The sequence below is a fragment of the Lepisma saccharinum genome, chromosome 7 (assembly GCF_977018435.1).
Source record: "Lepisma saccharinum chromosome 7, izLepSacc3.1, whole genome shotgun sequence".
NCBI classification, from domain to species: Eukaryota; Metazoa; Arthropoda; class Insecta; order Zygentoma; family Lepismatidae; genus Lepisma; species Lepisma saccharinum.
Genome location: NC_139235.1, coordinates 51,014,553 through 51,145,831, shown reverse-complemented (window position 1 = coordinate 51,145,831; position 131,279 = coordinate 51,014,553). Strand labels below are relative to the sequence as shown.

Genomic DNA, 131,279 nt, shown 5'->3' with positions numbered 1-131,279 from the left:
ATTCTAACAAGTTTAATTTTTAATAGGATCTTCTCATCAGTGTAACAAATTTCCTGTCTTGTTTTGCATGCAGTTCCAAATCCCTGCTCATCAGTGCTGTAGAAATATCAGCCAGGTTCGGGTCTGTATGCAGGAAGAGGCAAAATATTTGTTTGAAATCTGCTTGGGTATAATTTTCTGAAGCCTGTACCTCATCACAGCATTGCTCTGTCAGAGATAGGGACTGCGTTTCTTCATAATTATTATTCTTGTCAGTAATCAATTCTAAAAAGTTTAATTTTTAATAGGATCTTCTCATCAGTGTAACAAATTTCCTGTCTTGTTTTACATGCAGTTCCAAATTCCTGCTCATCAGTGCTGTAGAAATATCAGCCAGGCTCGGGCAATACTGACATGTATTACACACCAGATGAATTCAAAGCACAGAGACCCATGTTGTCATCAACACCTCAAAAAGGAAACAAGTTGTGGTTAATGACAGGACAAACATTAAAATTATCTGTGAATTCCACGATACACTCCCTGATGACACCATATGTAGTGTTATTCTCATAGGTGAAAAATCATATGTTTATGATGTAAGAAATGAGAGAGTCACAGAGGAATTCTAGAAGGCCTCTGCATATTGCACAAGTTGGGCCTGGTGTCCAATTAAACTTAAACCGGAAATAAATATGTATATGTATGTATGTGTGTGTGGGTGTGTGTGGGTGTGTGTGTGGGTGTGTATGTGTGTGTGTGTGTGTGGTCAAGGTCAAGGTCATCTCAAGGTCAAGGTCAAGGTCAATATGTGTGTGTGTGTGTGTTTGTGTGTGTGTGTGTGTGTGTGTGTGTGTGTGTGTTGATACGTTTGGCTTAGTTTTAAGTGTATCCAAAAAAAATATCAAGAGGGGCATATTTTTAACAAGCTTATGGACAACAATCTCACAGAAGTGCCTTTTATAAGTGTAGGCAAATCAATCTGAGCGGGGTCATACTTTCACGGGAAATTCCCGAGGGCATTTTTACAAAAATCTTGGATTAGACAGGGTTCCACACTTGAGCAAAAAACTCATATGGGCATGTTGAGCTTGTTTTAAGTGTAACCAAATCTGCCTGAGGGGGGTTCATACTTTATCGACCCAGTAGTATCATCAATTACACTACTAAACATGTAATATAACTAAACCGGAACTGTTTCGACCAGTGTAATTGTTGAAATATGAATGTTAGAGAAACTTAAAGCGAAAATAATAATGTAATTAAACAAGTGCTAAATAGTATTAGGATGCTATCTGCAATTTTTGTAATCTTAATCTGTGAACTAATGTAATGTTACTGTCCAACTGCGTCAGTCGGGACCATCAAAGCAACTGCGCATGCGCTGAATGGACGAGTCCAGTAGCAAAATAGGGATGATGGCTGTAAATGGAACAAAGATGGGAAGCGGATTCCGTAAAAATAGTCTGCTCCTTACAGAAAATTAAAATTTCAAATGTAGTAAACAGCCGAAAACATAGCACCGAGATATTGATCTGAAACCGATTTCCCCTTTCGCGATTAGATGCGTCTACTTGATCTATTCTTGTCTTCTGTGGTCGGACTTTAAAATACCTGTTTTTATACCACAATCACAACCGTGAATATGAAGGATGATTAGATTAAATTGTTGAAGGAAGAAATACAGAACAAGGCGTTTAACTTGCGCGCCGCAGTTTTCTAACTGTGCAACGTTGCACTCCTGCCATTTGCTAGTCACCACGGACAGGCTGTGTGTGGCCCCACCTGATATCGCTTCTTAAACCGTACGCCGTGTAACTTTTCCATTGTAGAGTGCAAATACTTGGCAGATAGAGCATGAGAGGCGAGTAGTTTAACATCTTAGGAAGTGGTGACCTAACTATACGAAGGTAATCGTTCTGGAGAAAAGTAAAAACGTACTTGAGGTAAATATATGGTAAATATAGACTGCGGCGTACCTGAAGCAGAAAATACGTCATCTTCTTATGTCATCAGCTTTCTTCTCAAACAGTATTTATTCAATGGAGACTTCGTGGCACCACTCACCTCAGCGACTTCACGAGGAAGGTCAAATAAAACTGTCCTTTCAGATATCTTTGTCCTCAACTGAGTGAGTCAATTAGCACAAGGGCCTTAAATGAATAAGAAATAAGAAAGTGTCGGAATACACAATCAGCATTATCTCGTAAGCCGACATGAACCATTTCCACAATTCTTGAGTGACGGCGCCATGGAAATGTGACTTGGGGGGGAGGGGAGAGGGAGGCGACAAAATATTGTAGGGGCAGTTACATTAAAATGCATGAAACTCTCTGATACGTTCGGGTGAGGAACACGGTATGCAGGTTAGTATAAATTTCACAAGATAAAAACCAGACGGTGAACAATCAACATATTTAATAGAAAACTGGACGTTATGTCCGAAACATTCATGTAAAATGAAGCATGTTACAGAAAGACTATACACAGAATGTATCTGTCTATGATTTATCTTCTTCAAGTCGTGAAGGTCAAACCTTGTACCTGGACCGTATCACACTCTCTCTCTAGTTGGTATGGTGTCTGACTGCCACACGGGAGATACTGGTTTGATTCCCAGGGTGGGTGATCTAAGCAGCTCCTGGTCTCACCCAGCCTCACATCATTGGGTACTTGGGGCCACACTGGGGGTTTTAAAGGCAGCCGGAGTGTGGTGAAATGACCGACATCAAGAATGTGAAGTGTGTGGTGTCCTACCCCCAAATTCCCTAAGTGTGCTTCATGGCACGGTGCTATATTATATATATAAAGTATATATATATATATATATATATACACACACACACACACACACACACACACACACACACACACATACAGGGTGACCCGTAATTAGATGTATTCACTGAAAGGGGTTAAAGTAGAGGCAATTTGCAAATTTGACCATACCCCGTCCGAAAATTAGTGGTTTTCGAGATAATCGAATTTCTATTTTTTTTTTTAAATGACAATTTTCCACATAAAAATGCGAATTGAGAAAAAACAGCTCATTGTATGACACATATTTCAGCGTTTTCTGATAGCTAACAAATAAGTGGTTGGTTGGAAAAAAGTTTGTCCCAAATAACAATCACATGTAAGTAACGGGTGGGTCTAAACTTTCAAGTGATGATAAGAAAATGCACTCTTAGTTTGCTTGGCAACATATTAATAACAAAAATGGTATGACACGAAGCGTACAAATTACTTAAATTACTTACTTCTGTCATCTGCTATCCAACAAGGTACAAATGTTGCTAACATTCACATTTGTGTACAAGAAATAATACTTCATTCATCTTAATGTGAATGGAATCAATGAACAATACAATTAAAGAACATTACACGTCTTGCTCAAAGTGGGCACCTCCGTTACGAATGCAGGCATGCAGGTTTTTACGGACATTTGGTCTCGTAACTCGTGATGTGATGGTAATTGTATTGTTCATTGATTCCATTCACATGAAGATGAATGAAGTATTATTTCTTGTACACAAATGTGATTGTTGGCAACATTTGTACCTGTTGGATAGCTGATGACACAAGGAAGTAATTTAAGTAATTTGTACGCTTCGTGTCATACCATTTTTGTTATTAATATGTTGCCAAGTAAACTAAGAGTGCATTTTTTTATCATCACTTGTAAGTTTAGACCTATCCGTTACTTACATGTGATTGTTATTTGGGACAAACTTTTTTCCAACCAACCACTTATTTGTTAGCTATCAGAAAACGCTGAAATATGTGCCATACAATGAGCTGTTTTTTCTTAATTCGCATTTTTATGTGGAAAATTGTCACTTATAAAGAAAAACAATAGAAATTCGATTATCTCGAAAACTACTAATTTTCGGACGGGGTATCATATGGTCAAATTTATTGCAAATTGCCTCTACTTTAACCCCTTTCAGTGAATACATCTAATTACAGGTCACCCTGTATACACACACACACACACACACACACCCACACACACGCACACACACACACGTGCACATTATTTACACATGTGTGGTATCTTGTGTTTGTCCTTCTTTATTCAGGGTGGGCTTTTTCTGCCAAATTTAATTTTTATTGCGAGTTTATCTCCATACGATTCTTTTTAATAAAGACCTTATTTTATAATCCGTGGGAACTGCCATAAGTATGCATTGTTTCTTGTGGCATATTTCAGTACTGGGAGACGGGTAGAAAATGATCTCAAATAGTTTTCCCATTTATAATTTGAAAATTCATAGTCTTGCTTGAGATGAAACTAGTGATATAAATATTCAAGTTAAAAGATAATAATATAAACGACGAAAATCAATTGTTTCGAAGAATTTAATTTTCTTGGAAAATAAACATGACGTTGTAAGAAAATAATTTTCTTAAATATTAGAAACAACAAAAGTGCAATTCTTCCATTCGTATGTCCTTTGGAGAACGCATCGACCTTCTTCGGTACGTCAAAGGCTTGACATTTCTCCTTCTCATAGCAACGACAGTCGGGCATCCAGCATCCTGTTTCAAGCAAGGCTTTTTAAAGGTCTCAAACAAGGAAAGGATCTTTCAGTAGGTAGAGAAGTGTGAACCTCGTGAAATGCCACTTTATCGATGAAGTTCATTAAGTTGATTACTGAAGAGTTTTCTGCAGAATATGCATTTCAGCTTTCAGGGCAATGATATCACAGGAATAAAAAATTAAAAAGGATACAGTTATCTCATAATTCAAGAAATATTGTGACCAGAGGCTCAACCACAATTTTTTTGTCCGGGGGAGGGAAGTACCAGGATAAACGTACCAACACAACAACAATAATAATAATAATAATAATAATAATAATAATAATAATAATACAATTGCTATTATTGTTATTATTAGTGGTAGTAGTAGTATTTTACTCTTAAATCACGCGAAAAGGGGGTAGGAGTCGATGCTAAAGGATTTGTACTGGAACAAAGAGATTTCAATTTTATTTTCAAAACGTTCAATTTCACTTTAATCATGGAAAACAAGTGCACAAACTGTGTTTTTGAAAGAAAGAAAATGCATGATAATTATTTTCAGAATATAATATTTTTTTTACACATAACATGTATAACTTGCACGTACAACATATGTTTTACACATATGCAGTGGCGGCGATTGGGTTTCAAAACTGGGGGCAAGGACAGTGTACTTTCCCTTGGTAGAAAAGGTTTAGCATAGTGCAGGCAAATCGCCGCCACTGCACATAAGTAACATGGATCGACATAAAATAAGAACATACACATGAAAGATGCTAGCACTACTTCTATACGTATTCAAAGCTTCTTTAATACATATATGTAAAACATACATTGTTGTATATTATACGAATACGTTACATAATCAATTCATCCCCCTCATAATAAACCAACAGCAAAACTTATATAAATTGTATCAAATGTTCACGCTGCTTTCCCTCAAAACAACTGTTCATGCATTTAAGGAAAATCAATTCAGAGAAGTCTTACTTCTTTATCTGATCACTAGGCAACAGCCATTTTGTATCCTGTTAGCGAATATGTGTTCTTGACTAATTTCGACATGCTGATTTATTATTTGCCACTCATTTTTCTCCATCAGGTACCATTTTCGAGATACGGGTGAAAAATCACTGAATTCCACTTTTCTTGTAATCTGGCAACACTGCAACCTGTTTGAGTTTCAAATTATCATATATACATTCAGTCATCTCTTACGTGTTGGTATTTTATGTTTATTGCAAACCTGTTTGCTGCAATAAAGAATATTACTATATATCATCTTCCATATATATAAAAATGTATGAATGTATGTATGTATGTATGTTTGTTCCGTCATAACTCTCGAACGCCTGGAGCTATTTCAACCAATTTTGGTACACATATCACTTGCAATCTCGAAAGAAATACTGTTTTGGTAGGACAGCCCTGGCACCCGTAGGGGTGGGACTGGGAGGGGATTACATGTAAAAACAATCGAAAACGACCGATATTAGTGTGGAATCCATAGTTTTCGGGGTCGCTAACATGAATAGTGACACTCCCAATGCCGTTCAACTCCAAGTTTATCCTATCGGAGTTGGGGGTGCGAGGGGGTGAAAAATAAAATGTAAAAAATGACCTAGATTAGTGTCGAATCCATAGATTTCGGAGTCGCTAAGCTAATTGGTGACATTCACGATGAACAAACTTGGTACATATATGACTTACAATATGGAAAGAGATATTCTGGAGATAAGACACCCCTGGTACACATAGGAGTGAGGTGGGAAGGAGGTGACATGTAAAAATAATCGAAAACGACCGATTTTAATGTGGAATCCATAGTTTTCGGGGTCGCTAAAATGAATAGTGACAATCCAAATGCCTTTAAACATCAATACACTTCTGGCACCCCTAGAGGAGTGGGTGGGAAAAGTATGGCATGTAAAACGAACGATATTAGTGTGGAATCCATAGTTTTCGCTGTCGCTAAGATGAATAGTGACACTCCAAATGCCGTTCAACTCCAATACCCCTCTGGTACCCCTGGGGTGGGAAATGGTGACATGTAAAAATAATCGAAAGCAACCGATATTAGTGTGGAATCCATAGTTTTCGGGGTCGCTAAAATGAATAGTTACACTCCCAATGGCGTTCAACTCTAATACACCTCTGGTTTCCCTAGGGGTAGGGGTGGGAATGGGATGAAATGTAAAACAAACGATATGAGTGTGGAATCCATGGTTTTCGGGGTCGCTAAGATGAATAGTGACACTCTTAATGACGTTCAACTCCAATACACCTCTGTCACCCCTAGGGGTGGGGGTGGGAAGGAGGTGGCATGTAAAACGGCTAATATTAGTTTGGAATCCATAGTGTTCGGGGTCGCTAAGATGAATAGTGACACTTCCAATACCGTTCAACTCGAAGTTCATTTTACACTATGACTTACTTGACTTAATTCCTTTTGCTCCATTAGGAGCATAGGGTTTCAGTAAAACGCCTCCATTTGGCTCTGTAACGTGCCAACTCCTTGATCTCTCTATGTTTTTCCTTTCTCAGCTGCTTCTTCTTCTACTGTTCTCTTCCATGTCTTCCTATTTTCCGGACACCTTGGGGGTTCCAGTCTAAGGCTGCTTTCTCTATTGCTCCGGTTAGTTTTCGTAAGGTGTGTCCTAACCAACTCCATTTTCTTCTTTTTATTTGGGTTGCAATTGGCTGTTGTTTAGTTTCTCTCCATAATTCTTCGTTTGATATTATTTCTGGCCATTTTATAATGAGGATACGCCTGAGACAGCGATTAATAAAGGTTTGTATCCTTTTCGTGCTTGCTTGTGTGGTTTTCCATGTTCCGCAAGCATACAGTGAAACTGATTTTACATTTATATTGAAAATTCTTATTTTTGACTTTCTAGAAACATTGCAGGTTTTCCAAATGGGATACAGTTGTATAAATGCCACATTGGGTTTCTTGATTCTATTTTGTATGTTTTCATCTGAACCTCCTTCTTTTGTTATAACACTTCCTAAGTATGTAAATGACTCTTCTTGTTCAACCAACTCATGACAACCATTCAATTTTTCTTTTCCTCTTGCATTGACTCTCATTTATTTAGTCTTGTTCACATTAATATATTTGCTTCCTCTTGTAGTCTTTTTAGTTTCTCGTTCATGTCGCTAGGTCTTTGAGCTAATAAACAGATGTCATCCGAAAAATCTAAATCTTCTAGTCTATCTTTGAGTCCCAATTCTATTCCTCTTTTCCTGCAACCCATCGTTTTCTTCATAACTGCATCTAGTACTAGCAGAAATATTGTCGGAGATAGAATGCAGCCCTGTCTCACTCCATTTTTAACATCTGTGTATTCTGTAAGCTGTCCTTCATGTAGGATTTTGCACCTGAAACCTTCGTACATATCTTTCATTAGGTTTAATATCTTCGTTGGAATACCATGGTCTGCTAGTGTCTGCCACATGACTCTTCTATTTAGTGAGTCAAAAGTCTTTTCAAAATCGATGAATGTAAGATATAAGGTGGCTTGCCATTCACTGTTTTGTTCCAGAATTATTCTTAGAGTATTTATTAAATCGACACAACTACGTTGTCTGCGGAAACCAGCTTGTTTTATCCTCAATGTTGATTCTACAACATCCTTCACTCTATTTAAGATTATTCTCGATAGTATCTGGCTTGGTATACTTAGCAAAGTAATTCCCCTCCAGTTTTTACAGTTATTTGTACCTCCCTTTTTTGGTAGCTTTACTATTAAACATTCTCTCCATTCTAATGGAACTTTTTCTTCATTCCATATTTTCTCTAACATCGGTTGTAATAGGTCAATGGAAGTTTCCACATTAGATTTAATTAGTTCCGGTTTGATGTTATCCATTGAAGAAGCCTTGCCATTCTTAATTTGCTTTATTGCTAGTCTAACTTCTGCTCTAGTTGGGGGCCCTAATTCAATTTTGGTATCTTTTCTATTTCCTTCTGTTCTTGTTCGGTTACAAGTTTCTTCTTCTCTTTTCCCATCTCTATTCAATATGTCTGAAAAATATTCTCTCCATCTTTCCATTTGTTGATTAGATTACCATTTCTAACTCTCACCGGTTTACTCTTCCTGAGTTCTTAGTTATGTCATATAACTGTTTTAAGTCACCTCTCTATTCTGCCTCTTCTGCATTTTGTGCTAAGTCCTCTACCCATTTCCTCTTATCTCTCCTCATACATTTCTTCACCTTTTTATCTATTTCCGAGTATTCTGTTTGGGCTGCTGCTTTCTGTAATCTTGTTCTGCTTTGGTTTATTTTTTGTTTTGCTTGTTTCCTATTTCTTATTACTTCCCAAGTGTCTTCAGACATCCAGTCTTTTTGTATTTGGTCTCTAATTCCAAGTACCTTCTCTCCATTTTCCCAATTTGTTTCAATATCTGGCTCATGCTGTGTACTTTCCGAGAGAGCTTGAAATCTATTATTTATTTCTAATTTAAATTCATTTTGTTTTTCTTTCTCTGTCAATCTTTGAACATTAATTTTCTTTTTTCTTCCTTCCAACTTCTTGGATTGACATTATTTTTAGCTTAAATTTGGCTACCACAAGATAATGGTCACTGGCTACATCTGCTCGTCTTTTATTTCTTACATCCATTAGCGATCTCCTAAACTTTCTGCTTATTGTTATATGGTCTATTTGGTTTTCTGTAATGCTATCTGGTGAAACCCAAGTTACTGAGTGACAGGTTTTATGAGGGAAGATTGTTTCTCCATTATCTGCATTATCTCCTATTTGTCCTGAATACAAAATTGTATTTCCTTCTTGTGTTGTTATTTCACCAAATCTCACCTCACTCAACCCAAGAATTTCTAATTTGTATTTTTTCATTTCTCTTTCCACTTGTTTTAGTTTTGAACTTTCTTTCAGAGTTCTGATATCCCAACATCCTATATTCGTTTTCCTTTTAACATCAAAGGTTGTCGTCAAAGCATCCGTCCGGTTTCGTTTCACTTTAGTTTCGTTAATAAAGCAATTTAAGATGTGCAGGTTATTGGCCTACAGCACCCAAGCTTGGTGGTGAGGCTGTCACCTGAAGCATCCAAGCATGCTGTTTTCTGCCAGGCCTTCGAAGATCCATCTTCACAACAAGGCAGTGGATCCCTTTTTATTCAACCCCAGAAGGGAGGGTTGCCTCTTTCGCCTTCTGCGCCGTACCAAAGGACTCCTTCTCCGCCGCATCAGCCATTGAGGTCTTCGCCGTAACCCTGGCAAGGGGCCCTTACAAGGTGCTAACATCCGGAGACAGATGGACCAACGTTTTTTAAAGAGGTATTACTCCTCTTGGTTTTTCGCCTCCTCCGCCGTTGAGATGGTCATTCATCTTTTTCCGCCTTTGGAGCCCTTAGGTTTCTTCTTAGTCTGGCCCTTCCATTACACTATATTTAGAATTAATTATTTTCCTGTCTAATTGAAGATTGGTATTAATGAATACCCGGGCAACGTCGGGCAATCAGCTATTAATAAATAAGCATGCAGTTTACAGCCTTTGATTTGTGCAGTGAGACAGTGGACTGTGCAGTAAAAAACTGTGTATACCACCCTAACCCATTCTGTTACATTTCTGACCAATACACTACTAAATTACAATGTAAACACATCACAGATTGTACAAATATAGTGTACCGACTGTACTTTGGTAGTGGCTGGGAGATCAAGGCCGCCTATGTGACTCACATGGTACATGTTATAGTTGTGCTGTAGCATTAAGAGAATGGTATTCATTCAATGCCTTTCGATGTATCTATGATATGGCTTGGACCAAGAGACCACGTGACGGATTGTTATTTTTTTTCAAATATAAAAGATAGAGTTAGATGGAATAACATAGGTAGGATAGTTTTTTGCACGATAAATTTCAAAATCTTTTATTTCATGTGGAAATTAATTGAACAGCATCGCCAGATGTCAGCGCACCTGGTACTGCGCTCTGACATGACCAATGTTACCAGTACACTTCGCAATTTTTTTAAAAAAACATACATCTTTATGAATATAGCATGAATAACCCCATAAATCTTCTGCAATGCATAGAATTACTTTCACTTCCCCTAATGTCGTTTCATGCCACGGTGCTATATGCGCAAGGAACTTTGCATTTTGTTTACCTTTTATACATAGAATGCATAAAAATGTATCGTTCTTTTGTCAGTTCGATAAATACCATCGACACACACAAAGAAATATTGCAAGCAACTCCATATCTGTCTTTTATCCATGTTTTTCTTTCATTCGTAGAATATTTACTTTACACCTTACAAGCTTTTATTTCATTTTGAACGTTCATGCAGAGAAATGTTTTTATGTTTAATGTTTACAGAATATCCATATAGATAAATTTGCAACGTTCATGTTTCTATCGTCTTTTGTACAAAAGTTAAGAACGTTGAAAGTCTAGATTGCGTAACCTTTGGAACACCCTGTATATCTCGGAAATGTGACGTGATTCACAAATTTTGAGAATTTCTCTGAACTCCTTGCACCGATATTAGTAAAGAACACGTTATTTCATCCACGATACAGTGTAATCACGCTTCGGTTTCAGTGGTGTGAAATTTCAATGTCCACCAGTAGCGAAGAGCCTATTAGGCTTGAACATTTTATTTTTATATTTTGCCAGTTTGGAACTTACCCAATTGAAGGATTTTATTTTATGTTCCTCTACCTGATTTGTTGGTAGCTTGCATTTAACAGTGACATCCCTTTTCATAATATTCAGCCATGGCTTTCAAGGGGCACGTGTCCCTGTGCCAGTTGTGTGTATATATATATATATATATAAGGAGTGTGCCAACAAAAGCGACAGATTTAATATGCTTAATATAATATTTTTTTAAGAAGAATGACAAACATTTTTAATTATATTATTTATGCATGTTCTTATTAATGATATGATATCAGCAGGTAGTACTTTATTCAGTGCCAATATAGAACACATTCTTACATATACAAAAATGAGAAATCTTAGCTTCATATTACGATCACAACAAGACACCACACCGCCCATAGAATTGAAGTATACAAAGATTTCAACTTCCCTCTTTTATATTTCAATGCCGCAGAAGTTGATCAAGAAATGGAAGTGCGAAGAGACTTTACCAGCGTTGGCTATGTGCTTTCAAATGGATCATATTAGTGGTGACGTCACATCAGACGACGGATCACGATTTGAGTCGAAACGAAAGGGCAACGTGTTTTTCTCCTGTTCAAAACCATTAAATTTTCCATCGCACGGGGTAGCTTTATGAATTCTGACAGCAGTTATGAAGCAAAATCGTGATATGTATTGTACATGAATGTAAAGACGAGATTTCGGATAATGATAATGACAAATGATGTGTGCCAAAAAATCTGGTACAAAAACTACAACTACATTACTCTAGTCTTCCAAATATTCGCCATACCCATTTAAGCACTGATCAGAGCGTGATACTAGTTTGTATATACCGTCATTGTACTCGTTTGCCGCCAATGTATCCAACATTTAGTGGCAGTACCTTTGAGCTTTTCAACCATGGCAAAGTGCTTTCCAAAAATTTTTCGATTGCGACAGGCGATAAAACATGGGTCACCAATTCAACATCAGAAACCAGGCACCAGTCAATGGAGTGCCACCATACTGGATCATCTTCCAAGACAAAAAAAAAAAAGGCCAAACAAACTCTCAGGATGCGAAAGTTCTGGCAACTGTTTTTGAGACATTGATTTCTGGAACGGGGATGAACAATAAATGCTAAGGCCTACTGTCAAACTCCTCAAAGGCTCTGTCCTACCGTCAAAACAAATGTCTTGGATGGTTGAATACATTGGCGGCAACCGAGTACAATGGCGGTATAAATAAACTGGTATCACGCTCTGACGAGTGCTTGAATGGGTATGGCCAATATGTGGAAGAGTAAAGTAAGGTATGTAGTTTCTGTACCATAAATCTTTTCATACATCATTTGTCGCTTGTTTTTTTACACCAAAACATTCCTTTCTTTCTGAATAACCCTCGTACATCATGAAGGGAAAGAATAACTTGAATTAGGAAATCATGCATTTTCAAAGAAATTCGAGCCACTTTCGAACCACTTCCGAACACAGCCGAGCTCGACTCCTAGCCGACGAGAGTGACGCTGCCGCTAGGGATGATGGGAGTTCAGGAGCCTCACGTGACTACAGCGACGCCGCCTATTCGCTGCCGTTTCGGATTTCGTCGATTTCCTAATTCGTTTATTCTTTTTATTCTCCTCTGTAAGGTATATGTTATATAGACGTATTCTCCGAAATCTCATCTTTACATTGATGTACGATGCAAATCACAATTTTGTTTCGTAACTGCTCTCACGATTCTTAAAGTTATCCTTTGCAATGGTAAACTCAGTGGTTGTGAATAGGAGAACAAATCATGTTCTGGTTTATTTGGACTCAGTCTTCAAGCGTGATGTCACAGTAATATGGTCCATTGAGGATATTCAAAGAAGACCCACAATCCCACACGCTACTCGAGTCCCGGCGTTGCCAGTACTCAAGCTTTCTTCGTTGCGACCTCTCCCAAGATCATCCTGTCCTGAATGGATAACAATCGCTCGCCCAACAATGCTACGGCGTCCGGTTAGTGAAATAATCGGGTCTGAAAAGTTTATGATGGCCTCTCCATTCGAGTCTGCTTCGATGTTTCCCAAATCTCCAACATGGCGGTTGAAGTCTGTTGGAGCGCCGTGACGTTGCTGCAAAGGAAGTACAGAGCTATGAAGAGAACGACAAATACGGAATTTATAATATTGAGGGGTCTTCACTAAATTTTCGAGCACTGTGCGAATTAAGCTTTTAGCTTGGGAAGGAGGAGGGATACTACTCGGTGGCGTATTTGTGATTTCATTTTGGGAGGTAGGTTTTCTGGCTTTGCATATGTTACTAGTAGTGTTGGGCGATATAAAAAACATCGTCCACGCGATATCAACTAGACGATATATCGTCACGATATTTGGCGATATATCGTCACCATATTTGGTGATATATATCGTGGAGATGATATATCGCCGATATCACGATACGGAAAAAATATCGTATCGTATCGTCCATGTCGATATTTTCTTGACAATATATAGCGATATCAAATTTCCGACATCGTCCATCCATACAGTGAGTAAATAGTTTAATATTGCCTGCAGTTCTAAGTATGTATCTTAGAACATTGGTTTCAAAATTAATAATAATATCTTATGATAATATTTACATGTATTTTAGAAAGACAGTACACATATTTACATTCTAAGAAAACCCAAACTCATACACAAAAAGAGCTATCGAACTGTGTAGATCAATTCAATTCAATGCGAACAAATATGTTAAGCCCCATTTTTTTTTGAACAATAATGTACTTACCAACCATGGTACTGAAAACATTTCCTTTTTGTAAACCCTCTGCACCCAACGATAGTGTAGACAAGTAATCAATGGGCTATTTAGAAATAGAACTTCAGGCATGAAGTAGGATGCAATTGGTTTAAATGTTAATTAAGTATTTCCAGAATGATTTTTCATTTGTATTTAACATAGTTAAGAAATGATATACTACAGGTGAGACTGCATTATACGTAACTAGTTCTACGTAATTCTGTTTTATACTTAAATTACTGTACGTCTCGGCAAAGTATAATTTAAAACCGTGTTAATTAAAAGTTTGAACGTAATCCATTTATACGTAATTAGGTGATATACGTACTAATTTTCCTAAAATACAGTTCATTTCTACGTAGCCAAGCTACAACAATGTCACAGGAGTGACAGTTTTCAGTGCCTACTGGTCAGCTATGGTCAACAGAAAGAGGAAAGTTACACGCTTGACCAGAAAGTAAAATTTAACGTGGAGTGGACGCTAATCCACATAAAATTAAGACTGAAAAGTTTTTGCTAATAAAGTGACAAATGTAGTGTATTTAAGAATCACACTTTTAGATTCGTTAATTTACAACTTTATGACAGAAATAACCTGTATTACGCATATCTTGTTCCTCAGAATACATACAATGACAGTATTTTAATAATGATATGACATCGTATCTAAATCTGATTTGTAAGTAATTCTCAGTTATACGTATTAGTATTTTCTCTTCACCTTGACATACGTAGCAAGTTCAACTGTATATCCCTTCAATTTCATTTTCTTTGAGGGGGATAAAAACATCCATGGCTAAATAAAAAATAATATCATTTTCCCGGGATAAAACGTTTTGTGGGGGGAAATCCCAGGCACACTGCTCACGAGTGGAAACAGTCCAGAGCAGCACTTAATATTTTCAAAACAACGAATAAGGAATTTCTACATATTTTCTGATTGGACTGGATGTCCAAAATATTTAATTCGTATTATTTCTCATTTCTGAATTTTATTAAAAATAATTTGTATTCATATCCAGATATTATTAGAATAATTAAATCAAGAAGACTTTGGTGGGCAGGAAATGTGGCACAAATGAGAGAGGAAAGAAAAGTTTACAGGATTCTTGGTCGGAAACCTAATGGTAAGAGACCTGTGGGAAGCCCAAGACGAAAATGGAGGGATAACGTTGAGATAGACCTAAAGGAAGTTGGTAAGGATGGAAAAGATTGGATTGATGTTGCCCAGGATATGGACAGATGGAAGGCTTGTGTTGCTGCAGCCATAAAACTTAGGGTTTAAGAAGGTTAGAGATTTAGTTAATAAGAAGATATTTCGGTATGTCAATCTTTTCCTGCACTTTTGAAAATGAGTTGAAGTGGTTATGTCTAATAATTTTCCTTAAAGTGGTTATGTCATAGATTGAAAATCTCACTCTCCATCATTATTGAAATAAATGTGGGCTCTTCACTTGTAAATGTCATGCGAGAGAAGAAAAAGGTGAATTGCAGTATCTCAAATTAAACTGTTATACGGTTAACAAAACTTTCAGGCAGTAAATATTAACTTTTCTCAAGCTTAAATTTAACATTTTACTATATGCACAATAAACAATGTAAAAAAGTATTGTCAGAAATTAAGAAACACCGTTTGATAGATGATATGAGTCGAAATCCATGGTTATAGTTTGGAATTATATTTTAACGAAATCAGTGAACATGTTTCAAGATGGCGGGTAAATCTTTAAGTAGATCACATTTTTCAAGATTTAGAAATGATAATTTAATTTAACCTAATTATTTAATTCTTGTTACTTCTCATTTCAGATATTCTATTTTAAGCGATATCTTAAATACTCTATCCGAGACCCTTAGCTACTATTCATACTGCATAGACACAGACTCCTCCCTGCTTACGAGATATGGATTGAAGTGGGACCCAGCAGAGCCACACCCTCCTGTGAGGTCCCCTTTCTCGTGGACGTGGAAACCATGGAGACCGGAGGAGAGGCCCGTCACGTTTCCAGCAAGCATCACTGGTCCCACGGGAGGGTTCATCTGGGTGAGCCGTATCAGGCCACGGACCCCGTCGGCTCCCTTGAGTTCGGTCACTGCTTCTATCACTCGATCTGTCTGAAAAAAAAATCAAGAATTAATTTATATTATTTAAATAAATATTTTTGACGAATTTATTTTATTTAAATAATTTTCTTTGATTAAAAAAAAAACACGCTTAAAATTGCTTGAATGGTTATTGGCGCCGAACATACAGCTATGTGTTTTTTTTACACAGAGTGTCTCAAAATAGTGCTTACACTCTTTGAACGTTAATAACAGAGAAACTATGAAAGATAACTTTATCTTTTCGTATTTGAAGCTGCAATGTCTACGTTGAGTGTGTGTGGAGACATTCTGTTAAGTTTCGTCACAGTCTGCCATGCGGTAGGCATTAGTGTACACAAAATGGCAGAAGTGACGAATTTTTCTTTCGAGCAACGTAAGAAGTGTCGAATATCCACCCAGATCTCCCGATTTAACAACGGTCTGGAACTGTCAAGAACCATGTGTAAGTCACTAAGCCACGGTCACTGGATGACATGTCACATGTAAACACCATTAAATGATTCAGAGATAAAAGTACTTTCACCAAAAGTGATTCTGATATCTAAAAAATCTTTCTGTAATTATTCTGTAAATTTTTTCCTTAAAGTGATTGAAATCAGTGATTTAAAAGAAAATCACCTGATTTAAATCTTAATTAAAATGCACCTGATTTATATGAATCCACCTTGCCTGAACATATGACGTTCTTGTCATCCTCTAAGGTAGGAATTTACAACCATCTTGGCTTGGGGTCCTCTTTTGAAGATTAGAACCCCACAGCATTCTTCGTAGAAGAATTTTTTTTTTTTTATTCTTAAAAAAATGGAGAAATATTTTGCTTGCTCATCTATTTGACGTAGACATACGTGAAGAAACGAGGACTTCCCTTAGGATAAAACCAAATTCAATGAAGTACTGTTTGGTTTACGGGTGCAAGTCATATAAAACTGCAAACATATAATTGCAAAAGTTCTCAGCAGACAAGTTAATAGATGGGCAAAGGAATTGTCAGCTGGCTGGGGCGCAGTTTACATTTTCGTGAAAGGTTTTTTTTTTCCCACAACGTAAGTACTTGTTTATTTGTATGTCGTTACGTAAAATATACAGGGTGAACAGAAACTATAGGGACAACTTCAGGAGGTGATTCCTGACAGGTAAAGGAACAAAAAAAGTTCATATCAACATATGTCCGGAAACGCATATCTTCCAAGGTAGATGGTACTGAAGAACGACATCATCCTCTCATAACAAAACTTACAGTGTGCTTTTTTGTGCTGCAGATTGTGTGATTGGAGCTACGTGGAAGCACCATGGTCCGTTATTCATACCAGAAAGAAGTCGAGATGGTTTTCGTCAAGCAGATAGAAACGGTGGAGAGGCCGCACGAATTTATCGACCCACGTACCCGGACAGACAGCAATCACAAAACCTTTGCAGCCATTTATGGGCGTTTGTGTGAGCCAGGGTCCTTTCGTACAGGCGAACATGGAGGGCGGCCTCGGCAAGTGCGTACACCAGATCTGGAGGAGCATGTGCTACACGATATTGAGAACAACCCCAGTACAAGCTCCACGCAAGTTGCCCGCCAGCATGGTGTAAGCCAAACGACGGTGTTGTGTATCCTGTATGAAAACCGCTACTATCCCTATCAGCTGCAACGTGTGCAGGGATTATCACTAGCGGATTTTCCTACAAGGGAACGGTTTTGTCCCGCCATATTGGGATTTCTGTCGTCAGCTGTCTTCACCGATGAAGTGACTTTTGGTAGAGATGGCATCGTCAACCTACACAATCGTCATCTGTGGGCTTCAGCCAATCCTTGGGGAATGGTTGGATCGTCTCATCAGCAACGGTCCAATGTTTGGGCAGGGATTATTGGCGACCACCTACTTGGACCATTTGTTCTTCCACAACGCCTTAACGGACATACGTATCTGGAATTCCTGCAGAACACTCTGCCACTTTTGCTTCAGAATGTGCCTTTGGCAATGTGACTGATGCATGATGGAGCGCCAGCCCACTTTCGCATTATTGTTCGTCACCACCTCAACAATATCTTCTCCAGACGTTAGATCGAACGAGGAGGCTCTGTGCCATGGCCCGCTCAATCACCGGACTTAAATCCCCTTGATTTTTACTTGTGGGGCACTTGAAAAGTGTTGTGTATGCTGAGCCAGTTCCGGATGTGCAGACCCTTGAACAGCGTGTCCGTGTAGCCTGTGATGAAATTCGGGTACAGGCTGGAACATTCGAACGAATGAGGCAATCCATGATGCGACGTGTGGACGCTTGCATTGGATCCCGTGGAGGCTACTTTGAACACCTGTTGTAACATGGATGAAAGTCATGCCATGTAATGTGTACCGGTACTAATTGCTTTATTGCAGACTCACCGTCCATTTCCGGACATATGTTGATATGTACTTTGTTCTTCCTTTACCTGTCAGGAATCACCTCCTGAAGTTTTTCCCCATAGTTTCTGTTCACCCAGTAACTAGATGTAATATTTACAAACAATATTCTTATTTTATGTTAGTGTATTCTTTATTACTTTAGAGAGTGGATAGAAATTCACCGCAATTTAATTAAGGTGGTACGATATAAATGCATATATTACTATGGAAGGAAAAAAGAAAGTTAGATCCGCTATCAAGGACTAAACACCAGGAAGTTCAATCTTCAATGTGTAGTATTTCTTTCCGGTTCATTGTCAATTTGTACGTGGTTCAACTTCCAAGCACAACGTAAACGGTAGCATTTAAAACGCATGTTGTGACTTCAGTATAATAAGAATTTACACCAGTGAATTGAACGAGTGTATGGGAAAGCATACATCAGAAACAGTGAAAAATAGCAATGGAGAGAGAATGATTGAATATTGTATAGACAATAATTTACTTATAGCAAATACATTTTTTCCACATAAAACAATACATAAAATAAAATTTGTAGCAGAAAGGAGAAGAGCAAGAAGTGCAATGCATTATTTCACTTACACAGAAAATACAAGGAATGCAATACAAGTTGTCAGAGTGTACAGAAGTGCGGAACTAAGCACCGAGCATAAATTACTAATAATGAAAACAAGATTTCAGGAACCTAAACAAATACAAAATGTAAAGTAAACAAAAATTAAAATAGGAGAACTAATGACAGAATGCAAGCAAAAGGAATTTAAAAGGCAAGTGAAGGAAGAGTTGAACAAAAGAGAGAGAGAGAGCTAAGTATCCAGAACCAAGATAAAGAAGAATTAGAAGAAAGATGGAATGTTCTAAAAAGAGTATTGATTAAAACAGCTACGGAAGTTTGTGGATTAACAACTGTAGGAGATCAAAAGAAAAGATCAAGATGGTGGAATAACTTGGTTAAAGAAATAGTTAAAAGGAAGAAACAAGCATGGAAGAGGTACATGGAAAATGAAACAGAGGAGAAATGGAATGAGTATGTTCAGAGGAGAAATGAAGCAAAAGAAGCAGTCCGACAAGCAAAGAAAGAATCATGGGAAGAGTTTGGGTTAGAAATAGAGAAAAACTATCAAGTTAATAGTCGAAAGTTTTGGCAGACAGTAAAAGCAATGAAAGGAAAATATGGGAAGAGAATAAGAAACATAGAAGATGAATCAGGAAAGATCCAAACAGAAACTGAAGATATATTGAAGACATGGAGTAATAGTTTTTCTTGTATGTACGCATTGCTTGCATTATAGAATTATTTTCCTGTAGTTTACGGTTATTACAAGCATAAGAAAACAGTTTTTCTTTGTGACGTTTCAGGAGAACACACGCTCCTTTCATCAGACATTTATTTTCATTTTGAGTAAAGATACAGTTATAACAATGGTTAGTAATTTTTTAAACAAAAAGAATCCGTTATATAATGGATGTTGTCAATGTTACATTGTTGTAATATAGCAACTTAACAGTGAAAAAAAGCAGTCTGTTTTATTTTTATTTCAGATTTTTTTTAAATTATGAATCCCAAATATCATCAGGTAATTCAAATTCATCATTGTTTTCACAAAGTCTCTTGATGTTTTCTGTTACATTAAATTTTAAAGATGGTGGCTTACTCCATTTGTGAAAAAGAAAACTCCATACTGGATCTATGTATCTTTAGTCAAAATTAAAATAAATGTCTGATGAAAGGAGCGTGTGTTCTCCTGAAACGTCACAAAGAAAAACTGTTTTCTTATGCTTGTAATAACCGTAAACTACAGGAAAATAATGACATGGAGTAAGTGTTACAAAAACACATTTAGAGATGAAAATGGGAAGATGAATGAAGAAGATGCAATAGAGAGTGCAAATGTAGAAGAGGATGGAAGAGATGAAATAAAAATTCAAAAAGTGGAGAATGCAATAAAGAGAGTGAAATTAGGAAAAGCAGCAGGAGCAGACGGAGTATACCCAGAACTAATAAAGATGGGAGGAAGGAAAGTTGTATAATGGTTGTGGAAGATTTGTAATGAAGCATGGAAGAGAATTAAAATACCCAAAGATTGGGAAAGAAACATGATCATACCAATCCACAAAAAGGGTAGCACTGTAAAATGTGAAAACTATAGAGCAATCTGTCTATCTTCAGTAGCTCTAAAAATATACACAAGAATCTTAGAAAGAAGGCTAAGAGATGAAGTAGAGGAGGAGTTAGAAGCAGCTTTCAGAAGAGGAAGACAAACGCAAGATCACATTTTCACGCTATGACAAACCATAGATAAATTTCTTAGCAGAGAAAAAGAACTGTTTGTAGCCTTTCTGGATTTAAAGGCAGCCTTTGATACAGTACCACGACAGCAAACTATGGTCAGCGTTACAGAAAATAGGAACCTCAGAAAAATTAGTAAGAAAAATACAAAGTGTCTACAAGACAGTTAAAGGAATAGTGAGAATAGGAGGGGAGAAATCAAAAGAATTTAACATGAACAAAGGAGTTAAACAAGGAGATAGCCTCAGCCCCTTACTATTTATAATACAAATGGATCAAATACATAAACAAAGTAGAAGAAGAACACAAAAATGTTAGGTTGGAAATAGGAAACTGACACCAGTTTATGTACAATCACTTCTGTATGCTGATGGCATAGCATTAATAACATCAACAAAACAGGAACTACAAAATACAGTAATAGAATGGGTCAGCTCAATACAAGATAGAGAAATGATAGTGAACACAAAGAAGAGTAAAGTAATGCATATATCAAAGCATGGAAATGAAGAGAAATTGGAAATAAAATGGCAAGGAGAACAGCTAGAACATGTGAATAGATATGAATATTTGGGAACAATAATAACAGCCGATGGAAAAGTAGAAGAGGAAATAAATAGCAGGGTTCAAAAAACAAATAAAATATATTACCAAATAAGTAATACAATAGTAGGAAAAAAAGGAGGTACAAGAAAATACTTAAAATGATTAATATTGTAATAACTTTGCCAGTTTTTATCAATTCATCGCTCCTATCTCATTTTTTAAATGCAATTTTTCACCAAAACAATACACCAGCTAGATCACAAAAATAGCAGCAGCCAGGTACTTATTGATAACTTTTCCATAAGCCTTGGACTCATAACATAAACGAATGCATCCATGTGAGGAGGTCGTTTCCCGTACATGACAAAACATCTCCATTGCCTGTGGTGTATATTCGGATATTTCTTTTAGTGCTTTGCACGAAACCCTTCCTCGTCGAGCGTCGCTTCTTGAATAGGCCACTGCTCGCCAAGAAACGTGGGCGCTAGCGGAAACACGCCACGACTAACACCGTTTGGATGCCATATTGGAAACAAATAAACGAAGACCACGTCTCCGTTTCCCTCGTCAACAGCTGCAATGATACGCTCTCTTAGGGCTGTCATATCACGCGGCATCGGTGAGATAAACCCTGCCTTTGATTAAACCCCACAAAAAGTACTCACACAGTGTAATGGTCAGGTGATCTTCTTGGGGATCAAAACATTGCACAAAACACTGTGAGTGTCCCCTAGCGGCAGGAATATGAACTCTCAGATTAACAAAAGACACACGCACAAACTGTTTCCGTTCCTCGATCGTTCTGGACTGGTTTCATTAAGTTCAATTGCTAATTTGCAATAACTTTTTGTAACACCTCAATTATTTACAAAACACCCGGTATAATAAGTGCAGAGTTGTAGTTCCGTTCAGTTAATGTTAGAAGCCCGTAATTACATACAAAAATACTGTTAAACAATTTATGGCTGATGTGTATCATACCATACTTAGTCTCTTTTAGATGTCATGTATTTGGTATTATCTCAAACTTGTAGAGAGTGTTCAACAAGTTCTTACGTTTCTATCGAACAGTAAAACTGTGCCGTGTTTTTGACGTATGTTGGGTCGTTTCTTCCTTCATTGCTGTTCGAACAACTGTTGAAAGCTATAGCGTTTATTTGTGTCTTATATAAGTATATATATATATATATATACAACAAATTTTGAAGTCTTCAATATTCTTAGATCAAATCATTCTTCTACCCTCAACATCCTTGCAGATGCCATTTACAAGGAAGAATTAAAAAAAATGAAATCCTCTAATTTCACCCCAGTTCCGATTCAAATCAGGCCAATCCCTCAGCCACAGCCACAACCACGCCGACCGGAGAGGCTCATACAACTCCATAACCCGATTCCCGGGCCCCAGGAACAAGGTAAAGAGCAAGCAGTAGAACACCAAGAAGTAGAAGACGAGGAACCGCCGCCAGGAGCCTCTAGAGGAAGATGCACAATTTCGACCGGAAGGCAGGAGGCAGAAGCGAGGAGGCTCTCGGAAGAAACCCACAAAGACTATCTTCAAAGGATTCGAACCCGGGATCCATAGGACTCATACCCAGACAAATAACTACAACACACCATTAACTTAAATTTTACATTTTTACTATGCAGCATTCCATACACACATAACCATTAACTTCAACACTCTCTGAAACTATAATTACTTCTTCCACCTATACCTTAAACCACTTTCCCATACCTATCATGACCATCCCAGGACCTAATCTTCCTGGAGCTTCCAGAATAGCTCCTTCTTATTAAAGTCACCTCTTCCTCTCAACTATAACCACCCGCTTTATGTTACCTTCCTTTCTACATAACTTTGATATATTCTTAATTCCATTTATATGGATTATCACAGCCTGATACCAGAATGCTCATCCATTTTTATACTTATTGTAATATATATTTCTATACCGGGGCTGTCCAGGACTGCCGAACAGCCTCGGTACCTGGTACTTCATCCTGCAGAATGTCTGCACAAGACACCTGTAAAATCAAGACAACTTGTAAAATTTATACAATAAAAAAAAAGAGAAAAGAAAAAAGGGGGAATCGACATTCGTGTAAAATACGTCCTGATCCTTTTATGTACCAGGACATAAGCGCATACCCTCGAGTGTATGCGAGTGGAGGATGGGGCATTACATACACACATACATACATACATATATACAGGGTGGCTCAAAAAGTCACTTAACACCCTCGGTACAAGGCCACTGCAGCGCGCAACATGGAAATGGTGATGACCAATCGTTATCAGGCCAAGGGGGAACAACATTGACGCCACCCGCGCGGTCGGCGGCCATCTGGATGTCAGCCATCTTGAATTCAACTTCAGAATTTTAAATGGGAAGTGGGTGATATGATATATCAAATCAGGCTAGAATTTCACGAGAAATGCAATGGTGAAGGTTTTTTTATGTATCTTTAACCAATAAAAGGTTATAACTGAATTCTTGTACCAATTTGCTCCTTTTCGAGGCGTTAGAAAAATGTATTAAAATTTGTTTAGCGCATCGGTAACGCATCGAGATCAAAATGACGTCTAGGGAGAGAACTTCGCATGCCACTGTTCAAGATTTTAATTGGATACATCCATGAAGAGCTGCGCATTATGAATGGTTGTCGCGAACAATTACCAGTGCGACACTTCCATTAAGTTAAAAGTCCTTCACAGTGACAAGGCTAATGTTTATGTTCATAAGGAAGTTCATAAACAGAATATTCGATGCTTTTTATCTGATAACCCATTCTCGACAGATCAAAGCTGAATGGTTAGTGCTGGTAAGTTAATGGTGTGGCGTGCTGTGTGAAACACGATTGGTTATTCAATTTTTCATCAACGGAACCTTAAATGCTTAGGGCTACTTGGATTTGTTAAATAAACAGGTTTTTTCATCCTTGCTTATGGAAGAAGGTACTTTTTACAGAGTTTTTTCAATAGGGAGGAACACGAGAGCACTATGGGAACGTTGTGAAGCAGTTTCTGTCCAAAGTTAATTATCAGATGACAAGGGTCGCATATTCTGTTTATGAACTTCCTTATGAACATAAACATTAGCCTTGTCACTGTGAAAGACTTTAAATTCAATGGAAGCATCACACTGTAAATTGTTCGCGACAACCATTCATAATGCGCAGCTCTTCATGGATGTATCCAATTAAAATCTTGAACAGTGGCATGCGAAGTTCTCTCCCTAGACGTCATTTTGATCTCGATGCGTTATCGATGCGCTAAACAAATTTTAATACATTTTTCTAACACCTCGAAAAGGAGCAAATTGGTACAAGAATTCAGTTATAACCTTTTATTGGTTAAAGATACATAAAAAAAACCTTCACCATTGCATTTCTCGTGAAATTTTAGCCTGATTTGATATATCATATCACCCACTTCCCATTTAAAATTCTGAAGTTGAATTCAAGATGGCGGACATCAAAATGGACGCCGACCGCGCAGGTGGCGTCAATGTGGTTCCCCCTTGGCCTGATAACGATTGGTCATCACCATTTCCATGATGCGCGCTGCAGTGGCCTTGTACCGAGGGTGTTAAGTGACTTTTTGAACCACCCTGTATATATATATATATATATATATATATATATATATATATATATATTGCTTCTCAACCAACCGCCTCCCTAAAATTTTGCAGGGTCTTTGGCTGTTATCTAGTCTATAATGCAATCTTGTTAAAATCTCAGTGACAATTCCTTGTAAACAGTACGTAATTGTTCACAAAAGTTAATCAATGGAGAATTGCTGTATTCATTCTTTAAATTTATTCTACTTACAGAATCATAAGGAAGAAGAAATATCTCGTATATGTTACTGTGATACCCAGGAACAGCCGGAATGCTTCTGACATAAACAGATCTATCAACGGACTGCAGGGCTGGTGCAGAAGTGGGTCCTCTCCGGGTGCTGGCTGTGGGTCTCGTTGTTCTTGAACCAGTCGAACCGGGGATTGGATCACTGCAGAAGATGGTTCCAACAAGCAGACACGTTGCTGCAACTAATACTTTTGGTATTTGTAACATCTTCGTTCTGAAAAAAAAATGGTTAATGTTTGTTTCAAACGAAATTTATCAGCCAAAATATTAAAAAGAAATGTCAGATTTTAAGAATCTACACACATGTTGTAGTTGATACAGATATATGCGTATATTTTTCTTGTGTAAGAAAAACTAAAAGAATTTTTCCTTTACATTAGAAGAGGAACATAAATTAATAGAATTTGAAAACAAAATCCTTAGGAAAATATTTGAACCTACAATGAATGAGGAGTCAGGTGAGTGGAGAAGGTTACATAATATAGAACCGCACAATTTATATTGTAGATATTATTAGAATAATTAAATCAAGACGAATTAGTGGGCACGAATGGGAGAGGAAAGAAGCGTTTACAGGATTATTGTTGGGAGACCTGATGGTAAGAGAACTGTAGGAAAGCCAAGACAAAGATGAAGGGGGTAACGTTGAGATGGACCTAAAGGAAATGGATAGAAAAGATTGGTTTCATCTTTCCCAGGATAGGGACAGATGGAAGGCTTGTGTGCTGCTGCCATAAACCTTTTGGTTTAAGAATGCTAGAGAGTTAGATAGTTTATGTTTCAATATGTTTGTAATGCTTTTCTAAATCACGAATTGTTACAAAACATTTTAATTTTCATTTCCGAATTGAATACTGAGTCTTCGTTCCGAGCGCTCAGATCTCTATCTACGGCTGCGGGTACATCTTGTGTATCACATACCAACATGTTCTGCTTGGTGCACTAACGTATTGCACCAACCTTCGAGTTCTCCCCACTGTTTTCCACGGTACAGCATTCCCTTCAGAAACGGACTCCTGTTTTTTTTTCTGACATTGGACACACATCCTGAACTTTTCCAAGGATAGGACTGGCACGTTTCTCTCAACGATAAGAACCTTCCTTTTACAACATGACGCATGCACGCGCTTCTACGTATAACCTCCTATACCACCTCAAGAGTCACGCACATCACTTACCACCACTGTTTGAATTAGGGCTTTTTGCTTTTCGGGGATGGCCACTAAGTGGCGAATTTGTGGCTTCGTTTTGGGAGGTAGTTTTTTTTTGGGGGGGTGCAAAATATTCTTTTAAATCCACTTTGTGCACAGGTAGGCTAATCAGGACTTTTTTCGCGTATGCAATTTGTCACCAGTCAGTAAACTAAACTGTTGTCTTGCGGTTCTCAGTACCTTAGAACATTGGTTCTCCTACGTCATTAAATCATGTGATAACAGTTACAGCAAACTCATACATAAAAAGATCTATCCCCAAAAATTTAACCAAATTTCTATGACTAAGTTCAAACTTAACGTGCATTTAACCTACGTACAAATTTCCTATGAACACTTTAATGCGTGTAAAATATCTGCACCATGATATGAAAACTTAATTGTTGCCTCGGTGAGGTTTATCAGTTTCAGAATGGTGTTCTTCTTCAATGCACAAGGAAATCTTTGATGACTGGACCATTAATGGACACGAATGATTTTCCAATTGTGTTTGTAACGTACAGTGGCGGCGATTAAGGGGAGGGGCGTTGGTTGTTGCCCCCACCCCGCACTTTTTGCCACATTTGCCCGCATACTATGCTAAACCTTATCTTCAAAGGAAAAATAAACTGGCATTGCCACCCAGCTCTGGTACCTTGGCTCCCTCTCCCCAGTTTTGGAACCCAATCGCCGCCACTGGTATACTGACTGTATGCTTTCAATTCCATTTTTTTTTGACGGGGATAAAAACATCCCTGACAGAGATAAAAGTAATTTTATTTTGATGGGGATAAACTTTTATAATATTGGTTGATTAAGTTTATTTTACTTCTCCTTTCTTGCACTTTGGCTAATAATAATAATAATAACAACAACAACAACAACAATTGCATTCCTTTATTCTACATAATAAAATACGTATAAGAATGATTAAAACTAAAGAGAAGGAAATAATTTCACATTGCAATTGGAAATATACTCATTGTAGTAATAATAGTCATAAAATAATACAAATGTGAAAGACCAAAAAATTATTTAAATAATAAAAAATTACAAATGAAAAAATATGATTAGATGAAAACTGAGGGCAAAAATACAAATGTGAAGGTCAACATAAGGTTACCTTTAAATATAAAATAATGTTCAGATAGTAATAATATACCAATAGTTACAGTTACAGAAAGAAGTGTTATGTCGTTTGTTGAGTGTCAGTTTTCTTCTACTGTCGGATTAAAAATAATAGATACTCGAGTTTACATTGCAATTAAAAGTTAACCAGTAGACCTACAAATAAACGAGTTATAACAAAATTTAGCTTATTCAATTCTGCGTTAATCTATTCTAAGGAAGAAAAATCGAGTATGACTTCGATTTTTTATCGTTGTGAGAACAAAAAAGCCCAGTTTTTCAGTATTGCAAACGATCGGAAAATCTCTTTGAAATTCTATAAAAATATTTTGTATTACTAACATAATTTGTATAGTATCAAATAAACACATGGGATCGAAAATTTATATCTTATAACTCCATGACACATGTATAAAATCACCAACAAGTTTCCATGACAACAACAATATATATAATTTGAATTTATGGCTGTTTCAGCCCATGGCTGCATACGTAACGGCCAAATAATATACAGGGTGTCCCTAAAGGTACATTACAACTCTGATAGCATACAGCACAACATGAAATTGACATAAATAAACATATCATGACCCATTTGATTTACCAATGCATGACGTTTTATTATGCATTTGTCCACTTCAACATGCGCACCTCTGGTGGCACGTACATCTAATCGAAATTTCAACTCTGTCCATATCCTCCGAAGCATATTCCTGTCAACTGTGGCAATGGTAGCCTTATTTTGGCCATCAAATCATCAAGATCGATTACAGGAGATCTGTACACTGTGTCCTTCACATAGCAGCACAAAAAACAAGTCCAGGGGCGTTATGTCAGTGCGTCTAGGAGGGTAGGCAATTGGACAATTTCTTCCAATCCAACGCGTTGGAAATGTTCTATCCAGGACATCTCTCACGTCTAAGGCCCAGTGTGATGATGCACCATTTTAGGCGTTGGTGAATCACAACAAAGTAGGCTATATTCCTTTTTGTCAATTTAAAATTGTGCTGTACAACCTACAAGTTGCAGAATTCCATTTGGGACACGGTGCATAACACTCACAAAGAACACCCGTGCCTAGTTTGGGATTCGAACACGAGGTAACTGGCGTTGTATCTGTGCTAACCACTCTGCCATAGAGGTTGTATTTTGTCCTAATCTTCGTGACATAAACAGAAATACTCATATCAAAGTGGAACTTTATAAATAATATATTTTAAACTGATAGCAAGGTGGATTTACATCTTAACACTTAAAATCATACATAAAGATACATAAAGAAGGTGCATAATAGTTGCTATGCTCAGACTATACAATTGACCATAGCTGCCAGTTCATCATACACAATAATGCATGTTAAGGTATATAAGAATCTTCTCCCCTTCCAGAAAAAAAAACAGAAACTTATGAGGGATAAAATACTCTTGGCCTTTTTATTCTTTGAGATTTCCTTCATCCCATTGAACGACATCCTAGACCAAAACTATTATATTGCTTCATAGACGAAACTGGTTCCTGAACAAAGATTAATTCCTCCCTTCGAAGACGAACTGGTTCCTTGACCAATACTGCTCGCTTCCTTCGAATATGAGCTGCTTCTTGCGTAGGAGACGAACTGTTAGCATTGTGTTCTTCTCTGTCGCTTAGTTCCTGCAGATGCATTTCATTTTTAATTCGAGGATATAAATATGCATGATATGCACTATCGTCATATTCCTGAAGTCTTTCTGACTGATTTGAATGGCGCACACTTTAGATCCAGGATTGCGCACAAAATCTCACTGACCTGTTTTGCCCACAGATTTTGATCCAACGTTGCCACTTAGATAGCTTTGAAATGTATGCGCAAAACTGTTTTTTCTTTAGACAAGATGAGAGAGAGAAATTAGAAATAAAATAGTAAATCTCTTAAGGATTAAATAAAAAATATAATTTGACCAGTAAATGTAGCAAGTCAAGATAGGTTAGTTTAGGTTATGTTAGGTTAGGTTAGATTAGGTTAGGTTAGGTTAATGAATGCACGACAAACACTTCTGTCAATCGATGCCTGTGACCTTCGGTATAAATACGGAGATACACCGACCATTACATTCTATTCCACCAATCAGGTTCATTCTCTATGCCTATCTAATGCTACCCTTCCAGCAGAAACATGTGTAAGTCCACACACACACACACACAAACAAACACAACAGAAGTGAGAACGGCTGGAGAACATTTTACATCTGACAGCATCGCCTCATTTTTTGTGCGCAAACCTGTACATTATGACAGCTTGTCAACGGCTTATCAGATACCACTGATAAAACCGAAAAAGTGTGCGCAATCCGGCTGTAGCCATTTGAATCTCCTCCAGTTTCATGAAGAATCTTTAAAAATGAATAGTGCACATTTCTATTAGTGGCACTCTCAATATTTCTCATTTTATAAACAGCAAAATTGCATCTTTCAATAATCTCCCCTTTTCGATATATCTTTCTTTCAGGGCAGTAATAATATACTTTACTTCCAATTGAGAATCTCTCACATTCATAATGGACATTTTTAGTGTCATATTTAATGATTATGTTATATGCAGTGTTGCAAGAAAACATTGATGAACTTGGAGATAATCCAGTTGACGCCAATTGGGTATTGTTATGCCAGTGTATTGTTGTACGCAGCAGTGATTCTACTTCAGTATTTAATTTTCTTACATCCCCCCCTTGGAAAATCTATGAGGGTTAGATACCCTTTTACGGTATTGACTGTTCTCTCAGCCAACCCGTTTCCACAAGGTTTATATGGACATGAGTGATTTAGCTCAATCCCTAACCTTTGACAGAACATTTTAAATTGTTCACTAGCAAAGTGTTGTCCATTATCTGAAACTAACTGTTTTGGAGAACCAAGTATGTAAAATTGGCTTTCCAAATTGCTTCCTGAGAAAAATACATCGATTATGCCTGAACGCTGAGTTTCCGAATCAGCATCTGGTAGCAAATCTTTCGGTTCCAGACCTAAACAATCATGTGTAGAATCTTCCTTTTGGACGTACACAGTTTCAGGAATATCATTTAAAAATTTGCTACGCCAATCAGCAAACAATATCTTCATTCAAGCTCTATCAATTAATATATTTGTGTTGATATTATCTAAAACAACAAAAGGCATCATTTACATTTTGCCATGATAGTAAAGTTGTAAGCTTAATTGGCCTAATAAACACAATCTTTCACCTGATATCGGCGTATATGAATTTTAAAACGGACTCAGTGTGAAGTTGCCAATAAGATTAGTTAACACGTCTTTGGAAATTAAATTATCAAAGCTACCAGAATCGACAATAGCTTCTAACGATTGGTCATGTATTGTAAAATTGATGTACAAGTGTAAACGTTCACTTCGTAAATTGTCTCACAGCCGTGATACTTGATCAGGTGCGTTATTCTGAAAAGCAGAAATAGATTCATTTGCTTTTTATTGTGCGACTTTCTGTCTGTCTGTTGCATATTTATAGTTAAGAAAGTAGGTATATGGACTATCTTCTTGCACAAATAATAAGCTATTTTAAGAGTTGTATTCTCCATAACCATTACCTTTGGTATCTAAATTACTATTCCTCATTTCAAAATTTCCCTTATACATACTAGATAAATTGATTGCAGATCCATTGTGTATTTCTTTCGAAACATGCAGCCGAGAAATGCCCTTTCTTCTTACAGAAGCTACAATAAGCATTGAATGCAGGACAGTTCTCTTTGAATGTACAACCTAACCTTGCACAGAGATTATATTTTATATCATTTGCCTGTTCTTGCCGTGGTACAATTTTTTGGCTAAATGCAGTATGGGGTTTAGATTGTGACATGCCTTTGTATGCATTATGTGTTCCGAATCTTGATTCTCTTGTATCTTGTTGATTCTTTGAAAAATGGGCTTTAGAAAACGAATTGTTTCTACTGAATCTGCTTGAGCCTTGCACCTGTTTACTTGCACCTACCAAAAATGCATTTTGGTCGACTTTATTTTTATTTGAACGTATTATTTCATGTTGAAGTACTACATCATAAACCTTTTCAAATGTGCTGGGCATGTCTGCAATCTATCTTTTAATATGCTGTCTGGTAGTCCGAACACGAGTTTTTCTCTAAGGCGCGTGTCTAATTAGTTTGTTGTAAACTCACAAGTTATTGCAGCAGCTTTCAAGCGATTTATGTACAATGTAGCTGTCTCACCTTGCTCTTGCTTTATTTGCATAAAGGCAAATCGTTGAATCCATTGTGGTGCATACATTTTTTTCAATGTATTAAGGAGTTCCTCTAAGGTGCAATCTTGTGGATCCTTTGGATTTAATATGAGTTCCAGCTCTTGATATGGTAAACTACCGATTACAGAAATGAGAGTAAACATTCGTTTACTTTCTCGTACATCGTTGGCTTCAATAAAAGTCTTGAATTTTTAATATACGAATTTATATCCTGGCTTGGGTCATAAGCCTCAAATGCAGGTATAAAACGTAGTCCTTTTTTTTCCCCATACTGGCTCACTTGGACTTAGTTACTATAATTCTACATACAGTAGTAATTATTTATCTTCTTTAATCCTCGTCGCCATTTTTTTATGTCTTCATGATATAAACAGAAATATTCATATCAAAGTGGAACTTCATAAATAATATATTTTAAACTGATAACAAGGTGGATTTACATCTTAACACTTCATTCATTCATACTTTATTGGTTTTAGCCGTATACCAGCTCTACACCAAGTGTCCTAAACATAAGTTATGCATGAAAAATGATACTGTTACATCAAATTACAAATTTTGAATATATACAGTTTTCATATACATCATATATCTACATCAATATCATGCAAAATCTAAAATTGATAATAAATGCAATTGTTACATCTGGTGACTATATCAAGTTATACAATTTGAATATTTACAATTTGCATATGTCTATATTAATATCACGGGAAAATCTAAAAATGATAAATACTATTGTTACATCAGGTAACGATATTAAAGAGGATAAAGAAGTTGGGAGAGGTATTACATTTTTTTAAAAAAAATATTGAATAAGATCTCCCTTTGAGTGGTATAAAGTGGACATTGAAATATAACATGATGAGCATCTTCCGGATCTACATTGCACTTGCAGATAGGTGAATTAACTAAATCTATTTTATATAAATGATGATTTAAACGTATATGACCTGATATCAATCTTAGTATTAAAACTAAAAACTTTCCGGGTATGTTAATTGTGTAAAACCACGGAGTCTTATTGTTTAAATTTTGTACATTTTTATATGAATGGCCCATATATGTAAATTTTTGTTTAACCCATATCTCTCAATCTTGTTGAATTTTGTTTTTTACTCATGGTAACATATCTGTATATGATTGTAATATATTAGTTCTGTGATCCATTATTCTTTCTTCTTTAGCATTTTTATCTGCCTATTCATTACAATGGAATCCTGAATGTGCTGGTATGTATGCAAAATAAATTGTCCTTCCCTCTGTAGTTAATTTACCATATAATCTTATTATGTAAAGCACCAATGCTGATGCCTTATATAACTTTTTATACGAAGATTGCACACTGTACAAAACACTTTTAGCATCTGTTAATATTAGTATCCTTTTTCTGGAATATTGTTAATGTACGTACAACAATGCACGATATATTCCATATGTTTCTGCCGAGAAAATAGAACACTCTCCAGGTAGTATAAACCAGCCCTGGCCCAAAACCCTGGTAACGGTTGAAGTTTTTGCGTGCGATGACGTATTACCGGCCAAGTGAATGCATCACTTCAATGTGAAGTCACGTGAAATGACAGAACGACAGTGTTGCATTACGCAGATATTAAACACCAGAACAAGAACAATGTCTAGATGAGGATGTGTACTACAGGCTGTGGAAAAGGAGATGCGATAGCCACTAACGCCGTCAAACGGTTGGGCGGGAACTTTACGTCAAATACCATGAAGAAGTAATAGGATCTGAGCTGATTATGTCCTTTGCGATTAGTCCACTCACAATTAGTTCACTTCATTAAATGATTTACTAAATCCCATCAAGTTACATTGTCGAGTTCATGATTTGTGTTCTTTTTGGTTTAGGTTCAACATCTTCTCCGAAGAGAAAATTATGCTCATTTCTTTGTTTTCCTTAACCCTGTACAGTCGGAGAAAGAATTACCTGGGCCACGGTACCTAGAATTTCGTAACGTCTTAAAGCCTGTTGTTTATGCAACCCAAATAACAAATTATTCGCTTAAGTTTGTCTGGTGGATCTGAGTTCTCGGGAAGGATTGAGCATTGATAGCATGAGTCACATGACTCATGCCCAGCAACAACAAACAACAGTTGGGTGCTACGTGGCCTCAAGAAGAACATTTCAGCAACTGGTTTCTTAACAAGATCTACTCGTAAGAAAATATTTTTCGAGTGATACTAGTCATTGTCAAGAAGGTTCACTGAAATGATGGTTCTCATCACAGGCCACATGCCACACGCTAATGGTTTAAGTCCACTTTATGCACTGGACCTACAGATTAAAGTGGGATCCGAACCAAATGTTCCTCTATCTGGTATTGAATTCGGAAGCCTTTGATTACATGTCGAAGACGTTACCACTACGCCATCGGAGAGGCAATGGAACGCCTTGAGAAAGAGACGAGTGAAACCATATTTGACGTAAATTTTAAAAATAAGACAATATTTTGTGGCTACAGTTTCGAACCGTGGGAGAGGCATATATATTATTTTGTCCCATCGTCCATTTCACGAGTTTATAATTCTTCCTCACCGACACGATTAACGTCAGTGGGAGAAGAAAAGCGAAGTAAAATAACTGAAACAGAAATAAAAGGAAAAAGCGAAACAAATTTTATCCATAATATTCTGCAGTCACTTCAGTCGTGTTCAAGGAATCCTACCTTTAAAGAGAGCCGTGGTCTCTAACTTGTCTTTTCCCCTTCCTTTGTGCTCTCGATTCCCTCTGTCACGATTGGTCTAAAACTAATTAATGCGACGTTAATTAAACAATCCAAGCAACGAAACAATGCACAATCAACTGCACAAAACAACATTCCATTTGTTTTCGAACCGGAAAACAATTGAGATGCTGTAAAATGAAGCAAGAAGCAGTAATAAACTGGGAATTTGGTACGGTATAGAATTAAATCGGTGAAGATGTTCCATTTGATTAGATTTCTGTTATTTAGTGTCGCTATTCTTTCACTTTTGGCAAATAGCGACGATGAAGATGAGTAATGAGTGATGATATGATGACATTGATTAACGGACACTCACCAAGAACACCCATGGCCAAGCCGAGATTCGAACCAGGGGCCCATGCTGTCGTAGCGCGCTGTGCTAACCACTCCGCCACGGAGGTTGGTTAGGAGTGGACATTATACCATATTTTGTGTGCGCAATTGGGATCAATCAATCGAATGACTAGGCATATTATATTATTAATATATTCATATCATAATATCACGTCATATTATTCGGCACGAAGTAACATCATAGACATTCAATCTTGCATTATTGCCTTTCAACTATTTCTTCGACTTCGGGTTAATAACATCAATAAGATAAATTATGAAACAAATGATAATGAATGTGGGATATTGACAGTTATTTCGAATTACCTGACACAAGCAACATTAAGCAGACTCGGTGGGCAAGCTCATTAAGTGGTCAACCTTCGATCTCGTCACCAAAGTTCCCGGATTTGAGTACCGTCCTTGTCACAGGTGTTTGAGTATTTCGTCATTAATTTCATGTAATGGTCAGTCGTCCACGGCTGGGAAGAAAAGTGATGTTACGTAACAAAACTAATAAAAATAAACATGATCGAAGAGTACTTATTTCATATCTCACGAAATCTCCTATAAAACCGGGATATATGAAATATATGTATACTTTTTCGATTTCTATACTATGTAACTAGCCGAGACCGAGAACGGGAGAGCAATTTTCAATTCGAGAAACCGAGAGACGGAGACATTGTAAAGTCTTGTTTCTTTCTTGACATCTCCCTAATTGAGTTGTTGTTCTGTTCGTTATTGGCTTTGTATTGGCAATTATTGTCATTATTCCTCCCCTGGAGGTAAACCATAACGACGATTTATGATTAAATACATTAAAGCAGATAAAAGGGCAAGAACAAGAGAGTCATGCGTGCCCGGGACTTCAACCCAGAACCTTAAGTAACGAGATTTGAAATTCTGGAGAAGGCATCTGTGTTTTGCTTGGCTTTCTCTTTCCTCAACTTCTGTTATTTTATCATGCACGTATAATTAAAATGGATCTGAGAAAATACGTTGCGATCCATAATTGTGTTGGTTAGATGCTATAAATGTGAACTCCAACATGGAATAAATTATTCCTTTTGTATGTGGTTGAACATGAAATTTTCTTACACTGTGACAATTTCTTTTTTTTACTTTTCCTGCACAGATAAGCTAATCTGGACTGGACCTTCAGTTTAAAATGACATACGAACTACTACGTGCATCCACCGTGTATCGAACCTGGGGTCCCTTGATTATAAGGTGACGACGTTATCATTACGCCATCGAGGAGGCCCCGTGAGAAAATATTATTTACTCGATCTATACAATAATTTATATAAACATTTACATTTTCGTTTTCTTCTTTCTTTTTTGTTAACTACTCTTCTACGACTCTTTTTTTGTCTTGGAATTTTTTCTTGTTTCAGGAAAAAAAATAATACATGCAGGCTGTATACCCCCCCCCCCATACAAATAGATAGAAAGCTCACTCTCGAGAACTAATTTATAAATAACTTAACCATTAGGAAACAATTCGAACGTTAACTTTTCTAACGGTGGAAGCGGCCCCGGCGCCTACCCAGAGTCGTATAACATGGGTACCTGGGGGAAACCCTGGGGGGTAAAGGCGGTCAGGGGCGTGATGCTGATCACATCACCCTCACTCACGACCGGATCAAGAAAGTGTGGGGCGTTACCCCCACACCCCCTATACGCCTTCATGGCGTGGTGCTATGCACAGGGGAACACTTTACCTTTTTTTACCTTTTACCTTTAACTGATATAACTGCAGATGAAACAATACTTCCAAACGCTAACGAAATATCTATTCTTGCATAAGCTTACAGACAACAGGTATCTGGTGAGTCATTCACTCTTGCTACGAGCGAAGGTCACGGAACATAAAGGGTGGCAAACAAGCGTCTGCTCTACGAAACTAGGGGTAGCAGACGAGGCGTGTTCCTGTTATCAATGACGTACGAAATAAGGAGGAACACAGCTTTCATATCAAACTAGACCCTTGTTTTGGTCCCGTCATTGCATGTAAACACTTTTTCGTCGTGGCCTTGAATCCCTACCTAAAGGCTTCTCTGCAAGAAAGAAATCTTACCATTGAGGGGAGGAAAAGTGTGTGTGTGTATCGAGGTCCTTCAACTTTCGTATTCTTCTTCATTTCAGAACGCGTGCTGTATCGTCGATTTAATCCAATCTAGCCGTTGTAGGTTCTGTTTCTGTTGGGTAATTTCACATTGTCTTCCTGCTTATGTTATTCGCGACGGAGCTTCTGGTTTCAATAATCTGGACGATAACGGGATTGTGTTGGTTGGTTGATTTGGTGTCTTAAGTGCACTTTATGCACAGTAAGACTAATCGGGAATGCACCTACAGTTTAAAGTGGTATCCGAACTACTATGTGCCTACACATTACTTTGTTGCTAGATATTTGCATGCTAAGATCTAGGAAATGCTACATTTTCAGTGTGTGGAATTGAGAGTTATTTCGGATACGAAGAATTGGAGAATGGAGTAGTGAGAAAAGTATCACCTCACATGTTTGAATTATAGCCCCCCCCCCCCACACACACACACAGGACATCGGCCGTGGTTTTTATAACGAAATATAACATGAATGAATTGTGTCAAGAAAAACTGGAGCCTATTCACATCCCTACGGAACTTGGAAGAAGTCCACATAGAAATTAGAAAGTTCTGTTCCGACAAAATCGGGACGTTTAGTAAATGAAAGAGCAAAGTGCTACCTTGTGCTTTGCACCAAGCCATGAAGGCGTGTAGGGGGTGCGGAGTTAGGGTCCCACACTTTCTTGTTACGGCCGAAGGTGGGGATAATGTGATCAGCACCACACCCCTGGCCGCCTTTACCCCTTCCCCCCACAAGTTTTCTAGAGGTACCCACTTTATACGACGCTGGGTGGGCGCCGGAGCCACTTGAACAGGTGGACAAAATTCCAATTCTCCCCAGTCGGAGATCGAACTCAGATCTCTCGCATGGTAATCAAACTCCCAAACGACCGAGCTACCGCGGCACTTATAGTATAGTAGCCTTTGTAATTAAGGCAAGAATTATTTTAGCGTTTCGTTCAACGGTTTTAGGGGAATCATTTTCGGACATAGGCTATAACTCTTGTCGGTTCTGCGACCTGGCTTGAGAAAAGGCGATTTTATGACGAACAACATTCCACCTGATGTCACGTGACTTTCCTACATTTCCTGTGTCTGTTGGCTATTGCATAAAAGACGAGTTGGTCCTTGAGACAGACAGAATCACCCGATCACCTAAAGGTGCAATGTGTGTTGCCTACCTTTCCGGCATTATTTACTGCCATTAAAGTCTTATGGGGAAGTACTTTTTTCCACCACTGTACATCAAGGGTCAAGGAAGTCAGTAATAAGGTGTGTTATATACAGTGTACACCAGGGCCGGCGCTAGTAATTTTGCCGCCCCTCCATCTCGAAAGCCCCCTCCCTTCCCGTCATTACGCAACAACGGGAAATTGAAAATTGATATATTCCTAAGTAAAACATCAAACTATAAAATAAATAATGAAACTTGTTACGCTATTTCAATACTATTAACCAAAAAAGGATATCTCGCTCGACTACAGTTAAACTTTAAAAAATGCGACACTAATTTTATATTAGACTTATTATATTTTATGAAAACTCTCTCTTTCTCTTAAACGTATCTTAAATATAACTAGTATTAGGAAAGAAATGAAGGCTTGACTTCATATGTTTACCGTTGTAGGTCTGTGATATGATTGGATTTTTAAAATGTGGGTGATCTAAGGTCTGAATTCTTTCCTGCGTTGTCCCCGCATAAAGTGGCTCTGGGGTTCACACAGCCTCAAATGAATGGGTGTTCCATGGGGGCAACCCTGGGAGGTAAAGGTGGCCGGAGAGTGGTGCTGATCACATCACCTCTAAAATGGCCGACATCGAGAATGTGTCTGGCCCTACCCCCACATCCCCTAAACGTGCCTTCATGACATGGTGCTATGTGCACAGAGAACTTTTACCTTTGCATTTAATATTCTTCTTCGTATAAAGCTATCTTGCATAAAATAGAAACAAGGGTGTTTCAGACATGACCGATAGGAGATAGTATTTTTATTAGCCTTAATTTCCAAGAAGAACTTTGTTCGCCACTTGCCACGTTTATCGACAAAGTTAATAAATCCGAAGTTCTACACTCACATTAGGTGCAAAATCATGACTCTTTATCAGTTTAAGGTCTCCTTTCGTATAATTGTTTTCTTATAGCCAAAAACGCTTTTCGTTCGTCTTTCAATTCAGTAGCTTTCATGTGTTAACATTCCGGAAGTTTTCTACAATTTTCAAACAAAGATCAGATTGCATGTCTTTAAGCTTACTAATATCATAAAATAAATGGAAAATTCACTATGATGTTTAAGCTGTTGAAATCTTTCTCTTAGAGCTAAAATAATCGTCTACGACCTCGTAATAAAAATCAACTTTGTACCGCTTTAGTGGATCTTCAACAGTTTCATCATACTGAAACTGCTTCTCCTTTCGATTTCGGCCCTGTACAGTGTTGCCTATCTTTGGATCATCTATATCTTAATTCGATGCCAATTCTTTCTCATCAACCTGGACTCAAAGGTCGCCCCCCCCCCCCCGACGCCTCCACGAGTGGAGGGAGGGAAGTCCTGCCAGGCTGACAAGTGGCGTCTAAGAAACTTTGAAATTTTCATCACTCCTGCTTTTTTCATGTAACGACCATGCGAGGTCGCAATATTATATTTTGTTAAGAAGGTATGGATGAAGAATGCATGCTAAATGTTTAAATGTGTTAACGGATCCACCTCTACGGTTATTAGTTTCGCTTATTATTATTTGACCCTGCGTGGTCGCTGTATTCTGTAAATGTTAACGGGTCCACCTCTACGTTTATTAACTGCGCTCATTATTAGACCCTGCGTGGTCGTTGTATTTGGTAAATGTTATCATTTATTGTCATTTACACTGTTCAACTCGATGTTTAGGATTGCAGAGTCCTACGAGGCTTATTATTATTAATTGTATTGTCTGAATGCACACAGTTTTAGTTTATATTGACACGTGCAACTAGTGATTTTCCCACTAGTGTTTTCTTAATGTTACTTCTTGGATGTTTCTCAGTACGAAGGTTGCAATATGTAAAAAAATGAGTTAGCAACGCGTACTTGTAGTTACTATTTTCACCACCCATGCGCCACCGCGAGTATAAAGCCAGCACAGCGAGGCCCGGACTTCAGTTGGCTTTCAGGTCGGCTCCCGATAAGATCTCTCTTACCAACGGACCTGGAAGAAGGATAACTCCGCTCTTGCGAGAGTCCAAGCATCCTAAGGAAGGAAGGAAGGAAGTTGCACTCCGCTCTTGCGAGAGACCAAGCACCCAAGAGAAGTTGTCCTCCGCCTTCCAGCGAGAGAGGTTGAACTCTGCCTTTGGCAAGAGAACCCACTCCACTTTCGAGTGAGAGATACCCCACTCCGCTTATTGGCGAGAGAGAACCCACTCCACTTTCGACTGAGAGATACCCCACTCCGCTTATTGGCGAGAGAGAACAACTCCACTTTAGAGTAAGAGGACCCGCTCCGCTTGCTGCGAGAGGTTTCTTTCTCCTATCAACCTGCGGCACCCCGCCAGGGTAGTGTGGCGTTGGGTTTCCAGACAACCTACTCTCTCCTTTAGGGGAACCCGTGACGACTGCGGTCCCCATACTCCCCATTGGCGCCTCACTGCCTCTTCGAGTCTAAAGGTGGTACAGGTAAATGCACGTGAGTGGTAAGGGTAAAGGTAAAGACACGTATGTAAGTGTGCTAACGGACATCCTTGTGATAGGATTATAATAAACTGTTACATCTATATATATAAACCTGGTTTAGTCTTTCTTTACACCCAGCAAGCCCTGAGATATTTCTGAGTCTTTGTACTACGACTGAATCAGTTAGCACATATGGGTAAACTTTTGCCGACCACCCAACTACAGTGTTTAGCGTGTTGAACGCAGCCAGTACCAGTACTCCTGCGCCGTGGTGCTGAGCACTGCGTGGGTGGACGTTGCATTCAAAACGCCGATATGTTTGCAAGAAATCATCAAACACATCGTAGATTAATATTTTGAAGGCATTTGCTCATTACATTACGTGGAATAAGAAGTCATACGTACCATATAACTAGTAAGCAAAGAAATGTAAAGCCACACAACTGGTTTGCAATACACTGAGCTTCATGTGAGACCATTTGGACAGTTCTATTGTCACCAATTATTTGAAGGAGCTCATCATAGACCTCTCCCATTTGACATCTCAACAGAGTTAAGGCATCGAATCTGCTTTCCCACCATGTGGCACTCAGTGGTTTTAAAGTGACTACTGATATGTTCCTTCAAAACGGTGGGTTGGCATATATTAACTTCCAAGTTATATAATTTCTCTTCAAATTTTGCCGCTCTGGGCAGTCGCACGGTTCGCCCTTCCCCCCTCCTTACGCCGGCCCTAGTGTACACCTATAGATTGAATTGTATCTTCTCCAAATATGCTGTATAAAGAAACAAACTGCCGGAGAACTATGTGAGGTGAGTGTACAATTTTATATTACTATTATAGTGGAATCACAAGCAAAGAAACCTGCGCAGATTCGTGACTCCTGTGCACCGTACTTCAGTGTGGAGGGGAGGGGGAGAGCCCGAGTTAAACGGGTGAGGAGGAAGGTGCGCGGGGACTTTTCGACGAAGGTTCTCTTTCTTGTGGTCGCTCTTATAAGTAGGGAAATGTGATTGGTCATTTATCTATTTTATCACTTCTTCATCATCTCAATTGACTTAAATGGCCGGAAGAGCAAAGTAAATTTACCAAATATAAATACAAACACATACCGTTTAATAAATAACCAAAATAGAATGAAAAATTATCAGTTTGTATTTTTATTGCTTTATATGAATATGTAGGGAAAAACGAGAGAGAATTGTACACCAATGGCAAAAGAAATGGTAGGCGAATTGCGCATCACCATTTTCCTCCAGTCTGTTTTCCCCAATCTGGTGATCACAAATTGAAATAAAACATCTGCTTTCCATTATTTGAAACAACACAGGATGTAGAACAAAAAAGATGAAAATAGCGACGGACAATTTGCCTACTATTATTTATCTCTTCAAGAATAAAAATACATCTAAATTTAGAACCACACTGAAGAGCTTGCTAATGTAACATTTGTTTTATAGAAGATTATTTGTGTCACATTTTCCATTAATGGACATTAACTTTAAAACTTTTTTTTTATTATTACAAAATACACTACATAACTTTCTTAAAGTATTATTGTTTTTACTAATTTAATAGATATAACTAGACTATAGGTTAATTTCCTTGTATTCAAAATTAGACATTAATATTATTGACATATCCCATATCATAATGAAACTTATACTTGTATGATCAAGTGAATGGAAATCAATGAATTAATCTTTGTAGTTTGCTGTAAGCCTTAATTTTGTTTTAAATTAATATTTCAGGAAAACTATATTTCTGCCCTGAAGGAAAAAGTATTGACGGATTGAAAGTATTCCAGTCAAAATTGATGTGTCTTTTACTCTTTACAATTCGTTTAACTCCGTTACATGCCCGACCATGAGTAATTATCCTTAGGAGCGCACAATTCCTCCACCTTTCTCTAATTCATATTTCATATGATTGTTAAGGACCACTGCTGCGAGGCTTCACATCGCAAATTATTCACGCTATCTATTGCCACGATTAATACTACTGTTCATTTTCATTAATTTCTACATAATTCCCACATAGGTATGAGGATGAGTTTAAATAAATATACCATGTATCATCTTAAATTTAATTTCTGACATGCAAATGAATGATACTATCATTGCTTCAAATGTTCAAGTTATAAAATATCAATTTTTTTTGCTTATTTGCACGGCATAAATATATGATTAGCGGATGAGAATGTAAATATATTTTACATCTTATAACAATTAACAGTTTGTCAGAAACATAAGTGGAATGCAAGTATCATCATTTGTTAAAATAAAAACAAACAAACATGGCACAGTGAATTTGTCTTTGCTGTGAAATGTATTTAATCAAATCATCGTTCATCCTCATCGTCGAGCGTGCCTTTGCATGTTAACCTGAGACTGCAGTGGCGTGCCCCGGATTTTCGAATGGGAAGTGTTACGTACACTATTTTTGGTAGTCATCCCTCATTTTGCCATCTTTTCCTACATTTGACGCTCTTTCTTTTTAGGAATACTGGGCCACTGCCTAAGAGAATGAAATATTACTTCACGCCAAGTTTGCGTGAAAGCAAAGTTGAACAGTATTACATTTCATGTTAGGCAGACTTTGATATATTCGCGGAATATATCACTGAAGAAAAAAATACAAGTGCATAGCCTAGTGTAAATATAGCATACATAAATGCTCATTTGAACTTTTCTTTTCTGGTATGCACGTTCAACGTACTTGGAAGATGTATCTTGTGCTGAACTAAAAAAAAAACATAATAACAAGTGGTGTGCGGTATCTCGAAAAGTCGGGACCGGGATCGGAAAGAAAAATTCCGTCCCGATCCCGACTTCAGCAAACGACTTCCCTACTTTTCTGGATCCCGAGCAGTCGGGAAATACCGAATGGTCATTTTAAAACGGTATTAATTCTTGACATTTTCTACATTGCAAGTGTCTGGAACTTATCGGAAATTGTTAATTTCCATTCCAGAAATGCAAGGAAAATCACTTAAGGTGAAAATGACGTGTAAAATTTGAGATTTCCCGACTATTCGAGAAATTGTGAATATTTCCCGTCCCGAATGTCGGTATTTAAAAAAATTCCGTTCCGATCAATAATATTCTGTCCCGCATGTACCTATATATATTTATTTTCAATTTGTCTGAAGACACAAAATGTAAATGGGTGGAAAAGCTCATTTGTGTACTCGATTTCGTGTGTTCAGTTTCTGGCATGGTTTCCTATCTGTATAGTGCAACACTAGTGCATAGATTTGGAATTCATTTCATGGATAAATTCACATCTTACCGTCGTTTCGTCATCACGAGTAAACAACGGATTGGCCCAATCCAAGGTAACTTAATATACTATAAGGTAGCGCCATCCGAAAATTGCCGATCATGCACGAACGCGTGACGTCATGTGGGAGGATCGGTTATGCTCGGTGCCCCTTCGGTTATGTTCGTTCGTGGCTTGGCAGAAGCAAACGGCCGCTATTATTTCTATGCGAGTTTCAGAGAGGGAAAGTGTTTCAATACTTTGAGGGGTAAATATTAATTATCATACTTCGGGATGGTATTGAGGTATTCCTTTAATGATTAGTAACATAATTAAAACACGCTACTTTTAAAAGAGGGGAAAATTGCACGTGCAAAAGTATTGTAAAAATTCATTTTTCTGAAACATGATCGATATATTACAAAGAAGGTTGTCCGTGTTCTAATTAGAATTTCAGATTTCATCATTTCATAAATCGTATTATGATTTTAATAAGAAACGTTGCATGCTAAAGAAGTATTGCATAGTGAAAGAGTTACAAAGAAAGAATTGATTGACAGATTTGGTTTATTTTTGCCTTTCTGTCTTTCTTTAAATATGAAAGGAAAACCCATAAGAGGATCTCTTTCTTTGTTTCCACAAGCCGGCCTCCTTGGCGTAGTGGTTAGCACATCGCACTTCAACGCCAGAGATTTGGGTTCGAATCCTGGCTTGGGCATGGATGTTTGTGAGTGTTCTTTCATCATTTCATCACTCATCCCTATCTTCGCAAATTAGCCAAAAGTGGCACAAGAAGCGAAGTAAAATTAAGCAAATCAATCAATCAATATTTGTTTTCACATATACTATCACATTTACTAAATTCTCACTTTTCCCATTAAGGACAAATCAATATATTGCCCGATTGGATTCGAATCCGGGATCCCTGGCGTCGAAGCACGATGTGCTAAGCACTACGCCAAGGAGATCGACAGAGGCCTCCGAAGTACTACGGGCTCACAGAACGTCACAGGAGTACTATCGGATTATAAATTATGGATATTAGAGTTTGGATAATAAATAAATAAATTATATAATATATAATCTATAAATAAAAAAACACCCGTTCTTTATTTATAGAATCTCAAAGAGAGCGATAGTTTGCCAAACTAAAAAATAATCCTATCTTGTTCTCACGATAATAAAAATAGAAGGCATAATAAAAAATAAATAGGTAACTATAGATTGACACAGAATTGAATAAGATGAATTTTGATGTAACTCGTTTTTATGTGGTTCTACTGATTAAATTAAAAGTAATTGGAGTCCAAACTTGAATATCCGTAATTTCTAATCCGATAGTAGTCCGGTATAATCTATTTACAACATTTAACACAACGAAGTACAAATGCCTAATATTTAGTTTTCTGACTGAATCGTTCCTTCTTATTCATTCAGAACGTTGCAATCATTTCCAGGAACATTTCAAATTTTACATAACATCAGAAAGTATTAAAATTATACTGATATACTTAAAATCCAATCTTTACCATTCACCATAATGTAACTTTACTTTTGAAGTTATCAAGTGAAAGAAGCAATATACAATCTAGATAAAATTTTACTCTGCATTTGATACTTACTCTAAATTCGAAAGAATTCCCAACCTTCTTCATATATTTATTTACTGTACAATAATTTACGTACGGATCAAAGTTCCACATGCAAAAAATTTTTGAAAAGTTTTATGTGGAGGAAGAATGATGAAATAGTTTGTAAGATAGTAGTTTCAGACTTTGAAAACAAATTCCAGTTTGTAATTTGCAGATATTTTTAATTTCTCTGGTTCAAATTTGGCTGCAAGTTATCGTTGTCATAGTTCTTAAAAGTATTTTTTCGTATTAAGAACTTTACATACAAACGCGTGCAGAAGATGAGTCAAAGTGTACAGTACTAATTTAACTAAGTTAACCTACTCGAAATACTTGATGAGTGCTAGGAACATCAAACTTAAATGTCTTAACCTACTAATTCAAGCCTATAGAAATAGATCTTTGATCACACGGTAAATGAAACGCTTTGAGAATATCGATGAAAATATCTTAGTTTAATTAAACAATAAAGGAGAAAAGTTACATGAACTCACAATGATTGACCGTGCAAGTGCACGAATTATTATTCGTTAAAGGACTTTGTCCGCAGATTTTCCATTTCCATTCCCATGTGTGTCTAAGTTGTATAACCGGAAAATATACTCCAAGGCTGATATGCGACACACATTTGTACATTAACGAAGTAACTTGCATTACACTAATCTTAGATCTTGCTCTTTTTGACAGAAATGTACTACAAAAAAATAATGTAACATCCATTGGTTTATATTGAGTACAAGGGTACAAAATTATTCACAATATATTTGTGAAATAATAAAATTGAACAAAGTTGCAAACATTTTAATGTTAGGTGTAGCTAATATTCACTTATGCAATATTTACCATCGTGCATACAACGCTATGTAACTCGAATTGAAGATGTACTAAGTGAAAGTTAGTACACGATCTTCGAAATGCCCATTTCCGACAACGTTTTTCACAATAATGTGAACATACAAATCACAATTCGCATCGGTCTGTGTTAAATGAAATTGTTAATAATTATAAATCCGACTTACATAAAATGTACTTAACAAATCAGTTAGGCTCACTACGTACTTCGCACTAGTTGAACACATTTTCAAGATATTGATGACTTCTCTTGTAGTACTGTCGGTTAGGTTACGTTCTAGAGTTTGAACTTTTTTATTTGGTTAAAGCGGTTGAAAGAGGTTGTTTGTAATCTTTAATTGGTACTATTATCGTATGGGTGAAACACCTACGAATCATATATTTCGGACTTCTTTACATTGCTAACGTGTTGCGGAACATTTCTTAAGGCGAAATAATGCATTTCTAACTAAGATAATGTTTATTTTCTCTATTTACGAGTACTTACTGTTACTTGTTGTTTCGAATCTGTAACACATTATGGCCGTGATAGTATACTGGTTTAGGGGGCGTTCTGAGAGTGTTTTGTCGATTTATGCAGTGGTGCAACCTCGTTCACCGGAAAATATCTACTTTCGTGCCCCTATTTGAAATTATGCTAATACGTCGCATTTACGTGTAGAAATTGTGAAATAACCTTGCGATTTACCACGTTCATTGTACATAAACAGCAATTCGGAACCATCTTCCTTTCGCAATTCGGAACCATCTTTGTTTCGCAATTCGTTAATGCTCTTCCTTTACGCACAACACTTTTGCAACCTTGAACATTGACGTCAGACGAGGAATGCCTACGTGGTTAGGTTAGGCCTGTTAGGTTAGGATCCATTAGCATAAATACAAAGAAAAAATAATATTTTCGCTAAGAGACGCGTTACCTTTGTATTGCCTAACATGAAAAAGGTCTCTCCTGTGACGTCAGAACACAATGTTGCTAGGGTGTTGTGCGATAAGTGATACCCATTCGGGTCGGAACCATCTTTCTTTCGTAATTTTTTAATGCTCTTCCTTTACGCACAACCATCTTGCAACCTTGAATATTGACGTCAGACGAGGAATGCCTACGTGGTTAGGTTAGGCCTGTTAGGTTAGGTTCCATTAGCATAAATACAAAGAAAAAAATAATATTTTCGCTAATAGACGCGTTACCTTTGTATTGCCTAACATGAAAAAAAATTTCCTGTGACGTCAGAACACAATGTTGCTACAGTCTTGTGCGATAAGTGACACCCATTCGGGTCGGAACCATATTTCTTTTGTAATTCTCTTCCTTCCAACCTTGAATATTGACGTCAGACGTGAGACGAGGAATGCCTACGTGGTTAGGTTAGGCCTGTTAGGTTAGGTTCCATTAGCATAAATACAAAGAAAAAATAATATTTTCGCTAAGAGACGCGTTACCTTTGTATTGCCTAACATGAAAAAGGTCTCTCCTGTGACGTCAGAACACAATGTTGCTAGAGTGCTGTGCGATAAGTGACACCCATTCGGGTCGGAACCTAATTCATTCCTTTACGCACAACAATCTTGCAACCTTGAATATTGACGTCAGACGAGGAATGCCTACGTGGTTAGGTTAGGCCTGTTAGGTTAGGTTCCATTAGCATAAATACAAAGAAAAATTGTAAAAACAGCTCTCTCCTGTGACGTCGGAACACAATGTTGCTACAATGTTGTGCGATAAGTGACACCCATTCGGGAAAAATGGCTTGTTCCGAACTCGACAGGTGGTTCTAGTGAAAACACGGCGAGGCTGAAACACTGGCTACGGGGTTGCATCGACTTAACACACGGAACATTGAACTCTCATGCAAAAAGCAAATGGCGGGAGCAGAAACAGCGTGTCGGACAGAGATTTTCGCAGAAAACAACACGCATTCACATTAAAATGGATCAAATCTACATTCAGGAACTTCCAAAACGCTCAAGAAAATGATTTCCGTAAGTACTTTCTCCTGTAAATTTGAAGGAAATTTGAAGGAATCCGTTTCACCCATACGATAATGTTACCCTTTAATTTATTTGCTTCATTATGCAGATGTGTATTTCTCCTTTGTAATAGATCGAATATGTTTTCCAACAACGAAACATTGCTTGCAGTTTGTGTATATACCAACGTCTATATATTTTTCACTTTTTTGGCAGCATAGTCTTTAGCCTGTTTAGGGCACGTTTCCTTATTGCGTGTCTTTCGTAGCGTACAGCTTTGCAAACCTTATCAGCACGTCCTACAAGCGAAGCATATTGTGAAGATAAGTGTTTAGGAGAACTACACCATTTCCTTGATTATTTGGTACTAAAGTAATTGGATGTAATTTTAGCGATGGCACTGCAGTTGGCTTCAGCACGTTCTTTGGTGGAAAATACAGATATTCTGCTTTTAGATCTCGCACATACGTAGTATTCTTCACAATAATTGGCACTGCACACTTGCATTTTTTACATTTCGTCTACAAGCATGAATCCACTGTTTACTTACGCAATTATCGACTGGAAATCTATGATATTTTATGTCAGTTCCTTTAGTTTTCTGGTTATAGTTTTCATAGCTTGCTACAGCACAATTAGACATGATTGCAGTCTACAAGTACAAAAATACAATAAAAATAAATCGAACGCTACGAAATCAACAACCTGCTTGTTCCGATTTTTGCGACGTGTTAGTAGCTAAATGTACCCCGCACCAAACTTACTGCACATAGGAACGAGCACCGTCAAACCCGATCCTCCCAGATGACGTAATGCATACGTACTTCACATAGCAACGAGCACCCCCCTGGGCCCAACCTATTCTTCTAATAACCTTGGTATAAACGTTTTAGTATTTCCATTAGAAGAGTCAATAAAAGCACATCATACTTTTTCTTTATTTTTTGATGCATCTGTGTATATGAATCTATAATTCTCCCAATTTTGTAAATATGATTGAAATTTTATAACTTGTTGTTATAGGTGAAACTCCTACCATGTTAATGAAACATTCCTTTCTGGTATTTGATCATATGAAATGTCATAAATTGGATGTGCGTTATTGTTGTTGAAAATAAATCTTGAAATTCTATTTTACATTGTAGGAAAGTTGAATATTGTCCCTTTATTTTGTTCTCTTGATATAAAATTAATTGGTCTTGCATAAGTTTATTTGCTGGATGTTCTTCTGTTTCCCAGCACTTGAAAACAAATTTACTTGTAATCCATTTGCATCTATACTTAAAAGGTTTCTGTATGGTTTCTAAATAAACTCCTACATTGGGAGCTGAATTCATGGGCCCCAATGCTCTCCTCAAGACTTTTCTATCTAAACTATCTATCTTACATAGAATTCTTTCTGCAGCATTTCCATATATGCTGCATCCGTATTCTAGCTTGGGCCTAAAAAGAGATTTGTAAAATAACAGCATTATTCTAGGGTGAGCATCCCAATTAGTATTTGCTAAAATGTTTAGCATGTTGAATTTTTTTCACCTTTAGCTTGTAAATACCTTATATGATCCATCCACGTTGATTTTCTATCAAAATTAATTCCAAAATATTTTATTTTATTTTGAAATGGAATACCAGCAATTTGTGTCAACGTATTTGGAAATTTCTGGTCACTTTTGGTATTAAAACATACAGCTGCTGACTTGTTCTGTGATATGATCAGCTTCATTCCCTCCAGCTAAGATTTCACTTCATAAAAATTATTTTCTATTTTTTGAATCCCTTCATATGGATTACAAAATGATTCTCATATACACAAATCGTCTGCATACTGAATTATTTTTATTGTAGAATTATGAAATTGAAATATTCCTCTCATATATATATTAAATAATAATGGACTCTTCCCTGAGGTAACCCTTGTGAAGTAATACGGGGCCCACTAAATGTGTCATCAAACCCAAACAATATTTTCCTATTTTTCATTAAGTCCCACATTATCTTCATAATTTATTTCGGAATATTTGTCTGATTTAACATATCAATTTATATATGAAGTTCAACCTTGCACCTTGCATATCTATAAAGTGAAGAAATGTATATTGTCTCTTATACATTGCATTTTGAATATCCAATGTTAATGTTGCTAATGCATCAATTCAACCCTTGTTTTTCCTAAACTGACATGGATAAAAATATTGTTCATTCTCAAAGTACCACTCTAATATCTTTAGTAATAATCTTTCAAATATCTTTTCAATTGTAGGAGCCAACGTAATAGGTCAATATGATTCAGCTTCTTTTGGATATTTATTTCATTTAAGTATAGGTGGTAGTGTCACATGTGTTTCCCAGTTTTGTGGTACATTTCCACTTCTCAGAATATTATTATAAATATTTACAAGTACATTTAATGCATTGTTCGATTGATGTTCTATCATTTCATATGTTATTCCATCGTATCCTGGGGCAGTTGATTTTATATTATTTAGGGTTTCTCTTAATTCTTGAAAAGTTATTTTCGAATAAAAATCATCACTGGAATTTATATTATTTATAATCTCGTTTTTTTATTTCTTACATAACAAGGTGTAAACTTTTTTAAAAATGTTCTTGCCAAATTGTTGTTATAGGTGAAACTCTAGTTTTATGTCCTTTCCTAAGATAATTTATTTATTTCCAAATTATGTTTGTTTTAATAGATGGTGATAATGATTCACAGAATTCTTCCCATGCTTGCCTTTTTTGCTATATTAAAGATACGTTTTGATTCAGGTATTACTTGTTTTAAATTTATCCAATTATTTGGCAAAGGTTGTTCAGCAAATATTTCAGACAATCTTATTCTTTCTTCTTTTGCTTCTTGACGCTCATCATTCCACCAACTTATAGTAGGAAAGTTGTTTTTATTATTAATTTTCTTCCGTTTAACTACAATATCCATTGCACACTTTATTAATTGTAAATAACGTTGACACGTTATATTTTGATCCTGTCTAATATCTTCCATTGAGATATAAGAGTCCAAAATTACAGAATATAATTCCCAATCGATGTTTTTAACCTGCCACCTTCTTATGAATATATTTTAGGTACTGAGTGTGCATCATTTAACAGTGTACAATGATTGGGAAATTTTCGGTCAATTTCAATACTTTTCTGCCGGACCCTGTGGCAGAGTGGTTAGCACATTGCGCTGCGACACCCGGGTTGGAATCCCGCTCGGGCTTGGTTGTTTGTGAATGTCCATTCATCAATTTCATCATTTCATCACTCATCCTCATCTTCGCAAATTAGCCAAGAGACGCAAAACGGGAAGTAAAATAAATTAAATCAATCAATCAATCAATACTTTTCTGATTAAATTTCAACAACCCTTGTATATGTATTTCTAAAGGATTTAATTTTTTTGTGGATGTATAAATTTTCTTAGTTCTAAAGTAACGCAGTTTCCGCCGGGCGAAAAAGAACGCAGAGCAAGTTGAAGCTTGCATTTATTCTTTTGTCTTAACAATGCGTTTCTTACACTCGACGGTGCGCTTGGTATAATCAGTAAATTTAGCTTTCATTGTGTTTCTTTTTGTGTGTCTTTTGGAAGGGGTAAATGTTGTGAGCTAAAATAACTTTTGGTTAGGCCTAATCTTATGTTAGGGGTAGAGAATTACGCAATCCGGCAAGTATAAATACTGGGAGATTCGCCGGCGTTCACCAGGAGTACTCCAGTGCCACCGGTCCCAACATATTGGGCACTCACAGTTCCAATGCCAGGGAGGGCCTCCCTGCGTAAAATGTGCTGGCACTCACCTTACAACTGACTGCACCAAGAAGGACCGTCAATCACCAGCTAAATGCTGCAACTGTGGGATCGACTACCCGCCAATTATCGCGGCTGCAAAATATTTCTAAACTCCAAAAATCAACAACCACCACCTCCAAGCAAGCCACGTACCTACAGAAGAGAAGAGCCAAACCATAGACAGACATCCTCTACAGTACCACCTCCAAGTAAACCACCTGGCTTTAGAAGAGAAGAACCACATCGGAATGGGTCACCACCTGCACCATCCACATCATCTACATCCGAGACAGCATATGCCAGAACAACAAATCCTAATCAAACGCCAGCACCCAGACGACCTCGCCCAGAACAGCCAGAGAAGGAAGATGATGCTGCAGCCTTCTTCTCATTCATCAAGAAGATCAGCAATAGCCACATAATGGACCGCATCAGGGAGGCAGGCAGGGAACTCAAAACAGCAAATGACCAAGTCACGAAGACATGCATCGTCCTGCAAGCCATTATTAACATCCTCACTGATGGCGATATCTAAGCATCAGCGGCAAAAAGACATATCACCTGCATTACATTTAATGCAAATGGAATTACAAATCAGAAGCTTGAACTGCAACAATACCTCCAAACCCACAACATAGACGTGGCCTTGATACAGGAATCCCTCCTGAAACCTATCAAGAAATTCCGAGTCCAGAACTACAACACCTACAGAAAAGATCGCACAAAATGGAGGTCTTCTCATCCTTCTTAAGAAATGTTTTCCCTCGGAGGAAATAGAAGTTCCCAGACTTATCCACATAGAAGCACTTGGCGTTAAACTTCTGGCACCAACACAGCAACTGGTCTTCATCTCCTGCTACAAGCCTCCTCCTGCACCCTTAATAGAGGCAGATGTGAAACTACTAGAGGGCATCGGACAACAGATGGTGATTGCCGGAGACCTCAACATCAATGGCGCTCAAACACCATCAATGGCACTCAAGAGCAACCAACCAAGCAGGTAGATTACTAGCCCGCATCTTACCTACAACAGTCATGGCCATCGACGCACCAGACGAACCAACTTACTTTCCTTGGAATGGTGGAACACCGGAAGTGCTTGATGTGGTCCTCACTAAATCCTGCGTGCTACGAACCAGATCACATGTTACAGCGGACTTTACATAAGACCATCTCCCAGTCCACTTTGCATTTCAGCATCGGGCACTTCCTTGAAGGCCCTCACCGGCAGAAATCATTTGGGATCAATACACCCAGCTCCTAGCCAACACCATTGATCTACGGCAGGCGACACGATCACCAGAGGACATCGACAAAGCAGTCACCGCACTCACAGTCGACATACAACGTGCCAGCAAAATCAGCACCACTAGACATCGGCCCAATGGAGAAGACCAGCGAGAAGACATCCGACAACACCTCCTGAAAAGACTGAAGAAGTGGACTAGGCGCAAATGGCAACGGACCAAGAGCCCACATTACCGAGTTCTATGGAGACATGCGGCCGCATGCCTCAAATTCTACCTTGAACGAGATGTCAACAGATGGGAACAGAGATTTCAACACCTCCAGCAAGACCCAAGGAAATTCTGGCAAGCAGTTCGAAGTTCTGTCAACGCAGAGCAGCAAAAGCCATCTACTGCTGTATTCCAGATAAACCAAACGCTAGTCTTTCACCCACAGCACATGGAACATGAACACATGAACACATGGATACGCACTGGGAGCAGCAGTTTAGACCTAATGACGAACCACAGGACCAGAACTTCACCCAACAGGCTACCACCGACACAGCCTCCTACAAGTATCAGCCACCTAGAAATCTGCCTCGACTCAATACTCCTCGAGAAGTCCGGCGCATCCTCAGACAAGTGTTCAATCACAAGGCTTCCGGACTTGATGACATCAAACCACTTTACCTCAAGAAGATGCCAAGGAAGGGACTGGTCTTGATAACCAGAATATTCAATACTATATTCATCACGACATACTTCCCTGACCAAAGGAAAACGTCGAAGATCTGCAGCATCCTGAAACCAGGGAAGACCCGACGACAACTGAAGAGCTACAGACCTATCAGTTTGCTATCCCACCTTAGCATCGCCATGGATAGAGTACTCCTCTGCAGACTACAGCCTCTCACCGAAGACCTCCAGTTCATCCCACACTTCCAACATGGCTTTCGTCTTGGACTCACCACGAACACACAACTGACCATAGTTACTGACTTCCTCACCACTCAGCAAAGCCACTGGAAGCAAGTGATAGGGGTATTCCTGGATGTCGAAGGAGCATTTGACAGAGTATGGGACTTCTCTCGAAGCTGCAACAAACACCAGCACCAGATTGCTGTATAAGTCTGTAACATAATAACTGCACCACCGCTAAAAATGAGGCGAATATTTAAATATGTTTAAATTTAAATTGCCATTGTAATAATGTGCAAAACAATGGAAAATTGCACCTGGGATTCTTCCTTGGTGCATCTTGATCCTTTTTTGCTATTTTTGCACTGCTATCTTTTATTCCACTCTCTGCCAACAGGTTTCTCTGACGTCTGTGTGCAAATGGCTGCCGCCTGTTCCTGACGTGCAGCCGTGTTTACTGGTGGAAATAATGTGAATAGTGGATGGAAAATCTGAGCAATGGATTGTTACAAACTGTTAGAGATTACTTCTCAATGGAGAATTTAGATTATTTTATCTTCCAGGATGACAATGCTCCCTGCCACATAGCCCATGCAGTGAATGAGTGGTGTTCTGACATGGGTATTAACCGATTGTGGTGGCCACCCAACTCGCCAGATCTGAACCCCATTGAGAATTTGTGGCACCTTATGTCCCGTCGGCTGCAGGGAAAGTGCTTCAAGTCCAGGAGGGAGCTCATGGAAGCCATTGTGGCCACATATCACCTAAAACACATTTTTCGTTCCATTGTGTTAAGTGGTGCAGTTATTTTGTTACAGACTGTACATCTCCTGCAAAGTTGCTTAGAGGACAGATCCGTTGTCACCAGTTTCAATGGAGCAGTGACACTCACCAGACCAATACATGCTGGGGTCTGACAAGGTTCCACACTTGGACCCATTATATACTCGCTCTACACAGCAGACGCACCAGTAGAATCTGCCTGCATGTCAGTCTTCTATGCAGACGACGCAGCTTACTTCGCCGCCCGCAGAACAGTCAAATAGAGCTGTAAATCTCTGAACAAACATTCGAAAAGTTGGGATCATGGTCGACCAAGTGGCGCATAAAAATAAGTAACACCAAGAGCATGGCAGTACACTTCCAGACAGCAAGATATCAGGAGCCAGCTGCACTCACCTACCTACAACAACCAATCCCGTTTGTGGACTTGACCAAATATCTCGACCACGATGTGACGTTCAGGCGCCATGTGAATGTCATGACTACCAAAGGATATCAGAGACTTGCAGGCCTTTATACAATCTTCCGAAACCTGAGATTATCCATGGACACCAGACTTCAAATCTACAAGTCGATGATACGACCTCTACTTCTCTACGCCATATCGACCTGGAACAACACAGCGCCAAAGAATCTTAAAATACTCCAGATCGTTCAAAACAAAGCTGCCCGCCTGATCAGTGGCCACTCCAGACAAACAACCAACCTGCAAATTCATGAAGACCTGGAATTAAACCCGTCATCAACGTTAATTAATAGGGAGACAAGGAAAATCTGGAGGATGATCGAGACACATGAAAATCCCACCATCCGGGAGATTGGCAGAACGCCATTGGGCAGACGTATCACCAGGACACTCCGTCCTCGGTAGCACTAGACCCTACGGACATAGAAGAAAACTTCACGTCACATCGGCCCGCCCTCTGACCTCACAGTGGTTACTAGGAACCACTCAGATGCCAAAGCAGATCTTAAACTCCTTGCGACAGTTGCAGGAGTAACTGACAGAGAAGATATCCAAACACGCTATTACTTCAATGAATTAATCACATATAGGAGCCAGGCCATACGGCGACACTCCACTGCAACAAATGTCAACAAATACGAATCGCGAAAGGCGAAAGGCGAAAGGCATCTGGCATTACGTTGTTGATTCTTAAGGTAATCACTTCGCACATCGGGGTCAAGGCTGTGAGAATACGGGTTATTGTGTGGGAAGTCCCTGTCCTTCCACAATGTCCGGTGTTTTCTGAAAGCCACCCTTGGGGACTAGTGTTGGTCAGTACAGTCTTTAAGGAGGAACAACACGTGTCTGTAAATAATATATAACTAAAATGTTTAAAACCATTAATCATTTATAAATTTTCGTTGGAGTTAGCACTGTCAGTGTGACTTTATTTAAATTCATGATAATTAAATGGGAATTTTCGAGGATCTACAGCCCGACCCTGTGGCCGAGTTGTTAGCACATCGCGCTGCGACGCCAAGGGTCCCGGGTTCGAATCCCGGTCGGGCTTGGTTGTTTGTGAATGTCCATTCATCAATTTCATCATTTCATCACTCATCCCCATCTTCGCAAATTAGCCAAGAGGCACAAAACGCGAAGTAAAATAAACTAAAATCAAATCAAATCAAATCGAAGATCTACAATCTTCTTGTCATGTTCGACATATTTTCTTTTAAAATCATTTCCTGGTCAGAAGGTTCTGTTATAAATTTGAAATCTTTTGTTACCTAAACTGACAGCACGCTTCTGGTCAGAATGTGCACTTTAATAACTTTACGCTCGTAAATAAGATATAGTATGTCCGTTTGGGTATCTGAATACTTGCGTCATTGGGTAAAAGCGATTGGGTTCATTTATTGGTTGTCGGGGTACAAATTATTGGGTCAGCTATAATAAGTTATCGGTTGTATATATGTTTTAAAGAGAATTGTCTAAGTGTATTCTGTAGATCTGCTTTTATGATATGAGTAGCCGGCGGCGTTTGTAAAGGGTAGATATTGTTTTCCCCTGTGAAAAGGGTAGAGATTGGTTAAGAGAATTTCATGTTTGCATTTGTAATATATGTGGCCGAAAATGGCTTGGAACAATGGGTAGAGATTGGTTCCCCTGTTAGTTGTTATGAATGTTTTGAGGTTGGCTCTGAAGTGGGTAGTATAGAAGGTTGATCCGTCTATATGTGTCCGATTTTAAACCTTCACCCCTGCTCACAGAATCGACCGATCTGAATGATTCAAACAGCAGGAGAAAGGCTAAGGCCTCTAGTATTGCGCCAAGTTCGTGTGTGTGTGGTGTGTGCATCATGGCTCCCAAGGTGAACCGATTTTGGGAAGGCTACGTCGTAGCACTTTTCCACCACAAGTTTTCCGTGACACAGATTCAAAAACAGTGCGGGGAAGATGGATGTGCATTGGGGTTAAAGACCATCAAGAACATAATTAATCGACATAAACACCACGATGTTCCAGCACTTCGTTCACCCACAAAGGGGAGTAGAAAGCGACCGTGTACTGCGGTGACTCCATCTTTAGCTCGGAAGTTGCGCCGAATGGCCCTACAGGTAAACCATCCTACGCAACGTGTGATAGCAAGACGAGTGCACGTGGCACAGTCTACTGTGAACCGCAACCTACGTGGCAAATTAAAGCTCCGGATGGTGTTTAAAAGTCGTGGACACTTCCTCACTGCGGCCCATCAGAGGGAGAGAAAGACTCACTGCAGGCACCTCTACGAACGCCATCTATCCGGGGAAAAGTGGAAGTTTGTTTGTTACCACACTCGATGGAGCATGGACTTATCTATCCGATTGTGGCAAAATTCGAGCCGTAACGTACACCCCACGAGGCGCAAAAACCCGTCCTGACTTCATCCGTCGGTGCAAAGCAAGTTTCGCGAAGGGATTTCTGGTTGTCGCGGAATACTTCTATGACGGCAAGTTAACGATTCTGCTGGTGCCTAAAAACTGCGAAATCAACTCCGCATTTTATCAGCAACATATCCTCACACCAATTTATACAGACGATCTGCCCCGTTTGTATGGAAATGCAATAAATCAGGTCTGTGTGCATATGGATAAGGCCTCATCAGATACATCTCGTTCTACACAGAGATTTCTGAAACAAATGGCGGCAGACACCGGCATCCAAGCTATTCCCTTCCAGGACATACCGGTGAAGTCACCTGATGCCAGTTCCATGGATTTTTGCGGATTTGGCCTATAGAAAAGGGCACTTGCATCTCGTCGTGTCACCACTGTCCGTGGCCTCTGGAAAGCCTGCCAGGAGGAGTGGCTCAAGATTCCCGTTCCTGTACTTCAACGGAGCCTCCTACAATGGAAGTTACGGTGCAGGGCTACTGCCAGGACCCATGGTGCTCACATCGAGGGCAACCGCTGGTGGTCCCGTGGTTTTTCCTAAAGTAGGTGAGACGTCAAAATCGGACTCATATAGACGGATCAACCTTCTGTATACCTCCCGAATTCCGTAGTAACATAATGTAAGTGTTAACTTTAGGGTCATTCCACATCAAATCAACGCAAAAAAAAAATGATTTTGACACCCACCAACTCCGATTTCAATGAAATTTGGTATACAACCTTCCTTTATGATTGAAAGAAACCCCCTAATTTTTCTCCACTCTATCTCAAACGGTTTTTATTTTACAGCACTTTGAAATGTCATCAAATCAGTGTTGTCTGTCACTCTTGAGACCCTCGACGCAATATACCCTTTCTTACATTTTATTTATTTTCTCCTTAACCAATCATGAGATCTCTTTGAAATTTTATACAAGGTTCAATGAAATAATGAGGATTTCAGAAAAAAATACATGAGCACTCAAAAAATTTTACAAATGCCTATAAAAATACTAATAATGGATTTCTATCCAAATTTCTGTGGTGGGAAAACTAGGTTACGAAAATCTGAATTTTCATCATGTGGGTATGATGGAACCAAAAACTTTTGATGTTGAAAATCATTGCAAAGACATGCTCTTTCTCTACAAAAAAGAAAATTTTTGGTCTTTTTATTCCTTTTAACGAAAATTTTACGTTTTTTGGAAATTGCCTAAAATTTCAGGAAAAATTATAGCTCTGATATTTCATTGCTTAACAAAACAAATATATCCTGTACATTGATTTCCCTTGAAAATTGAATATCAGTCAGCCATTTGCATTAGATGTGGTGAAAAAAGATACGGAACATAAAATGTAGCCTGAAATGTACTGAAAACAATGTTTTTTACCCCAGATTTCTATATTTTGCCTTAGCTGAGTTATCATAATTATCGCAACTGTCTACATAGGCCAAAAATGTTGCAAGTCATGAAACAAAAATGGCCGCCATTTTCAAACGAAGTCTAGTTTTAGATAAATAATGCCTGTTTTGAACTACCCTTGTACAGGGGTTACAACGAAAAACAAATGAAAAATTTTAAAAATGGTCGAGCGACCAGTGCTGGACCATTTGGTACGGATTGACCCTGAAATTTTAGGCAATTTCCAAAAAACGTAAAATTTTCGTTAGAAGGAATAAAAAAACCAAATATTTTCTTTTTGTAGAGAAAGAGCATGTCTTTGCAATGATTTTTAACATCAAAAGTTTTTGGTTCCATTATACCCACATGATGAAAATTCAGATTTTCGTAACCTAGTTTTCCCACCACAGAAATTTGGATAGAAATCCATTATTAGTATTTTTATAGGCATTTGTAAAATTTTTTGAGTGCTCATGTATTTTTTTCTGAAATCATCATTATTTCCTTGAACCTTGTATAAAATTTCAAAGAGATCTCATGATTGGTTAAGGAGAAAATAAATAAAATGTAAGCAAGGGTATCTTGTGTCGAGAATCTCAAGAGTGACAGACAACACTGATTTGATGACATTTCAAAGTGCTGTAAAATGAAAACCGTTTGAGATAGACTGTAAAAAAATTAGGGGGTTTCTTTCAACTATAAGGGAAGGTTGTATGCCAAATTTCATCGAAATCGGAGTTGGTGGGTGTCATGACCTCGTTGAAATGGCGTGGAATGACCCTTTAGTGCTATGTACTAGCCAAGGTTCCGAGGTTGGCTCTTAACTGCGAAAGGATTATGAAAGCATAGATATAGAATTTATGAATAATAAGGTTCAGTCTTTAGGTAAAGCTTTTGAACGCAAAGTAGGATCTTCCACCTTATGTAAAAATATGTTACACATTTAATATGGTCAAATGTCGGAACCAAGTAACTGTTGTTTTAGATCGTTGATGGATTCAGACATGTTGTAGAGAAAGTGCTCTTGGTTTTAGGGTTATTTTGTATCAAGTTTATTTACAAATAACTGAAGTCGTTTAATTAATTTTTTTCTTTACAAATTGTAATTCTTTTATATTATCATGATCAGAAGTTTGTAACTGTTTTCCTCCGACTATGATTTGTGATCATTAAATTTTCATTTAATGTACAAAACAAGAAAATTTTCTTTGTATTACCTTTGGTGTTGGGATATTTTGAATTAAGATGTAAATAAATTCATTAATTGGTAAAGTTTGTTTCTTTGAAAAGTTAACTAAGATTATTATATCGATATATATAAATTTATTCTTGTTGATTGACAGACTTCTGGTTTGATGGGTATCCCGCTGCCACTGGTAAGTGGGGTGGAGGTCCTGTTGATCCACAAGTTTGTCAGTTGTTTTGGTGCTGCTACCATCGTGACCCGCATGCGCGTTCTCATTGGCCAGTGGATCGTGGGTGCGGTCACGATGGATAAGTCAAGTATCTTAGTGTGGTTATTATGCATGAATATAGAATTAGGAATCCAGAGATATGTAAGTTAAAAATTTAGATGCAGACCCTTACCCGAACTATGGGATGCGGTTTCTCATGTCCAGAAGGTACTGGGTGATTACTCGAGGCATAATATAAGTAACTGAGATTGTAGACAACGGCTGTGGGACGACGCCCGGTCTCGGTTGTTCGAGGGCACCGAGTTTGTGCATTTTTGTCCCGATCATGGATGGCCGGCCTTTCAATTGTTGCAAGTGTAATGAAAATTGGCAAATTATCACTACCCCTATTCACAAAATCTACTTCCCAAAACAAATTTTTAATTATATTATTTGACACAATAGTTAAATCTATGGCTGTTGGTGATTTACCATTCCATGGATAATGAGTAGCTGACCCATCTTTCATGGAATGTAATGATCGATCACCAACCCAGTCCAAAATGTTACATCCTAATGCATCTCTATAATTACAACTCCATGCTTCATGATGAGAATTCATATCACCTATAATAATTACACTTTCTTGGATATAATATAATAATTCATTAAAGTGTGTTACTTTAATATGTTGAGATTTATAACTCGAAAGTGAAACTATTGTACACTCTAATGTGTTCATCTTAATTTTCACTGCTATTAATTCTACATTAAATAATTTTATCAACGTTAATGATTCTGGTAATGTTGCTCTCTTAAATGTTATACTCTCATGTATATATAAACCTACACCTCTTGTATAATTAGTATGTAGATTAGATATTAACTCGTAATGAGGTATTTCATAATATTGATGTTGTCTACCACGAAATTCGGACTAACTCAATATACATGGATGATGCTCATCTATAATTTGCAATACTTCTAATCTTCTAGCTGTAAATGAATTTATATTCCATTGCACTATAAAAGTCATACCTATTTATCCTCTTTTACAAGTTTAGTTTTCTGATAATATTGCAATTAACTTTCCTATAACTTGTTGCATTGAAATTAATATATTCTGTTCCTTTCTGGAATCATTTAAATCACGAACTGATTCAATCATGTCTGGTAAAAGGTTCAACAATGACTGGTATATTACCTTTTGTCTACAAAAAACTTATTTACTATCTGAATATCTTCTGGAATTTATATTGTCCATATTTTGTTCTTGCTTACTAAAAGGGGATTCTCTCAAATATACGGGATATTTGTATTTTATTTGTTCTTTTTCTGTGTCTGATGAGGATGAAGTATCTACATTCACAACCTTTTTGTTTTCCAGTGGGAGTTGTACAATACGTCTTGTAGCCGTTTTCATGATGTTCTTGGAGGTGATGTAACAACTTTGTTGTATGTTACTCTCATCTTTTGACCATTATTCTCTTTTGATATTTTCTTTTGGTCCGCCATTCGAGTTATAGAACTCGCACAATAACTCTCTCTCACATCCTTGCAACTATCACTTGCTGGTGCATACTTCTCATTCACATAACTCTTTTTGATGGGAGGAAATTCCAATCCATTTCTTTGAACAGTTTCATGTTGAAATTGATTCCTAAATATTTTAATTTTTTGTTCACATGATATATTTCTTACGTTATTTCCCGTCACCATACCTCTTGCTTCATAATATGAGATGTCTTTTCTCGGCCATAATAATTTGAATTTGCTTTTCATCCTGATATTTTGAGTACATTTTGTTGCAAGTAATATGATCTCCTTTGCAATTGATGCATGTTTCACTCATTTCGCAGTTACCTTCGTGATAATCTTGGCCACATTTCCCTCGTAAAAGCAAGTATAAATGTTCTTGCTATCACATACATTAAATTAGAGATGTAAAATGACCGCCATTTGCAGCAATACATGGTCTGGAAAGATGAACAGATCGACAAACAGCAGATGTGGTTTCCACAGGTAGACTGTATCGTATGTCTTATCTCATCCAGTGCCAATGGCTAAAGACCGGTCCACACGCTATGACTTCAAATACGTCTTGCTTGCGCAGTTCAAAACTGTACAGGAAGAGATGTTGCAGTTCTGCGCGTTTTTTCCTACTCAGTTCCGCGCTGTCCATCATGGAGGAAGTGCTACTCTGGTCAATTTTCGCAGTTGGTCTTCCAAAAAGAAGGCAAATTAAACGCCTTAAGAGCACGAGACGTGTAGGATGGTACAGGCATTAGCTACTGAAAATGCACCAATTTTCTCAGTTGACGTTACTTCGTGAAGTGCGTGGTGAGAAACATTGTGCTTATTTACTTATCACCTATGTCCTCTTATAAATATGTGAATAAATAAACCTCCATTGTAAACGTATAATATTATATTAACAGTACCTCAAAGACTATTCCATAGTTCACTACGATTAGTTTTCCTAATTCCATAATTCCATAGAATACTTTACAATGTTCAAAAATCAAAAGTTAACAAAAATACACTTTCTTGATGATTCTCTAATGAAAAATGTATTTACAATTCAGTTTGCTTAAAAATATTTCCATCATAAATAATAAATTAATTACAATATACAAGTTATTTTTTCATTACTTCATGCCGTTCTTTTACCTCTAGCATTAATCGCAAGGATGAGAATGGATGACGAAGTGATTAAATGGTGATGGGACGAACACAGTGATATACACGCACATCAATATGGTTCGAACTTGTGACATCTGGCTTTCTAGAACATTACTCTGACAGTATTGCCATAGGGATGAGGTACGGTAAGTTATTAAAATACACTTCCTGCGGGGTTGAAAAAAGTACCACCTTGTTACCATTTGTGTTTGACTTATTTTACTTAGCTATTTTTGGCTTATTGCGAAGATTGGGATGGGTGATGTATGATCAAATTGACGGACTCTCACAACTCACAACACCCACGCCCAGGTCGAGATTCGAACCTGTGACCTCTGGCGTCATAGCGCAATGTGAAACCAGTCTGCCACAGGCACTAACATAGGCTAATCCGGGCTGAACCTATAATTTAAAGAGCAATTCCAACAACTTTCTAACTCGGGGCCCCTTGATAACATGGCGACAGAGTTACCATGGCATCATCGGTTCAATAAAATCAACATTCAATCTTATCGTTGCGATTAAGGCAGAAAATAATTCGTACTCTCTCGTAGTTTCTTGATCAGTCAAAAATCCAAATAAATGTAAATGCCTTAACATTGACTTGTAAACATAATCATCCCCAGCGTCAGAACGAACTGATTAGCTTGGCAAACTCTTTTCGCTAATAAGTCCTCATGGAATTGATTTTCCTTACTACTGTATTTCTGTTTGCTGAAGCGTCAACCTCTTTGTGGTTTTGTATTAAGCTCTCCTAATTCTTCACTGTAGTTATTTCATTCTACTCGCTACAAACACGGATATTTCTTGTAGAGTTTAATGAACTCCGCTAAAAACTCGCGTGAACACTGACGAAGATTAGCCATCGTTGTACAAAAATTAATTTATCAATAAAAAAGAAAGAAGGATTTTCGAATTCCGTTAATAGTATTTCAGTACTGGGGTAGAAGGGAACTGAACGACAGCTGCACATAAGATTGAGAGGAGGGTCCACACGCACAGACTTGTTTGCGCAGATGTTTTAGATTTGAGCAGACATCTATTATCCGTACCAGCTAACTGTAGACCAGGCGATCGAGAGCAAGTCCCTGCGCAAGTAGTGACGCGAGACGGCCCCACCAATGAACAGTGAGAGAAAAGGGATTGTGTAATGGGCGACGGCAGTTTTCCCGATTTCCTCCTTCGCTATGCAGTGTTGCAAACTTTTGAAAAGGATAATACCGAATGCACATGGCAAACGGACCATATGTTTGTCTCCAGGTCCGTACGCTTGGTTTAAGAATTTCTTAAGGAAATATTAGGGATAAAACTGCAAGAACAAATTTTGACAAGCCGTGCATTTAGCGTATGGACTAAGGTCTGGACGTACGTCCGTACATGCACGGTCAGGACCGTGCGGTTGGCAACGCTGCGCTTCCACCATTCGGTTTTCCTCCTCTTCCTCTGCCGATATACGCGACCCTGCTCTACGGTTAGCTGGGACAGGGTTATATGCTCTTGGGCTCAGTCTTTGGTTCACAATTTCCGCATGTGCGCAGTTCTAAAATTCCGGTCCACACGATATGTCTTGCATGCACAGTTCGTGCATGCGCAAGGAAGACGTACTATAAGACGTAGCGTGTGGACCGGCCTTTAGTGGCGTACACCTTGTTCTTCACAGTTCCCCACAGGAAGAAATCATACGGTGTTAAATTGGGAGATCTGGGTGGCTATTAGAAATATCTAGCATTTCTCGAAAGAAAAAATGCTCACCTCTGCCATTTTGTGTACACTTATGCCTCCTAGAGTGCTGCGACGAAACTAAAAGACAACAGAATACCCACACGCGCTCATACACTGAACGTGTGTTCAAATGCAAAAGGTCCAGCAAAGTCATCTTTAATCATTTCCCTGTTATTATCGTTCAAAGAGTGTAAACATTATTTTAGGACACTGTAGTGGTATAAGAAATAATTCGTTGCACAATGCAAAGGGGATGGACCTCTTTGAAACAATTATGAGGTTTCGGATGATAATATGTGGAAACCTCACCGACTAAAACTGAAAAATAAGTATATATTTCTTTCATTTCCAACCAGAGAAGGAGCTGAACTTCGATGAAAGCATGACAAAATGCATTGGGAAAAATGGATGCAAGCAGGGGAAACGTATTAGGTTCTGTTAAAAAGTGTGGTATTTGAACAGCAACCAGGGATACGTTGCTAAATTTTATGTATGTCAAAGGAAAAATCCTCCAGGAAATGTAAAATAACACATTACATTTGGTAAAGGGGCTTACTATTGGTCTAAATGATAAATTTCATGAAAAAAATATAATCTCTTTCATTAGTTTGATAACTTATTTACGTTTACTACACCAAGACCATGCGAGAACATGTACTCTTCAAGAGACCCGTATTTAGAATTCCACAAAACATGATCTGGTTGTGTATTGCAACTCTATCCATAAATACTTACTTATCTGCCTAGCGTTACAAATATATGTAGTCCGCGTGTCCCACCTGTGACAATAGAATGTTCTTAATGTAATCAGCACGATCTTTTCTTAATACGTAATTTGAGGGTACAAAGTAACCTTGAGAGACTTGGGGAAGCTCATGCAGGGAAAGTTGACAATTGAACCTTGACACAAAATAAAATTTACTCAACAAATTAGACAGCTCCATTCAAAGCCCATTACATCATGAAATGCACTTTAATAAGAAATGACAAACACCCATTGTTTCTCGCAATTGATGATTAATACAAACAGGTTTTCAAAGAAAACTTTGCAAGAAGAATGAGTAATACGAAGAGAATGTATTTCGCAAACTTAATCGGATGAGTGGCATGTGTAGAGTACTTAACAAACATTTTTCATGTTTGAATAGTTCTTCTTCATGGTTGATAACGTTGTAAATATGTGATCGCTTTCATTAGCTGGAATGAATGGAAATTACAAATTGGAGTACCCCTTTTTTCTCTGTACCAAACTTGAACTAGTGAGCTAGTGAACTAGTGAGTTGTGAGTTGTAGTGGATGGACGTGCTTGAATAGAGCTCCGCGCTTTCACCCCTCAGCTAGCCTGGCATTCTATTCTCCACCGCTGTACGTTGCCACATCTTCCGCCAGGTCAATAGCTTCACCGTGTGGATCTTCGGGGTTGTTATCATGTCCAAGCCTACACTATCAGTTGTTTCGACCAAAGTTGAAGAAATAGGCAAAACCATGGAAGCATTCCAGCAACGACTTGATGAGTTGCTAGACAACCATGGATCGGTGCAAGAAGATGCTGACCTCCGCAAGTCACTCCTGAACCTCAGAGAGGAGTTTGTGCAATTTAAGAGATCGACGAGCGACTCCATGACAGAGCTGCGGCGCGACCTAGAGAGCATGAACAAGCAGATACGCACGAACACCATTGAAATAGATGACCTAGCGCAGTACTCTAGGAGGAACTGCATTTTGCTGCATGGGGTCCCCGAAACCACCAACGAAGACGTGGACAGCATCGTGCTCCAGACTTTACAAAATAAGCTTCAGTTGCAGCACATCAAGCTCGAGCACGTTGACCGGTGCCACAGGCTTGGCCCTCCGAAAAGATCGTCTGCGGAAGTTTTGAGATCGGGAAAACGCCCCATCATAGTGAAATTTGTAAGCTACCGCTCCAGGAACGAGGTGTGGAAATCAAAGAAGATGCTAAAGAACTCGTCCCTATTAATTACAGAGTCGCTAACTCCCTACAGACAGAGGGTTTTGCGAGTGGCAAAGGATCGCGTAGGGACACGCAATGCCTGGAGCCAAGACGGGCGCATTTTCGTATTTCACGGAGGTCGTCGCTACCTTATATCTTCCCCCGAGGATCTTGACGTTCTCCCTTGAGATGGGGTGCAACGCGAACTGAGTACGAAGTGTAATGAAGAGCATATGTGACTTTTGTCGTTATGATACGCTGTGTATGAATAATTGTGTGTGTGATGTGTTCAAATCATGTGTGTTTAGTGTGAGTTTTTTGTCCGGGTTCTTGTTTATGTTATCGTTTTTTAATGTGAGTGTGTGTGTGTCATTCCCTGATGCTTTCCTCCATGCTATTCTGCTTGACAGGGTAAGTAATAATTCTAAATTTAATTTTGGTATGCTAATGTTTCTTCTCCCATCTTGTTTCTGTTCGTTAAACCTCAATTCTAAAAATGGCTAATCTGGCAACAACGCATCTCGGTGACAGTGGACGAAATTCTGAAGAGGGTCGTCGCTCTGCTAATTGCCCTGGCACTCCGCCCCCCGCGGTCAGCACAGCCGAAATTCTCGGAAACGAGCTGAAGACTTGTCCGAACTCACTGTTGGTGTCACACGTGAATGCACAGAGCATCGAAGCGCACCTCGATAGCTTCAAAGCTATTTTCTCCCCCCTGAATCTCCACTGCATTCTTGTATCGGAGACATGGCTTAATCCCCTCACACCCTCCAGCATGGTCTCCTTCCGAGGCTACAACGTCTTCCGAAACGACAGGTTGGGGAAACGAGGTGGCGGGGTGATGGCACTGATAAGGGAAGATATTACCGCGGTGGTTGTGGCTAAATCTGACGGTAACTACGCACGAATGACAGAATATCTTTTCCTGGAACTTACCATCAACAAACAGAAGCTACTTCTAGCTGTTGCGTACCGTCCACCTGGAACGTGCTTTGTAAATTGTGAGGAGGAACTGGCTAAACTCATTCCCATGTACTCGCATGTATTATTACTTGGGGATCTGAACTTTCATTTAGAAACTGACAAACCCGAAGTAAATAAATTCCGCGCTGCTATCTCTTCTTACAATCTAAATATTTTGAAGCTCGATCCTACCTTCCACACGGCTACGTCGCATTCTTGGCTAGATGTCATCTTAACAGGAGACTGCTCTCGAATCACCAAACATGGACAAACGAGCGCCTGCGGTCTCTCGTTCCACGATCTTATTTACGTTGCTTACTCGCTCAATGTTCCGAAATCCAAGCCAAACATAATTGAATACCGCGATTTAAAGAAAATTAACCCCGCTTCACTAAACGAAGATGCTACAAGAACCCCATGGAATTCAATAAACAGCTTCACTGATATTAACGATAAGCTTAATGAATTAAATAGTCTAATCTTACACCTTTTCGACAAACATGCTCCACTCAAGAAAAAACGCGTCACGCGGCCTGCTTCCCCCTGGATGACCGACAGCATTCTCGCACTTATGGCGGAGCGTGATTCGGCTCACCGCAGGTTTAAATCTGACAAGCGCCTCAAATCTCCAAATACTTTAAACAGTTTTAATAACTACCGCGTGTTGAGAAATCGATGTAATCAGGCCGTGCGCAACGCAAAGAGAAGGCTCTCTTACGAATTATTAAATATGCAAGGCAACCCCCGAATGTTGTGGAATAACTTAAGAAATCTAGGGCTAGGAGAGAAACGTAACGTAGATCCTACTCGTGTTTCGTCCCTTGATGAATTAAATACACATTTCTCTCTCTCTAATTCAATGAATAACGATGCTAAAAATGTTACTATTAGAGCTATAGCAAACCACAAAACAGAAATGATAGAGTTCAATTTTAACCCAGTCTATGAGTTCCAAGTTGCAACTGCAATCGGTCGGATCAAATCTGGTTCTGAAGGAGCCGACAACCTCCCATTGCGACTAATAAAGCTGATTTTACCTCATGTATTGCCATACATCACTGACATTTTTAATCTTTCTCTGCGCTCTGGTATTTTTCCAGATAAGTGGAAAATAGCACACGTTCTTCCTCTCGCCAAGACTGACCCCGCCACTTCCATTGACAATTTCCGACCTATCAGTATTCTTCCCGCGCTATCGAAAGCATTAGAATACATTGCTCACGACCAAATCAGCCGACATACAAATGAAGTTCTGGCTCCGTTTCAGTCGGGATTTAGACCTAATCACGGCACTAGCACCGCCATGACTCACATAACCGACGACGTCAGACAAGCTATGGACTGCAGACAGGCGACAGTTTTAGTTTTATTGGACTACACGAAAGCTTTCCAGTCACTCGACCATGATATTCTCATTTCCAAGCTAAAATCATTTTTTAATTTCACCACCTCTGCAACCGACTGGGTCAAATCCTACTTAACTGGACGTAAACAAAGGGTGGTTTATGATGGCAAGTGCTCGGCGCTATCTGAGATTACTTGTGGCGTTCCGCAAGGAAGTGTACTCGGCCCTTTATTATTTTCTTTATACATTAATGACCTACCAAATATCTTGAAACACTGCCGTTATCACCTGTATGCCGATGACCTCCAGTTGTACTATTCTGCACCCCCAGTAATGTTAAACGATGGTATTTCCAAGGTTAATGAAGATATAGAGAGGATTGTTAACTGGTCGCTAGACAATGGCATGTATATTAACCCTAATAAAACACAAGCAATTTTGATTGCTTCCGATAAACTGAAACGTTACGTAGATCTTAACATTCTGCCTTCCATTCTTGTAGATTCGACTCACATTCCATTTAACCAAACTGTTAAAGATCTGGGAATTGTATTAGACGGAAATTTATCATGGTCACATCACACAAGTTCGGCGTGTAGAAAAGCTTTCGCATCTCTGTATTCTATAAGACGCATGGGCAAGTTCCTCCCCACCTCTATCAAGGCCAAACTATGTCAGTCCCTAGTTTTATGCCATTTAGATTATTGTGACGTAGCGTATTCCGGCTTAACAGGTGAGTCAGCTAGACGTCTGCAGAGTGTTCAAAATGCCTGCGTACGATACATTTTTAATTTAAAATATTGGGACCACCTATCACCTTATTTTCTCAAATTGGGGTGGCTACGTATGCAAGAAAGACGAACGCTGCACACTCTGATTTTACTTTACAAAGTTCTCAACCTCAAGTCACCTTCCTATCTCCTCTCTCGCTTCCAATTTCTTCACGAATTTCACGATCGCGACACCAGATCACGCAGCTCCTCAGTTCTCTCTATCCCTGTCCACAGATCAAACTTCTTCTCCAACTCTTTCTCCGTATCGGCTGTAAGACTATGGAATCAGCTGCCAGAAAGCACTAGAGCAGTAAGCTCCGTCGGTTCCTTTAGCAGACGTGTTCGCCACTCTCTTCAGAGTAGTTGTTAGATCTTCCCCTGTCAAGCAGACTAAAAAGCATGTGCAAGTGAACGAATTCTTAAAATACCTTGCAGTTACTTAAATACAATTTCAAATTTTGCATTCTTTCATTCCATATTTAGTTTTTTGTGTATTATATATTTTGTATTTTGTGTGTTATATTCAGGGCTTTAAGACTTGTGTGTATGAGTATAATGTGTGTGTGTGGACCTATGTGAAATGACTTAGTGTACTTTGTGTATAATATAATAATGTATAATTTTAAATGTATGGTTGAGTGGAAGAAAAGGCATTGTACGGCCTTAACTCCGCCATTTAAAACAAGGCATTAATAAATAAATAAATAAATAAATAATTTTCTTACAAGAAGAAATTAAATTGAGCTAATTATGTCGGTAAAATGAACTTCTCAGCATAGCTTTGAATTTGATTTGAATGCTACGGCGGCAATTTGAAGACGAAATTATTTCCAATTGGTTAAATCTCTGTTAAATTTTTGAGATTGGTGATGACGTCAGACGAATACGCAGTACAATTATGATTGTTTGATTGATTTGCTTTATTTTACTTCGGATCTTCTGTCACTTTTGGCTAATTTCCGAAGATGGGGATGAGAGATGATATGATGAAATTTATGAATGGACACTCACAAACATCCATGCCCAGGATGTATACCATCATTAATAGAAAATAATAACCATTTATTGCATGAGTATCACACAAACATTTTACAATTTGCGAAAACTCACAAAAACATAATATTTTTTATTGATATTTTCTTGTTTATAGAGGGGCAGTTATTTATTAATTATAATAGTTTCAAAAAATATCATCATTAGCAACACTCCCTGGGTATGCTAGGGTTATGTTCACTTTCTGCACAGGTAGGCTAATCGGGACTCGACCTACAGTTTAAATTGGGATCCGAACCACAATGCAATATTCCTCCACCAGGTATCGAACCCGGAACTGCCTGTACAAGTGGCAACATTCTGTGCCATCGAGCATCTGCATTTAATATCTCTTTCACCCAGATGCATTGCATTCGCCTGAGGACGTTTCAAGTGGTGGGTGCACGTTAGCAACTGAATAAATTACGATACCAGGAAAAAAAATGTTAGGAATCAGAAAGGAGGTGAAAATATTTTCTGAGGGAAGAGTTCCAATTATTATACAGCTAAATACCATACCAAAATACATATTCGGGCTAAAAGAACATTTGTGTGTACACAACTCACGCTCTTTCGACGTGTATTTTATGGCCACGCATTGTGCGCTCGCCGAAGTGAACTTTGGCCACGTTTTGAGTTTCTCAACGCTCTTAATACCTTTGAAAATGTCAGGAAGGGAAACGAATGAGTACGTCCGCTTCGGAGGCGCAACCACGAATTTTTGTTTGGGGTGGCAAGTACCAGGATAATAATAATAATAATAGTAATAGAAATAATAATAATAATTTTAATAAAAATAATGCTAATATTAATAATGTTAATAATAATAATGTTACAATAATAACATTATTATTATTATTATTGTTATTAATTTGCTTTATTTTACTTCGTTTTTGTGCCACTTTTCGCTAATTTGCGAAGATGAGGATGAGTGATGATATGATGAAATTGATGAATGGACACTCAAGCCGGGATTCGAACCCAGAACCAACATTTTTATTATTATTATTATTATTATTAGTAGTAGTAGTAGTAGTAGTAGTCGCATCAAAGACGTTATTACCCTCTTAAATTATACAAAAAGGAGGTAGAAGTTGGTGCTAAAGCATTTGTGTTCAAACAAACGACTTGAATTATTTTTTCAACACATTCAATTTCACATTAATAATGGAAAACAAACACACAAACTAATTTTGAAAGAGAGGAAATGCTTGATAAATGCATTCGAAATATAATTATTTTTTACATTAACATGTATAACTTTTTTGCACGATATTTGTTTCACACATAAGCAACATGGAGCGACGTGGACACTAAATTGTGTGCGTATTCAAAGTTTCCTTAATACGTGTACATATTACAACATACATGATTTAAATACATTACACAACCAATTCACCCATCTCACAATAAACAAACTGCAAAAATTACATAAATTGTGTCTCAAATATGCACGCTCCCTTTCCTCCAAACAATTGTTCATGCATTTAAGACAAAATCAATTAACACAAGTCTTATTTCTCTGTCTGGGAATTCACAATGCATTACAAAGAACAATGATAAACTGCGAGCGAAGGGAGCAAGAAAATTTTTTCCAGGCTTAAATCAATATTTAATAGGGCGCAAATAATTTCATGGGACGCCAATGCATTCTCTCTTTTACAACTTTTGTGCCACCCCGATGGTGTAGTGGTTACATTGTCGCCTTGTGATCAAGGGGTCACAGGTTCGATACCCGGTGGAGGTATATGGCACGGTGGTTCGGGTCACACTTTAAACTGTAGGTCCAATCCCAATTAGCCTTTCTGTGCGTAAAGCGGACTTAAAACCAGAAATCAATCAATCAATTTTACAACTTATTTTCATTTAGATCTTTCGGTGCCCAGGACCCACTACCACCGCTCCCCTTAGGTCTACTACCGTTCTGAACTTGACAAGAGAAAGAAAAAAAGGGAATGCGAGCGAAGCGAGCAAGATAATTTTACGAATAGTGTTTTTATTTGCATAAAATTTGAAGTTGTGGGCGGTAATTGCCCCCTGTAGGTACACTTGGCCGTCAAAGTTTGCCCCCCTTAGAACTCATTTCCGTCCAAGGTTGGGGTGGGGGAACGCCCCTCCTGCCCCCCCCCTTTGGTTGCAACACTGGTCCGCTTACTTGAAAAGTTTAGAACGTAATTTTGTAATCTAATATTGTACAAATACGCAAAATATTATTATCTATTTTCTTAATAATGAACTGGGTAAATACTGTCCGTTTCAAAAAAGCTAGATGTTTTACATAAACATATTCAAGAGCAACAACAAATTGGAAAACTTCTGTTGTCATGTTTACATTTTTAAACATAATTAAGAATTAATTGTTTGCCTTCATTCTTCGCAACTTCCTATCTTGCCTTTGTAATAAATTATGACGCACATATTTTGAAATACGAAAATTCTAGTACAACTGACCATAGTTTTGGGGCTGAAATTAGCCTTTCTTTACGTTCTCTAGCAACGTCCGTTTCCATGGTCAACAGCAAACATGGCAAACTCGAAATAATTGTTTTACCTGTAATAATATTATTAAAACAATCATCACTAACTCTATTATTATCAGGAAAAGTTGTAGAAAGTGGTGCAGGAACTGGTTGAACAGTATATCCTCCCCTATCCGCAGGAAATGCACATGCTGGAGCCTCCGTCGACCTATCAATTTTTTCATTACATTTAGCAGGAGTTTCCTCTATCCTAGGGGCAGTATTTTCGTATTGAGTATCAATATCTATATCTGGACTGAATCTTCTTGTGTAGATGTCACTCTTCTTTGAAACACTTTTTCCTACTAGGAGTTTATTCATCTGTGTGTTATTGATCTGTGAGAAATAATGGATTTTTCTTTTGCCTTGAAAAAGGAAGTTGCTAAGGACGTAAAAATAGAGCATTTTCACCCTTAAAGAAGGGCTAAGTGAGTGACTTTTTAATTTTCTCGGCCTTTCCAGACAATTTAATGGGAGGGTCGTATTCGTAATGGAGGATTCTTTGCATTCGGGGCTTCGTTTATGGAGAACATTAATGCCAGTGCGCGGTGGAATTGGGGCTTGTTATACGTATATTGGATTGGATTATCTTGTTCCATTCTGTTGTTGAGGAATGTTCGTCCAGGGACTGTTCTGGCGTCGTCACCTGACTGATTTCACCATCGACGTACAAACTGTGCCTTTCACCTCTTTGTGTCTAAATTGAAAATGTATTTGCTGTAAAGAGCAGTACGTCAACAAAATGAATAAATGAATTGTTTTATTTTACTTCGCGTTTCTGCGACATCTGGCTAATTGCAAAGATGAGGATGAACGGTGATAACGTGAATCACTAACACACAGCAGGCAAATCGCATGAAGGATTATATTGGCCATGAATCCAGACGTGAGGTTGACAATCGGGATATTCTGTGCGGTGTTGATTCGGAAGGTGAGTCATAAGGACATGTTAAATTATAAGACCTTATTTTATTTGTATTTAGTAGTGTTAAGTGTTAATAGTGTTAATCAGTTAAGCAATAACATATAATAATATTAGACTTATACAATGCCGCCTTTCGCAGTCTAAGTAGCCGTGGAGCGGCAGCTAGCGCGGCGTAAAGTAAGATCGCGTCTGCCGGCAAACTGGATGCAACATCCACGTAACTGGAGCAGCTAGCTATGTAATGCAATAATCTCGTACAATTACACTGACAGTTACAATTAAAATGAGCACATATATACCTTGTTACAAGAGGTGTTGGAAATGTTGTTCTCCTGCTTCCACACATTTACGGAAACTTTATAGGAAATTTTCACTAACAAATATCAGTTCCTCTTCCCAAATTGCTTCAATTTGTCTCCTGATATTTTCTTTCAATTCTTCTAATGCATGGCGTCAGGTTTAAAAGCTTGATACCTCGTCACGCAGACGACATGGATGTCTGTTTTTTGCACAAGGCGCCGGAGGGATTTTTGAGGAGTATGTTCGAATTGTGCTCCAACGTCGTCTAGTTTCTCCTCAGTAAGGACACTCCATTTCATCCTTCGCTTCTTATCAAGAACAGACCATGTTTCCATAAATTTGTTCACACCTATCCTAACACTGTCCCTGTGTGGAACAGAAATATCTGGAAATTCGGCTGCAAAACGTATTTTCACTTCCCTACAAATTCGCAATGACGTAACAGTCACACATAACAATGCGTTGTTTTCAATTGTACGGATAGCCTGGCATTAGACTGCAGAAGAGCACCAGTAATACGTAAACTGAAACAAACCAATCTAAAGCACTTGTTAACACCTTAACACTTCACGAGGACGTGCAAACTAGGCACCAGCTATCTGGAAAATGACGCAAGTCATGCGTACAGCTGTGGACCTAATTGCCGAGTTAGCCGCCGTTCCGCTGGTAACTCGACCAAAAAAGACACTGTATTTCGCAACCTGTTAGCTTTTATAATACAATATATATAAAGCCCCAATCCCACTACTCATTCACTCATTCATTCATTCACTCACTCGATCACTCACTGACATCAATGTTCTCCATGAAGGAAGCCCCGGAGGCAAAAAATGCCCGATTACGACCCCCATGAAATTGTTCCAAAAGACCGAGAAAATTTTAAAAATCGCTCACTTTGCCCTTGTTTAAGGGTAAAAATGCCCTTTTTTTACGTCCTTAGCAACCCGTTGCCACGGGCATTTTTTGCAGCACATATTGTTTCCTTCAATTCTTAATTGTCTAGCTAGATTATATTTCTCACAGATCTCACACAGATGAATGAACTCCTGGTTTTTAAAAGGTGCCTCAAACAAGGGTGACATCTGCATAAGAAGAAGATTCAGTCCAGATACAATTACGTATACATTGTTATACTCAATGCGAAAATATTTACATCGTGCTTGTTTTAACTAAACGTTTAGAGGTATAATAACAAACAATTGTTTAGAGTTTGCAGTGCTTGTTATTATCCATGGAAACGGACGTTGCTAGGGAACTTAAAGAGAGTTTATTTTCGCCCTGAACTACTGTAAGGGAATTGTGCTAGACTTGTCGAATTTCAAAATATGAACATCAAAATTTATTACAGAGGAGAGGTAGGAATTTGATAGGAATGAGGGAAAACAATTATTTTTCAATTACGTTTGCAAATGTGAAAATGACAAAAGACGTAAATATCACTTTTCCAACTAAATGCCGCTATTGAATTCGTTTATACAAAATATCTAACTAATTATCTTGAAAAGGTTATTGCTTACTCATTTTATTATTAAGAAAATAGACAATTTTGAATATTTTGTATATTTGTACAATATTAGAGCCCGTACACACTTAACATTACATTCAAAACTTTCCAAATAAGCGAACCACGTCGGCGAGCGCACGGAATGAGGGAAAACAATTATTTTTAAATTACGTTTAAAAATGTGAAAATGACAAAAGACGTAAATACTGCTTTTCCTATATAGTATCGCTATTCAATTCGTTTATATGAAATATCTAACTATTTTGAAACGGACAATATTTAACTAATTTATTATTATGAAAATAGACAATAATATGTTGAATATTTGTACAATATTAGAGCACGTACACACATAAAGTTATTTTCTAAACTTTTCAAATTAGCGAACTTATACACTTGTTCTCTTTCATCCAATACAACATGAAGACATTTTCAAAGTCATTAAGATCATTGATGATGCGTCCACAACGTGGCCGAAGGTCTCGCATGCGAGCGTACAAGGCGCAGCCAAAGGCCACGTCGAAAGTACGCGAGTCAATTTATAAAATGTGACGTAGAGTTGGTTAAGTGGAAGAAAAGCATTTTGCCTTGACGTAGCCATTCAAGCGAAACAAAATAATAATATTATTAATAATAAAAAATAAGTAAACTCCGAAATTCCACTGAAGGGCATCACTCCCTGAGAACCAGTGCACGAATATCCTATAGCAGTGGTTCTCAAACTGTGGTTCGTGTACCCCCAGGGGTTCATGAACAACTTGATGCGTTTACGCGATCAACTCTGAGGAGAAATGTCGAGAATACTACACGTCAAAAATATTTTGCAGCAAATGTGTAGAGAAACTTCATTGTTTCAGACTTCATAGCTTTAACACTCAACAGGAAAATAAGGCTGATTTTGTCACGACACTCATCTTTCTTTCATATTTTGAAATAAAATACTCGTTTGAAATATATAATAGACTAAATTTGTATCCGAATTTCCGCTTGAAAGTTTCAAGTACACAACCAGACATCAAGATACTCTCTCAGGTTATGCAGGCACATCCTTTTCACTAGAAACTCTGAGGATTTACATTAAGACCTTCAAAATTGTACTAGACAGTTTGTTCACAAACTTATTTTTGTTCTTTACTTTTTTCAACAACTCTGGAAAATGTATATGAACATTTATTTTTTATATATACTTCTCACATTACACGTATTTCACATTTTTACTCTTGCAACTAATCATATAGATTGTAAACGTAGGAACACCCAATCACATAATAAACGTAGGATTCTAATGCTTCTTTCGTTTACCATCTTTCCACATACAGCCCGAATGCCATTTTGCTCTATTGCAGATACACGCCTCAAACATATCGAAAACGCCCCACCAATCAGGCAGCCAAGAAAGATATCCAAAATCTACTATTCGGAGAAAACCTATGGTCTACATTAGATGTGCGACTAAAGTGTACAATGAAAAAGAAGTCCTGAGAATGAGAAAGAACCACCGTCCTGTAGTGCCAGGTATCCCGGGTTCGAATCCCTGCCTGGGCATGGATGTTTGTGAGAGTCCATTTCATCATATCCTCACTCATCCCCATCTTCGTAATTAGCCAAAAGTGGCATAAAAGCGAAGTAAAATAAAGCAAATCAAAGCGCCGGCAGAATTCCTTGTAGGGTGTGCACAGTTTATAATCATATTTTTGTTAACATCGAATATTTTAAGAAGCTTGCTTTTTACGCTTGCTTAAACAAATTACACATACTTCATCCTAGAATAGTAAATATGTAATTTAAAATAAAAATTTATTTTGGTCGAACTAAACACACTTCCTTTTTATATCAATCAGAATTTGAATTCCATTTTCTTCAGAGAGATGCCGATAAAATGCAATGGTAAAGTGCGAATAACAGAAATGAGTTTAGACTACGCACAACAAGGGTTGAATTCAAATAGTAAAAACAATCTATCTTAGCAATGTAAATGTAATAGGTTTTTAAGAAACAGTAAAAACATTTTCGACCAACGAAATATCCCATCCGGATCAAGCAGTGGGTTGCGACCCATAGGTTGAGAAACGATGGACCATACTGTGTCCCAGCTAACTGTAGAGCAGGCAAACGAAAACAAGTCTCTGCACAAGTAGTGACGCAAAACGGCTCCACCAATGAACACGTAAGAGGAACAAAATTGCGTGGAGTGGGGGAAAGCGACTGCCTTCCCAGCAGCGTGTACTGCTTCGCTCTGGCCACTCGATTTCCTTCGCTTCTCTGACGCTATGCGCGGCCTTGCTTCACAGTTAGCTTTGACAGGGTATAGACCACTTATGCGCACAGTCGGATCTTATTTCAAACTGTGTAATAAGTTGCAATTAGCCTATCTGTAGATAAATGGACTTAAAACAAAAACTCAGACCCAATATTGACCAAAGCAGAGATTTCTAACTGGATGTGCTTTGGCATTTAATGTGCATTTATGTCCTTTCTGTCACATAAATACAAATTCTATATTCATTCTGAATAGCGGTAGCTCAGTCGTTTGTCGGCCTCCGTGGCGGAGGGGTCAGCGCAGCGCGCTACGATGCCAAAGGTCCCATGTTGGAATCTCGGTTAGGACGTGAATGTTTGTATTTGTCCAAAATTTGGAAAAACAGATAATGCAATAAACATTTACAACTTTCAAAAAGTGAATAACGGGTGATACTAGCGCTTAGGGGTATTCCTTTTTACTGAAAAGAAAAATGTCGTTAGGGCGTCTGGGTACCATACGAGAGAACCAGGTTCGATCTCCGGCGGGAGAAATCCAGAATGTTTCCCACCAGTTCAAGCGGCTCTGGCGCCCACCCAGCGTCGTATAAAGTGGATACTTGAGGAAACTCTGGCGGGTAAAGATGGTCAGGGGCTTGGTGCTGATCACATCACACCCACCTTTCGCCGTGATCAAGAAAGTGTGGGGCCCTAACTCCACACCACCCGCAGTTATTCATGGCGTGGTTCAGAGCACAGAGGAGCACTTTACAATTTTACTATTCATAACTTCTTCTCTAGCGGTTCCTGAAATATTAAGTGTTGGTAAGGACCAGTGAACTATATATAACTGGATGGACTTCTTTACGGTTTAAAAGTGAAGCCATTCTCTGTTTTAGTTACGCCAGGGAAGTGTGGAAGAAACTCTGAAGCAGACGATTTTTTCAATGGTGGCAAATGAATTTTTAAAACTGATTATTTACGAAATAAAATCCATAATTTATGAGAAAACATTACAATGTGTACGTCACTGTAGTCAAAAAACTACGGGATTTAAGGTTCATATAACGATATCAATGTATTTTTTAGAACTTATTGTAAATGTTGTTTAATATTGAGAATTCCGCACCTGTTGTCCGCACCGTGTTATTACTTGCCACAATATTATTGTTGATATCATAGCGACACTCTGAGCTCGATTGGGTTCAAACCATCGAAGAAATATTGGGAAGAAATGAAATGTAGTTTCAATGCACGGATCCATATTTCTTTATTTCCGTTCATCGTGTCTTCCAGCTGACAGCATCAATCTAACCAGAACTGTGCAAATGCATGAAAAGAAAATAATAATTAAAAAGTATGGAATAGATTAAAAAGTACACGCATATGCACACAAACTTCGATTTTACTCTGTATTGAGTAAGACTAAATTTTGCTATCGTTATAAATGCATATATTTTGGACACGTTAATCATTCCTTTTACTGTGCGACCATGATAGACAATTACAGTGTGCGAATTAACGGGGGTTAAATCCGGGGATGTCGTGGATACCCGCCCCCCCCTACAAAACATTTTATCCCCGACAAAATACAATTCCTCAAAGAAAATGGAATTGAAAGCATACCGTATACTATTTCTTAGCTGTAACAAACACACTGATAAATTATTCGTGTCTTTTAAATGTCTAGTCATCAAAGCCTTCCATACCCAAAAAGTAACCTTGTGGATTAAAGGAAAACCATTCTGGAACTGACCAACGTCACTGAATGTGTATTTAAGTGTTCAGAAGAAACTTGTAGGTGGTTACATTGACATTAAGATAAATTTACGGTGGTATAAGTTCGATTGCTCTTTTTCTGTACGAGTTTGGGTTTTCTTGGAATGTAAATACTCTGTTCCTAATTACGTCATGAATGTATTAAGTAAGATTTAATGACCCAGGTTTCAACCAATGTTCTAAGGTACTTACATGTAGAACTGAAAGTCAATAGTTTAGTTTACTGGCTGGTAACACATATATACAAATTTGCACACCCAGAAAACCTACTTCCCAAAATGAAATCACAAATACGCCACTGAGTGGGCCAATGGCGCCAGTAAGGGGGTGGGCCACGGCCAGCTTAATTACAGGGCGGAATCCTGAAATTTGGCAACGCTGTCTCGCCGGCCTAAACATCAAGCTACATGGCATGGGCGCGAATAGCAAAATTGATGTGGACTCTCAAAGAAACAAGGAAATCTGTGTATTTTTTTTTTTTTTTTTTACAAATCTGGATAGAAGATTGACATTACGATGTAAGTAGAAAGCATATATTAACAATATAAATATAATTTTGGCGTTAAATAACTGGAAAGAAGCAGAAAATACAAGACCAACTTTGCATTTGAAACGCAGCATGGAACTTTCCAATAATGTGTAGTTTGCCCTTACTTTATTTGCTAGCATTTGGTAAAGACATTCGAATTTGTTTAGCAACTAAATACTTAAATGAAGGAATATCTAACACGCTGGTCTTAAAGTTCTAAAAGTAAGACGTACGTACAAAGCAGTTGCGGATGTGATAAACCAGCATCAGAGAGTATTACATTCAGGGTTGAAATAAATCTTATGTACATATTTCTGTATAACATCTTCATTTTAGCAGTCTATGATAATGTGGATAATTTTGCATGGTTTAGAAATTAGAAGGTGTTACATTTCCGTTGTTTTTCTCTTGCGGAGATATGTTACAGTGAAGGAATTAGTTATTTTGTGTTCTACTGTTTTTGTTAGGTTAGGCAGTTTTATGCTCTTAGAGGTTTGTTTGAGTTTGTATTGTTTCCCGAATTCTTGTTTCTGAGTGTTGTAGTTTAACCCTTGTACAAGTAAAAGCTTAGCGTGTAGTGCCTCATGCACACAACTTTTCTCACCTTAGAATATGGTTTTTGCCTAAACATGTTTTAAGCCTCTATAGCCCTTCGACGTCTCTAATTTATTTTGCACATGATAATTAAGAATATTAATGACATCAATATTGGATAGTTATTATATTTCATTATATACCACATGTGAAAAGTACGGAATGCTCCGTGAAATGCTGGTATGCGGCAAAAAATATAATGTATATTTTTAACAAGTCAATAAGATACAGCTTCACTTATGAAAAATAACGTTGAATACACTAGCGAATAAAATTTGAGCGAATGAAGTGATTTCGGGATAAATAGGCTGCATAAAATCAATACTTTCTTACGTCTGTAAGTTCATTCTCTAATGTTTCTTCAGAAACAGACCGGCTGGTGATTTCACGGTTTACAAGGTTGCCAAATTGAAGACTCCGGCCTGTAATAAAGCTGGGTGGGCACTTGACCCCCCAGATATCTGGAAAATGTTCACGCAATTCAAATGGCAAAATTGTAGGTCCATATATTATTTTTTTTAAAAAAATATTGTTTTCTGCGATTTACAGGCTGTTAGCTTCAGAAATTAACTGCCATGTTCAACAAAATAACAAGAGAAAGTTTTCACGAGAGACATTACAATCATGTCGACTGCCGTAACTAGGGGTGGGCAGGACGAAAAAGAAATGGTCGAAGCGGGATTGGGAAGGCAATATTAAAAATTCTGGCGTTCGGAACTGGAAAAAAATTCCGACCAGGTTGGAAAATTTTCGGAATTTGACTATGAAAATCTCAAATTGTACACAGTATTTCACTTATTTTTTGCATTCCTGGAGTTAAAATTGTTAATTTCAAGAAATTTTGAGACACTTATAGTGTCTCAAAATCAAAAATATCAAGAATTATTATCTTTTAAATAAGATTCTTTGGAATTTACCGGCTGTTTGTGATTACGAAAAGTCGAGATCTGAAAATTCACACCTCGTCATTTCCAATTATTACTTATTTTTTACAGTACCCTTTGGCATGTAAAAACTAGTATTAGAGGTAGCATGAAGGACAGTAGATTAACTGATATCTGCTTGATATCTGTGCTTTGTGAAGAAAGACATAGAACTGTTCATCAACAAAGTGATAGATGTTTATGAAAAGGAAGTAAGGCAAATCCAGTTTCTATCTAGATAGCTGACTTGAGTCTGAACTTCTATACAGCGCCAAAGTACGTATTTAAAATTAAATTTGAATTTTATGATTTGTAAAGTAATGCTATTATTATTAGTATCATCAATAACAACAAAAACAACAAGACAAGTTTCTATGACTGAAGGGAAGATATGAAATCTGATGATGCCCCACTGAAAGAAAATCTTGCGGGTGGCCTTGGGGTGGGCATCCCCCCCAAAGCAAAAAGTTTAATTCGCACAGTGGACACTTATATAAATATAACACATAATATCTTGGTTTAATTCCATAAAATGAGAAAACGTGAAGGATACGGCAAGTGCGTGCAAGGAAGCTACATCTAACACAACGCAAAACGAAAGCTAGACATTAACCCGACAGGACGCGTGTTTTTCTGCCAGGACGTTGGACACTGGATAAATCTTACTCACAAGTCAAATTGCTTCGTAAATCCGAACTATAATTTTTGATAGCATGCAATAATAACACCAGAATTGATTAAAGTACTATTATTAGGTTTTAACATATATTTATAAGTTTAAAAAAATCCAATTGGTTATACAAAGTTTAATCACTTGCGGCAGTGTATGAAACACGTGTCTATAAACACATTCGAAAGCTTTCGCTATAACATTTATTTCATGTCATCAGCTTTTAATAAATTGATTTAGGCGTAGTATACACATATTTTAGGAATGATACTTACCGAAAAAGTAGACACCCAGGCAATTATCTACATGATGTGAACATGTAGAATAATAGCGAAGAAATACTTAATAAGACATTCATTTGTAGCACTTAATGCATAAATATGGCTAAATTATGTTTTTTTTTTGCCCTATACAAAAGCGAATAGGAGAGAAAATACACGTTAGCTTATGGGATTAAGAAGTTTTCTTCCCTTCTTCACTGGAGGGCCTAATCGAAAAAGTGGCTTCAATTTTCGTCGCCGATCAGCGTTGCAGCGAGCGTTCCAGTTATATATAGTTCAATGGTAAAGACAGACGCAAACTGGCAGATAATAAAGAAAATCCAGCAGAAGGGATAACACAGTGCAAATGCTAAATACATAACATCAAAAGAGAACGTGCATTAGCTGTAATTCGAACTGGTACAGTGACTTTGTTGCAGAGTGAAAAATCATTGGGGACTGGTAAATATATAGTACATATTTTTCTATGTATGAATTGTTATGATATACATATTTATTTTTACAAAAAAAATCATTAATATTTAAATATGCATATTGTATATTGTATATTATATAGAGGAATTAATTTTTTGTTACTTTTTTATATATCATATATTTACAAAGCAGCAAAGTAATTCCTTTACCAACTGGTCAAGAATATCGATAAATTAAAAAAAAAAAATGATTTCATTTTGTACAAGTTTTTGTTTAGTTTTTTCTTTCAATTAATAAAAATCTTTTATCAGTCTTGTATACTCGTTTTTAACTTTATCTTAACCATTAGTCAAAAGTAGAAGAAAAGCGAAGTAAAATAAGCGAATACATCATTTTACAGTTGTTGTGCAATATTGTTATTGCAAATCCAGAGAGAGAGTGAGAGGGAGAGAGAGAGAGGGAGAGGGAGAGAGAAACATGCAACACTCAAATGCACGATATTCTCCTTAGTAAAGTACAGTCTTAGAAAAAAATACCTGGGCCACGGGACGTAGAATTTCGTAACGTCTTAAAGCCTGTTGTTTATGCAACCCAAATAACAAAATATTCGCTTAAGTTTGCCTGGTGATTCTGAGTTCTCGGGAAGGATTGAGTTTTGATAGCATGAGTCACATGACTCGTGCCCCAGCCACAACAAACAGCTGGGTGCTACGATGCCTCTAGAAGAAAATTTCAGGAACTGATTTCTTGACAAGAGCTACTCGTAAGGAAATATTATTCTTTCAAGTGATATTAGAGTCATTGTCAAGAAGCTTCGCTGAAATGATGGTTCTCGTCACAGACCACATGCCACACGTTAATTGTTTAAGTCCAGTTCATGCACTGGACCTACAGATTAAAATGGGATCCGAACCAAATGCCTCTCTATTTGATATTGAATTCGGAAGCCTTTCATTACATGGCGAAGACGTTACCACTACGACATCAGAGAGGCAATGGAACCCCTTGAGAAAGAGATAAGCGAGAATTGCTACGTGACAAATCATATTTGCCCGTAAATTTTAAAAATAAGACAATATTTTGTACTGACAGTTTCGAACCGTGGGAGAGGCATATATTTTTTTGTACCATCGTCCATTTCACGAGTTTATAATTCTTCCTCACCGACACGAGTAACGCGAGTGGTAGAAGAAAAGCGAAGTAAAATAACTGAAACAGAAATAAAAGGAAAAAGCGAAATAAATTTTATTCATAATATTCTGCAGTCACTTGAGTTGTATTCACGGGATGCTATCTTTAAAGAAATTCGTGGTCTCTTCCTTGTCTTTTTCGCTTTCTTTGTGCTCTTGCTTCCCCCGTCACGATTGGTCTAAAACTAATTAATACGACATTAATTAAACAATCCAAACAACGAAACAATGCACAATCAACTGCACAAAACAACATTCCAAATGTTTTCGAATCGGAAAACAATTGAGATGCTGTAAAATGACTTAAGATGCAGTAATAAAGTGGGAATTCGGTACCGTATAGAATTAAATCGGTAGAGATGTTCGATTTGATTGGATGTTTGTTATTTAGATTTGCTATTCTTTCACTTTTGGCAAATAGCGACTATGAAGATGAGTGATGCTATGATGAAATTGATGAAGGGACACTTACCAAGGACACCCACGCCTAAGTCGAGATTCTAACCAGGGACCCATGGCATCGTAGCGCGCTGTGCTAACCACTCCTCCATGGAGTGGACATTATACCATATGTTGTGTGCTCAATTGGGATCAATCAATGGAATGAATAGGCATATTATATGATTAATAAATTCATATCATAATACCACGTCATATTATTCGGCACGAAGTAACATCAGAGACATTCAATCTTGCATTTTTGCCTTTCAACTAATTCTTTGAATTCAGGTTAATCACAACAATAAGATAAATTATGAAGCAAATGATAGTGAATGTGGGATATTATTACGAATTACCTGACAGAAACAACATTAAGCAGGCTCGGTGGTCAAGCTCATTAAGTGATTGACATTCGATATCGTCGCCAAAGTTCCCGGGTTTGAGTACCGTCCTTGTCGGGGGTGTTTGACTATTTCGTCATCAATTTCATGTAATGGTCACTCGTCCTTATCGTCGCGATCATCGAACAGGGAATAAAAATTATAAAAATAAATACGATGGTTGTTGAGTTGGTGTTTTTTAAGTCCACTTTATGCACAGTAAGGCTAATCGGGACTGGAGCTACAGTTTCAAGTGGGATCCGAACCACTTGTGCCTCCACCAGGTATCGAACCCGGGACCCCTTGATTACAAGGCGACGACGCTACCACTGCGCCATCGGGGAGGCCCTAATAAATACGATGGAAGAGTACTTATTTAATCTCTCACGAAATCTCCTACAAAACCGGAATATATAAAATACATGTATATTCATTCACATACATTTTCGATTTCTATATTTAACTAATCGAGACCGAGAACGGGAGAGCAATTTTCAATTCGACAAACCGAGAGACGGAGAAACTGTCAAGTCTCGTTTCTTCTTGACACCTACGTAATCGAGTTGTTCTGTTTGTCATTGGCTTTGTATTGGCAATTATTGTCATTATTCTTCCCCTGTAGGTAAACCATAACGATGAATTATGATGAAATGAAGCAGATAAAAGAGCAAGAACAAGAAAGTCATGCCTGTTCGGGACTCCTTATGTAACGAGATTTGAAATTCTGGAGAAGGCGTCCGTGTTTCGCTTGGTTTTCTCTTTCCTCTACTTCTCTTATATTATCATACATGTATAATAAAAATGGATCTGATACGATATGTTGCGATTCATAATTGTGCTGGTTAGATGCTACAGATGTGAACTCCAACCTGCAACATATTATTCCCTTTTGTTTCGTATCTGGTTGAACATGAAATTTTCTTACACTGTGACAATTTCTTTCTTAGTTTTGGTTTGGTGCACAGATATGCTAATCTGGACTCGACCTTCAGTTTAAAGTGGGATACTAACCACTATGTGCATCCACCGTGTATCAAACCCGGGATCCACTGATTACAAGGCGACGACGTTATCACTACGCCATCGAGGAGGCCCCATGACAAAATGTTATTCACTCGATCTCTACCATAATTTATTTCAGCATTTACATTTTCGTTTTCTTCTTCTTTTTTTCCTTTTGCTAACTACTCTTATACAACTTTTTTTTGCAAACCAATAAGTTGCTGACCAAGGCAGTTTATTAAGGTAAAAACACTTAACACGTAACGTTTCGACCCTGTATCAGGGTCTTCCTCAGACGAAGAACTTTTTTTTTTTTTTTTTTTTTTTTTTTTTTTTTTTTTTTTTTAGTTTAGTTCTTCGTCTGAGGAAGACCCTGATACAGGGTCGAAACGTTACGTGTTAAGTGTTTTTACCTTAATAAACTGCCTTGGTCAGCAACTTATTGGTTTCAATATGGAAACAAGGCTTAATTATATTACTTTTTTTTGCGTCTTCGAATTTCTTCTTGTTTCAGGAAAAAATATTACATGCAGGCTGTATAAAAATCCCCCGTTCAAATAGATAAAACGTTCACTCTCGAGAACTAATTTACATGTTTATCACTAACGTAACCATTAGGAAGGAAACTATTGAAATGCTAACTGATATAACTGCAGATGAAACAATACTTACAGCCACTAACGAAATATCTATTCTTGTGTAGCCTCACAGACAACAAGTATATGGTGAGTCATTCACTCTTGCTGACTACGGGCGAAGGTCACTGAACTAAAGGGTGGTGGCAAGCAAGCAGGCTTCTGCTCTACCAAAGACGAGGTCACGTGTTCCAGTTATCAATGGCGTACGAAATAAGGAGGAACACAGCTATCTGACGTATGTTTTGGTCCCGTCAGAACACTTTATCGTCGTGGCCTTGAAGTTCCCTCAGGGCACTCCTACGTAAAGGCTTCTTAGCTAGAAGGATATCTTCCCCATTGAGTGGAGGAAAAGTGGGTGCGTATAGAGGTCCTTCAACTTTCGTATTCTTTTTCATTTCAGAACCCGTGCTGTATCGTCGACTTAATTCAATCTATCCGATGTAGGTTTTAGGTTCTGTTTCTGTTCGGTTATTTCACGTTGTCTTCCTGCTTATTCGCGACGAAGGTTCTGGATTCGATAATCTGGACAATAACGGGATTGTGTTGGTTGGTTGATTGGTGTCTTAAGTCCACTTTATGTCCTGTTAGGCTAATCGTGAATGGACCTATAGTTTAAAGGGGGATTCGAACCACTATGTTCCTCCACCGAGTATCGAACCCGGGATCCCTTAATTACAAAGCGCCCACGATCCCACTGCGCCATCGGGGATTGTGTTCGAAACGAATGAATCAAATTTGAGTGATATGATATGCAACCATTGGAAGACTATTGAAAGAAAAGCTATGGGAACCTGGCAGTTTTTCTACTGCAGACAGGAAACCATAAACATGGAAGAGAAGCTTATATTCTATGAAACCTGACGCTATGTGCTCGAATACTGGCTAAATATAATCCATAGAGGCATAGCAACGTTAAACAACCTCTTATATGATACATATAGGTTTAAAAAGGTCGAAATACAAAGATTGTGTGCGCCTCACTGATGGCGTAGTGGTAAGGCCTTGTAATCAAGGGGTCTGGGGTACGATACCAGGTGATCGCACATAGTGGTTCGGATTTCACTTTAAACTGTATGCACTTCAGATTAGTCTATCTGTGCCGATGACTCAGTCGGTAACGCGTCTGACTACCAGGTTATAGGCCCCGGGTTCGATTCCCGGCCGGTTCAAGCCCGGGAACTTTTCTAACGTTGGAAGCGGCCCCAGCGCCCACCCAGCGTCGAATGACATGGGTACCTGGGGGAAACCCTGGGGGTAAAGGCGGTCAGGGGCGTGATGCTGATCACATCACCCCCACTCAGAACGAATCAATAAAGTGTGGGGCGGCGTGATGCTGATCACATCACCCCCACTCACGAACGAATCAAGAAAGTGTGGGGCGTTACCCCCACACCCCCTATACGCCTTCATGGCGTAGCACCAAGCACAGGTGAGAACTTTACCTTTTTTTTTTTTTTTGCATAAAGTGGACTTACAACAAACTTTAAACTTGCGATAAAGATTATGATAAGGTATTAAAGAATTGGGTCTAACACATTTTTTTATTGTTTACCAATGACATTGTTAACTAATATTCTTAATTTCAGTTTCAAGATGAAATCGGCTACGAAATAAAAGGAGTGGGTTCATATTTCTGTTACGAAATTCCACTTTTGTAGTAGACCTGTGCCACACTAAGTTGTGACAATAAACAAATCTGAGACACTTTCAAAGTATTAAATTGCTATCTACGTATTTGGGAAAAATCTTTCAATATAATAATTTTTTTGGACGCGTCAAATCATAGTATTTAATTCCTGTTTTAGCAGCTTTAAGAAACCTGATTGGGGGGGGGGGTTACAAATGCCCTTTCTGCTCCCGTCAAGTTACGCCTATGACAAACAGGAATTCAAAGTAAAAGACTGTCCCGACGAAATTGGGAGACACGTCTGATAGATTTACAATTGGGAAAATCATAATTAAGCGTGTAGTTGAAAACAACCTATTTTCATATATTGCATGCAGCTCTACATTTTCTGCAATGTGAACAAGAACTGGGGACGTGGAGAAGCACAACACTCCACGTAACCAATAGTCACGTGACCCTCTTTGCTTTCCTGTCATGTTGACCTACGCGTGGAACACATTTCTCGGTGTTCAGACAGGCAAAATCACCCGATCATCGAAGGGTGCAATATGTGTTGCCTACCCTCCTGCATTACTTGCTCCTATTAAAGCCTTATGGGGAAGAACTTTTTTCCAAGACTGTACATATATTTGTAGTCAAAGGTAATTGCATATGTTTGTTGTTATAACAAAAACTCCCCCCGCGTCGGACATTTTTCATGGGGTGAATTTTTAGACCAAGTTGGTTGGTGGGAGGAATCTTCCTTATTCCCCAGGATTTCGCACCCTGCCTCCTTGATCATTAAATAATCACTACACCACAGTGACCTGAACACAATGGAAGCCGAGGCCGAACATGGTTACACGCACATTCAGCGAATATCTTCCGTGCTCACTTACCTCGTAATCAGCTACTTCCAGGAGAGGAGCACGAGAGAGTGACGTTCCAGAGACTGGTCCAGCTGGGAGGCTGCGAGCGTGGTTATACTCTGCGGAAGACCTTGGCAGGGGATTCGTAATATAGCGTCATTCCACGTGCGAGACTACCATTGTAGTGTCTTTCACAGGAGGAGGAGATCCAGTAAATAAGAAGGATTTAGGGTCTCACGCTGCCAACTATATTATTAATGCATTCCTTATAAGGTCACGCCACGGACATACTCCAGATGTGTTGAAAAGAACATATCGCTCACTAGACGCAGAGAAACGCGGCAACAGAACTTCTGCTACTGCTTCTATTGAAACTAAGGCTTTCGTAACACCACTTCATTACGTATTTCGGGTGATTGAGTTGGCGTTTTAGGTCCACTTTATGCACAGTAAGGCTAATCGGGACTGGACCTACAGTGTAAAGTGGGATCTGAATCACTATGTGCCTCCAGCGGGTATAGAACACGGGACCACTTGATTACAAGGTGACGACGCTACCACTGCGCCATCGGGGAGGGCTACGTATTTTGGCATCATGAGTCCTGCAGTCCACTAAAGCTTGACGCCCACTGAGACGTGGAGATACGGAGATACGTTGCAACAGACCAGTTTCCCGTCGTCTAAGTGGGCGATAATGTTTGATATAACCAGCAGATTTCTGGTACGGAAATTCCTCGCTTCAGTTCCCAGCGTTTCCCTGTAGTGGTGGTTCCACCATTTCATTTCAATGGAAGCAGACAAAATATGTTTTGTTGCGATCTGTTGCCGCGTTTCTCTGCGTCTCAGTGGGGTTAGGCTATAGACGGTACTATACCCTGTCCCATGCACCTCCCGAGCAAGGTCAGAGAAGGGAGGGAAATCGAGTGGGCAGAGCGACGCTGTACGCACATGCTGCTGCAAAGGCTTGGAACTGCAGTTGCTTTCCCCCTCCATGCAATTCCGTTCCCTCTCACGTTTCCATTGGTTGAGCCGTATCGCGTCAGTACTGGTGTAGTGACTTGCTTTCGTTCGATTTTTTTACTTTTGATTGTGTTGCGAGAATTGGAAAAAGAAGGTAAAGAAATGAAAGCAATTGAAACTTGTTTACGGTGATTCTCTGGCCAGTACAACAATGACAGAGAATATTTGTCCTCAATAATGTTCGCACGGTTATCAATTTTCAGCGGGATATTATGATTTTGTACTAGTTCGTAAGAAAAGACTGCATCTGTTTTTAATTTCCACGTCCGTAATTTCCTTATCCTGCCATCGATAATATAAACTATCCGTTACGCTAAAGACACGAAGAAAAACATTGTAAAAAATAACCAATTATATGCAAGACAATTGCGAAATTATACAGTAAAATGTTTTATTGAAAATTAAAGAAATATGTTGTTAAAACGTGATGTTATCAAGTTGGTCTATTTCGGGTGATTTTCTTCAGATGCGTAAAGATCTCACCCCAGCATTCAATCCGATGCCAAATAGAAAATATGTTATAATTAGATTTTAGGTTTTTAATCTATTTCTTTCCTTTACCGGTATGTAAGTAATAATAACTTATGCCAGCGTTTCGTTAAAAAACGCAACAACTGATGACGTTTTATAGTGCCTAAAATAACCTATTTTGCTTGTTAGAACCTACTTTAGGTTTACGAGCCTAAATCAAACCTTTTTTTAGATTTTTATATATTTTTAAAGGTTTTTCAGGATTGTTTTGTCACGCAGAAGCATTTGCTTTGTTTGGTCACGAGACAATTCAATGGCGAACGTGTTTGAAACGTACTCTCTGTCGATTTCCTTTCCTCCAATTCCATGGTGATTCGTCAAAGCTCTAAACAAAGCAAAATGGCTGGTGCCACTGTTGCCTGTACAATCCAAAGTGGTATGATCTGTGTGGTCTTGCTCACTTTCGCGTCACTTCCGTGCTTTGTGGCATTCACGCCTTGCAAACTAACATTTCAGCATTGAAGTTTGCACCACTGACTATGATTTGTTGAACGATTATTTTCAGCATATAAGATATCCTCACAGACAAAATTACGGAGTTTATCTGTGGATAACATGAAAAAAAGATTGTTGCCTAACTGTACTTCGAAGAGGGGACTTTAATAACGACTTCCCAATGGTAAGTTCCGCCATCGACGTCGGGTTAGGAACACACTTAACGTTATGCAAGATAGTGCATATTTCAGGATATAGGTGTCCCATTTTCCTTGCCGGTGACTATACCTAATCAGCATTTTTCAGGAATGTTTTAAGTTTTTTTTAACATGCTTCAGGAATTTTCGAGCCTAACTTAAGATTTTTAGGACATATTTTTGGATTTTTAGAACCTATTTTAGGGTTTTTTTTAGATCCTAAAATTCCGAGGTCTAGTTATAATATAAAGTCCCGGGCCCTAGTAATGATGCTTTCTAGAGCAGAGAAAGCTAAGATTTCCTCTTTCCAAATGTGAAGACACTTGTGTATACCACGAAACAGGACCCTTCTCGGGTACGTTCTATGTTGTTTCACTTCACACTCACAAAAATCAAAGTTTCGTAGCTGTTTTTCTACAAACGAAGATCGATATCAGTTGATTAACAAAGTGGATGGCCTTGCGTTCTTCACGTTCACTGTTCAGCTTGGGGCAATTGAATGGGTGAGAAACTGGAGACGCTTACTTTCTTTTGTGACACAAATCGCCCCTCACAATTTTCGTTCATTTTTCTTTCATGCGCCTATGGGCAATTGCATTGTGACGGGTGTCACATTCAGATAAATTTATATTTATTTTTAAATTATTTTCTCAGCACCTTCAAATATGTAACTGAATCAATTCATATAATTTCATTTTCCTTGATGAAAGTTATATAATTTCAGAATATGAAATTATCCATCTCAATTTTTAGCTACAGAAAATACATTTTCTGTTATGGTGACGGGTGTGACACTTCTGAGACTTAGCTCTAGGACTTTCCTCAGTCCTTCAGAAAGCTTTGTGAAATATATGGGTATACTGAAACAATTTTATTTTATTTTCACAAAGCAAACTTTACTCGACATTTACATGATTTTAGGTTCTAAAAATATTACTTTATACTTTTTTATAAACATTTTTTGCCTGTGATGGGCGTGACAAATTTTGTGATGTATGATACACCATGCACATGTCACGGTCTCAAACTGAAGCAGTAAAAAAGCAATTTATTATAGGAGCCATTTCATTTAAAAGTGGACAAACAACGTTAATTTTATTTTTATTCAAAGTGTCACTTTATATACATGAAATTGAAGGGGAAACTATTTGCAATTACATGTATAAAAAGTGATACTTTGAATAAAAATAAAATTAACGTTTTTTGTCTATTTTCAAATGGAATGGCTCCTATAATAAATTGCTTTTTTACTGCTTCAGTTTGAGACCGTGACTTCTGCTATGTTAATCCTTTTTTTATGTTGTCAACTTGATTAGACGAGACGAGAGAGGCACATTCTCGTCTGGTCTGATCTCGCTTTCCCTCTCGTCTCATTTTCAGTTTAGTCTCCGTTTCTAATCATTAGTCTCCTTCAAGTATTGATTGGTCCCTCATTGTTGCTAAAGGTCCAGGAACCTATAAATTCTCATAGGATATATTGGGTTTCGTACGATCGGAACCTTTCTATTTCTCGCACAATTTAATTCGGTTCAAGTTGCGTATTGCTACATTTCAGTACTTGGACCGGATTTAAACTGAACCGTCAATAAGGTTGCTACACCGTATTGAAATTCATCCGGCAATGAAGTTTCTGGACCGTATTTATATTCATCCGGAAAAGATTCCTGGACCGTATTTAAATTCATCGGGAAAATGAGGTTCCTAGACCGTATTTAAATTAATCCTAAAAAAGTTTCTGGGTATTAAAATTCAACCGGAAAAATGTTCCTGGACTGTATTAAAATTCATCCGGAAAGTAAGGTTCTTGGACAATATTTAAATTCATCCAGAAAAAGGTTCCTCGACCGTGTATAAATTCATCCGGAAAATGGTTCATGCAGATCATTTAAATTCATCCGGAAAAATGTTTCTGTACCGTATTTAAATTTAGCCGGAAAATATTGTTTCTGCACCGTATTTACATTCATACAGAATAATGGTTCTTGGACCTATTTAAATTCATTCAGAAAAATATTCATGGACACTTTTTAAATTCATCCGGAAAAGAAGTTCCTGTAGCGTTCATCCGAAATTTAGGTTCTTGGACCGTATTTAAATTCATCCGGAAAAAGGGGTTCCTGGACGATATTTAAATTCATCTAGAAAATGCTTCCTGGACCGTATTTAAGTTCATCCGGCAGGGGTTTGTGGACCGTATTTAAATTCACCCAGAAAAAGATTCCTAGACAATATTTAAATTTATCTAGAAAAAGGTTCCTGCACCGTATTTAATTTTATCCGAACAATATGGTTCCTGGACTGTATTTAAGTTCATTAGAGAAGTTCCTGGATCATATTTAAATACATCCGGAAAAAGGTTCATGGACGGTATTTAAATTCACCCTGAAAAACATTCCTGGGTCAAATTCAAATTTTTTGGAAAAAGTTCTTTGAAAGCATTGAAACTCACCTGAAGAAAAAGTCACTAGGCCGTGCTTAAATTCATCCGGAAAAAAAGATTCTTGGACCGTATTTAAATCCATCAGAAGAAAGGGTTTCTGGACCGTATTTAAATTCATCCTGAGAAAGCGAAAGAAAACGGGAATGCTTGCAGGGGAGAAAGCGAGTGCAGCTACCAGCCTTTGCATCGGCGCCACTCGCTTTCTCCCTTTCTCTACCGTTATGCACAGCTTTGCTCCACAGATTCCCGGGATAGCGTATAGTCTATTCACAAGTGTCGACATGACGAAATGAAAATACGTGAAAACAGAGGAAAATGAAAAATTATTCAAGGATTTAATAAGTGTTCAATAGTACAGTCCTTTTCACGGTCGAGTTGGTGTTGGAGTGGCGGCTAGCGCGCTGGGAATTGAGAGCGCGTCTGTCGGCAAACAGGATGCAACATCGGCGTAACTAGAAACCATACTATGTAATAAAATTAGCTCGTACAATTACATTGACAGTTACAATTAAAATTGGCACGTACCTTTTTACAAGAGGTTTTGAAATTTATGTCCTCTTGCTTCTACACACTTAGCGGCATCAGTTTAGTAAATTTGCATCGCGTATCAGTTTCTCTTCTGATATTGCTTCACTTTCTGTCCTGATGCTATCTTCAATTTTTTCTAATCTATGTATGCCGGCCGCCGTGGCGAAGTGGTTAGCACAACGCGCGATGACGCCAGGGATTCTGGATTCGAATCCTGGCCTGGGCATGGATGTTTGTGAGTGTCCATTCATCAAATTTATTATATCATTACTCATCCCCATCTTTACAAATTAGCCAAAAGAGGTACAAAGCAAAATAAAGCAAATCAATCAATAATTTAATGGCTTCAGGATTAAAAGCTTGGTAGCTTGCTAACAAGACGTCATAGATATATACTTTTCTTGCGCAAGGCGCCGGAGGGATTTTTGAGGAGTATGTTCCAATCGTGTTCCATTTCTCCTCACACACCGTTTCACCCTTCGCTTCTTATCAAGAACAGACACTGTTTCCCTAAATTTGTTCACAAGTATCTGAAAACTGTCTCTGTTTGAAACATGAACATCTGGGAATGTTGCGGCAAGACGCATTCTAACTTCCCTACAAGGATTCGATATGACGTAAGAGTCGTACATAAAAATTCTTTCTTTAAATTGTACGGATAGCGTCATATTATTAGACTGCAGAAAAGCACCAGTAATACGTAAAATAAATCAAAACAATCTCAAACGCTAATAATTCTCAAACACGTGCAAGCTGGCCACCAGTTATCTTCATACTGAAGCACTGACGTGTCCAATGCCAAGGTCAGCGTAAAGCTGTGGGTCTAAATGCCGGCAGGTGCGCTCTTACTTTCCGGCTAGCTAGCTGCCGCTCTAAGGCCTACTCGGCCTTGAAAAACGCTGTATAATTTCACTCGTGGTCACGTTCGCATCTAATCAGAATTTTTTTTATATAGAAATCACCTTTAAGGGAAAAATAAACTGCTTGTTATAAATGTAACGTAAGATAAGAATCACATTTAATTTGACAGCAAATTGTCACATGTATGTACATACCAACTTAACTGTTGGAGAAGCAATACAAACAATGAGAAAGAATATATTTCCCACACTGTCTGCATTCTAAAATTTTGGTACGTAATACAAACAGCTATGAGAGAAATGTTTTGACCAGTTGCACGTCAAAAAGTAACTGGTTTTGATCATTATTGTTAGCTTCTACACAAGTATAGGATGTCCTTAGAAAATAAAAAGTTTTAAGAATGTGGGGGGAGTAGGGAAGGGGGACGATATCGAGGGTGTATCCTGACGTGCGATTTATATTATATTTATTGGTTATGATGAGCAGGGGGCGCATTTTTGCATATTTGCTTTTTTTTCCTTAAGGAAAATTCATATGCTCTCAACGGATTTATCCATTTCACTTGATGTGGATTACTCTGGCAAGGTTTTATAGTGGATATAAATGCTTATTTGAAACGTTAGTGCATATTTTAGCTAAATGTGCATATAGTTCTGCATATATTGGGAGTAATTTTCATGTAATTGTTCGTTTCATGTTTGTCTGCTTCATTTTCCCCGTCAGCACTTAAAAATAGCCTACTTCGTCTGGTCATGGGCACTAGTTGGGTCAAGAACATTCCAAAACTCACCTCATACTATTGAAGGTGGTCTGGTTGCGAAGATAGAGAACCAATGACCTTTCAGAGATGTGAGTCACATTTCCAAATTCCAGCGACAACACTGGGGTCGTATTATTTGAGGATTATCTGTTAATATGACATTTTGATAAATCTGTGAGTGTGTCTGTGTGCACTGCAGAAGTGACAACAAATGCCGATCAAGAGAAGAAGTAACAGCTCTAAACATGTAATACATTTCAGTCATTTAGAGTAGTTTTTGGCAGCTTAATTGGAAAATTGCCGAAATGCAAATTTACCATGCTGAAACAGAGCTTTCATTTTTGGCAACATAAAACATTTGTTGCCTGCGTAGGCCTGAACACGTGATTTTTATAAAGTTATGTTAATTTTTTCGAACAATGCTGCTCTATAACCTAGTGAAGGATAATTCTGTTATTTAATACAAAATAAGAAGATGGTAGAAACTAAGAGAATGATGGGCAGATGACGATATGCACTATGAGCGCATTTTATTCTTAAATTAGACATAATAAAAATACTATAGCTTTTTGCGATTATTTATGTCTATTTATGACGGATGGCAGCTAAATATTCAAACAACATACTGGTTCGGATTGGACATGATTTTTGGGCGATTTTCTCCACGAAAGTAGTAGTGATTTGAGGTGCTAATTTTACTATTAAAGTAATTGGAAGGAGAAAGATGGCAGTCCTATAGAAACTGAGATAGCGTCCGTGAGATTTGTGTACTAATTGATATATTTAATGCCGTTTTTATGAGCGTATAGTACAGTCCTTAGTACAGTCCCTGGTTTCGATAAATGGTCACAATTGTATCTTGTATATTACCTGAAACACAATTTATATATACATTTTCAGCGAAAAGTGCAGGCTCGATCAGGACTCGAACCCGGGTCTCTGGCATACCGTACCATTGCTCTAACCACTGAGATACCGAGCCGGCCTGGCATCACTTGATCTTTCGCTATCACTGTTTTACCTGCGTGGAATCGTCTCTCTACGTAGTGCAACCAACTCCTGTGTGTGCCTAATCTACAACACAATTTATGTTTTTAAAAAAAGTATGCTTTTTTTTATTCTTTGGTCTATCATTGTGCATTATTTTCCATTAAATCTCGCGCGACAAATATCGTTTGTTCGATTCCCATGTTACGGTAGGTGCGAACCACTGATTCATAGTGCAGATGGTTTACTGCCCGAGTTCAATATCTGCCTATAATACATTTATCTCTGTGCAAACTCTATCGCCAACAGAACCGCACGTTAAATGTAGCATTGCATCATTTGAATTGACGGTTAAGGTGATGGATGCACATTCGGAGTGTTGAATCACCGCATTAGAACATCCAGACCATTTTTGTATGTCTGTAGTTGTGCAATTTATGGTTGTGTTATTAATTTGAATAAAAATCCAGTTAAGCTGAATCTTAAATGAAGTATTAAAAATATGGTAAAATTTCGCTGATAGTTTTGAACAGACAAAGATTAGGTTCTTTTTCTTTGTCCATCAAATCTCTTTTCGATATTGCTCAAAAGAAAATAGTACCAGGAGAAATTGAGAAAACTGAACTGGAGGAAGAGTTAGCAATAGCTTCCAGAAACCCAGTTTTGCAGTTCCTACAGGGAAAACCTGTCCAGGATTTGCCTGGGTATATCACAACTGAAATTTATTTATTTGAAAATGCCTCATACAGGAAAATTCATTTTACATCAGGATATCAGCACAAGAAATGAAACGAGCAAATACTGTCCAGTGGCATCTTGTAAAATGGAAAGACCATTTGCAAAATGCAAAGACTTACTTTCTGCCAATCGCAAGAGTCTGCTTCCCGAAAACATTGATAAATAACGTCTAGTATATTGAAATGCTAATGTAAAAGAATAATATATTGATTAATGCAACGAAAAGAGCATAGTGTTTCCAACAAGATACGTATATTATTATAATTGCAATATTGCAGTTTTTAGAGCAAGCGTCCAGACAAAGGAATGTATGAAATATAATCATTTTGTTACATGAAACTAAAAACATTTGTAAATTAGTATGTTTTGGTGATACTAAATAACTTATCAATCCCTAAGATCATATGTTTATTTTAAAAAAGCCTCTCTGAATGCTTCATGTTGACCAGGGCATTCACTTGTTTTTCTCAGTTGTCTCAACCTCTGAGGCATGTAAACAATGCACAGTGTTGTGCTATGCAAACCTCCTGAGGTATTCAGGAAACAGGTAGTTTCTTCTGCCTATGGAGTCAGCGGTTTGCATAGTGGCAATTAAAAACACGATTCGGCATGGAGGAAGAGCTCCATGGCCTAGGGAATATAGAGGTGAGACAAGCTGAGAGGGAACTGACTTTGGATTGGAGTTGAGGAGGGAGAAGAGGTTAGGAGAGCAGTGGAGCAAAAGGGAGACGACGCGCTGGTCAACCGATAGAGAAGCCAACAGAGGACTTAGTATATTTTATTCATCGTAATTATCTTCATTCGTCAGATAGACAAGTAACTATCCTAAGACCCAGCCATGATTCAGGTTCAAAGGTTCAGAAAACCCAACGAGAGACCATTGTCTTTTCTAGCTCTTAAGTTCCTAAATCTTATTTGTACCTTTCGTATTGCCAAGCGTTAACTCGTCATGCCAATGACGAGTGCTCTCATCAGAGGATGAATGATGAATAGCTTACATCACCCATTGATTAATTGGTTAACATTCTTGGTTAGATCCCATGAACTTCACAGTTCGTTACGTTGTGGAGATGCTTAGGGTTCTCATCCATTTCTTCGGAAATGCGATGAGAAAATAGTTCGTTACGTGGTGGAGTGCTTCGGCTTCTCATGCATTTCTTCGGAAATGCGATGAGAAAATAGAATGTTATCTAGTAGAGGTGCTTGGATTTTAATTTATTTCATCATGAAGTAAATGAAAATTAAAAGAATAGTTTCAATAACCAGTTTTAAATTAACCCCACCCCAAAAATTTTCCTAACTTGTTTAGTTTTTTTTAGTATGTCCTTGCCACAATTGATTTTGAAAATACATAGGGCTTAAAGGTTCTTTTTTAAACATTAATGGGGGGAGAAGAATTTATATATGCCATGATAGATGTTTAGTCTAACATGAGGATGAATCCGATGAAACTTATCGACCTCAAGTCAGGGTCGGTCATCAGCAAAATATAAAAATGCGGAGGGACCTGCGCCCTAGCTCTGTCGTGGTTACCCGCGTCGGGCTGGCGTCTTGGTATCAGGAGCGTCCGGCATTCCGAGTGGCGGAAGGTTCGATGTCGGGTTTTAGGCAGCCACATTTTGCCAAAAAATGCGGTCGGCCCAGGGACGTTCGTGGACGTTTCCCTATCACTTCGCTCCTGGTAGCGCTGTGATTCGCTCGCGAACCCGGTACCATGGCTACGACAGAATTCCCACCTGGGAAAATTTTACCATTCCCAGAATTTTAAATAAGGTAGGAGAATAAGGCATTTCGATTCGATGGCTTCTTGCATTTACAGTGACTTTAGAACGTAAAAGGTAGGAAATTTTTTTTACATGACATGATCTTGGATACGAAAATTATCACAGCGTTGGTTATGAGGATTAAAATAATGCAGTAAGCTACAGAAAACGATTTTTTTACCCTTAACATATTAATTTATTAAAAACGTGGATTAAAAGTGAATATTGAAGTTATGTTATGAACGAGGAAAATAAATTAGAGTATGTTGACTCTGACTCAGTGGCACTATGTGCATTTCAACGAGTCATAGCAGAGAGTATGCTTGTTTGAGTCAATATTTTGTTTTTGTTATTATTATTAATTGAAATTCCTTAAAAGTTTAATTTAATTTGGTTTAAAACTGACCGTAACTTGTAAATGATTTAGAATGCTTGAACTATAACTGCTAAGACTATTGCAACGAGGATATTACATTTTAATATATATATATAATTATGGGAACGAATAAGGCCCCGAGGACCACTCATTTATATTCTTAATGACTGAAGTCTCCTAGCACCTCATGAAGGGAGCTTAGATTAAGGAGATAGTCAAGTTTATACGAGATAGTCACTTGCCTTATGTTACCTTAACTTACGAATACATTGCCTCAAAATTTTCAATTCTTGTTAATATGTAAAGAAACGAAACGCTAATTATATTCCTGAGCACGCTGTACATTTAATGTCCGCTATATAGTATATAGTTTGAGTGACGTACCGTGATTTAGGATATAAAACGCCGATTAATTAAAAGTTCTAGTTGAGAAGTATTAGATGTATAAATAGGCTGCTGTGATGTGAGATGTCCGTACACAGGTAAGCAGTAGTGACGTGAAAGAGTCCGTACACATATATACATATACTTATGCTTTAAGCACAGTTAGGCACAGCCAACTTAATTTGAATAACTAGAAGAGAATTAGGAGAGAACTTTACACGGCGTGGACGTTTCTCACATATTGACGAGATTTTTTTGTTATTATATATTTATATTTTTTTCTCTGTCCGAAACAATGTTTTGTTTGATTTGATTTTGATTTGATTTGATTTAGTTTATTTTACTTCGCGTTTTGTGCCTCTTGGCTAATTTGCGAAGATGGGGATCAGTGATGAAATGATGAAATTGATGAATGGACATTCACAAACAACCAAGTCCAACCGGGATTCGAACCCGGGAGCCTTGGCGTCGCAGCGCGATGTGCTAACCACTCGGCCACAGGGTCGGGCAATGTTTTGTTTGACAGTTGAATATTTATCCTTGGCATGTTATAGCTTCGAATGTTAAAAACTTTAAAATGTAGATTGTTTTAAATCTTAAAATATAAATATTGCAATTTTTGCTCCAAGTTACGGCATTTATTAAACTGAAACAGGTCTAATATTTTAAATCCACTTGCGTAACATAACATTCATTTATAATAAAAATGGCACTAATAATATTAAAGGTTAAATAAAAGCAGACTTATTATTTAATAATGTGCTTTAGGCACAAAAGTTTTTTTTGCAGTATTGAAAATACTAGCTCAGCAAGTACATCACTAAATCACACTTCAGAAGAAGGTATATAATTATATTAGCAAAGTTTTATTTTAAGCGCCAGTTATTGAGAATATTTATTTTATATGAATATGTAGACGTCGACGTCAAGATTTTATTGCGCCCCAATAACAAGTATTTTCCTTCGGATATTGAATCATGACCAAAAATCCTAGAAATCCATTCTGCCATCGCAGAATGATTATGGTTAAACCACAACGGTTTTAGTTTCAAACTTTGCCACAATAATATGCTAAGCATATTTTAGAATGAGTTGAGAGAATTAAAGATTCTTCGAGTTTTAGTGATGTTAGTATTTTAATGCATTGAAAAATCGCATAAATAATACTTATTATTTTATTTCAGGTAGTCAGGAGTAAATCAGTCTCAATTTTTACATTACCTTGTACCTCAGTACGGTTTGCTTGATTTTAAGTATTTAAAAATAAAGATAACACCTGAAATTAAATAAGATAAGTTTGCAGTAAATTTTAAAATAAGATAAGATAAACAGCTCTTAAAAATTTAGAGAATAAATAAATTACATCAGGTAAATAAATTAAGCAGATAAATTGAGCCTAGATTCAGAAATAAATAAGTTGAGTTAAAATACGTAATAATTTAAACTAGGCAGGCATAAAGTACGTGTTAGTTTTGAAGAACTGTTTGTCTTGTTGCCTAAGCAACATGAAAATCATTGCGATTTTAGTTATGTTAAATGGATTTCTTCCATACGTAAAAGCTTCAAATTTTATTTATCTGCTGGAAAAGTCTTTCGATTATCTTCATATTATTATTACAAGTTTATTATTAGCAACATTTATTATTAGTATTTTTACAATTTTCGTAATTTGTTACTGTAAATGTCAACGCAAGAAATCTATTACTTATGACCATGAGTGTACCAACGAATTAGCTTTAAGTGAATTTGATAATGATCCACCGTCCGTGGAACAGCTTTACGATGATGTTACATCACTTGTTGAAGTGGTACCGTTAAAAGTAATTCACCCGCCTATACCTCCACCCGTTCCTCAGTCTGTTATTATTCAGCAAAGTGTAAAAGAAGAAGTTCAAGATCCGTCCCGAAATATATTAGTCACCAAAGACGACGTTTTAGATTTGCTTAAAAATATTGTATCTGTCAAAGATATATTTCAGAAGTTTGCCGTAAGCAAGGGTCCAAGTTTTGTTCAAAACAGCCGCAAAATTGAAAGTGAATTGAATAGTTTGACCTGTGTCCTGCCCCTTGCAAAAGTTAAAGATTTATTTGTAAGTCAGCCAACAGCAAAAGTCGAAAAAGTTCCAAGTTTTATTCAAAAAGCAGAAAGTCAGCCAAACTCTCAGGTTCCCGAACCTGTTGTATGTTTTACTGATCATATTTTTTTACGACTACACGTTTGCCTAAAATTTCTATTATATTTATTACGTATTATTCGAGTGTTCGAGTTTTGCAGCCGCACGCTGACAGCGCGACATACTTTCGACTCTCGCAGCTCTTACTAAACTTTGTTCGTAGTAATTTAAAGTTTTATCAACATTAACGCGTCACGCAGCGACTCAGCGAATCCTAGCGCTCCATTCCCTTCTTACGTTCCTTACTCCGTCGTATTTTAAGCGTCCAAGCGGGAGAATCTTTTTGCCCGTTGCTCGAAGCAACGATTCCCCTCCCTCCGTTATTCCACGGAACCCGAACTGTACCCGAAGTCGCCCGAACACGGCAACGAGGCAGCCAGCCTTGCTACTTGCATTGAAGCCCTCCAAGCAACGTCGGAATGCAACGCTAAGCGGAAATACATCGCCCGCTGAGTTTACAAATTCCTTGTATCGCCTCGGAGTTCCTCCAGAGCACGCTAGAAGCACAGAAAAGAATTTAACATGGCAAAGACAACGAAAATTTTAGACTCTGCATATTTTTTTGATCCAGTGGCGTTCGCTCATTAAATTTTCATGGGGCCAGTTTAGTTAAGGATATAGCCATCAGAAATTGTTTTTTAACGATAGAATTTCATATCAACAATGTTAGGGATATTTTTGTTTTACATAGATTAAATTTTGCCATAACCGTCGCACTTATGCGCTTAAGATTAATCACGACCAATAATTTTAACAATGGAACAACAAGACGAGATTTTCTTTGAGTTGTTCTCGGAAATTTTCCCGTTTACAATAAATATATTTATTTTAAGTATTTTTTTTCTTTGGGGAAACCGATTTGCATTTGATTAAAATCAGTATAAAACCAGACGAAATTTCGACAGAAATCAGGGATTTTTTTTTAAGAAAAAGGGCAATTTTAGCATTTTATGCACAAAGATTAATCAAAATTTCCAGCAACATGCCCCGGGCTAAGCCTCGGTGATTAGCACAGGCATGTGCGGCAAAAGTCGCCACGGCACCGTTAGCCTTTCCAAAATTTTAACAGTGTGGTTTACCACAAATGTTATAATTTGAGAATTTATTATTACTATTATTATTGTTATTAGAAATTTGGTTCACTTATCCAATTGGCACCTTATTCGACAAAGCAGCAATGAATTCATTACTTCTTACTGATTAAGTTCGTGTTAATTTTAGTAGAGTAGGTAATAACTAATAACTAGTAATTTGTATTTATATTCTAATATATTGCATAACTTTTCTCGATCTATTTTGTTTAGACAAACCTAAGTGACACCATTCTTATATGAGTCAAGTATATTTTTCCGCGGCGGGTCTATAAGACCAAGCGACTTGAAGTATACGGCGGACTCGAGAGGTTTTGAGTGGTCTAATTTCTTTTTGTTTAATGAAAATTTGGAATTGAGAAAGTTTTATTATTATCATTATTCTTATTGGGTTTAAAAATTTGAACTCCTTTAATTCTTTGATGCTATATTTGTTACCGCCTGGAGTTTCAACGAGTGTCCGAAGTAGCCTTTACTGAATTTTTATATTGCATAATAATGAACCATGGCTAATTGCACCGGCCTATCACCATTTATTAGGAGGCCATTAGAGGCTTGCGTAACCAACCTCTTAGGACACTAATAGCTTGCTTTGCGCAACTCGAATTTTATATATATATTTTTTGTAAGTGTTCACAACATAACATTTTTGTTAAAATTTTAAACAGAATTCAGAATATGCTTGCAAGACTTACTTTTGTTTAATCATTTTAAATTTTGTAATTTTGAAGTGAAGTCTATTACTGACAACAAATTTTTCAGTTTATTAGAACACGTAATGGTATTTTAATATCAGGCACAGGTCAAATTATTATCATTCAGAATTTAAATAATAATTTGAACACCCACAGATCAATTCAGATTAACAAAGGGCAATCTATATTTTTTAATTATCAGGATTTTTCTCAGATTATTGTGGATCAACAAATTTTACATACCAGAATTTTAGCTTTTGAACAGGTAAAAATGAAGGAAGTTGAATTACCACTTGATATTCCCAAGAATTTATCTGATTTCACTATTCCCCAGTGGACTCCGCTTGAACTTTCTTAAAGCAACTTAATCAATCTATTAGTAAGGGCATTTCATTTCATGAATTAGTTTTAAACCCTTTGCCCATGTCTATTTTAGTTTTTATTATTTGGAATTTATTGCTAACTGCAGCACTTGTTTATTATTTTTATAAGCACCGTCAACTTGCAAGACAGGTAGATTCAGAGCAACATAGCAATAATTTATAATTCAAGGCAACACGTCAATCATGGACATTAATATTTTTATTTAATTACGGTTGTGTATTTTAGTTAATTTTTCCTTATTTATTTTCAAAGAATTATGGCAGATATTTAATCAATTTATTTTAATCATATTTTAATTTTGATGAGGCAATTTAAGTTAATTTTAAGAAAAGGCAATGGAATGAGTTTGGTTTTGTGTGTATAACGTGAATCAATTACACCTATTCCCAATAGTTTCCTTCCATTATTATAATTTTCCTCTTAATTAACCTAACCTGTCTATCCGAAACGACGTGGACGAGCAGTGCCTACACCAATCATGGGCATTCTTATGAAGGACTTCCGCAGCAGCAGTAAACTACCGTGCGGAAAGACTCGTCACCAACAATTTGAAGGAGGCATGCAGACATTCATTTTGTTTGTAATACTACAAGAGGACTTTCCCAGGAAGACAACAATTTATCACACTTTCATTTCTATAATTGCGTTCATTGATTTACTGATACATTTACTTCCCATGTAAGGCGTACAGAAACTTAAAGTGGGTTGTTTTGAAAATTTTTAGTGCAATTGGCATTTTTAGTGCATATTTGCATGCATATTTTGGTTTTTTAGTGCATACAAATCCGCCCCCTAATTATGAGTCTTAAAATTGAATTTTGCACATATACTCGCACGCACACACACATTGTGTGTTTGTATTGCTTTCCTTGGACGTCTAAAACACATAATGGGATAAAGGATTCTTGTTGCTTAACCCTCCGGCGGGCCTGTGGGGGACTTTGTTACCCTGATCGTTTTTCGTTTTAGAATTGACTTGTTTTATATTTGTAATTGAATACCTACATCTATTAAGATATTTTCTTACATTATGTATTTGTGTCCTTCAATTTACAAATGATATTTTATCTATTTTTATCTCTTTTCACTTATACAATGATAAGGGAGGAAGACTAGGATTCAAAGAACGTTTACCTCGTCGCTGTATGCAACGGGACCCTGGATCTTCTGACGTCACGCTTCGCTAGTTGAATCATATCTGGGATTGTAATGTAGCAGCTTACTCTCTACAAGAAGTTCTTACTTTCATCGCTCTGAGGCGCCACTGACAGTTTTTGGCGCATCCTATCGGTGACTGTCTGAACTTTTTGTGGACATTGAATTTTGGTGAAGATGGTTTGCTAGCTGGGGTAAACATCTGCCGTGGTAATACATAAACTAAAACAAGACAATCGAAAACATTTCTCAACACAGAAAAGCACCAGTAATACGTAAGCTAAAACAAAGCAATCTAAATTACTTGTTAACGCCTTAACACTTTACAACAACATGCAAACTGAACACCAGCTATCTGCCCATTGAAGCACTGACGCGTTCTGTGGCAAGTCAACATACATTTGTGGGTGTAAATGCCAGCAGACGGGATAGCAACGCCGGACGCGCAGGCCGCTTAATCGCGGCAAAATTTTGCAAGATGTATGGATGAACGTGTGAGGTTTTAGAGGCGCATGGAATGGAAAGGGGGTGGCGAAAATTTGATATTGCTATTGTTACATTCCATCAATGTGGTTTATACAATTCGAATTCAAGGCTGCAGTTACATTACGAGTCGAAATTGTAATATTAATATTTTCAGAAAAAAAGAAGAAAATATAAGGCTGCATGTTAAAAAACATACATCATAAATAAACCAAATGATTACCATATTTTTGGTTACGACATTTGTGTACATGTTAGCAGAGGAGGTCGTTTTGTAGATGGATTCATTCTTCGATTCGTACCACACTCAATAGGGTGTACACGAATGAAGCAAACAACTTCAGAGTGTGATAGAAATATAACTGGGAATGTATAAGAAAGTGGGAAAAAATAGTTGCTCACTGTGGATTTTTTTTTTGAACTGGCAACCTTACGCTAGTTCAAACTCCGGCGATTAGTGGCGCTCTTGTATTGGCAGAAAAACCAGCGTATGTCTTCTGGGTTGAAGTGACAAAAATTTCTGTACTCTGGAGCAAGCGAACGAAAACAAGTGACGCGAGACGGCTCCACCAATGAACACGTGAGAGGGAATGGGATTGCGTGAAGGGGAAATCACCGTCGTTATCAGCCTTCGCAGCAACGGGTACTGCTTCGCTGTGCCCATTCGATTCCCCCTTCTCTTCCGCTATGCGCGACCTTGCTCCAGAGATAAAGGATAGATGTAGCGAAATTTCAGACAGATATAAAGACAGACAGACAATAGAGCATCGGGCAGTGGATTAAGATGTTTGAGAAGACAAGAAGCTTGTGAAGGCTCGCCAGCAGGGTAGCTGTTACCAAATTTCCTTTCCGTTCCAAAAACAGCTGCGATATTCCATAATTTGAAAACTTACATCAGCTTAGAATTCCTTCTAGAGCATTGACGTGAATTTTCGTGTCATTTGCTTTGACTGTTATGTAGATATTTTTAAAAGTTTCGTGATTACGTAAGTCTATTAAAATTTTGATAATATCTAGTTAATTCTTTGCGGTACGGAATCAATTAGGAAATATTCACAGTTGCAGGATACCGATGCACGATGTGCATCACTCAGAATGTGATTTTTTTTCATTTGAAGCCGAGTAATATATTCTCTCAATGACCTGGCTGTAAATACTTCCGACAACTGCCGCTAGGTGTCAGTTGTATGCAGGCTCTGCGCACTTCCCACCAAATGCAGGTTGTTTCTAATGTTGTTTTACGAACGTAAAAAATATGTCTTCGTAGAATATGTGAATTTATTATTGTGAGAAGTTTGTCCGGGCTGTATTGGTCAATAAGTAGCAAGCCAACCTTTGCATCAGTGTGCAACAGGGGAGGGTATTCTTTAGCTAGTATCTGGAAGGAACCCGGAGTTTAATTTGTTTGTTATTTATTTATTTAAAATATTTACTCGCATGTATCTTGATATTATATCATGTCTTCATGTCAAAATTTATGTCGGATTTTTTTACAATAAACTGATGTATAAAAATATGCAATGCATAATAATATTTTACAATATACAGGGTGTCTCATCTAACATTGCGACCTGAAATATTTCGTGAACAACAAATATTGAAAAACTGCTTTCGCAGATATATAGGTATGAGAGGGGCTCATGAAATTAATGGACATAATAAGTTCAACTACGTAAGGAAGTACGATTTTCAACACAAACCTAGGTTTGTTTTAATAGAAACCCCATTTTATTTTCAGCTCATTTGAAAGTACGGAAAAAATCATTAAGTATGGCGTTTGTTACATTGTAATACGTCAAGTAGTTCTCAAGTAAATGTAACCTGAAGTTGACGCTTGAAACAAACATTCTCGCAAGTTGATTCGTGTGTCGTAACATGCAAATCCCCCGTTTGACGCCATTCTTGTATCGTAAAAAACATGTTACTCTTCTGCATAGTATGCGTTGTGCTTAGGAAAGTTGTTACGTTTCCAACAATTGCGGGTCGTACATAAGTAAACTCTCACAAATTATTTAAAAGGTTCTGATACATCTTTCTGAGTTATCAAATAAGGGTTTATGAAAAAGTATAAATTTTAAACATTCCGCCATCAGTTACATACATAAATGATAGTACATTAACATCTTTCTAATTTTTAATTGGCGTTCATTTATTTACGTTATAATTTTTAGTACATTGGAACAATCAACTCTTCTAGTTTGGTCATGACAAATCTTTAAGTTTTCAACTTTGAAACTTTGCAGCTTATACATTTTTCCTTAAAATTGATTTATAAAATTTATCAAATAAAGCAAGGGCGTAACAAAGTACACTGATTAACGAGACGTTTGTGATATTGTACGTACGTCAGAACTGTTGCTGAAAAAATAGTATTTTCAGACTCTGAAAAGGCCGGGACGATACTTATCTATGGCGAGTGTAGGAAAAATGCAGCACATGCGTGCAGGCTGTATGCGTGACGGCATTTGCGCTCGGCTCTGCCGACCGGCATTGTGAGGGATGCGCCTTCACGCTCAACTTCAGGTTACATTTTCTTGAGAACTACTTGACATATTACAATTCTTAATGGGGTTTCAAATGAGCTCAAAGTAAAATGGGGCTTCCATTAAAAGAAAACTAACTTTGTGTTGAAAATCGTACTTCCTTACGTAGTTGAGCGTATTGTGTCCACTAATTTCATGAGCCCCTCTCATACCTATATATCTGCGAAATCAGTTTTTCAATATTTGTTGTTTTTCACGAAATATTTCAGGTCGAAATGTTACATGAGACACCCTGTATATTATCTACTTTAGTGGCGGAGTGGAGAGGAAAACTTGATAACAGCTGCCAAAGGTCCAGCCGAGCGGGAATGAAATACCTGAACATGTTGCAACAATATGTAATTCCACGAGCACAGAATATTCCCAAACATTATTTACCAACTGCATTGTAAACCTTCCACATGTCTTGGGAGGCTAGGATTAGTTAAAACCATCATTTTCCCTGGAATTTGGATTCGCCGCGAATGGCGAATGGCCACCCAGTTTCTCCGGCATCACTATGACCACCTTCCATTCTCGATCTACTACTAGGAGCTCGAGAGCTCACATTTCAGGCTCTGTGTAGAAGGCCCTGCTCTCTTAATTCGAGCATTACAAACAAAACAATTTATTGCATCAATTAATAGACACTAGTTTCCAATACGTGTTCATCTACAATATGAAGAAAATGATAGAATTTTGAAGACTTTTGAAACCAAGAATGATGCATTATGGTCATGCGAGACAGAGCTTATACCAAATACAGGAATGACGTAAAGAACAGTGACCCTAGCACATCCAGCTTTGAAAATTATAGAACCCTGAGGAATCGCTGCAATCAGGATGTATGGAAAGCAAAGCGTCGATTTGCGTACGAATTCCTCAACCACCAAAATAAACCGGACATTCTGTGGAAGAAGTTGAAAATTCTAGGTGCTGAATAACAGAAAAAGTACGACTACAGTGCTAAGTTTACACCAGATGATCCTTTTTCAGACCTCCCGACTATTGAAAATAATTTTAAACGTGAAACTATTCTGAACATCGCAACATACTCCACAAGTGCTTCAAAATCTTGCTTTTCCTGGATTTCACCGGCACACGTTAGAAAATCTTTACTTAAGATAAAATCATCGGCCGTAGGAGTAGATGAAGTTTCTATTCTCATGATCAAAACCCTCCACCAAGTCATCATTCCTATCACAGACATATTTAATTACTGTTTACTTTCTGGCAAATTTCCTTTGCTTTGAAAACTCTCTAAAACAAACAACGATATGGATGTCAACAATTTTAGACTAAATAACATCCTGTCAGCTCTGTCTAAGGCCCTAGAGTATCTTATTAATGGTCAAACCCGTGACTTCCTAGTACGAAATAACCTAATAGACAGTGGTGTATGCTGAGACCAACACCAGGGCTATCTCCAAATATAGTAGTGTTTGAATTTTAAATGAAAATCTGTCAGGCAAAAAATGGGGTCTCTTCCTCATTCATTTTGGATTTGTTTTTGTTTACGTCGAAATCTTACCATTAAAAACAACAATAGTAAGCAATGGACATAAACTATTTCATAGCCGGCCCTTGTGATGGAGTGGTGTCGACCTCCGTGGCGAACTGGTTATCAGAGCGCGCTACAACGCCAGGGGTTCCGGGTTCGAGTCCCGGGTAAGGCATGGGTATTTGTGATTGTCTGTCCTGAAATAGAAATTAGAATGAAGTGCTATGAGTGAATGGCGTGTGGTGGGGGAAGCTTCCACATAGGAGCTTTCCTTTTATATACTAAGGTGCAAAAAAAATGCAACACCTCAAAAATACTGATAAATATGATGACATGCCAATTTTAACAGTTAATTTTTGCTTCTATATAGGTTTTTTATAACTTTAATTGACAACAATGAATACAAAAACAATTCAGCAGCAGAATAAGCTCAACAATGGCCAACAATGGTAACAAAGTGTATACGTAACCACAATGACATACAAGTTAAGCTGCATTCTTGTGAAAAAAATTTGTTTGTTTCAACATCAAAAGCAAATAAGTCATTATTGCCACTCACTGATTGTGTCTTCTTTCATTGCATGTGAAATCCATCACTTGAAGGAGGTAAGATGCCATTAAGTACGCAGGACGCTGCCAAAGCAGTTGCATTGGTAGAGGATGGGCGGAGTTTGTGTTATGTTGCTCAAGTGTTGCGTACCACACCGTCCACAATTTCACGTACCATCCAGAGATACCGAGAGCTTGATACATACTCTAGACGACCGGGTTCTGGACGGCGGCGGTCAACATCTGCAAGAGATGACCAGTTTTTGCGCCTTAATGTTCTCCGTAATCGCCACATGATTGCAGTTGAAGTCAGAAATCAGCTTGAACAAGTGAGAGGTGTGAATGTCAGCAAGAGGACTGTGAGATGAAGGTTGCATGATGCGAAACTCTTATCCAGGAGACCTGCTACTGGACCAGAACTGACAAGAAAACATCGAAAGGATTGCTTGCGTTTTGCAAGACACTATAGTAACTGGAATGACGAGCAGTTCTCTTCTCTGATGAGTCTCGATTTAGCCTTAGATCTCCAGATGGAAAAGAAAAGGTTTGGAGAAGGACAGGAGAAAGGTATTTGCCGTGCACAATTTCGTCAAGGACAGCATTCAACTGTGGTTCTGTGATGGTTTGGGCAGGGATATGATTGACTGCACCAACAGACCTGGTTCTTGTGGATCACTCACGCACATCGCTACATTGAAGAAATCCTTGGAGATCATGTTATTCCCATTGCTCACTACATTGGTGAGAATTTCTTGCTCATGCATGACAATGCAAGTCCTCATGTAGCACAATGTGTCAATTGTTACCTGAATGATGTTGGAATTGAAGTTATGAAGTGGCCAGCACCTAGTCCAAATCTCAACCCTATCGAGCACGTTTGGGACATTTTATGGATAAATGTTCGCCATCGTGCCCCAAAGACCCTGCAAAAGCTGCGAGAAGTCCTCATACAGGAATGGGAGCGAATCAACCAGCAGGACATCGCTACCATCATAAGGAGTATGCCTCACAGGATGCATGCTGTAATTGATGCCAGAGGGAACAACAAACGTTATTGGATATGATCGGAATAGTAAAAAAAATCTCCTGATGTGCTACAGGGAGTCAGAAAAATATGCCTGAGATCAAAGTGGAAGAAAAATTTCACAAAATCATGAGAAATGTTTAGTGTGCACAATGACTGTACAGTTTACGTTACGTTACATTACGTTATTCATGGCAAGTTGGTTAAATAAATTACTCTTTCTGTGTTAGAAAGATTGTAGCTAGAACAAAATACACAATTTTCTGCAAAACTTATAATTACAAGCATGTCATAAAGAGTTTGGATTATATCACCTTGTCTGTAAAATTTTCAAGTGTTGCGTTTATTTTTGCACCTCAGTGTGTGTGTGTGTGTGTATATATATATATATATATATATATATATATATATATATATATATATATATATCTATATATATATATATACGACGCTAGGGGTCCCGGGTTCGAATACTGGCCTGGATGTTTCTGAGCGTTCATTCATCAATGTCATCATATCATCCCCCATTCCCATCTTCGCAAATTAGCCAAAAGTGGCACAAAAAGCGAAGTAAAATAAAGCAAATCAAATCAACCATTTCATGCTTATTTATAAAAAGGAGCGGTCTATAACATGTAATATGTAGGACCTACATGCGAGTATGAAATAATAATGATAATAATTAACTTCTTACCTTACTTGAAGGTAAACTCCATTCTTCCCTCCTTTTGCGTGATTTTTTTGGTCAGTTTATCGAAGAATGTGTCCTCACATGAATAGCCAAATTACTAAAACACAGAACAGCACAACACATGTCAACAACACAGCACAACAAAACGACCTCAGTCACTGAATTTTTTTTTTTTTTTAAAAAAAAGCATTCACATCAATGGAGAACACGCTACGCGGGCGACACAAGGAAATCGGATCTCGGACACGTTTGACCATATATACACACTTTGCGAAAAACACCGACCCGCGTCGTTGAAAACACGTGCGGTGAATAGTTGCTATGACAACAAGGACTGTTTATGTTGCCAAACGTATTTCCGTTCAGAAGGGATGGCTCGGGCCGAAACCCCACCGCGAGCGCAAAGGTTTTGACATTTTGACAGGGGGATGGGGGGTTGCTTGAAACAGAAGTAAACAGGATGGCAACATGGCTGACGTCATCAGAATGTCTCATATACCTGCGACCACAGTGGAATTCCAACGAGAAGCAGAGTGCCAACTTCAGGGTAAAATCACTAAATTTGGCGGATTTATAATGCTTGCATGTGACGAAATTCATGGAACTGGAAGAGAGACGGGCAATGGAGGGGGGAGGTGATGTAATTTTCATGAGGCATCTCCCTAGCTTGGATAATTTGCATTGGCACCCTCGCCTATAATATTTTTTCCCAGCGATTTAGCGAATTTCGTATTTCCATTGTTGACAACACTACAACATCGCCAGGATGCAGAGAAGCCTTCAGTCTCCAGCGCTTGGGGTTGGAAGCCAACAGGAGGGATCACCAAGGTAGTCCTTGTCAGCACAAATACGTCATGGGTTGAAAGGACCGCCTGCTGGTTCAAAGACTTTTCCCTCAGACGAAGAAGCCTGACGATAAATAAAGACGACCATACACTAGCGCTTACCCCTTGGTCGTTACTTGAGAGTGAATCATCGGTTAAATTTGCGAGTCGATTATTTGGGCTTCGGCGATAGCCTAGGTAGCCTAGAATATACTCGCCTGCTAATAGACTACTTTCAATCTGGGTTTAACAGCAACCACAGCACTTGCATGGCGCTCATCAACATAACCGACGACATGAGGTTAGCTAAGGACAATAGGCAACTAACAATCCTTGTTCTTCTCGATTTTACGAAAGCTTTCCAAACCACCGACCACGAAATTCTACTCACTAAACTATCATCCCTATTCAGCATCTCGAACTTTAATGTTAACTGGTTCCATTCCTATCTGGAGGGACATCCACAATTTGTCGTCGATCCATATCGAAGGTCATTCTGGAAAAACATCCCCTTCGGCGTTCCTCAAGGCACTGTACTGGGCCCCCTCCTGTTTACCCTGTATATAAACGACCTCCCTTCGGTGCTGATTACGTCTATGCTGTAGACTTTCAATAGTAGTAAAAAATACAATACAACCAGCACCACTTACAAGTGTACAAATGATGAGCTCATTTAATTAAACAGCCCGATTTGCCCACACTTAAAATTATGCAAAGATGCCCTTATTCCCCAATTCTTCAAGTGTAATATGCTCTTAATTCTAAGAATTTTGAATCCTAGTGTACAAATGATGAGCCCCCTCAGATTGATTTGCCTACACTTACAAAAGGCACTTCTGTGAGATTGTTGTCCATAAATTTGTTAAAAATATGCCCCTCTTGATATTTTTTTTTGCCCACACCTAAAACTAAGCTAAGATCCACCCACACCCACACCCACCCACACCCACACACCCACACCCACACCCACACACACATATTTACTTCCGGTTCACTTCCGGTCCACTTCCGGTCCACTTCCGGTCCACTTCCGGTTTGCCTACTTCCGGTCCACTTGTGGCCTATTTCTGGTTTATTTATATTGCATCATGTTTTGCAACAAATTATTAGACATGTGTTGTTTTCTGATTGGTTGGTTATGACATAATGTGTTGATGTGTTATATTCTGATTGGCTTATTGTTTCAGATGTTTTCAATGCGGTCCGTGCTTAGGGTATATAAAGAGATTTTGCATTGCATATCAGCCAGTATTGTGAGAGTGGCTGAGGAGAACAGATGTGTTGTTACAGTGCTTCTCATACTTACAGGCCTGTTTGGTTTAATATACAATTTATATTAAATATATTTCTGGTATATTGAACAAAAAGGGCTTATATTTTGTATAAAAAATCTGATATTTGTTGCATCCAGCTTGTTTTGTTGTAATCCACTCATATTTAGAGTCAGGCTTATATCTGTCCCAGCCTGTTATACAAAAATCAATACATAACACTCAGCGCTAGGTCATTGCCTTTCTAGGACATGCATGTCTGTGCAGGCATTTGCGGAAGGTCAGTGTAGATCAATATTTATTCTCTTTTTCTACTTGTAGGCTATTGGCTTTACAACCTGTCATAATAAGCATAGAGTTTTGGTTTAAAACCCAAAAAAAATTATATAATAAACCGAGGATAAAAATTAATAATATTAACATATTAAATATACACAAGAAATAAACAAAGCACACAGCTGAACAATATATATATATATATTAAGTACAAAATTTTGAATTGAACCCCAGGAAATCTTATATAATAAACCAACAACAAAAATGCCAAATCAAAAATATTGCAATCAGTGTAATAAAAATATATCCAGCCCCAATTGGGCCAGACACCAAAATAATTGTAACCCAGGCAAATTCAGAACTCCCACTAAAATATGTTCTAAATGCAATAAAATATTTAGCAAGGCATATTTCAATAGACATGTGGGTTCTTGTTCTGTACAGTCATCAACATTGCCCCCTCAACCATCTACATCTGGTCTGAAAAGGAAGCATGAAACACCTCTTAATGCTGGACCGGCAAAGCAGCCACGCTATGAACCCATCCATAGCAGTTTTAACGGCCAATTAAGAGATCACTGTTTTAAATCAGAGCCAAGATGTGACATTAAGAATTTTTTGAACAGTATAAATCCTGATGTGCAGGCAATTCTAAATGCACAAAATGGCTCTTATAAGCTGTCCCTCAAATTGTTTACACAATATAAGAAGCCAAATGGCACGAAATTTACACCGCCCCACATAACAGAAACTGTACCTGTATATTCAAATGCAAATTTAGACAAAATAATAAGCAGTTTGATAGATCAATTGAATATTAAACACTCTGAATTTGCAGCAAAAGAGTCTGGATGGAGCCTATGCGGATCTCCACACAAGCTCTATGTTAATATTTCTGAATTCAGCCCATTACAAGGATCTACATATCTGCCATTACCTGCCAATATAAAAAACAAAACAGCCGTGGTTAATATAAAAAATAATGACCAGAAATGATTTTTGAGGTGTATTTTAGCTGCTTTGTATCCAGTTTCAAGGAACCCTCAGAGAATAACTTATTATAAGGAACATGAACATGATTTTGACGAGGCAATGGAGGGTTTAGAATATCCAATGCTTGTTCAGAATATTGATAAATTTGAAAAAAAGGCCAGGCACATCAATGGCAAACTATTATCTATTAATGTATTTACTTGTTCTACTGGCCGTGACAATTGCTTGATAGATCCTCTCAGAATCAGTACACTTGATGATGAATCTGCTATTCCGATTGATCTGCTCTTAATTGAAAAGGATGGCACATATCATTACACTCTGATACACAGTCTTGAAGCTTTAGTCAGAACACAACTAGACAAAACTCATAAAATATTTAAGTTGTGCAGAAGATGTTTGTCTGTATTTGATGGTCAAAAAATAATAAATGGGGTTCGGGAAGTGAATGCAGAACTTGCTAAAAACAAGTTAATTGAGCATCTGAAATACTGTAGCAATTATAAACCTGTTCATATGGTGATGCCAATGCCAAGTGAAAATGCAAAATTCAAAAAGTTTGAGGCCTTGTTGGAACACCCAGCATATATAGTCTGTGATTTTGAATCAAATCTCAAACCCCTTGCATTCTGCAGCCCAGACCCTGAGGAATCTTCAATTACATCATATCAATTACATGAACCTTCCAGCTTTTATTATGTGGTTGTACAGGGTGGTGTGGTTAGTAAAGAATATTTATACATGGGAGCAGATGCCATCAAAGAATTTGCAGATAGAATAGAAAATGAGTGCCATGACATAGCATCTAATGTCTTATTAAAATCAAAACCCATGTTGCTTTTAACAGAGAAACAGATTGAAGATTTCAACAATGCAGAAAAATGCCCGGTATGTGATTCTGAATTTTCAGATGCAAATATCAAGGTTCATCACCATTCTCATACAGATGGTAAATTCTTAATGGCCCTGTGTAATAGCTGCAATATTCAGATCCAGAGACCAAAATTTGTCCCCATATTTTGCCATGGTGCATCCAATTATGATTTTCATCATCTGATCAGGTACGAGGGGTTTAACAAGCAGAATTTAAATATTTTAGCTGAAAATGATGAGAAATATATTGCCATTAACAAAATAATTAAAGTTAATGGTGTTTCTATTCACTTAAGATTTCTTGATTCCTACAGAATTTTATCGGCTAGCCTGGCTACACTGGCCACTCAATTATCTGATGATCAATTCAAAATCACATGTGCTTTGTTTCCAAATCAGGACCTGAAATTAATGAGGCGGTAGGGTGTATATCCATATGATTATGTTACAGATTTTTCTAAATTTGATGAGTGTTCTCTGCCACCACAACAAGAGTTTTACAGCAAAATCAAAGCATCTGGAATCACTGATGATGATTATCACCATGCCCAATTGATGTGGAACAATTTAAAATGCAAGACATTTTGTGATTATCACAAGGCATATTTAAAACTTGATGTGACTCTCTTAGCTGATATATTGCAGGCATTCAGAAAATCTTCCATGCAAAATTATAAGCTGGATCCAATGTATTTTTACAGTGCTCCGGGCCTAGCATGGTCTGCAATGTTTTTAAACACTAAAATGCAATTGGATCTGATCCAGGATCAAGATATGTATCTGTTTATGGAACAATGTATAAGAGGAGGCATGGTGCAATGTTCTCAGAGATATGCCAGAGCAAATAACAAATATATTCCTGATTATGATCCAGCACTGCCATCAAATTATATACTGTATGTAGATGCCAATAGCCTCTATGGTTATGCTATGATGGATAAACTGCCATATGCAGGGCTTGAGTGGGTTGAAGATTTCAATATTGAAGATCTTAATGATTTTGATGACAGTAACTATGGCCTGTTCTTAGAGGTTGATCTGACAATTCCTGATGATTTACACAACACATTTTCTGATCTGCCCCCAATTCCTTAGGTTGAGTGCTCACCTGGCTCTAAACAAAAGAAATTGATGATGACTCTAGAGCCGAAACAGAATTATGTCTTATATTACAAAAACCTCCAGTTCCTGATGAATCATGGTGTTCAAGTGACCAAAGTTGGAAAAGTTTTGAGGTTCAGGCACTCAAGATGGTTGAAGCCATATATTGATACAAACACAGAGCTTCGAACATCTGCAATGAGCCAATTTGATAAGACCTTGTTTAAATTGATGGTCAATTCAGTGTATGGCAAAACAATTGAAAATGTCAGAAAACATATTGATGTTAAAATAATTACTGACCCCAGCCGGAGCAAAAAATTGATAGCAAAGCCCAACTTCAATTACAGAAGAATTTATGATAAAAATATGGCACTTTTCAACATGAAAAAAACAAAGATTAAGTTTGATAAGCCTATTTATGTAGGGGCTGTGATATTGGAATTGGCCAAATTACACATGTTAAAATTGTATTATGATGTGTTGAAGCCTTTTTATAAGGATCGTGTAAAACTGATGTACATGGACACAGATAGTTTTGTTCTTGATATTCAAACAGAAGATGTTTATCAAGATATAGCACAGCCTGAATTGTTTAAATATTTTGATACCACTGAACATTCAAAAATTAAACACCACAACAAAAAAGTGCCTGGCAAGTTAAAAGATGAGACACTTGGTGATGTTATTTTGGCATTTGCTGGGTTAAGGGCCAAGATGTACAGTTTTGAAACATGTAGTGGCGCTGTTGCCAAAAAAGCCAAAGGTATTGGCAGAGTAATTGTTGACAAAGAGCTTGAATTTGAAGATTACAAAAATTGCCTCAAATCATGTAGCACAATCAGAACATCAGAATCAAGAATTCAGAGTGTGGATCACTTGTTGACTACAAATATTGTAAGAAAAGTGGCTCTGGACCCACATGATGATAAGAGATGCATTTTGTCATGTGGCATACATACTCTACCATGGGGTCATTGTGATTTGAAAAGTGGCAATCAATGCCCAATTACAGAGCATGATTTGAAATAAATAAACATGCCTATGAACTTATTTGGGTTCAAAAAACAGGCTATTATGGAGCTGCCAACACCACAACCCTCTTCTGATATGATATCTAAACTAAGTGCTTTGTTAATTATTCATCTGAACAGCATACTTACAGATGTTGATGATGAAACAGGTAAAACATTGTACATATTTAACAATAATTTAAATCATTACCAATTACCTGTAGGTGGTCAATTGCAATTTATTACAACCCCTGAGGGTAATGTCAAGATTTCAGTAGGGAGAAATATTTATAGAATTAAGCACTCAAACATGATTTCTGGCACTGTATATACTGTTTCTGCTGGTGACTGCTTATATATTGAGGTCCCTGGGTCATATGACAAGCTTATACCTTTTTTTATAGAATTAAGAATCAGATATTCAATAATAAATAACCACTAAAACAAAAATGCCTAATGATATATTTGGCCATACAAGGCATGAAGATCACAGTGATGAGATTTTGATGCTTGATGTCAGAGTCAAGAAATTAAGAAGTGATTTACAAGCTTTACAAACCACACTCAATGCCAGTCTTCAATTAGAAATTACAAATTTACAATCACAATGCATGGACCCTCTTCTTAAAATTGATTCTGAACTCAAATTATTGCTTCAGAAATATACTGATCTGGCAACATTGGATAATTTTCAAAGTTTAGAAGAAGCTGTAGCAGCTCTTCAAGCCAAATTTAAAACCCAGGCTAACAACTCTGAGCAATTGAAACAACAATTAGAAGAACAGATAAATAATGTCCAGGCACAGCTCCAAACAATTGTCAAAAGCATAAAATCACAAGAAGATTTTGATCTAGTGATTTCCACTCTAAAGGAACAGATTCAATCACTCCAAATACCTAATCTGGACCCCTTGAACAATGCCATAGCCGAGGTTAAAGAAAAAATTGAGACACTTGAAAATTTTATGAACAACTTGCCATCTTCTGATGCTTTGAGTGCAATAACTCGGAGTGTTGCCAACATCAAGCTGCAACTTGAAACATATGAAGATTTTGGAAAAATTCAAAGTACCATAACCCATCTTGAGGGTACAATAGCAGCAGTGCAAAGTGATTTGACAAATGTACAAGAATCCCGCCTGCCCGGTATTGTAGATACCCTTGTTAGTGTCCAGGAACAGATCACAAAGCTTGAAAACCTCAACACTGAATCTGAGCTATCTCATTTTCATCACTTGATTGATGATATCCAAACAAAGCTTGAAATTTTACAACAATCAACACCCTCTCAGGCAGATATAGCCCTGCTCCAAAATGCTATGCAAAATGTGGCTGATGCTTCTGAATTAAACAATGTAAAATTGGCACTTGAATCTTTGCAAAATACTGTGTCAAATCTGCCTACATCACAGGAACTTAAAAATATAAAGAGGGCAGTGAATCGCATATTGAAATCAGAAGATATCAAGAATATCCAGACAGAGATCAAACAACTCACTCAAACAGTGGCCACTCTACCAACTAATCAACATATTAATGAACTGCATGCCCTGTTTGAGGATATCAGAAGACAGGTCCATGATCTTACTGCTCAAAATTCAAAATTGGCAGTTATTGAAAATTTGCAACAAATTGTAGCTAATATCAAGCAACAGCTAGGGACCATGGAATCCAATCAAGCAAATGCTCTGTCTGTTTTTGCCACCCAGCTTCAAGAGATTGTGCAACAATACAAGAAACTTGTTGTTGGCATAAAAATCAAGCCAGGCCATGATGATGTTAGGACCATCAATGAGCACCTTGAATCTGTAACAAGCAGATTGCTTACAGCAGAAAAAGAAATAACAGGCATAATTGAGAATCCAAAACATACAGTAATTCTTGAACTGTACAGCATCCCCAACAAAGAATATGATTCACCATTTACACCAGGTGGCAAAATATATATGCTGTCCCCTGCACAATTTTATTACCAGTTTTTTGTTGGGGGCACACTTAGACCAATCAAGATCAAATATTGGATTCAACCACAGGCACACCACTACCCTACCTTATCAATAACAAATGCTGATAACAAAGCAAAAATCACCAGTGTAGAGTTAGAGGATTTTACAGACCCCAATACATTAGAAACAGCCTATGCTGAAGATGATGGCTCTCTGGAATTTAAAATACAAATAGGGGACAAATTATATTTAGAAAATCCTGTAGTATCAGCTGCTGAACACCCTATAGTTGCAATATTCTTGTTTTCATATTATGTCTAGAGAAATTATTGTTGATGAATTACACAGACAAGCCAGACATAATTATAAGAGACTGCCAGTAGTCACAAAAGGCATAGATGATTTATGGCAGAGCGACTTGATTGAAATGGCAAGTGGACAGCTGAAAAACTTAGACAAAATCAACAAGGGCTACAAGTATCTACTCACTGTCATAGACACATTTTCAAAATTTGCCTGGGCTGTGCCACTCAAATCCAAGACTGGAAAATGTGTTACAGAAGCCATCAGGACAATCATCAATCAGAGTGGAAGATCACCGCGCTATTTGCAAACAGATAATGGCAAGGAATCTTATAATTCTGTGTTCCAACAATTTATTAAAAGCCAGTCAATAAAACATTACTCGAGTTACAGTGATCTCAAAGCCTCAATTGTAGAGAGATTCAACAAAACCCTAAAAAATCTTATGTATAAACAATTTACACTTCAAGGTAATTATAAATGGATTAATATTCTTCCAGAACTTCTACATAAATATAACAACTCGGTCCATTCCACAATCAACATGAAACCCTCTGAAGTAACTCCATCTGATGAGCAAAAATTGATCAGGACTGTTTATTATCCTAGATACCAGCCAACAACAAGAAAGGCCAAATACAAGGTGGGTGATCAAGTAAGAATCAGCAAATATAAGCACTTATTCAAAAGAGGCTTTACAAGAAACTGGAGCACTGAATTATTTACAGTGGTTCAAATTAAACCTGGGACCCTTAACACATATATAATAAAAGACCACCGAGGAGAAATTCTCAAAGGCAGATTCTATGAAGAAGAACTCAGCAAAACTAAACAGCCTGACACATATCTCATAGAAAAAATCATCCGTAGAAAAGGCAGCAAGTTATTTGTTAAATGGCTAGGACTTCCAGAACACAGCTGGATCGATGCAGACAAAGTGATGATATGAGCACCTGGGATGTTATAAAAAGGCTGCCAGAACCTGAACAGCAGATTAAGAGAAATGGCAAGTTGCTGCCTGAAAATATTAGATGTCTTATTGTTGGGCCATCGGCTTGTGGTAAAACTACACTAATGGTTGATAATTTTTTTATTGGCACCCAACTGGTTAGACTGGAAAAACAGGCACTTGTATGTTTTCTCTAAGAGCTTGGAACAATTAAAATATCAGCAGCTGATGAAGCTATATGATGGATTGGATATTGCCACTTTTGAACCAGATGTTAAGCCACTTCATGAATGTCTCGATAATTCTGTTGTTGTGTTTGATGACATTATACTGGATAATCAAAACAAGGTTAGAAATTTCTTTACACAGGGCCGACACAAAAACATTGATTGCTTCTACCTGGCACAGACTTTTTCTAAAATACCGAAGCAACTGATCCGAGACAACAGCAATTTTATATGTGTGTTTCATCAAGATCATACCAACCTCAAACACATACATGATGAATATGTAGGTGGGGACTTGAGCTACAATGATTTTTCCAAGTTTTGCAGTAGGTGCTGGAACCAGGACAGTTATGGGTTTGTCACAATTGATATGACAAGAAAACCCAATAGTGGCAAATACAGAAATAAAATCAACAATTTTCTAGACATTGAAACATATATAAATAACCATGAAAGGCCAATCATTGATGATCTTAAATTAAGAGATTATCTTGTAAAAAGATTTAAGGAATGGAAATCACAGAACCGAGGAATTTATGAACAACACAAACAAACAGAACAGCCTATAATTGATGCTATTAGTGAATTAGGAAAAATATCAAAACTGTTACAGAGCAAAATCAAAATTTGATCACAGAGCTTGTACCTGTAGCTGCAAGGAACATATTAGATTATCCAATCACCCCACTTTCCAGTATTCATACACCTAGTCCTGTTGCTCCCCGAAGAATTGAAGCTACTCAGGATCCTATTGAATTGGGTCTTCTTGCTCAAAAATATTTAAGCACACCTAAAGACAACAAAGATGAGGTTTTTGGCTTATATGCTGACACAGAGCGTGATGGTAGCATCATACATAGAATTGGCAATTTCAGAGTAACATTTATGGGAGATGATATAATTGTATATTCAGAATCTCATCTTGGACAAAGAGGTGGTTTTGTTAAATATCCCGGCACACCTGGATTGTGGGAACTGATGACTAGGAAAAGGCCTGGCAGCTATACAGATCAAGACTATGAGCACTACAAAGAAATATTAATAAAATCAGATGTTCTATACCAGAACAATGATCCCACACAAAAAAGAGTCAAGTCTAGCAGTGGAGCAAAATACAATAATTTAATCAAGCCCATATGGTCACAAATTAAGACAGGCAGTGGAATCAAACAATACAACACCCTGCCTAAAGAATTTGTCTGGGTTGATGATGTCAGGAAACTTGTAGATAGGTTATTGGTGATAGCTGGGGAGGAAAATGCTGGCAACCACAATTTTTACAATGAAAAGGTTGGAATTATGGACATGATAAGCACCAAATTGTCTAATTTTATAGTGAATGACACTAAGGGGATTGGATATCTTATAAAAATTATTAATACTCTACCACCTAAATTTTGGAATATTTCTGAGGGTCGGGGGTTGGTTAATGACATTATAAACAAGCTGCCATTTGAACTACACATTCCAGGCTATCAGTATTTTGGTCCAGGCAAAAATTGGACCATAGATTAAACAGAGGGGATCCTGGTGTTAATCCCCTAGATGCTGCTTGTAGAGACCATGACATAGCATACAACACACATTCTGATCTTGACAAGAGACATGTTGCAGACAAGAAATTAGAAGAGGCTGCATTTGGTAGATTTGTAAGCAAAGATGCTTCTTTGAGTGAAAAAATAGCAGCATTGGGAACCACCATAGCTATGAACACCAAGCAAAAACTGGGGTGGGGGCTGTGAATATGTATATAATAAACCTACAATGAAGGCCAAGGGTGTTATGTATCAAATACCTTATGCAGGTCTTAAATCTCTTAAAACTATTGATAGTCTTTTAACCAAAAAGCAGCGCAAGAAAAAAAGCTCTTGTCTTGCAAAGGGCCATGGTATGAAATTGTTGCTTAGTACCCCACAATTAAAAAAATTACAACAATCTAGAAAAAAATCACATGTGGGGGGTTTCATATTTACTATCCCGGCCATCTTAGCAGCACTTGGGGCTGTTGTGAGCTTGGCTGGGGGATCAGTTGCCATAGCAAAAACAGTAATAGGTGCCAAGAAGAATAGGGCAGAATTAGATGAATTGAAGCGCCATAACCTGGCCATGGAGAAACAAGGCAAAGGTGTTAAGAGAGCCATGAATAAGTTTAAAAAAACAAGAGCCGCTTACAAACCAAGATATTGAAGCTTTAATCAAGCCACTGGGCATCAAAAATTTTAGAGGTGTGTACATGTCTGATTCTTTGCCAGAGCAACCACTCAACAAAGAGTGTGGCATTGTTAATTTGGATAAGTACAAAAATCAGGGCACTCACTGGATCTGTTATCTTAAATATTTAAACAATACGGCATTTGTGTTTGATTCATTTGGAGGTGTTCCACCTGAAAATTTAATAAAATATCTAAATTCAGTTAATCTTTATTACAATAATGCCCGTGTTCAAAATTTCAAAGATGTTAATTGTGGACATTTGTGTTTATCTGTTCTCAGATATATGTCTCAAATAAATAAACCATCAATTGAAAATTTTCAAAAAACCTTGTGGTATCTGAAACATCATGGGGGTATTCCATCTCACCAGCCAAAATTCAATATTAAAACTCAAATTGCATGATGATATAGTATATCCCAAAACAATAGTTCTCAGAGCATTTTATGGCATGTACTTGATCCCTAATATTACACACCACAACAACAAAATTGCAGTAGGGGATCAAAAAATTGTCATCACTCCAGGGCAATATAATCTGTCCACTCTAAATGCTCAATTACCCAGAGGTATAGTGTTAACTCAAAATTCTGTCACTCACAGAGTAGAGATTGTATCTGCTACAGAAACAGTGGATCTGGGTACTATAGGAGAGCTGTTAGGCTTTGAGAACAACACAAAACTTGAACCAGCCATCATACACACTGCTATTAATATACCTAAATTCTTAGCCATAGAGACTCTGAATATTCACTGTAATGTGGCCGAGGGTATGATCACCAAATCAAATGGCATAGGCACTCACAAACAAACTGGCATCATAGCAACATTCAAACCCAATTCTGAATTTATGGAGCCAATCATCTACACTCCATCCCCAACATTATATTTTCCTGTGTGCCATAATAGAATAGATAATATTGAATTCATGGTCACTAATGAAAAAGAAGAATTAGTTGATTTTGCTGGAGCCACAACAACTGCAATCATAGAGATTAATATTTAAATAAAAATACATACAAAAAAAATGGAAAATATTGAGTGTTATGAGCTACAATCATTCCACCCAAACAGGAGGACATTTGCAAATTTAAATCAACCCAAGACAGAAATTGAGGTTGATCTTGATGTAGGGGATTTCTTTATACACCCCCACAGAGCAGATCTATACATCAAATTTGATGTTGTAAAGCTCGATGGAACAGATTATCCGGCAAATTCAAATATAAGATTGGTGGACAATTTTGTGCCGCATCTGTTCTCTGAAATTGAGATCAGAAAGCATGGTGTTGTTATAAACAGAGTGGATTATCCCGGCATTACCTCCACAGCTTTGGCCACACTAAAATTATCCAAAACCGAGGCTTCTTACTACAAAATAGGTGGATTTGAGGCTGGTGATAAAATTATATCTAAGAACCACACAGTGCTGTTCCCCATGCGCCTGTTGCCAGGATTCTTCTCAGATTACAAAGATATTATGTGGAAGGGTGGTTTAAGAATCACATTTAGAAGAGCTGCCAATGATAATAATGCTTTGATGAGGTACAGTGCAATAAACTCTACAGGGGAAGCTCTGCCCAATACCCTACCTGATGAAGGCAAATGCATTATTCAGACTATGGAGCTAAGAATCCCTGTTGTTGAATATGAGGCGAGTTATGCTCTTAAATACAAAGCTGATATAATAAAAAATCCACAGATTCCTTTACAATTTTATACATATCAATGTGTACAGAAGCCTGCCGCTGGTACTTATTATGAGTTTGATGCTACAAATTCATTCTCCAGTATACAATATGACATGCCGGATTTTGTGGTGGTATTGTTTCAGACTGGAAGACACAATAATCAGGAAAAAAATTCAAGTAAATTTGATAGCTGCAACATCAAGAACATATATCTTAAAAATGGCAGAAATGAGGTATTTCCTAGAGAAAATTATAATTTAGACATGTCCAAGGATGATTTCCTCAAATTACATGAGGCATTTACAGCATACAAAAGGGTCACTACTGGCAATACTGACATGTATTACACACCAGATGAATTCAAAGCACAGAGGCCCATGTTTGTCATCAACACTTCAAAAAGGAAACAAGTTGTGGTTAATGACAGGACAAACATTAAAATTATCTGTGAATTCCACGATACACTCCCCGATGACACCATATGTAGTGTTATTCTCATAGGTGAAAAATCATATGTTTATGATGTAAGAAATGAGAGAGTCACAGAACAATTCTAGAAGAATTACATTGTTTTAATATTAGATAAACAAATTGAACCTGGTATCCAATTGAACTTAAACCAGAAGTAAATATGGGTGTGGGTGTGGGTGTGGGTGTGGGTGTATATTAGCTTAGTTTTAGGTGTGGGCAAAAAAAAATATCAAGAGGGGCATATTTTTAACAAATTTATGGACAACAATCTCACAGAAGTGCCTTTTGTAAGTGTAGGCAATTCAATCTGAGGGGGCTCATCATTTGTACACTAGAATTCAAAATTCTTAGAATTAAGAGCATATTACACTTGAAGAATTGGGGAATAAGGGCATCTTTGCATAATTTTAAGTGTGGGCAAATCGGGCTGTTTAATTATATGAGCTCATCATTTGTACACTTGTAAGTGGTGCTGGTTGTATTGTATTTTATACTACTTTCAATAATACTTTTCCTTCCCTCATCAAGAAATATTGAATTCAACGGAATGTGTAAACAACAACCTGAAGAAAATCAACAAGTGGTCGCTAGTGTGTATTTTCCAAAGACGCCAGTTGACCCGCCGGCGATTAAGTGTTCGTTATATTTTAATTTATCATGCTATGTTAGACTCTGTGGCAGATAATGATAAATTCAATGTGTCCTGCTGCTAATAGCATTATCGTCCCACAAGCGGAATATTTAAATTATTACTTTAATTTATTCATTTATTTTACTATTATTATATTTTCACAACTATTGCTTCTTTTAGTAATAAATATAATATTTTTGCTTCCATGAATCATTTTGGATTTATATTAGTTTATTGATTAAGATAATGAAAATTGTTAGAAAATATTTTGATTAATAAAAACTCTCCATTTTATTTTTTGTTTATGTCTTGAAACATATGAGGTGATTCCAGACAAGCGACACGAGACCTTTAATCTAATGCAAAACATTCATTGCATATGCGGGAACAACAGAAACATGTGACACGATGCACCGTATTGTGAACATAGTCCAGTCCAAGCTACAAATGCAGCTGTGCCGCTTCAGTTCAACATGTTTGTTTTCAAGAAGCACGTGGCAGGAGGATTTCACACTGAAATAACATGACACGCATGATTTTGTGCGAGAAATAAAGGTTTCGATTTCCGGTGGGGCATAGCACCTTGCACTGGCGTACGCAGGGGGAAGCTACTGCCCCACAGAAATTTCAAGAAAATCCAAATTTTTAAATGAAAATTTGTTAAGAACTCAAAGAATGGAAACCTCCCTTAAAGTTAAAATGACACCCGATAACCATTTCTGTCTTCTAGTACAATTTTAATAGAGTAAAAAGTTCAAAATATACGATAGCCTATATATTTTATTCGGCATCCCACAATTCTAGAACAAAGCTATACTATACACCTTTACAATTTCAGCCCCTCCAGAACAAAAATCCTGCTTACGCCAGTGGCACCGTGAGAACAATTTGAGCAGACTATGATATCGAAAACCAGAAAACTACGGCGACTCAATTATTTTTAAATTAATATATGGCACATGTTTTCCCTCTTCTCGAGTGGCAGCAACGAATCGTCCTCTGGGTATGGCCAGTGCATCGCCCATTGGCATATACAGTCTTAGAAAAAAATACCTGGGCCACGGGACGTAGAATTTCGTAACGTCTTAAAGCCTGTTGTTTATGCAACCCAAATAACAAAATATTCGCTTAAGTTTGCCTGGTGATTCTGAGTTCTCGGGAAGGATTGAGCTTTGATAGCATGAGTCACATGACTCGTGCCCCAGCCACAACAAACAGCTGGGTGCTACGATGCCTCCAGAAGAAAATTTCAGGAACTGGTTTCTTGACAAGACCTACTCGTAAAGAAATACTATTCTTTCAAGTGATATTAGAGTCATTGTCAAGAGGTTCGCTGAAATGATGGTTCTCATCACAGACCACATGCCACACGTTAATTGTTTAAGTCCAGTTCATGCACTGGACCTACAGATTAAAATGGGATCCGAACCAAATGCCTCTCTATTTGGTATTGAATTCGGAAGCCTTTCAATACATGGCGAAGACGTTACCACTACGACATCAGAGAGGCAATGGAACCCCTTGAGAAAGAGATAAGCGAAAATTGCTACGTGACAAACCATATTTGCCCGTAAATTTTAAAAATAAGACAATATTTTGTACTGACAGTTTCGAACCGTGGGAGAGGCATATATTTTTCTGTACCATCGTCCATTTCACGAGTTTATAATTCTTCCTCACCGACACGAGTAACGCGAGTGGTAGAAGAAAAGCGAAGTAAAATAACTGAAACAGAAATAAAAGGAAAAAGCGAAATAAATTTTATTCATAATATTCTGCAGTCACTTGAGTTGTATTCACGGGATGCTATCTTTAAAGAAAGCCGTGGTCTCTTCCTTGTCTTTTTTGATTTCTTTGTGCTCTTGCTTCCCCCGTCACGATTGGTCTAAAACTAATTAATGCGACGTTAATTAAACAATCCAAACAACGAAACAATGCACAATCAACTGCACAAAACAACATTCCAAATGTTTTCGAATCGGAAAACAATTGAGATGCTGTAAAATGACTTAAGATGCAGTAATAAAGTGGGAATTCGGTACCGTATAGAATTAAATCGGTAGAGATGTTCGATTTGATTGGATGTTTGTTATTTAGATTTGCTATTCTTTCACTTTTGGCAAATAGCGACTATGAAGATGAGTGATGCTATGATGAAATTGATGAAGGGACACTTACCAAGGACACCCACGCCCAAGTCGAGATTCTAACCAGGGACCCATGGCATCGTAGCGCGCTGTGCTAACCACTCCTCCATGGAGTGGACATTATAGCATATTTTGTGTGTTCAATTGGGATCAATCAATGGAATGAATAGGCATATTATATGATTAATAAATTCATATCATAATACCACGTCATATTATTCGGCACGAAGTAACATCAGAGACATTCAATCTTGCATTTTTGCCTTTCAACTAATTCTTTGAATTCAGGTTAATCACAACAATAAGATAAATTATGAAGCAAATGATAGTGAATGTGCGATATTATTACGAATTACCTGACAGAAACAACATTAAGCAGGCTCGGTGGTCAAGCTCATTAAGTGATTGACATTCGATATCGTCGCCAAAGTTCCCGGGTTTGAGTACCGTCCTTGTTGGGGGTGTTTGACTATTTCGTCATCAATTTCATGTAATGGTCACTCGTCCTTATCGTCGCGATCATCGAACAGGGAATAAAAATTATAAAAATAAATACGATGGAAGAGTACTTATTTCATCTCTCACGAAATCTCCTACAAAACCGGAATATATAAAATACATGTATATTCATTCACATACATTTTCGATTTCTATATTTAACTAATCGAGACCGAGAACGGGAGAGCAATTTTCAATTCGACAAACCGAGAGACGGAGAAACTGTCAAGTCTCGTTTCTTCTTGGCACCTCCGTAATCGAGTTGTTCTGTTTGTCATTGGCTTTGTATTGGCAATTATTGCCAGTATTCTTCCCCTGCAGGTAAACCATAACGATGAATTATGATGAAATGAAGCAGATAAAAGGGCAAGAACAAGAAAGTCATGCCTGTTCGGGACTCCAACCCAGAACCTTATGTAACGAGATTTGAAATTCTGGAGAAGGCGTCCGTGTTTCGCTTGGTTTTCTCTTTCCTCTACTTCTCTTATATTATCATACATGTATAATAAAAATGGATCTGATACGATATGTTGCGATTCATAATTGTGCTGGTTAGATGCTACAGATGTGAACTCCAAACTGCAATATATTATTCCCTTGTGTTTCGTATGTGGTTGAACATGAAATTTTCTTACACTGTGACAATTTCTTTCTTAGTTTTGGTTTGGTGC

At 37.8% G+C, this 131,279-nt stretch overlaps 1 protein-coding gene across 1 annotated transcript; it reads right to left on the bottom strand.

Moving 5' to 3' along the window:
• Window positions 1-11,433: 11,433 nt before the first annotated feature.
• LOC145989851 (superoxide dismutase [Cu-Zn] 5-like) lies at window positions 11,434-90,043 on the bottom strand. Its single transcript, XM_083125307.1, has 4 exons — window positions 89,924-90,043; window positions 25,091-25,343; window positions 15,818-16,033; window positions 11,434-13,248 (listed from the first exon to the last, which is right to left on the bottom strand). The coding sequence occupies exons 2-4, from the start codon at window positions 25,334-25,336 to the stop codon at window positions 12,994-12,996; spliced, it is 717 nt and encodes a 238-aa protein (XP_082981433.1). The 5' UTR covers window positions 25,337-25,343; window positions 89,924-90,043; the 3' UTR covers window positions 11,434-12,993.
• Window positions 90,044-131,279: the final 41,236 nt, after the last annotated feature.

Bases quoted from the DNA above. Each gene is read 5' to 3' on its own strand.
- LOC145989851 (XM_083125307.1), bottom strand. From the start codon at position 25,336: ATGTTACAAATACCAAAAGTATTAGTTGCAGCAACGTGTCTGCTTGTT. The intron at 16,034-25,090 runs GTAAGTAGAATA...TTTTTTTTTCAG, and splicing joins TTCTTCTTCCTTATGATTCT to ACAGATCGAGTGATAGAAGC. The intron at 13,249-15,817 runs GTAAGCAGGGAG...CTTCCTTTGCAG, and splicing joins CCCACTTCAATCCATATCTC to CAACGTCACGGCGCTCCAAC.